At 48.2% G+C, this 124,146-nt stretch overlaps 4 protein-coding genes and 2 non-coding genes across 8 annotated transcripts; 5 read left to right on the top strand and 1 right to left on the bottom strand.

Annotated features, from left to right (window-relative positions):
* Positions 1 to 23,979: 23,979 nt before the first annotated feature.
* On the top strand, positions 23,980 to 74,769 carry PLXNB3 (plexin B3). The gene is made up of 36 exons (XM_036740473.1): positions 23,980 to 24,168; positions 26,593 to 26,682; positions 32,703 to 33,749; positions 34,031 to 34,210; positions 40,503 to 40,631; positions 40,716 to 40,816; positions 42,222 to 42,360; positions 42,506 to 42,662; positions 42,786 to 42,894; positions 43,093 to 43,207; positions 43,431 to 43,556; positions 43,651 to 43,767; positions 43,908 to 44,001; positions 44,174 to 44,343; positions 44,807 to 44,958; positions 46,247 to 46,352; positions 47,307 to 47,437; positions 47,813 to 47,989; positions 48,221 to 48,434; positions 48,732 to 48,971; positions 49,381 to 49,542; positions 49,758 to 49,909; positions 51,578 to 51,678; positions 52,609 to 52,826; positions 64,742 to 64,920; positions 65,766 to 65,832; positions 66,094 to 66,409; positions 67,067 to 67,170; positions 67,308 to 67,401; positions 67,977 to 68,143; positions 69,346 to 69,506; positions 70,647 to 70,794; positions 71,102 to 71,166; positions 71,344 to 71,419; positions 73,334 to 73,408; positions 73,930 to 74,769. Exons 3-36 carry the CDS (start codon positions 32,712 to 32,714, stop codon positions 74,032 to 74,034), a joined length of 5,685 nt encoding a protein of 1,894 aa, XP_036596368.1. The 5' UTR covers positions 23,980 to 24,168; positions 26,593 to 26,682; positions 32,703 to 32,711; the 3' UTR covers positions 74,035 to 74,769.
* Positions 74,770 to 86,399: 11,630 nt separating this feature from the next.
* Positions 86,400 to 96,433, top strand: SRPK3 (SRSF protein kinase 3). Of its 2 annotated transcripts, none has more exons than XM_036740427.1 (15): positions 86,400 to 87,054; positions 88,216 to 88,349; positions 88,763 to 88,871; positions 88,995 to 89,082; positions 89,291 to 89,378; positions 89,675 to 89,781; positions 90,817 to 90,982; positions 91,153 to 91,178; positions 92,605 to 92,797; positions 92,929 to 93,225; positions 93,347 to 93,429; positions 94,740 to 94,847; positions 95,007 to 95,076; positions 95,196 to 95,288; positions 95,782 to 96,433. In XM_036740427.1, the coding sequence occupies exons 1-15, from the start codon at positions 86,489 to 86,491 to the stop codon at positions 95,964 to 95,966; spliced, it is 2,313 nt and encodes a 770-aa protein (XP_036596322.1). In that variant the 5' UTR covers positions 86,400 to 86,488; the 3' UTR covers positions 95,967 to 96,433. The 2 variants fall into 2 exon arrangements, with proteins under 2 accessions (XP_036596322.1, XP_036596323.1); XM_036740428.1 differs by lacking the exon at positions 86,400 to 87,054 and adding an exon at positions 87,738 to 87,986.
* A 241-nt stretch (positions 96,434 to 96,674) lies between these two features.
* On the bottom strand, positions 96,675 to 113,803 carry IDH3G (isocitrate dehydrogenase (NAD(+)) 3 non-catalytic subunit gamma). Of its 2 annotated transcripts, none has more exons than XM_036740403.1 (13): positions 113,723 to 113,803; positions 106,616 to 106,657; positions 106,110 to 106,118; positions 105,372 to 105,469; positions 104,315 to 104,427; positions 102,982 to 103,042; positions 102,754 to 102,886; positions 99,171 to 99,304; positions 98,737 to 98,839; positions 97,876 to 98,022; positions 97,689 to 97,783; positions 97,480 to 97,540; positions 96,675 to 96,957 (listed from the first exon to the last, which is right to left on the bottom strand). In XM_036740403.1, exons 1-13 carry the CDS (start codon positions 113,801 to 113,803, stop codon positions 96,856 to 96,858), a joined length of 1,179 nt encoding a protein of 392 aa, XP_036596298.1. In that variant the 3' UTR covers positions 96,675 to 96,855. The 2 variants fall into 2 exon arrangements, with proteins under 2 accessions (XP_036596298.1, XP_036596300.1); XM_036740405.1 differs by lacking the exon at positions 113,723 to 113,803 and adding an exon at positions 113,272 to 113,451 and having other exon boundaries at positions 96,676 to 96,957.
* A 106-nt stretch (positions 113,804 to 113,909) lies between these two features.
* SSR4 (signal sequence receptor subunit 4) lies at positions 113,910 to 118,828 on the top strand. Its single transcript, XM_036740406.1, is given in 6 exon segments — positions 113,910 to 114,315; positions 115,581 to 115,699; positions 117,744 to 117,818; positions 118,035 to 118,124; positions 118,473 to 118,538; positions 118,636 to 118,828. Coding segments are annotated over 6 exon segments (861 nt in total). The 3' UTR covers positions 118,741 to 118,828.
* LOC118833111 lies at positions 115,196 to 115,335 on the top strand. The gene has a single exon (XR_005009285.1). It is a non-coding gene; the product is annotated as a small nucleolar RNA SNORA42/SNORA80 family (small nucleolar RNA).
* LOC118833112 lies at positions 117,512 to 117,648 on the top strand. Its single transcript, XR_005009286.1, has one exon. It is a non-coding gene; the product is annotated as a small nucleolar RNA SNORA42/SNORA80 family (small nucleolar RNA).
* Positions 118,829 to 124,146: the final 5,318 nt, after the last annotated feature.

Below are 124,146 nucleotides of genomic sequence, written 5' to 3'. Positions count from 1 at the left end.
CACACAGGTCATTAAATACATAGTTATTTGGGATGGTACTTGAACAATTAGGGGAATCAGGAAGGTGGCACCTGAGCAGAGTCTTATGGGATGTGAGAGATTCTAAGAGGCAACCATGAAGGAAAATATCATCATAGCTACTGCCTATCAAGCCTTTTAAGGTTTGCAAAGTGCTTTTCAAATACAAAAATCTCATTTGATCCTCCTCAAAACCCCGGAAGGGAGGTGTTATTGTTTACTGATGAGGAAACAAAACAGAGGCTGTGAGAGTGACTTGCCCAGAGTCACACAGCTAGTGTCTGGGGCCAGACTTGAACTCAGGTCTTCCCGACTCCAGGCCCAGCTTTCTATCCACTGCATCACCTAGCTGCCACCTCCCAGGCATTTGGCTGGTGAGGGGGTGGGGGAGGACAGCAATGTGGACAAAGGTAGAGGGATGATGGAATGTTGGGTAGAGGCACGAGCTTGTTTGCCTGACTGCAGTGGAGAGTGCGTAGGAGAGGAAGTAGTGTGAAATAAGAGGAGAGATGTGCAGAAGCCACATTGTGAAGAGCATTACTCCTCTAGCCTGAGGAGTTTATATACTTCTTCCTTCCTTCCTTCCTTCCTTCCTTCCTTCCTTCCTTCCTTCCTTCCTTCCTTCCTTCCTTCCTCCCTCCTTCCTCCCTCCCTCTTTCCTTCCTTCCTTCTTTCCTTCCTTCCTTTCTTCCTTTCTTCCTCCCTCCCTCCCTCCTTTCCTTCCTTCTTTCCTTCCTTCCTTTCTTCCTTTCTTCCTCCCTCCCTCCCTCCTTTCCTTCCTTCTTTCCTTCCTTGACACTCGGGGCTAAATGACTTGCCCAGGGCCACATAGCTAACTCATGTTCTCTTGACTCAAGGGCTGATGCTCTATCCACCGCCCCACCTAGCTGCCCTCTATACTTTTTCTTAGAAGTGATAGGAAGCCACTGAAGCTTTTTGAGCTTAAGCAGTTATAAAATGGGAAATTTATAAGAAATGGCAAATCACTCCAGTATCTTTGCCAAGAAAACCCTAAAGGAGTCACAAAGAGTCAGACACAACTTGAAACGACTAAACAACAAGAAGTTCTAAAATCCTGTTGACTACTTCCCCAACTTCCTTTTTCTTAGCACACACGACCACCATCCTTGTTCAGGGGGACTCAGTTTCCTTAGGAAGCAAGGGATACACAAGATTCCCACATGAAAAGTTACAGAATAGGATTAAAAAAAAATCTCTCTGTCTTTGTCTTTCTGGGATGCACTCCCTCCTTATCTCCTACCTACAGTAATCCTCCTGGATTACTGCCTTGTGGCAAAGGGGCTTGCATAGCTGAATGAACCTATGCTATGCAGGGTTACCCAACATAGACAGGTCATAGTGGAGAGTTCTGACAAAAACCGATCCAATGGCGAACTCTTCTAGTATCTTTGCCAAGAAAACCCCATGAACAGTACTAAAATGATAAAGGAGATGACATTAGGAGCTGGGGAAGAGCAGAGGACAACTACAAGCAGCTCCAGAAAGAACAAAGAGACTGGGCCGAAGTAAAAAAGAAGCTTAGCTGTGGATGTGTCTGGTGATGAAAGGAAGAAGATCGATACTGCATCAGAACCTGGAATATAACATCTATGAACCTGATGGTACTTGTAGAACCTATATCAGATGGCTTGTTGTCTTGGGGAGGTGGGGAGGGGAGGGAGAAAAAATTGGAGCTCAAAATCTCATAAAAATGAATGTTGAAAACTATTTTTTCCATGTAATTGGAAAAAATGAATTACTATTCACAAAAAAAAATAAAAATCATGGGAAATGGAAAAAATTAAATCTACGAACCAAGGTAAGCTGGATTTGGTTAAACAGGAAATGGAAGGTTTACATAGCAATATTTTGAGCATCAGTTAACTCAAATGGACAAAATTTTATTGATTAAATTTAAATACAAAGTAAGAAAAGGAAAAAAAAACCTTTTCCATGCACACAGAAGAACATAAGAGAAAATTCAATATAAACCAAGACATTTCCATTTCAAGAAAGCCTATGTAATAAATACTATAAATTATTTTCAAAGCTACCCAGCTTTTCTGTGTTTCCTTCTAGGTTTTCTTTTGTTGTGTGACGCGCACGTTTTATTCCTCCCCACCTCCCACCCTAGAGAAGGCTACAATTAAATGTAAATATCTAAACATATGCATACATATCTATAAGCACACACATATATACATATACACATATACATATATGTAAGACCATATTATTCATATGTCTATTTGTCAGTTCTTTCTCTACAAGTTCATAGCATTTTCATAGGTCTAAGTAAGTCTTTCCATGTGTTCCTAAATCGACCAACTCATCAATTCTATTTTTTTTTTGGAGGGGGGAACGCAGGGCAATTGGGGTTAAGTGACTTGTCCAAGGTCGCACAGCTAGTAAATGTGTCAAGTGTCTGATGCTGGATTTGAATTCAGGTCCTCCTGACTCCAGGGCCAGTGCTCTACTCACTGCGCCACCTAGCTGCCCCAACTCATCAATTCTCATATCATAGTAATATTCTTTCTATCATATACACACAGCTTGTTTAGCCATTTCACAGTTGAAAGGCATCTATCATTTTAGCCAATCTGATAGATGTAAAATGATATTTCAAAGTTGTTTTAATTTTCATTTCTCTAATCAATAATGATTAAGAGCATTTTTCATATGATTATATATAGTTTTGATTTCTTCATCAGAAAACTGTTCATATCCCTTAACCATTTATCAGTTGGGGTATGACTCATATTCTTATACATTTGACAAACTTCTTCATATATTTGAGAAATGAGATCTAAACAATATTGAATAATATTGGTGACTGTAAGAGCAACCACACTGGCACACCCGGGATGGCTGCTAGCACAGGTTCATTGATCTGTTTTTCTAAAGGAAAATAACTTTAAAGGGGTCAACAATCTTACTTTAATTAAACATATATATATATATATATATATATATATATATATATATATATATATATCATTCACTTAGTTCAGGGGAAAAGTCAACACCCTGAACTTCAGATAAAATACAAACAGATATTACACACAGAAATTACAAGACAGAAAATAGCACAGATCAACAGATAAATCCAACTGTCTGACCAAGGCAATACATAGTTACCAGAGAGAGAAACACCAACATCTGGGTTTTCAAAGTGTAGTGGGGGTGGGGGTGGGCTCCTTAATGGCTACCCAGCATCTCATGGGGCCAAATCACATGAACACTCTTCCAATAAGTGAGCCCCAAAACACAGAATATATATATACTTCTCAGGGTCAGAGGGCATCACAACTCTCGTGACCCAGTGCCTAATTAGAAATTAGCAAAAGGTGTGAGACTCCCAACAAACAAGTCTCCCCTAATCAAGCTTCCCTTAATGGGGCCTATTAATGGGTGGGGAAGATCTTCCCATTCTATTAACCTTACAGTGATACATAGGGTAGTTTCCCTATTTTCCTCTTTTAATTAAATGTATTTTAGCTTAAACTTTGTCTGAGATTGTGATTACTACCGCTATTTTTTTACATAATAAGTTATATCCTTCTAGATACATGCTGTTCCCTCTTTAACCCATTTCTGATCACAGTAAGGTTCCAGCACTACCAGCTCTCCACCCCCACTTGCTGGTTCTGATCAATTCTTTCTTTCATGCGTTGTTGGTATGAGATAATTACTCCTTTTTATCTCTCCCTACAAAATTTTATTTTTTAGAATCACCCCACCTTACATAGCTTAGCCCAAGCCTTTCTTTCAAACTACCCAAATAATGGTGACAGTCATAAGAGTACTAATAACATTTTCACATATAATAAGTAAACAGGGAAGCGGAGCCAAGATGGTGGCATAAAGGCAGGGACTCTCCTGAGCTCTTCCCCAGCCCCTCCAAATACCTTTAAGTAATGACTCTAAACAAATTCTAGAGTGGCAGAACCCACAAAAAGACGGAGTGAAATAATTTTCCAGCCCAAGACAACTTAGAAGACTGGCTGGAAAGTTCTGTTGCACCAGGGTGAGAGGGGAGCATAGCCCAGTGCAGGCTGTACCAGCACAAACTGGGCCCCCGCAATCCAGGAGCAGGCCTCAGAGTGACTGAATCAGTGGCAGCAGTGGCAGTTTCCAGAATTCTCAGCCCACAGATGGTAAGGAGATCAGATAATGGGTCAGAAGGAGATTTGCAAGGGTCCCTTTGCTGGCACCAGGGTCAGGACTCTGCCTACTTTTGCACTGCCTATACTTGGATCTGGGTCACAGTCCTGTGTCTTAGTCTCAGTGCAAGAAGGAGCACTAGTATAGTAGAGCTTGCAAATGAGGAGCAGGGACTCTGGTCACAGTTGACAAGAGAGCTTGTGGCAGCTCACAAACCATTGCGCATTACAAGAGAGTAGTAAACACATCTCTCCCTAGATCATACCACCTCGGAAGAGCCAAAAACTTAGTTTCCCAGAATTACCTCTGAAAACACTTGCACAAAAATCCTGAAGCTTGAGATGATGTCTCCTCCACTTGGGAAGCATAGCCCCACTTTAGCATAAAGTTAAAAGTCAAGAAATAGGCTGGAACATGAACAAACAACAGAAAAAAAATCTGACCATAAAAAGTAACTATGGTGAGAGGGAAGATCAAAACACACACTCAGAAGAAGACAACAAAGTCAAAATTCCTGCATCCAAAGCCTCCAAAAAAAAATATGAATTGGTCTCAAGCCATAAAAAGGATTTTAAAAATCAAGGAAGAGAAATAGAGGAAAAATTGGGAAGAGAAATGAGAGTGATGCAAGAAAATCATTAAAAAAAGAGTCAACAGCTTGGTAAAAGAGGCACAAAAAATAACTGAAGAAATTAATATCTTAAAACACAGAATAGGTCAAATGGTGTAAAAGGCACAAAAATCCAATGAAGAAAAGAATGCCTTGAACAGCATAACTGGCCAAATTCATAAAGAGGTACAAAAACTCACTGAAGAAAATAATTCCTTAAGAGTTGGAATTGGGCAAGTGGAAGCTAATGACTTTATGGAACATCAAAAAACAAACAAAATCAAAAGAATGAAAAAAGAAGAAAATGTAAAATATCTCATTGGATAAACAACTGACATGGAAAATAGATCCAGGAGAGATAATTTTAAAATTATTGGACTACTTGAAAGCCATGATCAAAAAATAGCCTAGACATCATCTTTCAAGAAATTGTCAAGGAAAACTGCCCTGATACTCTAGAACCAAAGGATAATAAAATAAAATGGAAAGAATCCACCCATCACCTTCTGAAAGAGATCCCAAAATGAAAACTCCCAGGAATATTATAGCCAAATTCCAGACCTCCCAGATTAAGGAGAAAATATTGCAAGCAGCCAAAAAGAAACAATTCAAATATTGTGGCACCACACTCAGGATAACACAAGATTGAGCAGCTTCTACCTTAAAGGATTGGAGGGCTTGGAATATGATATTCTGGAGCACAAAAGAGAGAGGATCACAACCAAGAATGACCCATCCAGCAAAATTGAGTATAATCCTTCAGTGGGGAAAATGGATTTTCAATGAAATAGAGGACTTTCAAGCATTCTTGATGAAAAGACCAGAGCTGAATAGATAATTTGACTTTCAAATACAAGACTCAAGAGAAGCATAAAAAGGCACAGGAAAGAGAAATCATAAGGGATTCGATAAGGTTACACTGTTTATATTCCTACATGGGAAAATGATATTTATAACTCCTAAATCTTTCTCATTATTAGGGCAGTTAGAAGGAGTAGCAGAGGTGTGAGTTGAATGTGATGGCATAATTATCTAAAAAAAAAATAACATTAAGGAATGGGAAAGAAGAATGCACTGGGAGAAGGGGAAAGGGAGAAGTAGAATGAGATAAATTATCTGACACAAAAGAGGCCTGAAAGAGATTTTACAGTGGAGGAGGAAATGGGGAAAAGGGGAGGGGGAGCACATGAACCTTACTCTCATTAGAATTGTCTCAAAGAGGGAATAATATATACACTCAGTTTGATGTAGAAATCTATCTTACCGTATAGGAAAGTAGGAAGGGAAGGGGATAAGAGAAGGGGGAAAGGGGGAAGCTGATAGAACGGAGGACAGTTTGGGAGAGGTAAAAGTCAGAAGCAAAACACCTTTGAGAATGGACAGGTAAAGGAGAGAGAGTGTATTATAAACAGGAAAAATAGGGTGTATTAAGAACATAGTTGATGATCATTACTGTGAAAAAATATTTTTACAGTAAGTTTCTCTGATAAAGACTTCACTTCTCTTTTTTCTTTTTTTTTTGCATCAAGTTTCTTTTTATTGGGTTTAAAAACATGCTGAGTGTTTTTATTATTCATCTTTTTTTAAATTTCTGCAAGGCCAATCAGAGCAGAGCCTCTTACATAGCAATGGGAACACTTGCAGGACTTCATTTCTCAAACATAAAAAAAGCTGGGTCAAATTTATAGAAATAGCCATTCCTTAATTGGTAAATGGTCAAAGGACACAAACAGGCAGTTTTCAGACAAAGTAATCAAAGCTATCTATAATCATATAAAAATGCTCTAAATCACCATTGATGAGAGAAATGCAAATTAAAACAACTCTGAACTACTACCTTGCACCTGTCAGTTTGGCTAGTAGGACAGAAAAGGAAAATAACAAATGTTGGAGGGGATGTGGGAAAGTTAAAACAGTAATATACTATTGGTGAAGTTGTATACCATTTGGAACTATGCCCAAAGAGGTATAAAACCATGCATACCCTTTGACCAAACAATACCAGTACTAGGTGTGTATCCCAAAGAGATAAAAAACAAAAAGGAAAAGGCCCTATGTGTACAAAAATATTTATAGCAGCTCTTTTAGTGGTGGCAAAGAACTGGAAATTGAGGGCATGTCCATCAATTGGGGTAATGGCTGAACAAGCTGTGGTATATGAATGTAATGGAATATTATTGTGCAATAAGAAATGATGAGCAGGGGCAGCTAGGTGGCGCAGTGAGTAGAGCACCCGCCCTGGAGTCAGGAGGACCTGAGTTCAAGTCCAGCCTCAGACACTTGACACATGTACTAGCTGTGTGACCTTGGGCAAGTCACTTAACCCCAATTGCCCTGCCAAAGAAAACAAAAACAAACAAAAAAAGAAATGATGAGCAGGATGCTCTCAGAAAAAAACGTGGAAAGACTTACATGAATTGATGCAAAGTGAACATTGTACACAGTAACAGCAATATTGTGTGATGATCTACTACCAATAACTTAGCTATTCTCAGCAATACAATGATCCAAGACAATTCTGAAGGACTTGTGATGAAATGTCCATCTTCAGAGAAAGAACTGGTAGAGCCTGAATACAGATCAAAGATGCTTTTTCTTTATTTTTCTTGGGTTCTTTTTTTTGGGGGGGGGTCTATGTTGTCTTTCGTAGAATGACTTACATGGAAATATATTTTGCATGACTACACATGTATAACCTATGTCAAAAGGCTTGCCTTCTCAAAGGGGGGAGGGGAGGAAAGGGGGAGGGAGAGAATTTGGAACACAAATTTTTGGGGAAGAGAGTGGTAAAATTGTTTTTACGTATAATTAGGAAAATTAAAATATTAAATACGATTTTAAAAAGTAAACAATTTGATCTTATTAAGTCCCTTATAATTGGTCTTTATAGTTTACCTTATATTTCTCCTGGATCTTATATGTCGAACTTCCTATTAAGCTCTGCTCTTTTTGTCACAAATACCTGAAAGTCTTTCAATTTGTTAAATGTCTTTTTTTCCATTCAGGATTATATTTAACTTTTCTGGGTAAGTTACCCTTGGTCATAATCCCAGCTCTTTTGCTCTACAAAATATAGTGTTCCAAGATCTACGGTCTTTCAGCGTAGAAACTGCAACGCAACGCATTGTGTAATCCTGATTGTAGCTCTGCAATATTAATTTTTTTTGTTGCTTGCAATATTTTCTCCTTAACCTGGGAGCTTTGAAACTTCGCTATGATGTTCCTGTAAGTTTTCCTCCTTAGATGTCTTTTAGGTGGTGATTGGTGGTTTTTTTTTTCTATTTCTGCCTTACCTTCTTGTTCTAGAACTTCAGAGCAATTTTCCTTAATAATTTCTTGCAATATTGTATTGATTCTTTTTTTATCGTAACTTTCACATAGTCCAACTATTCTTATATAGTTTCTCCTTGATCTGTTCTCCAAATCAATTATTTTTCTGATGAGATGTTTCACATTCTCTTCTATTTTTTCCTTCGATTTTGATTTATTATTTCTTGACATCTTCTAATGTCATTAGCTTCCCCTTGACCAATTCTAGTTTTCAAGAAATTATTTTCTTCCTTAAATTTTTGATTCTCTTTTTCTAGTTGGTTGACTTTCTTCCTATAATTTTCTTGATTTTATTGGATTGCTCTTCTTTTTCTCCCCTAATTTTCCTCGATCTCTCATATTTGATTTTTAATGTCCTTCGTAAGTTCTTCCAAGAACTCTCTTTGGACTTGCGACCATTTGATATTTCTCATTGAAAAAGGGGTGGCTTTTTAAGCTCCACTATCTTCCTCTGAATATGAACCCAGATTTTCTCTATCCCCATAGTAGCTATCTATGTTGGTTCTTTCTCCTTTGTTTACTCATTTTTATTTTTGTTTTGTTTTATTTTATTTTTAGCAGCTTCTTATTATAATTAAATTCTAGTCCCAAGGTGTGGGGAATGATGCCCCAGTCCTCAGGTCCTTCTAACTGTTACTTTCTAAGCTCTGTTCCAGGGCCCAATCTTGGGGAGTCCTCTCTACCCACAAGCCACAGCCAGGGCCCCCAGCTATGCTGTGCTGCAAATGCTCTTGCTCCCTTCAGTCCTTCCAGTGCCTGCAAGCTTTAACTGTCTTCTCCGCCCTAGAACCAAAACCAGGGACTCTACTCTCCTGCAAGTGCCCACAGCTAGCAGGGCATCGCATCTGGTTAGCACAGGTGTGCCTGGCATCTCTCGACAGTGGAAGGTCCTTTTCTACTCAGCTGTCCACCCCATCTCCCCACCCCACACTGTCTGAGTGGTGAAAGTTTCTAAGGCTGAGGGTGCCTCTCAACCCAGATGCCCCCAGGGTTTGTTGTTTGTTGATTTGGCAGAGTCAGTCTTAAGGTGTTTGCATTTCACTCAAGCCAAACCTCCATACCTAGAGGTTAAGTCTTTCCTGGGGTCCTTTCAGATTGTCTCTGGAGCACAACTGCTTTATCCCGCCTTTTGTTTATTTCTGCTGCTCTACAATCACTTTGAGGCAAAGTTCCATCCTTTTTTGGGGGGAGGAAATTTGGAGAACCTGGAATTTTCTGATCTACTTCTCCATCTTTCCAGAATTGGGAATGGGTAGATTGAATTCAGGTTACATAGATTAATATGGGCACGAATCCCTTTGAAGAAATATAATAGCCCTTGTAGTTGGTAAAAGGGTGAGAAAACATGGCTCATTCCATTGGTTATAATTCTTCTTTACAACTTGACTATTGTGAAAATAAGTTTAATGTGAAGGTATATGTAGAACCGATATCGGATTACACGCTGTCTTGGGGGGGAGGGGGGAGGAGAGGGAGAGAAAATTTGGAACCCCAAAACTTGTGGAACTGAGTGTTCTAAACTAAAAATAAAAAAGAAATTAAAAAAAATAAAAAAGGGTGAGAAAAGCAGTTCTGGGGTGTAATCTCAAAAATGACAGAATGATATCTGTTTGAATCCAAGGCAAACCATTCCACATCACAGCAATACAAGTCTATGCTCCAACCACTGATGGTGAAGAGGCCAAAGTTGATCAGTACTATGAAGATCCATAACATCTTCTAGAAACAACACCAATAAACAACACCAACACCACATTTATCATAGGGGATTGCAATGATAATTGAAATCACAGGCAAGTTTGGCTTTGGAGTACAAAATGAAGCAAGGCAGAGACTAATAGAGTTTTGCCAGGATAACTAGTTGGTTATGTAAGAAATGGGAGGAGGAGTTTTGTTTCCACAGAACTAAAAGTGTGCTTCCCTGCCCTCCCCCACCCCAGCTTTAGCAGAGACCAGGCCTCAAGGTCAGTCAGGTGAGAGGTCAGAGGCTTGTACGCATGTGCATACTTTTTGAGAAGGCAGTCTGGGGAATTAGAGAGGCCAAACCCACTTGAACCTGTTCAAGCTTATCTAGGGTCTGGTCTTGGTCAAGAATCCAGGCCTACTGATTTGCATAATTTGCATATGTTAAAGAGGGAAAATAGGGGAAGTAAAAGAATATAGTTTAATCCTAAACTAGGACAAGGAAAATCTAATTAATTTCACTTTTGCTTCTGTATCCTTATTATCCTATTTATATAAACTGTATAACCTAGGAAAACTATGTAAAAAACAAAGATTGTAAACTAACCATGACTCTAGCAGGAGTGGAGGGAATGGTTACCCCTGCTCCTGCAGCTGTATCGGTGTGAGTGTTCCCGCGAGCACTGCACCCGCTCTCCCGGGGAGCCTAATAAAATGCCTTCCTCTGCCCACTCTGGTCCTGAATTCTTTGGGTGTCAATGGGCAAATCACATGGATTTTCCTAAGGTCAAGTGAAGGGAAGCAACAGGCAGCGGAAGCTCGCCAGGCTTACTCCTGGATCTTGTCTTGGGGTGTCCTGTGATCCCCACTGTGGTGTTAAGAGGGCTACCACTCTGGATTCCCTTGGGGAACCCTGTGGTCTGCATGGCCTTCTTAAGGGGACATCACATGGGACTTCCGGCCCTGTCTCGGGAGCCTTGTGATCTTACTGCCGTCCTAAGGGGCCATCACTTGGGTCTTCTTTAGGGTCTGACCCCTAGGAGGCCCTGTGATCCCCACAGATTAAGGGATGGCTACCACTTGGTCTTCCTCTGGGAGTCCTGTGGTCTGTACAGCCTTCCCTAGGGATTATCACAGGGTTCTTCTTCAGGACTTTGGCCCTGCCTAGGAAGTCCAGTGATCGCCAAAACCACGTTTCTCACAATTTGGGGGCTCGTCGCGGGATTCTGAAGACCCCAGGAAGGGTGAGTAAGATAGGGCAGAGGGAAGAGCGCTCCCGCTCACTGTTAGAGCGGTCCCACTGTCTTAAGCTGAAAATCCCCTGGAGGCTCTGAAGGACCCGAGACCTTGTTTGAATAAGAAGAGTGTGCAGACGAACGCAGAGGGAACGGCCGGAGACTGCGCAAGTCAGGTCACCTGAGCAAGGTAGGAACAAACGGGTAGTAGTACTGCCTTGTCAAGTCTGGGGGTTCTAGGTTGAGAAGTAAGGTTTGCCTAGAACGGGAAATAAGAGCTCTAAGAAAAGGTACCTGGGGAGGATGGAAAGGATCCTCCTAACATTCCTCCTCCCGTTAGGAAGAATGTTGGCTAGCTGGGAAGACAATAAGTCGACCCAGGGAAAGTACAACTAAGTGGGGAGAATGGATTTCTCCTAGTGCTTGGAAGAAAAGCACTTGTGAGTCGACCCAAGGAAAGTGATTTGGTTTAATATTGGAAGTGAGTCTGAATTCAAATTCTAAATTGTGTTCATGTGAAATGTCTGTCTAATGTTTTGTCTGTGCTTTTTTTTGTTCTATGTTCAGGTAAAAATGTTTAACTCTAGGAGACCTTTGGTATTAAAATAGTTAGATAAGGAATCAGAGCTGAAACTGCCAGTCGGCAGGGCTGGGGGCTCTGAATTAAGGGTTGGTTAGATTCTAGAGGAAAAATCTGTGTATTTTGTATTGAGTTAGCCTATCTAACATCAGGCAAGTGTTTAAACTGTAGAGGAGAAGTAAAGGGGTCTGTATGAAAAACTGGATGACCACTTTAAAGAGGCTCAGTGGTCTGCTTAGAATGTGATTAAAAATTGTTGGTCATTTTTAAGTTTTAAGGTAAAAAGAAAGCAGCTGGGAAAAAGGAAAGCTGGGTGAGTATGTAATTTATTTATTTTAAATTTGGGTCAAGAGTAAGGAAAGAAAGATTGAAATTGGAAATATGGAGAGTAAAGTTTCAGTAAAGTTTGGGAAAATAAGAGAGATAGAAGGTAGAGATAAAAGGGGGGGTTGTAGAATGGCGGTTGAGACCACCTGGTATTCAGTCCACGTGCTCCTCTTGGCCACCCCCTCCCCCCCACTCCATCTTAGAAGACTGGGTGTGTCAATTAGGATTAGTTAGTGCTTAGAGAAAGGTAAGCTCCCTTGCCCTCAAGGGGCTGCCAGGCCCCACCTAGGGAGGAGCCCTTAGAAAACTGAAAGGGATTTTTCCCTTTTATCAGAAGCAGCAGGCTGAAGGGGAAACTGAGAAATATTTTAGCTTGGTATAAAGAATGAGTGGGGGACTTGCAAGGCCATGTGCTCTTAATTTAAGGACCACTCCCTCTTATCTTTTTTTTAAGAGAAGTGCCCCACCTCTTCCCCCTCAAAAATCCTTAGAATCCTTAGGCATTTTGTTAATTGCCAGTATGCGTAAGACAAAGCTTGTAGAAAGCAGGGTGCCAAATTCAAAACTGGATGGTTCTTAAAGCAAATAATGATATGAAATAAAGTTTTCTTTTTTTTTATAAGTTTTACCAGGCAAATATTCCTAATACTAGGCAGAATTAATGTCCATACTCAACCTCCTGTTTATGGGAGAAGAAAAGGGTATGATTAGAAAGGCAGTCATGGAGGGATGAGAAAGGGGACACCCTCCAGGACCAGGAATGGTAGCTGCAGATAGAAAATTCCCAAATGAAGATCCAAGCTGGGATAACAATATTGAAGAACATCATAGGAATATGCAGGATCTTAGACAATTGGTAATAGAAGGGATAAAGGAAGCTGTGCCAAAATCACAGAATATAAGGCTTTTGAAATCAGGAAAAATAAAAAAATGAATCTCCTTCTCAGTTCCTAGAAAGAATTAGGAGATATTCAAGATCCTGTTAAAGAGGTTAAATCAAAATAAAGGTTGTTAGTGAACCATTGGTTTCTGGGGGTGCTCAAGACCCCAAGGTGCCCACACGCTGGGTCCTGCCGAAGGAATTCGGCTTGGGCCTTCTCTGCCAAGGGAGGGGATGGGGTTTGTTGGAGGTTCACCTTGACAGGTTGTCTTGGGAGGTCCCACCCCTTTGTGATGCCTGTCAGGCAGGCCAGATTTAGTCTGGGCTGAGCTAGATTGAATCTGAGCACCTTCTTGGAGGCAAGATGGAGATTATATACACAAAGATTGTAGGAGGCATTGAGGGGTGGTCTGGGGTGACTAGAGGAGGGCTTTAGGAAGGGTCTTGGGGAGGAGTCTAAGGAGGACGAGATGAGGTCAGACTCCAGCAACCAGGAGAATGGAATTGGGGGTTGGAGGTAGCTGAAGGCATGGATATTGATAGTATCAGGGGTGGGAAGTAGCTGGACAATAAAGAGCAAGGCTAGGTAGAGATTTGGGCCTAATGATAATGTAAGGCTTGTGGCCTTAGGGGAAGGCCAGATCTAGTTGGAAGATTCAAGGACAGTTCAAGGGGGCTCCTAGAGACTGTATTCCAGATTGAAGGGGGTTCCCAGAGACTGTGCCCTCATCACTGTGGCCCAAGGGATGCTAAAAGTAAACTTTGTCACTAGGGTATGGCCAGATATAAATAAGAAATTGAGAGAGATGGAGTGAGAGATCAATAGGCGAATTATTGAGAGAGGCTCAGAAAGTATATGTAAGGCGGGAGGATGAAAGACAGAAACAGAAAGCTCAGGTCATGGCCAATACTATGAGGGAAATTATGAGGAAGCAAGAAGGAAGAGGTGATCATAAACAATCCTTAAGGGAGAATCTCAAAGGGCACAGGGCTTCAGGATATAGGAGAGATGTGGGTAAATGGGCAGGTAGGACAGTCTGTTACTATTGTAATAAAGGATGTTTTTAGAGAGAGTGTCCTGACTTAAGAAAGGAAGAACAGGTAGCTCCCCTCCTCACTTTTGAGGAAGAAGACTATTGGGGTCTGGGGTTCTTTCTCTCTAGACCCAGCTGAGAACCCCTAGTAAACCTAAAGTTTGGGGATCATAAAGAAGACATAATATTCTTGGTAGACAGGGACAGAGAGAACTTCCCTTTGTACACTACCCATTGGGGTAAAAATTGGGAGAAAAATCCTAAAGGTTATGGGAGTTAAGGGTGAGGATGGACCCCTATCTATTGCAAGGTGTCAACAGGTTTTTGCTCAATTTTTATATCTATATCAGAAGTAATAGGATCAACAATTCCTATAGGTAGTGACCTGGAAATACAATTGATGTCATCTGAAATGTATTGTTTCTGTATTTCTAAAATTCTCTTAGATTGTGAAGTTTGAGGAGACCATTATGATTTTAATCTGAGTTTAATATATGTGAACTGGGTGCTTTTAAAGGATGTGATGAAAATTTGGTAATTCTAAACTGTCATATTTGGTTTAGAAATGTATTTACCTAGACTGAAATGGGTAGTTCAAATTTTACATACATAATAATGTTTAGGGCATTATTACATTATGTTAGAGCTGCATTAATTAGGTTAAGAAGTTGGACAGTTGCTATAACCTAAGAAATTATAACTTCCAAGTTTTGTCTGGAAGTTCAATTGAAATTGTTTTTGCTATAAATCAAGTATTTATACAAAGGCCTTGTTGGGTCCTGCTGTCAATTCAGGATACATTGTGAACGGTTAGAAATGTGGCTTTATAAATTTTCTTACAATGCTAAGAGTATTGGGCCTTAGAAATGAAAATGTTACCATTAGTGATTAAAATAATTTCTCGTAATCTAGAGGTTAGATTAGGAATTGTACTTAGTTAAGAAATTGTTAAGTGGACCAAGGATTTTTAGATATTCTCGTTCTTGTATAAAGTTTTCAGGTAGAGGGATTCCTATGGACAAAGGGTGTGTAATGTATAGAAACTAAGTGTTCTCCCCATTACAACACCTTTTTGGCTAAAGAATTTTGTGATATCTGGGAATTGTGTAATAACAAAGAATTGAGTTGTTATAATACTTTGAAAAATACAGGGGTGTGATTTTCAAGCCTGTATCATCTAAAGATATATTTATGTATGTTAATCTGGAGGTTTATGGACTAATTGGTGATGGCACTTTGGGAATTTGAATTAATCCCAATGTTTAAAGGTTATTTTGCTTTAAGAAGGAAGCACATCTCATTTTAGAGCTGTAAAATACTTTTGAAAAAGGTTCTGTAAAATCTTTTTGTATAATTTTTAGAAGGCCTGCTGAATTTCTACCTGTAAACTAATTGGTTGCAGTTCAAACCTATTGAGACTGGGTGCTGATTAAATCCTGGAAAGAAACTAAGCTTCAGCCCATCTGGGAGGGACCGTTCCAGGTACTTCTCACTACAGAGACCGCTATACGAACTGCTGAGAAAGGGTGGACTCATTACACCAAGGTAAAAGGACCTGTGGGGGAATCCCAAGACTGGACTATTAAGGACAATTCTGATCCCTTGAAGATTATTCTACACCGGAAGGGAGAGGGACACCGGGAGAGAACGGACTAATAACCTTTGTATTAATATTGTTTCCATTATCTTGTTAATCGTTCAGTATATACCAGCTTCAATGAAGGATGGAGGGATTATTCCACTAGTTGAAAATTAGGAATAGTGGGGATAACAGGGACAGTGGCATTTTTTTTTCCTTCCATCAGAATAAGGGGGGGAGGCATAAGGGAAAGCACAGGCTTATTTCTTCTGGAAAAGGTAAAAGAGAGCTAAAAATTAGTAAAGTTAGATAACTTAAGGTAAAAATTAGGCAAGAAAATGATATCCAGACTCCTATTGTCCTGCTTACTTGGATCGCTCTGATCATCGGAGCCCCTATCTCCCCTCCATGGAAGGAGGAGAATAATTTAAGTCATTGACAGAACTTTTAATGTAACCAATTGTTGGATCTGTGGGGGTCCACAACAATTTGAAAATTGGCCCTGGGTACCTGTACCTCTGAGTCTGGCCTGGATCCTTAGTAATCGGTCTCTTCCATACCAGACCTAAAATGACCTCTTGTGGTAAGGGTAATATAGGTCGGAATTTCTGGCACTCAGTAGCTATAGCAAGGTGTCAAGCAGAAAGAAAAACTAGTGGAATACTCCTGGATCCTTATAGACAGTGGGGATAGGATAACGGTTCTTATTTTGGACATTTTGATACTTTTTGGAGTAAAAGTAACAAAACAAGTAGCCCCCGGGTAGAAAAGTGTGAGTAGAGAAGGACAGAGCAGCTGTGGAGGTGCCAACATCGAAGGAATGGAACCCGGTCTTACCAAGGAGGGCCCTTGGGGTTCCAAGATAAGCAATATTATCCCTTTCTTTGGAATGCTTCCAAAATACACAAGACAGAGCAACCAGCCCTAAAAGGACATTATTGGATTTGTGGCCATACGGCCTATACCCATCTCCCTTTAAATTGGACAGGGGTGTGCTATGTGGGGTTGGTTAGACCAAAATTTTTCTTTTTAGCAGGACAAGAAGGGAACAAATTGGGAATACGGCTATATGACGATCTAATGCCCCAAAGTGAGAGGTTCAAGTGGGGGATAGAGACTTTCCTAACAGTCACCAGGGATGCCAATGGGTGGCGAGATGAGTGGCCCCCACAAAGAATTGTTCAAACCTATGGGGCTGCTACATGGGCCCAGGATGGGAGTTGGGGATACCGAACTCCAATCTATATCCTCAACAGACTTATAAGATTACAGTCTGTGGTAGAGATTATCACCAACCAGACTGCCAAGGCATTGGACCTACTGGCTGATCAGGCCACCCAAACCAGAGAGGCTGTACTGCAACATAGATTGGTTCTTGATTATTTGCTAGCAGAAGAGGGAGGTGTTTGTGGGAAACTCAGCCTCTCTAGTTATTGCATAAAAATAGATGATAATGGACGGGCTGTAAAAGAAATTACTAATAGTATCAGGAAACTAGCACATGTCCCAGTTCAGGCATGGACCAGTCCATTCGATACTTCTTGGTTTGATTGGTTCAAGGGTTCCTGGTGGAAACAAATTATTGGAGTCTTCCTGCTAGCATTATGTGTTCTATTCTTGTTACCTCTATGTATACCCTGTATTATACAATTGGTTACCAAAACTGCCATTCAGGGTATGGGGGCGGTATATTTTAATGAAGGAGAGAGGGTAAAAATGTTGATTGTAAAAACAGATGATGGGAAAGATGATGAAGAATGTGAATTAATGTTAAAACAAATTGAGAATAGGAGTGAATAAGAAGTGTGGGAGCAAAAATCCGAAAAGGGGGGGAGAAGTTTTATGAGATAATATTATTGAATCATTATCCCATAGACTAAGGCTGGGATATAAAGTTATATTGTATCTTTGTGGGATAGGGTCCTTAGATGTTTTAAAGTGATATAAGAGCAGTTAGGTATTGACACCAATAGTGTAATTAATTCCTGGAACTAAATCAGAGACATTTTCAGTTTAGGGAAAGGAATTTCAAAGTAAGTCTCTTTAGGAGAGAAGTTGTAGAATAGTTATGTATTGATGGAAAAAGTTAAATGTGGATTTGAATTCATTCCATCATCTAAAACATAAAGAGAAAAATTATATGGTTCAATTCTTTCAGATCAGGTATAGTTAGAGAAGAATAGAGAAATAGAGGAGAAACTGATGCAAATGTGTCAGAGCAGTAACTTATGATCTTAATGGGAAGATTTTATGAACAAGGGAGGAAATGCATGCAAGCTATTTAGAGCTAGCTTTAAGGATGTTCCTGAAGCAATGTGACTTTATAGTCACAATTATTGGAACTTGTCATTCAAAGACTTAGCGGGACTGTTAACTGACTGTTTTTCTGAGTCTAACTCCAGGTGTGAGTATCAAGGAAGGCTGACCCAAGATGGCAGCAGCCCTGTGGGAGGGCAGGCATGAGCCGCAGGTATGATTTCTTGGCAAAGTTGAGGGGGCAACTGTTCAGCATGTGCTGAGGTGGGACCGTCTTGACCTGATGCCTCAACTGAAACCTGGCAGACTAGACCTGGCTCAATGCAGCTTGCAGTTTGACACAGCCTCTGCCTGGAGTTGACAGGAAGCTGGGGAAAATATGGTCCCCTTACTCTTAAGTCCCTACTCTCTTGGTGGCAAATTTCTATAATCAGAAGATTTTGTAAATCTATTAAAATAATTGATTATGGAACATCTTAGATTACTCTAGGACTGGGACTAGTGTTAAGTTAGGTTTTTTTCTTAGAAATGGTATGGAGACAATTAGGTCAAGGGCTTGTGAGAATATTTTGTTATTTGGTTAACATCATGCTTGTCTAAAGCTTTGTTACAGTTAGTAAGGTTAAAAGAAGAATGGCTTGTGGTTTATTTCGTACATGCCATCAAAGAAACATGGCATGACTAAAAGTTTTATATATGTACTGTGTTAAGAATTGGTTATCTAATGTATTTAGGTAGGTGCTGGAGTCTGCTGTTAATTCCTTAGTGAAATATTATCCTCCTGGTGAGGAAATGTTAATGTAAAGTATGTTGAGTAAAGTATGTAGGGAGTTAATGTAAAGTATGAGGAACTGGGTTCTGATGTAAAATTTCTTAAACAGAACAATTGGTCAAGGTTCGAATTTTGAATTTGTAAAATGATTAGGGTTATAACGATTAGAAATGGTAACTTAAAATTGTGCTAAGGTAACTTTTGTAGGAGAATGGAAAGAAAGCTGGTTCCTACAAGAAGGCAAGAAGAAGATGCTGGAGATGGCTGGAACAAATACCAAGGACCAGAGGACTTCACTGATGTTGTTCCCTGCCAGACAGCTTATGGGAAGAGACTTTTGAATCTTAAAGGGACAGTTGCATTATCATTTTCTTTTGGGTCTCTGTATCTGTATTTACAAAGGGGACTGCCCCCTTTGATTTTTCAATGCGTCGATCAATCCTTCCCATATTTAAGGGGGTGATGATTAAGGAGAAAAATTCAGATGAGAAAGAGAGTAAGGGAATATTAAAAATGTGGAAACAAAAATTTGAATAAAAGAAGAAGGGGAAATTGTAAGAAATGGGAGGAGGAGTTTTGTTTCCACAGAACTAAAAGTGTGCTTCCCTGCCCTCCCCCACCCCAGCTTTAGCAGAGACCAGGCCTCAAGGTCAGTCAGGTGAGAGGTCAGAGGCTTGTACGCATGTGCATACTTTTTGAGAAGGCAGTCTGGGGAATTAGAGAGGCCAAACCCACTTGAACCTGTTCAAGCTTATCTAGGGTCTGGTCTTGGTCAAGAATCCAGGCCTACTGATTTGCATAATTTGCATATGTTAAAGAGGGAAAATAGGGGAAGTAAAAGAATATAGTTTAATCCTAAACTAGGACAAGGAAAATCTAATTAATTTCACTTTTGCTTCTGTATCCTTATTATCCTATTTATATAAACTGTATAACCTAGGAAAACTATGTAAAAAACAAAGATTGTAAACTAACCATGACTCTAGCAGGAGTGGAGGGAATGGTTACCCCTGCTCCTGCAGCTGTATCGGTGTGAGTGTTCCCGCGAGCACTGCACCCGCTCTCCCGGGGAGCCTAATAAAATGCCTTCCTCTGCCCACTCTGGTCCTGAATTCTTTGGGTGTCAATGGGCAAATCACATGGATTTTCCTAAGGTCAAGTGAAGGGAAGCAACAGGCAGCGGAAGCTCGCCAGGCTTACTCCTGGATCTTGTCTTGGGGTGTCCTGTGATCCCCACTGTGGTGTTAAGAGGGCTACCACTCTGGATTCCCTTGGGGAACCCTGTGGTCTGCATGGCCTTCTTAAGGGGACATCACATGGGACTTCCGGCCCTGTCTCGGGAGCCTTGTGATCTTACTGCCGTCCTAAGGGGCCATCACTTGGGTCTTCTTTAGGGTCTGACCCCTAGGAGGCCCTGTGATCCCCACAGATTAAGGGATGGCTACCACTTGGTCTTCCTCTGGGAGTCCTGTGGTCTGTACAGCCTTCCCTAGGGATTATCACAGGGTTCTTCTTCAGGACTTTGGCCCTGCCTAGGAAGTCCAGTGATCGCCAAAACCACGTTTCTCACAGTTATAGCAAACACTTTTTCGACAAAGGCGACTCTCCATATGGACATTGTCAAATGGTCAATATCAAAATCAGCTGTTTATATATATTTTGCACCCAAAGGTGGAGAAGCTGTATACAGTCAGTTAAAACAAGAATGAGAGCTGACTGTGGCTCAGATCATGAGCTTCTTTCTTATTGCAAAATTCAGACAAATTGAAAAAAGTAGGAGAAACCATCAGACCATATAGGTATGGCCTAATAACATCCTTTATGCATATGAAGTGGAAGTAAATAGTTTTAAGGCATTAGATCTAATAGATAGATTGCCTGAAAAACTATGCAGAGGTTTGCAATGTTGTACAAGAGGGAAGAAAAGAAGAAGAAGAAGAACAACAAGAAGAAGAACAACAAGAAGAAGAAGATCAAGAAAGCAAAATGGCTTTCTAATGAGGCCTTACAAATAGCTGAGGAAAGAAAGAAAAGGAAAGGAGAAAAGGAAAGATATGCCCACCTGAATGCAGAATTTCAGAAAATAGCAAGGAGAGTTAAGGTTTTCTTAAATGAGCAATGCAAAGAAATAGAAGAAAACAATAGAATAGGAAAGACAAGAGATCTTTTCAAGAAAATTAGAGATATCAGAGGAATGTTTCATTCAAAAATCGGCATGATAGAAGACAAAAATGGTAGGGACTTAACAGAAGTAGAAGAGATTAAGAAGAGGTGGCAAGAATACAAAATTGAACTACATAAGAAAGATCTTAACACCACTGATAACGAAGATGGTGTAGTTACTGATCTAGAGCCAGACATCCTGGAGAATGAAGTCAAGTGGGCTTAGGAAGTGTTGTTAACAATAAAGCTAGCGGAGGGGATGGAATTCCAATTGAGCTATTTAAAATCCTAAAAGATGATACTGTTAAAGTGCTACACTCAATGTGTCAGAAAATTTGGAAAACTCAACAGTGGCCACTGGATTGGAAAAGATCAGTTTACATCCCAATCCTAAAGAAGAGCAATGCCGAGGAATGCTCAAATTACCGAACAATTGTGCTCCTTTCACACGCCCCCAAGGTCATGTTTAAGATTCTGCAAGCTAGGCTTCAAAAGGATGTGAACCAAGAATTACCAAAAGAGCAGGTTAGTTTTTGAAAAGATAGAGGAACAGGAGACCAAATTGCCAATATTTTCTGGATTATGGAGAAAGCAAGGGAGTTCCCGAAAATCATCTACTTCTGCTTCATTGTCTACACTAAAGCCTTTGGCTATGTGGATAACAACAAAATACGGCAAGTTCTCAAAGAGATAGGAGTACAGATCACCTGACTTGTTTCCTGAGAAACCTGTATTAAGGTCAAGAAGCAACAGTCAAAACAGAACATGGAACAACTGATTGATTTAAGATTGGGAAAAGAGTACAACGAGGCTGTTGATTGTCTCCTTATTTATTTAACATATGCAGAGTACATCATGTGAAATGCCAGGCTGGAGGAATCCAAAGCCAGAATTAAGGTTGCCAGGAGAAATATCGACAGTCTCAGATATGCAGATGATACCATTCTGATGGCAGAAAGTGAAGAAGAATTTAAAAGCCTCTTGATGAGGGTGAAAGAGGAGAGTATAAAAGCTGACTTGAAGCTTAACATTGAAAAAAAAAACTAAGATCTTGGCAATTGGTCCCATCACTTCCTGGCAAACAGAGGGAGATTTTATATTCCTGGGCTCAAAGATCACTGCAGACAGTGACTGCAGCCATGAAATTAAAAGATGCTTGCTCCTTGAAAGGAAAGCTATGGCAAATCTGGACAGCATTCTAAAAAGTAGAGACATCATTTTGCCAACAAAGGTCCGTATAGTCAAAGCTATGTTTTTTTTTTCCAGTAGCAGCGTATGGGCTGTGAGAGTCAGACTCTAAGGAAAGCACCACTTTCCAATTGTGGTGCTATAGAAGACTTTGGACAGCAAGGAGATCGAATCAGTTAATACTTAAAGAAATTAGTTCAGGCTATTCACTGGAAGGTCAAATACTGAAGCTGAAGCTTAAATGCTTTGGCCAAAATAATAAGAAGATAGGGCTTATTGGAAAAGACCTTGATGTTGGGAAAGATTGAAGGCAAAAGGAAAAGGGGATGGCACAGCATGAGATGGATGGATAGTGTCATGGAAGCAATGAACATTAGCTTGGACAGACTTTGGGAGATAGTGGAGGACAGAAGGTCCTAGTTTGCTATGGTCCATGGGGTCATGAAGACTCAGACTCCACAACTGAACAATGTTTAGAAGCACTAGAAAAACTGAAATCTGTCTTTTTCAGCTCCCTGGTGGTTCTAAACTTTAGGGAGCAAGGAAAAGCCATTTTGGAATAAAAAGTTGCCAAGGTTTCATTTCTAAGGGGGAGTTTGTTCCCCCAAGAAGTGTGACTAAATTGGTCATCGAGGTTGCGCGTCTGCCTCTGTGACTATTTCCTGTCCTTTCCTTTTCTCCATTCTGGCTTTCTCACTTAAGTGGCAAGAATGGGCAATTGTGGTATCATTCTGATCTGTAATTATTGAATAGGATTTTATTGCCACAGTTAATTTAGGAAGTGAACAAAAGGACCGGTTTAAAATCATTTTGTGCTGCATTTCTCTTTTGAGTAGATAGCAACTTCGCTTGTTTTGTTTTTAATACAACACTACATGGATTTTGTTTTCCCCTGTGTGTGGAGATACTTAGTAGACAAAGCAAACCTCCCCTCCTCCCATAAATTCCCTACGGACTTCTGTCTTCCTCTTACAAGGCAAGGTCGGGAGGGGACTGCCTGGATTTTCTCCAGCCCGGTTCTTGAGCAGAGGGACAATAAGCTATGAAAGTGTATCCCTTCTCTTGTCCTGGTTCCTCAGTTTCTCCCATTTGGTCCCTCCCACAATCCTAATACAAGCCTATTTGGACTAGAAGCTTTGAGACTTAATCAATCCAGCTTGAGGTGTGGGGGTGCAGGATGTGTGTGTGTGAGGAAGATTGGAATAGGAGCAAACCCTGGGATCCCCTCTTTACTGCGGGGGTGGGGCGAGGACCAAAGAGGACGAATCACTGTGGATTGGGATTCCCAGCTTCATTAGCCATTACTCTCCTTCCCACACACTGGCCTTATGGGAGATGTTTTGATTCATAGGATCCTTCTCTTTGTTCAACATGCAGCGCACACACCCCACCCGAGGTCTTTTCTAACCTCCCTAGTTACTCCAAGAATTTAACCTGAAGTAGCCAAGACCTGGGTTTGAATCCAGCTGTGTGACCCTGAGCAAGTCACTTAACCTCTGTGAGCCTTTGGCTTCTGTTTCTCTGTCTGTAAAATGGGGATAATAACTGTGTCTATTTTGTAGATCTGTTATGAGGATGAAACCAGCTATATGTAAAGTGCTCTGTAAACTTTAGAGCACTGCAGAAATATGAGCTCATATTTTGTGTTCACCTAGATGTCAGTTCCTTGGGAATAAAGATGGCTTCATTCTTTGTCTCCCTGGCACCTGACACAATGCCTGTCACGTAGCAGGTGATTAATAAATGCTTGTAGATTGATGGCTTGATTGGGAGTGTGGGAAGAGGTTACTGGAAGTGGTGGATGGGCCCTGACAGGGTAGGTTAGGGACAGAGTAGGGCAAGGGATCCCTGGTCTTGCCCTTCCTCTCATCTCCACCAGGAGCCCCCTTCCCTTCATCTCAACCCTTTCCTTCATCCTCATGCCCATGTGCGCATGCCTACAAGAGTATACACACACACACACACACACACACACACACACACACTCATAAACACATGGGGGGGGCGGTGCAACACAGACACATATACACCCTGGAAGTCCTGCAGAGGGCAGCAGCCACCTGCCTTGGAATGGGAATCCAGGTTCTGGGAATGGATGTTGGAGGGGGGTGTGGGGGAGGGCGGGCAAAGGGGCCGGGCTGGCTGGGTTGGTTTGGGCATATTGCATTGTGGGGAAGCTGGGGCACCGGCAAGGAGGGAAGAAGGAGGGAGGGAGAGAGGGAGGGAGGGAGGGAAAGTGGGAGGGAAGATTCCTGCCTGGCTGTCCAACTCCCCCAGTTCCCGCCCGGGACGGCCTGTACCCTCGCTCCCTCCTCCCTCCTTTCTGCCCCTGCGGGAGTCCTTGCCCAGGTAGGTGGGTACATGCCCTTGCCTCGTGGGGGAGCCCGTGGCCAGACTCTAGGGGGGCAGAAGCAGCTTTGGGGTGCTCGGGTGGGGAGCAGGTTGCCCCACCCTTCCTGCTCTCCCCATCTCAGCTCAGGAGATCATGATGGGGCAACGGGAAATAGGCACCCCCAAGGGTGGGGGAGACAGAAAAGTGGCAGAGATGGCAAGGCCTGAGAGGGGTCCCCTTTTCCTCTCCCCCCACCGCCCGATCCAGAGAAGGGGGGGAAGGTGCAGCTTTTTTTGTGCCTGGTTGTCTGCTCCCTACAGGGAGGGAGACCCTGAGTCCTAGCTGTGCCCCTCTTGGAAGAACAGAGCACAGACACCAGCCTCAGAGCTCTGGCCCTCTCTCCCTACCCCCCAACAGTGGTTGCCAGGACAACTCTGAGTGGCCCTGATTAAGAAGGTGGCTGTCCCCTCTAGTAGGGTGTAGATAAGGAAAGAAACAAAGTGCCTATTCCTAGTCCTGTGAACTGTACCATCCTGCCCTTTCCTGTCCCGGAGATAACAGGAGTCTGGCACAGGGTGGGCAGATGGGCAAAGACAGGGATGCCTTTCTGGATAGCAACTGCTCTGGGAGAAGTCTGGGGTTTCGGAAAGGGTAGGGACCAAGGCTCCAGGCTCCCTTCCCCCAGAGCCGCCCAACCAGCCTGGCCGGGCTACAGATCCACCCGCCACCTCCTTTCACAGTCTCTTCTGTCTGGCCCTTTCTCCCCACCCCCCCCTCGCCCGTACCCAGGCACCATGCCCGCTGCTAGGCACCAGCAAGTGGAAATCCCCCTACCATCCAAATACCGCCCCCCCCGCGCTCCCCCCAAATTGTTCCCACTTGGGACTGCCCCTACTTGGTAGTCCTATAGGACACTTGCTCCTTTCTCTCCCTAACCATTTTGTAAATGGGACAAATGGAGAGAGAGAGACAGAGACAGAGAGAGAGAGAGAGATGCAAACAAACTCTTCCAGAGGAGGACACCCACAGACCCACACAGTCACACCCACCTATGTAGGGCCTATGTGATCAGGAGCTCAGGAGTGCCTTTCCCCTCTCTTACAGAGAGACCATGATACCTCCCCCATATAAGTGAATGCTAAAACTTGCCTGGTGAGGCCAAGGCCACTGGGGAGTTAGCTGACCTGTGGTGGGGCTTTGGAGAAGAGGATTTTCAAGAAGATACTTAATCTCTGAGGATTACTTTTTTTTTTTTCCTAGAGTGGGTGGCTGGGAAGGGGTGGGATCTTGTGATGATGTTTTCCATACCTGAGGCCATGAAATATGCTGAGGTGCCATCTCTGGGGGCCCCACCCTTTCCGTATCAGGTGAAAAAAAGGGGTTCTATTCCCCTCCCATCGTCCCATATTCCCTCTCCTAGGCATTTTCTTACTGGGGTTGGCGTTACCAGCTGTTTCTGTTCTGTGCCTGACATAGCTGTACGGCAAAAGGGTCACCATGTGAGAGAGGGGAATGTCAGGGCTAAACTGAGCTGGAATGCTCAGGGTTAATACAGGGAGGGCTGAGGGGGGCATGCCACAGGGGAGACAGTCACTCACTGGGGGGTGGGGGCGGGGGGGGGGAGGTCTTGGGTACTGTGTTGCTTTTTATCAGCAAGGGCTCTGTCCCCAGCCCCCTGCCCCCTCCCTCGTGCTAGACAAAGGCAGGCATTGAACCCCTAAGGCTGGCGATTCATTTCAAGGGGGGAGGAGGAGCTGGGGAGGGCACAGAGGCTGGGGTGGGCACGTGCCAGGGCCACCCATCCCATTCCTGGGACACTCTCCACCCTCTCCTCCCATTCCAGCTCCAGGTCAAAAACCCCCAACCCCCTTCTTTCTAGCCAAGCTGTGGCTAGAAATGACCCTAGGAGACATTGAGGAGAGAGGGCAGACTTCAGCCTTTCTGAACCCTAATGAACACTTTTCAGAGCTCTCTTCTCTGTACCCCAAAAGGGTAGGGTCAGTTTACCAGATGCCAGGCTGGACTTGGGGCCCTATGTGGGGATCTTTTCTTCTGTTCCTGTATCCTAAGGGGGGAGGAGCAGATTCTTGGGTTGGCATTTCTGGTCCCCTAGCCCCCCCCCCCAGGCCAGGAAGGCATCTCTGTGACTGACACGGGGACTTGGAAGGGCAGAAAGGCACTCTCAGCTCCCAGGAAGTGTAGCCAAGGAACCTTAGGATGGAGGCCTGGGAGGGGAGGGTTGGATAATAGGTCCGTGGAACCCCCCTGGGTGGGGTTAGGGAAACAGAGGGGACATTGTTGGGGATGAGGGGAGAAAATTACCATCATAGCTGCTATTGACGAAACTGCCAGCTGTGCTCAGGGTGGACCCCACTGGCCCTCCCCCAGACAGGCCTGAGTGGACAAGGGCTCAAGCATCTCCCCCTCTCACCCCCTTTCAGGACAATGCCCACCATATCCACAGTGTGCCAGGCTGCAGTGCCCTGGGGCAGCTGAGTGGAAGAGGTGTCCCCTCTGCCTCAATATTCGAGGTAAGTGACTGAGACACACCTTCCCCCAGCCCTGGTCTAGCCTGCCACCATGAGCATTGTTCTCTTCGGGGGCCCCACCTCTCCCCACCTCTCACCTGCTTTACCCAAAGCCAGCTGGGCCAGTGGTTGGGAGGAGGGAAGACAGAATTCCAGGTAGGTAGGCCCTCAGGGAGAAAGAGGGTCTTGGGGCATTTCACCTCCCCCAGTCCAACCCTGGGGCCCAGGACTGCCACTGCCGGATATTTGCATGTACCTTGGGCCCCAGAGTTGGACCCTGATGGAAGGTGCCAGCAAGGTTAGCTCCATGGCCCCAAAGACAGAAGGAAATCCATTCTCCAGAGTGGGGGCCCCACCCCCACCCCCTGTGTGGCCCCAGCTCCCTGGGCCATCCCCACACTGCAAACTCTTTACCACTGGGCCTTCCTGTCTCTGGCCTCTGGAGATAAGGGGATCCTGAGGGAAAGGAGGAGATAGATGGGAGCTGTGTCTTTGTGAGAGGCCAACCTCCCCCTCCAGGGGGGAGAGCTCAGTCCCTAGGCCAAGGAGCATGTGTGTGTGTGTGTGTGTGTGTGTGTGTGTGTGTGTCTGTGTGTCTGTGTGTCTGTGTGTCTGTGTGTCTGTGTGCAGGTGTAGTCTGTTTTTGTGAATTCATGTGTTTTGGGAGGTGTGTTGGAGGGAGACAAGTCTTCATGTATGTCTATGCTTATAAACGTGTGCCTGCGTTTGGGTCTCGGTCTGAGTTTCAGGAAGTGTAGCCAGGGGTGCTAGGCACCAGCAGAGGTGCAGAGGCAGTCTGCATGTGCATGTAGAATTGGGGGATTTACATTTCCTTATGTGTATGCATCTGGGGGAGTTCTCTATACCAGGAGCAGGCAGTCTGTGTGTATCTAGGCCTCCGTGGGGAAAGGACACAAGTCTTGGGGGTTCGGCACGTCTCCACACGCCTGCTTGCGTGTGCATGTCACCCTCTCAGAGTTGGTGCCTCAGCTCCTTGCCCTAGCCTGCCTGGCCTGCTGGGACTGGGTGTCTGCATTGGCTCCACTCCCCACACCTAGCCCCACAACTCCTCCCGTGGCTGCCTCCCTTCCCTCTTGTCCCCTGACACTCTCACTCAAACTCTTTACCTGGTTCTCTCTATCCGACCTGGGCTTTTCTTGTGTTTGCATCCTCTGTGCCTCCTGCCTGGCTGGGTCTCAGCATCTCCATCACTGTCTGCTCCAATTTGTGATTCCTCTACAGATAGATATGGCTTAAACAATCCTGTTCTGTCACCCACAACTGACCAATGCTAACATGACCCTCCCAGGGAGGGACAGTCTGGACCTTGGCCCTCCTTGCAGAACTCTGGGGCTAAGGTCATAACTGTGATGTCTTAGCTTGGCCAGGGAGGACCTAGACCAGCAGGCACTGGGCTTCCTAGGCTGCTGTGACCTAGGCAAGATGTGTGCTCTTCTGAACCCAGCCTTCTGTCTCCGAGTTCCTTTTACTGTCTCTTCAGAGGATCGCCTCCTGGAAGGCTCTTGTTGGGCCATGTGTATAACTGTCCCATTTTATAGAAAATAAAATTGAAGCCCAGGGAGATGAAGTGATAGCTACTAAGGGTCTGAGGCAGGATTCAAACCCAGGCCTTATTGGTTCCAGTGCTCTAAGGGCACTAAGAGATAGAGTACCCAACCTCAAGGCAGGAAGGCCTGAGTTCAAATCCAGCCTCAGACATTTACAGTTGTGTGACCCTGGGCAAGTTACTTAATCTGTGTGGCTCAGTTTCCTCATCTGTTATGTAACCCCAGCCTCCCAGGGTTGCTGTGACAGTCAGACAATATCAATGATGCTTGTAAAGCACTTAGCATGTTGACTAGCAAGCCTCTTCATAAATGCCTGACCCCTTTCTTCCTTTCTGTGGCTCCCTCTCCTCCTCCTCACTCCTCTCTCTGTGCTCCCCTCTCTTCTCTTTTTCTCTCTCTTTCCCCTTCTTCCTTCCTTTCTCCCCCTTCTCTCTCCTCTCTCTCTTTCTGCCCACGTCTCTCTGTTCCCCTTTTCTCTTTCTTCTCGCCATCTCTTTCTCTCCCTCCTAAATTCTCTCTCTGTCTCTGTCTCTCTGTCTGTCTGTCTGTCTGTCTCTCCCCCTCTCTCTCTTCCCTTCTTATCGCTGCTCTTTCTGTCCCCGATGCCTCTCTGCCCCTTCTCTCTTCTCTCTCTCCTTCCTTCCCTGTCTTTTCTCTCCCAGTCTCTCTCAGTCTTTCTCTTTCTGTTTCTCCTCTCTCTTTGTCTCCCCTCTCTTCTCTTTTTCTCTCTCTTTAACTCTGTCTCTTTCTGTGTATCTCTGTCCCTCTTTCTTTCTCCTCTCTTCTCTCTCCCCTCCCTTCTCTCTCTCCATTTCTCCCTTTCTCTGCCTCTCTGTCCCTTTTTCTGTCTCTGTTTCTCCCTTTCTGTCTCTCTCTGTCTCTCCCTTTGTCACTGTCTCTGTCCTCCCTTCTCTCTCCTGTCCGTTCTTTCTCCCCTCCATTCTCTCTGTCTGTCTGTCTGTCTGTCTGTGTCTCTCTGTCTCTCCCTTTCTCTGCCTCTCTCTCTGTCTCCCCTCCCTTCTCTCTCCCTTCTCTCCCTCTCCTCCATTCTCTCTCTCCCCCTCCTCCACTCTCTCTCTCCCCTCCCTTTCTCTCACTTGGTCTCACTCTCTCCCCTCTCTTCTCTCTCTCTGTCTCTGTCTCTCTCTGTCTCTCTTTCTCTACCCCCTCTCTCTGTCTCTCCATCTCCTCTCCCTTTCTCTCTCTCTGTCTCTCCTCTATCTCTCTCTCTGTCTCTCTCTCTCCGTGTCTCTGTCTCCCCTCTCTTCTTTCTTCCCTCCCTTCTCTCTCTGTCTCTTCATTTTCCCTCCTTCTCTCTCCCTTTCTCTCTCTCTGTCTCTCTCTCTGTCTCTCTCTCCTCTCTCTGTCTCTCCATCTCCCCTCCCTTCTCTCTCCCTTTCTCTCTCTCTGTCTCTCCTCTATCTCTCTCTCTGTCTCTCTCTCTCCGTGTCTCTGTCTCCCCTCTCTTCTTTCTTCCCTCCCTTCTCTCTCTGTCTCTTCATTTTCCCTCCTTCTCTCTCCCTTTCTCTCTCTCTGTCTCTCTCTCCTCTCTCTGTCTCTCCATCTCCCCTCCCTTCTCTCTCCCTTTCTCTCTCTCTGTCTCTCCTCTATCTCTCTCTCTGTCTCTCTCTCTCCGTGTCTCTGTCTCCCCTCTCTTCTTTCTTCCCTCCCTTCTCTCTCTGTCTCTTCATTTTCCCTCCTTCTCTCTCCCTTTCTCTCTCTCTGTCTCTCTCTCTCCCCTACTCTCTCTGTGTCTCCATCTCCCCTCCTTCTCTCCCTTTCTCTCTCTCTGTCTCTCTCTCTCTCCCTCCCTCCCTTTATCTCTCTCCTTTCCTCTCTCTCTCTCTCCCTGTCCCTCTCCCTGTCTCTGTCTGTCTCTCTCTCTGTCTCTTTGTACCTCTCTCTCTCCCCCCCATCTCTGTCTCTCTGTCTCTATCTGTCTTTGTCTCTGTCTCTCTATCTCTGTCTGTCTCTCTGTCTCTGTCTCTCTCTGTCTCTGTCTCCCTCTCTGTCTCTCTGTCTCTGTCTCTCTCTGCCTCTCTCTCTCTCTCCCTGTCTCTCTCCCCATCTCTGTCTCTCTGTCTCTCTCTTTCTACCCCATCCCCCATTCAACAAGCATTTTCCTCTCACCTGCTTGGCACCAAAGTCCTTGCTCCAAAAGCTTACACTCAGTTGATGGGAAATAAGTGGCACACAGAAAAGGAAACCTCAAAGACGTTTCTGGTCCAGACCAGCGATCTCATGAATGTGGTTTTAATTCTGGGGTTGAAACTCGTTCCACTTATCTCACGCACATCTGCAACTCCTCTTGACCTGCTCTTGGAGGCTTTCCCAGGGCCCTGAGAGATGAAATTATTTCCCTGGGGATCCACGGGTGCTATGTGGTGGTGAAGACTCCCAGACCAGCTCTCTGTCTTGGATGCCAAGATTTACAAAGTAATTTTAGTCAATTGGAGGGCAAGAGGAAAATTCTGCCAGGCCGGAAGGAAGGAGGAGGCAGTCCTCCACTGTGCCCCTGCCTGGTGGACCCCTCTGGGCAGGGGCTCTTTCCAGGTCTTGGTGCCTGGATTTGTTTTCCTCCCCCCTCCCATGGGTGCTAATAAATTTGCATCTTCCAAGTATGCTTCTTTGCCTCAGCATTTCTCTATTTTCCCAGAGGGCCAACCTGGCTCTGGCCGTCCCTTTGACCACATTTCACCCCCTAGTTCTCCATCAGTGTCTGAGCTTTCCCCTCTGTTGTGAAAGTCTCCAACTTTCTAAAAATGGAATGTGTGATTGGTCCCCAGGGTGTGGTGTATGTGTGTGTGTGTGTGTGTGTGTGTGTGTGTGTGTGTGTGTATGGGAAGGTAATATGTAAGGAGTGAGGTTGTGTGGTGTGGGGATATGTGTGTCTGTATGCGTGTATGGAGGGTAACATGTGGGAGGTGTGGTACTGTGTGGTATGTGTGTGTTTATATGTGTGTATGGGGGTAATGTGGGAGGGTTTGAGGCTGTGTGGTGTATGTGTCTGTATATGTATGTATGGATAGTAACATGTGGGAGGGGTGGGGCTATGTGGTATGTGTATGTATGTGTATGGGGTAACATGTGGGAGGTGTGGTACTATGTGGTATGTGTGTGTTTATATGTGTGTATGGGGGTAACATGGGAGGGTTTGAGGCTGTGTGGTGTGTGTGTCTGTATATGTGTGTATGGATAGTAACATGTGGGAGGGGTGGGGCTATGTGGTATGTGTATGTATGTGTATGGGGTAACATGTGGGAGGTGTGGTACTGTGTGGTATGTGTGTGTTTATATGTGTGTATGGGGGTAATGTGGGAGGGTTTGAGGCTGTGTGGTGTGTGTGTCTGTATGTGTGTGTAGGAGGAGGAGACACATGGGGGGATGGGGCTGTGTGGTGCGTGTATGTGTGTGTGTAGGAGGAGGTAACACATGGGGGACAGGGCTGTGGTGTGTGTATATATGTTTGTGTCATGAGAGGGATATGGGAAGGAGGGCTGTGGGCGGGGAGTGATGTGGGGATGGGGAAATGGGTAGTAAGGGCATGTGTGTGGGAGGCATATGTGTGGGAGGGTAGAAGAGGAGTGGGGAGGTATGGATGTGGTTGGTCACCCCTGTGCACTGAAGACAGAGACACACCCTTCTGCATCTTTGCCTCCCCCCAGTAGGGACCTTGCCCCACTTTTGACAGGGGAGGGGGAGCTGAGTGGGAGGGAGGGTAAATCGACAGAAACTGAGTTCCTCCCAAATCCCCTTTCTTTATGAAGGTCCCACAGAGGCAGTGAAAAAATGTATGCCTGGTACCGTTTGGGTGACGAGTGCCCCCCTCAGATCTACCTTGGTTCTATTTTATAGAAGGGAAAGAGGCTTGGAGCCAGGGGAGAACAGTTTGGGGATTGGCCCTAGATACCCTTCTTCCAGCCCTGAGGGATTCCATATTGATGGTTTGGGGGCTAGAACCAGGTTCTCTTTGCCTGGGGCCTTCATAGGCCCCCTCCACTTCAGAGGATATGCAAGCTGGAAGGGACCCCAGAGACCTTCATGGAGTCCACCCCCCCACCTAACCAAAGAATCCCCTCCCCCCACAGCAAGTGGCCATCCAATCTCTGATTGCAGATCTCCAAGGAGAGGGAGACCTGAGCTTTCCAAGCAGGAAGAGCTGTCCACTTGGGAACAGTTCTGAGTGGCCTCTGTGCTGGCCTCACACATCAGCTAGCATCCCCCCACCTCATCTGCCAGCTCTTCCAATCAGTGCTTGGCACCTGTTGGCCGATTGATCCATATGTCCGTCTCCTCACATAGAATGCCATCTCTCCCATTAGATTTCAAGTTCCTTGCATCAGGGATGTGTCTGCCTGCCTTTGTATCGCGAGTCACTTAGCACAGTGCCTGGCACATGGTGCATGCTTTAGAAGTGGTCGTTGATTGATTGCTCCCCACGCCTTTCTGGTGTAGGTCCCCAAGATGGCCAGGCTACTGCCAACCGTCTTCCTCCTGCTGCTGTCATCATCATCATGGAAAAGTTGGCATTTTGCCCTTGCCCACAACTTCTCTGCCCCCAATACCACCTTCAACCACCTGGCTATGGATGCTCACACAGGCATGCTCTATGTTGGTGCTGTGAATCACCTGTATCAGCTGACACCTGACTTGCAGCAAGTAGGCGAGGCAGTCACAGGCCCTATATGGGACAGTCCTGACTGCCTACCCTTCCGGGACCCAGCTGAGTGCCCACAAGCCCGGCCCACAGACAATGCCAACCAACTGCTGCTTGTGAGTGGGCGAGCACGGGAGCTTGTAGCCTGCGGGCAGGTACGCCAAGGTGTGTGTGAGAAGCGGAGTCTGAAGAATGTAGCACAACTTATCTTCCGGGCTGAAGACCCTGGTGATGGGCAGTTTGTAGCTGCCAATGCCCCGGGAGTGGCCACCGTGGGCCTTGTGGTATCAACCCCAGGGAGAGACCTGCTGTATGTGGCCCGGGGCCTAGCAGGCAAGCTGTCTGCTGGGGTGCCCCCCTTGACTGTGCGCCAGTTGGCTGGGCCCCAGGCCTTCTCCAGTGAAGGCCTAGGCCGCCTGGTTGTGGGAGACTTCTCTGACTACAACAACAGTTACGTGGGGGCTTTTGCAGGCACCCAATTTGCCTACTTCATCTTCCGTCGCCGGGGGTCCCGGACCCAGGCTGACTACCGCTCCTACGTTGCTCGTGTATGCCTGAATGATGCCAACCTCTACTCCTATGTCGAAATGCCACTCGTTTGCCATGGTCACAGTCTGGTGCAGGCAGCTTACCTGGCCCCAGGCCAAGGAGGGGGAACCCTGCTGGTGGTGGCTTCCCCAGGGCCTATGGGAGGCTCTGCACTGTGTGCCTTCTCACTACAGGAGGTCGATGGCCGGATGGAACGGGCCCGGAGGCTCTGCTACACTGTGGGCGGACAGGGCCCAGATGGGGAAGAGGTTACCATTGAATACGGTGTCACATCCCGATGTGTCTTCCTGCCCTCAGTGAGCCAGCTGGAAGGGGGGAGGCAATGGTCTGATCTCTTTGGCTCAATCTCTTTTTCTAGCTCCATTTTGCTGTTTCTTTTGATGTCTCTGGTTCTTAGCATTTGTCTCTCTCTGTGTCTCTTTCAGTATCTTATTTCCCCCCATGTGCCCACATTTCTTTCTCTGTTCCACTCAGTCTCCCCCATCTTAGTCATCTCTCTCTGTTTGAACATATGAGTCCCACCTCGGGGCTTGGGCCTGAAGGCTCTCCTGACCTATCCCTGGGCCCCTACCCCCAGGACTCCCCGGACTCATACCCTTGCGGGGACGAGCACACACCCAGTCCTATTGCCAGCCACCAGCCACTGGAGGCAGAGCCCCTGCTCACCAGCATCCCCCACCTCAGTGCTGTTGCTGCTTTCGAAGAGGCCGGGCACACTATCGTCTTCCTGGGGGACACCCAGGGCCAGCTACACAAGGTAAGATACTCCAGCTAGGACCAAAGTCAATACATAAATTCCGGGCCTATACAAACCTTGGTGGGGGGGAGGGGTCGGGTAGAGTTTGAGGTGAGAATTTTTATGGACTACTAGAATATTCCTTCCAGAAAGGACTGAGTTCATTGAGCTCATCCTTCTCATTTTCCAGTTAAGGGAAATTGAGGCTCAGATTAGAGAAGTGTGTAGAAAGCATCTTAGTGGCAGAGCCAAGGCTAGATAACAATGCTTTGGACTTCCAAGGCTGATGTCTTTTCTACAAAGAGTCTGTTTTGTTTATATAGGACACACAGAAGGTGAGACGGGTGGGGCTGCTCATTGATTTCTGGCCTTCAGAAACACATAGGATCCTAGCTCTGGGGCGGGGAGGGATTTTGGATGCCATTAAGTGGGTCCATGGCTTTGTACAAATGATAGGATCATTCATTCACCAAGTATTTCTTGGGGTCCTCTAGTGTGTAAGACTCTCTTTGGGATCTGAGGTTCTTTGCTAGGATTTTGCATGTGTAACCTTCTGCAAACATGTGTTGGGTCAGAATTGAAACATAGACACAGGGCTCTCTCACCCTTAGTTCCTTGAGTTGAAGGATATTTGACAGACATTGGGGTTATCCTCTGGAGGAGAAAGACAGCTTCTCAAGTGTTTAAGAAGGAAATAAATGTTAAATGCCCACCACGTGCTAATCACTTTACAAATATTACCTCATTTGATCCTTACAACAACCCTAGGAGGTAGGTGCTTTTATTATCCCCATTTTACAAATAAGGAAACTGAGGTAGATAGAGGTTAAATGATTTGCCCAGTCTGCCACACAGCTAGGTCAAATTTGAACCTAGCTCTCTATTCACTGTGCCACCTAGCTGCCTCTACAGGGATATAATTCACTTCAACAGGCCATTACCAAGCTTTTTTTTTTAATTTATTTTTAGTTTTCAATATTCACTTCCATAAGATTTTGAGTTCCAAATTTTCTCCCCATTTCTCCCCTCCCCTCACCCCAAGAAGGTGAGTAATCTGGTATAATCTCTACATATACATTCATGTTGAACCCCTTTTCACATTAGTCATATTGTAAAGAAGAATTAGAACCAATGGGAAGAACCATGAGAAAGAAGAAACAAAAAAAAAAAAAAAAGAAAAGAGAGAGCAAATAATATACTTTGCTCTGCATTCAGACTCCATAGTTCTTTTTCTGAATGTGGATGGCATTTTCCATCATGAGTCCTTTGGAGTTGTCGTAGATCTTTGCCTAAGTCTACCAAAATCAGTCTTCAAACAGTATGGCTATTACTGTGTACAATGTTCTCCTGGTTCTGCTCCCCTCACTTAGCATCAGTTCATGTAAGTCTTTCCAGGTTTTTCTGAAGTCCACCTGCTCATCATTCTTATAGCACAATAATATTACATTAATAGTATCTATTACATTCATATACCACAACTTTTTCAGCCATTCCCCAGTTGATGGGCATCCCTTCAATTTCCAGTTCTTTGCCACCAAAAAAATTGCTGCTATAAATATTTCTGCACATGTGGGTCCTTTTTCCATTTTAATGATCACTTTGGGATATAGCCCTAGAAGTGGTATTGCTGGGTCAAAGGTATGCACAGTTTTATAGCCCTTTGGGCATAGTTCCAAATTGCTCTCCAGAATGGTTGGACCAGCTCACAACTCACCAAGCATTTATTAAGTGCTTACTAGGTGCCCAATACTTAGCTAAGCATGGAAGATACAAAAAAAGACAAAGCCATAAGATGGTTTCTATTCAGAATGGGAAGGAAGGCACTAGCAATAGGGGAAACCAAGGAAAGATCTACTGCAGAGGGCAGTATTTGAACTTAGTCTTGAAGGAAGTGGGAGAAACTGGAGGGCTGAGATGAAGAAGTAGAGCATTCCAAGTATGAGACCCAACCGGCAAAAATGTCCTGAGTCAAAAAATGGATTCTGCAGAGAACAGCAAAAAGGCTGGGGTCTCTGGTATATCCGGAGGAGAAAGGTATAAGAAGACTAGAAAACTGAGGAAGAGGCTGGGTTATGAAAGGCCTTGAACTCCAAACAGAAGATTTTATATTTGATATTGGAATCAATGAAGTTGATTGAATTTGGGTTGGAGGTGGGGGTGACATGGTCGGACCTGGGCTTTAGGAAGATCAGTTTGACCACTAAATGGAGGATAGACTAGAGTGGGGAAACACTGGAGGCAGGCAGACCCTCCCACCCCACCCCAGAAGCTATTATAATAGTCCAGGAGCCTAGACCACAGTTGAGGCAGTGTCAGAGGAGAGAAGGGGGTGTATTAGAGAGATGTTACAAAGGCAAAACAGGCAGGACTTGATGATGGGTTGGCTATCAGAGGTTAGACGGGGTAAGGGTTTGAAAATGACATCTAGGGTGGGAGCCTGGATGACTGGGAGAATGATGGTTCCCTTGACAATAATAGAGATGTTGGGAAGAGGGGAGGGCTGGGAGTGGGGGAGGAGGAAGAGAAATGAGTTCTGTTCTGGACATTTTGATTTTGATATCCAAAGGACATCCAATTCAAGATGTCTCAAGGACAATTGGAGATGGGAGATAGGGGGTCAACAGAGAGCAGGGCAGGATAGATAAACCTGAGAATCATCAGCATTAAATCCATGGAAGTCAATGAGACCCCCAAGTGAAGTAGTCTAGAGGGAGAAGAGAAGAGGGCCCAGGACAAATCCCTGAGGGACACCTGTGGTCAGAGAGTGTGATCTGGAAGAGGATTCAACAAAGGAGACAGAGAAGGACCAGTAGTGTCCACAGCTGAGGTTAAGGATGAGGACTAAAAAGAGGTAATTCCATTTGGTGATGAAGAGATTGTTAAAGCAATAAATAAGTTTCAATTGAATAATGAGGTTAGAAGCTAGATATGCAGAGAGCTTAGAAGCAAGAAAGAAGACAGGAAGTAGAGGCACGTATTGTAGACAGCTTTCTAGAGGAGTTTAACTACAAAAGGAAATGGAGATATAGGAAAATATCTAGGAGGCATAGTTGGATTAAGTGAAGGTTTTTTAAGAATGGAGGAGAGATGGGTGTGATTGTAGGTAGCAGGAAGGAGCCAGTGGATCTAGAAAGAATAAAGATTAAAAAGAGAGTGGGGATGATACAGGGGCAATTTGCTAGAGAAGACAGGATGAAATAGGATCAAGAGTTTGTGTAGAGGGGTTCTCCTTGGGCAAGGAGATAGGCGAAGGAGATAATGGGGGAAGACCCCTGAGTGAAGGGAGATGACAGGAGAAGGGGACAAAGAAGCAACCCTCCACAAATGGCCTCAATTTTTTTTAGAGAAAATTGAGGCAAAGTTTCTGGCTGAGTGGGTGGGAGGAAGAAGAGCCATGGGAGACTTGAGGATGAATGGGAAGGTTTAGAAAAGTTTCTGTGGTTCCTGGGATAGTAAATATATTGGGGATATGAAAATGATTGTCTTGTGGTGAGGGCCCAGTTGAGATAATGAAACATAAATTTGTAGTGGACCCAGGCAAGACATGACCCAAGACATGAGTAGAGCAAAGGCAGCAGTTGATGGAAATAATCCAAAATTGAGGCTTGGCAGAGCATAGGATAAGGAATGATAGGCAAGGGATTTGAGTTCAGAGTTCAACTGGTTCACCAAGGGGTCAAGATGGGGAAGGGAAGAGAGCGTAGAGCAATGCAATGGTGATGGTGTGGGGAAAAATACTGAGGAGTAAAGGGGTTGGAGGTCAGGCTGAGAACAAAGACCAAAGTTAGGGGTCATAAGACTAGAAGTCAACTAAGAGTCAGCAAACATTTATTAAGCACCTACTATGTGCCAGGCACTGTGCTAAGTTCTTAGGATACAAAGAAAGTCATAAGACAGTCAGAGCCCTCAAGGAGCCTGCAATTTAATGAGGAAGACAACAAACAAAAAAGAAGCTGAAAAGGAAAGGAGGAGGTTGCCTGCCTGGTTTGGGGGCATCATGTAGTCCTGCATCTGGGGTGGGAAATGATCTAAGGAGGTGAGAGTTTTGGAATTAATTCATCGTTCAAAATGAAGAATTTATAGAGATCATGAAGTCCAGGTAAGAAGCTGGGTGGGAAGAAGGGGAGGTAGAATGATAGATTATGATCAGATAAAGGAGTCTCAGAGCTCACCAACATGGAAGTGGTGCATTTGTGGGTGATGGCAAGATCAAGGGTATGGCCACCTATGTCTGTGTGTAGCTGAGATGGAGTGGAGGTGGAGGTAATAGGAAATGAATCGGTTGAGGAATTGGGAAGTTAGCATGTTTGAGGGAGTCCTTTTGTGTATATTGAAGTCCCCCAGTATGAGAGTAGGAGTCAGGGAGTAGAGGCAGACTATGAGCCAAGCCCTGAACTCACTGAAAAAGGAAGGACAGTGGCCTGGGCATCCATAGACAACAGATACCAGAATCTTGATTGGGTGGAAATATGGATTGAGTGATGGTAAAAGAAGCAGTTACTGAGTGATAATGGTTAAGGAAGAACCTGGAAGTGGCATTAGGAAACACAGAGTATTACAACTCGCCTACCTTGACCAGTGAAGGGGGGAAGGGGCAGTGTGAGTAAATGTTCAACCAGTGCTGGAAAGAGTTGCTTGGGAGGCTATAACATGAGGAGGGAGCCAGTATTCAGTGAGAACAAGAAGACAAAGGGAGTAGAAAAGGAAAATGTTTAAGATCAAGACAAGTTTGTTAATGATAGAGCAGGCATTCCAGAGAGCACAGTGTAAGATAGATTTTGAGTGAGGCATTGAGTGGGAGTGGGGTGGGGTGCTGGTTAGGGTTGAGGGAGATGGAAGCAAAACAGCAGGAGATGGCAAGTAGTTGGTGAAGTGCATAGAATACTAGACTCGGAGTCCAGTTCGAATCCTGCCTCAGACACTTTACCTATGTGACCCTGAGCAAGTCACTTAACCTCAGTTTCTACATCTGCAAAATGGAGATAATAGCATTTATTTCACTGCCTTGATGAGAGAATCAAATGAGATAATGTATATGAAGTGCTTTACAAACCTTAAAGCAATAGAGAAATGCTATACCAATTGTTTTTAAATGGAAATGGGAAAGGGGGTTTGTACAACAACCAGGGCTTCAGAATCACTGGAATGAGGAAAGTATGATGGGGTGAGAGTACGCCAACCCTTGAAGAATGAGTTCAGACACCATATGGCTAAGTGGTGCACTCTGCTACCAGCCATTGTGCCAGATACACAAAGGAATCTGTCCCTGACCTCAGGGAGCTTATATATTCTCCTGGCTATGGCGGGGGGGGGGGGGGTGAGAGGAGATGCAATATATACACCAATAAGTAAATACAAAGACGTTTCAGGAGGAAGATAGTGTAACTACTACCTGGGTGATCGGGAAAGGCCTCATCAATGAGTCGGCCCCTGAGTGTACGTTTTTTGTTTTGATATCATCATCTTCCTTTTCAAATATATCCCTCCCCTCTCCCCTCTCCAGCAAACCATTCCACGTAACAATTATTTCAAAAGAAAGAGTAAAGAACAGCTCTGTAAAACTGACCAAAACATTGGCCATGTCTAACACTGTATGCAATGATCTGCACCCATATCCCTTCCCCCACTTCTTCAATGAAAGCAGGGAGGCGCATGCTCTCGCCTCTTCTCTAAGCCAGGCTTGACCATAGGAAGGTCAAAACACTGATTTTTGCGTTTTTTGGTTCTTTCCATTTGCATTGGTATAGTTACTGTGTAGATTGTTTTCCTGGTTCTACCTTTTTTCATTGTGCATCACTGCGTACAAGTCTTCCTCTATTCCTCCATATCCTTCCTATGAATTATTTTTTATCGCATTACATTCGTATGTGCCACAGTCGATTTAGCCATTCACCAGCTGATGGCCATCAACTTTGTTTCCAGTTTTCTGCTACCACCACAAATGTCATTTGGAAGATTCCACCTCCCCTGATTGGATACACTCAGCAGGATGCCCACCACGGCCCACCGCCATTGTCATCGCTGTCACTGTCAGCCATGACAGATAGCCACCATCTCAATTCCCCCATCATCCCTTGCATTTCTGTGACACTTTTATAGGCAACTCTAGTACTTGAAGTAATGGAGAGCCTCCCAGAGCACAGAGCATTCCAAAGCTCTTTCTCCCAGGATGCAGCTGGATGTTGTCCCTCAGTACAGAAAAGGCATTTGGAGCCATGAAGAGTGCCAACAAGGTTCCACTTCACATTCCATTTTGTTTTCTGAGCAGATGTCCCCCTCCTTACTTACAGCTCTCTGGTCTTGTTTCCCCAAGGTGTTTCTGAATGGATCAACAGGGCAGCTGTATAGCTCCCTCCCCGTGGGCCCCCCAGGTACTGCCGTGAGCCCTGACTTGCTCCTGGACAGGAATGGGAGCCATCTCTACGTCATGACAACTTCTCAAGTGAGGAAGGGCGGGGAGATGAGGACAAGGGGGCATCCAAGCTCTCTACCCCCCTCCCACTGAGCCAAGACTCCTCCTCCACAGGTGACCAAGGTGCCCATCTCCTCCTGCCAACATTTCACTGACTGCCCCAGCTGCCTCCAAGCCCAGGACCCCTTCTGTGGCTGGTGCGTCCTTCAGGGCAGGTGAGTGTTGGCAGAGGGGGATCAGAGCCACCCTCAGCACCCTCTGCTGAACAGCTGGGGACTGGTGGTCCTGGTGGCTCCAGGAAGCCTGAGCTTCCTAATTGAGCAGGCTGCTGCAGCTTGCATACATAATACACAGCACAGGCTTATGTTCGGCCTTTTAAATATAGTCCCCATAAAGGGCCCATCTTAATATAGGATGGCCCTAACCTCACTGGAGGAAGGTGGAGCTCCTTGGTTATGGAGGCCCTCTGCAAACACATGTGACCTCTCTTGGTTGGCTTCTCATTTTCTTCCCCTCCCCAAACTGCTCCTCTTTCTGACTTGCCTCTTTATGTGAGGAACTCCATCGTCCCCCAAGCTTGACTCCTGGGCCCTCCTCCCCACCCTGACCAGGCCCTCATCACCGTCCACCTAGACTAGTGGTCTCTGTCCCTGCCTCTAGCCTCTCCTCCCTCCAACTTAGCCTTCACCCAGCTGCTAAAATAATCTTCAAGCTCCGGTGTGGTTATGCCCCACCCCTACTCAAAACACTCCAATGGCTCACCCTTGCTGTCAGCCCCGCCCCCTTTCACATCAGGGCCTGCTATCCCTCGGGGGAGCCAAGGGACCAGATGCCCTCATCCTGCCCCAGGGGCCCAGGCCTCTCATCTAGGGTAGGAGGAAGAAGCCCTAGCAGAAGGGGTTGAGGCTGAATCCTACCCCTGTGCCTAGGTGCAGTGCCTACAGAGTAAAAATAAAATTCCTCCCCCTGCCCTCCAGGCTGGCCCAAGCTGCCTTTCCAATCTTCTTTCAGTTTGTTCCTCTTCTATACTCTAGCCATGTCAGGTCGCCACCTTGGCGCACTATGTCCTCTTTGTCTGTCCCAAGGATACCCACCTTTGGCTGCTGCCACCACCTCCTCCAGAGAGCCCTCCCTACCCGCTGAAGTTCCCAGCATCTCTCTCCTTCAGTCTCTACAGGCCTCCCTGTCCCAGACACCGCCTGGGGTCTCTGGCAAATATGCTCTCCTGGGGCTGCTGGGGCCTGACTCCTTAGCTGGACCTAGGAGCTGAGTCTCTTTTGAACTCTGCCCAGTATAAGACAGGCCAGGGTGGGCTGTCCATACAGTATAAGGGCCCATAGAAGACTCTTGTAAGACCTAAGCAAGTACATATGGGAGAGGTGGTGGGGATCCATATTTCTATAAGGCCTGCACCTACAAAATTCTCATTTCTTCTTTCTATTGGCTAAAACTGAGGTCAGAAGGAATAGATGATATCTGGGCTGGGGGGAGGAAGAGAAGGGAAAGCCTGGGACATGGTGGAGGGCGTACGCCCAGGTTTCTGGAATGGATGTGCTCTGCCCTATCTCTCCCCCTCTTCACCTGTCATGGCACCTCCTCCCACCATGTGCATGCCTGCAGGTGTGTGAGAAAGGAGGAATGTACAGGATTTGAGCAGGAACATCAGTGGCTGTGGAGTTACGGGCCCCCTGAGGGAAGCCACTGCTTGTCTATCCAAAGCCTGGTGCCCAGCCAGCAGCCTCGCCAGGAGCAGGGCCAGGTAAGCTAGGGCAGGCAGGGCCCCCATGTGGTCTAGGCCCAATCTGGGCAAGGCTAGAGGTTGGGGGGACAAGTCTCGGCATCGGGCTTTCTTGGTCTCTCTTCCACTTCTCATTTTTCTCTCCTCCCTGCCCTCTGCTCCTCAGGTCACCATGGTGGTACCCCAGCTCCCAGCCTTGGCACCAGACAAGTATTTCCATTGTGCCTTTGACAATTATGAGACACTGGCCCACGTGGAAGGAACCCAGGTAGTCTGTGAATCACCCCCACAGGACCAATTGCCATCCAATACTGAGGGCACAGGTAAGAGAGAGATGGCACCCCAGTAGATGGAGAGGATGTGGAGGGACAGCAAGAGAGGAGGACAGGGGGTGGGAGAGTAGACTGCCCCCCCAACCCCATCCCTAACCATGTTCCCTTCCCCAGATCATGTCACGGTGCCATTGGCCCTGATGTTTGAGGATGTGTCTGTGGCTGTCACCAATTTCTCCTTCTATGACTGTAAGGCTACTGGGGCCTTGGATGTAGCTGCTCCGTGAGTCCTGGGCCCCCATTCTGCCCTTTCCTGGCTACCATCCCCACTGTGGCCACCCCTAGCCCAGCCTCACCTCCTTTCACATCAGGACACGCTATCCCTTGGGGAAATACAGGGCCAGATACTCCCACCCACCTCCAGGGGTTCAGCCTTCTCATATCGAGAGTGGTTGGGGCTGAATCCCACCCCTGTGCTCAGGTGCAGTGCATGCGTGAGAAGCCCCTGGCGATGCCACTGGTGCCCCCAAAGTGCCTTCTGTGTGTATGGGGATGGGTGCCCAGATGGGGAGAAGACCGTCTACCATGCCCAGGAAGTAAGTTTCTCAAGAGAGCTTCGTTCCTCCCTATCTCCTTGGCTCTCTCATTGAACTCTGCCCAAGGGTGCAGCTGGCATGTCTTCCAATCCCCCCACTTCCACAGACACTTGTTACACCTATCTGCTCCAGCCTTCCCTCGCCCTCCTCCCTTCCCAACCCTTTTCCCCTCCAGCAAAGCTGAAAGAGCTTTTCCCACCACTGAGGTTGCCCATCTTCCCAGGCAGATGTCCTGATGAAGGGCCCTGATTTCTGCCCCCATGTGGAAGGTCTGAACACACCCCACCTTGTTCCTGTGGGCTGGGAGACCAGGCTTGCCTTGCGGGTTCGGAACCTACATCATTACCAGGTATGGGGGTGGGGTGGAGGGGGACAGATGGAGAAGAAAGGAAGGGAGGGAAGAGGGAGACAAAACCTAGAGAGAGTTGCCTCCTCTTGCCTAGGGCAAGGCAGCCTCCTATCACTGCTGGTTGGAGCTGCCAGGAGCCCTTCTGGGACTCCAGGCCTCCCTGGAAAAGGGAGATGGTGATACACAACTCATCCAGTGCCAGGCTCAACAGGTAGGACACTCTCGGTCTTCCCTCCCATTTTCCTATTCCTGAAACCTTCCAGTGTCTCCTTCCAGGGACCCATTCCTAGCCTTCCCCCATTTGACATCCTCCTTCACCCTCAATCCCCCTCACAACGGTTACCCCTACAGTTCAGACCCTCTCCTCCCCGGAAGGAGCTCCGAGTGCCCATCTACGTTACCAGGGGCAATACTCACAGAGTGGACAATGCTGACGACATTTATGGTGAGTGGCTAGGGCCCCAGGGAAAGAGGGCCCCAGAGCCAAGGGCCGACCCTGTGGAGCCTTGCTCCCTTGGGGCTGGAGGCAGTCACTGTGGGCTAGAGGTGGAAGTGGCATCTGTGGAGAAGGGGCTTAGTTCAGAGACCCTAAGCATCCTCCTCTTTTCTACCTTCAGTGACCCTCTATGACTGCACTGTGGGCCATGAGGATTGCAGCCATTGTCAGGCAGCTGACAGGAATCTGAGCTGTGTGTGGTGTGCCCAGGGCAGGCCCACCTGTAACTATAGGCCCCTGTGCCCACCAGAAGCTGTGGAGTCACTCTGCCCTTTGCCCAGCATCCACTTGGTGAGGCAACATCAGCTACCCCCCTCAAACCCCAAACCCAGCCCCAACCAATAAACATCCCTTAACTCAGGCCCTGATCCTAACTCTGCCCATCCCCCTCCAGGAAGAGCCGTGCCCTTTCTATCCCACCCCATAAGCAACTCAGCAAGCTAGCAGAGGATAAAGACCCTTAGATTTAAGCCCTTGGCCCCCTGGCACTTGGAACCCCCAACCTGCCTGAACAGTGCAGTAAGGAAGGGCTGGGTCTGGACTCAGAGGCCCTGGTTATGCACCCCAACTCTGCTAGCTAGCTGCCTATCCTCTCTGGGCCCGAGTTTCCCCCTCTGCGAACAGAAGAGTTATCTCTCAAATCCTGTGGCTTCTAACCCCAGCTCAGGCCAAGGGGGGTGAATTCTGGGCCTTGATCTATCCATTGTGCCCCAAAGTTTCTTGGGCTTGACTTGTCTCCATCTGTTTCTCACAGATCAAGCCTCTGACAGGCCCCCCTGAGGGGGGTGTGGTCCTCACCATCCTGGGCTCTAACCTGGGCAGTCGCTTGGAGGATGTGACTGATGCCGTGAGCGTCGCAGGACAGCCTTGTCGCCTGGACCCGACCCTCTACCGCATCTCCACCCAGTGAGGGGTCTACTGATGAGGGAGGGGTGCTTGGGACAGAGTGGGAATAGAATCCATGGGAAAGAGGGTTGGAGAGATGGGAAGGGAGATGCTTCGAAGAGATATATCCCAGAGAGAGGGAGCAGTCAACAAACACAAATCAAGTCCCTACTATGTGTCAGGTACCCTGCAAAGGGCCAGGGATGGGCAAGAGAAAGGCCAAAGGCCAAAGGTGGGCCCTGCCTCCAAGGAGCTCACAGTCTGACATGCAAACAGCTATGGAGAAATGAACCACAGAGGGAGGCCCCTGAATTCAGAGGCTCCGGAAAGGCTTCTTGGAGAAGGCGAGAACTGAAACAAACCAGGAGGTGGAGATGGGGGAAGAAGTCCAAGGGTGGGGGCCAGCCAGTGGCCATCCCACAGCAGTAAGGAGGCCATGGGCTCTGCATCCCAGATGATGGGGGGAAGGAAGGGTTGGTAAGATGTAAGAAAGCCGGAAAGGTAGGACGAGGCTAGGCCATAGAGGATTTGAAATGTCAAACAGAGAGAGCAGAGCAAGACTGCTAGAAGAAAAGCTTTGGGAGGGCAGGGATTATGTCCTACTCATCTGTATATCCAGCTCCTAGAGCACAGCAGGTATTCATGGGATGTTTGTTGAATGACTGAGAGAGAATTGGAGAGCCAGGTAGAGAAGTGAGAAAGAAAAGAGAGAAAGAAAGAAAAAGAGGTGAAGAAATGGATAAACAGAGTAAAGTAAAACAGAGAGACAGACAGATGGGAGGGAGACCAAAAAAAAAGGGAGAGTGAAGAGACAAGGAGAGAGATAGAAGCAGAGAAGGGATGGAGAGAGAGAGAGAGAGAGAGAGAGAGAGAGAGAGAGAGAGAGAGAGAGGAGTAATGGGGGGAGAGAGAGACAGAGAGACAGAGACAGAGAAGAGTAAGAGAGAGAGAGAGAGAGACTGAGAGAGACAGAGACACACAGAGAGAGAGACACACACAGAGAGAGAGACACAGAGAGCATAATAAAGTGGAAGCACACCGACCTTGGGGTCAGAGAGTGAGAAGGGATTAGGGCAGTGGTGGTAGATACGTGTGTGTTTGTGTTTCTTTGGGATACAGCATCCATCTGCAAATCTGCATCTGATTGTGGGTGGGGATGCCTTGCTCTCCCTTGGCTCTAGGTTGGGGGGGGGCGGTGCTGTGTTCTCCTCCCTGCTCAGCCAGCCTCGGTTCTGGCTCAGACTTTTTTTGGGGGAGGGAGCTGATTCTCTCCTAGGTCATTCCAGCAGCCTCCCTCTCCCCCCTCCAGGATAGTATGTGTGACATCACCTGCCCCTAAGGACACCACGGGCCCCATCAAAGTTACCATCAAGAACCGTCCACCTAGTGAATCTGCCCAGCTCTTCACCTACCAGGTCAGTCCCTAGACCTACCCTCCATCCCCATATTCCCTCGGCTTGGCAAGTTTTCTTCCTCTACTCTTTCCTCAACCCTACACAGCCGGTGATGTCTGTAGGGTGGGGGTGGGGAGCTTCTACTATGTACCGGGCACAGTGCTAAGCACTTTACAAATATTGTCCCCTTTGATGGGTTAGAAGGGAGAGAGACTAGTAGTGGGGAGGCCCATCCAATAGTGAGGCCAGATGCAAAACAATAAGGGCCTGAACTCAAGTGGTGATCCTTTGAGTGGAAAAGACAGGCAGAATTTGGCCATCAACTAGATGGCGGTGAGCTTTGAGGGAGAATGAGGAGATGCTGGAGTCCAGGGTGGCTCCAAGATGTAGGTTGGGAGTGCTGCCTTTGAGAGAAACAGAGAAGACGAAATGAAGAGCTGTTTTGTTTAGAAGGCGGTGGAAGGTCTGGGATGCGGTTCTGGAGGGTAGATTTAAGAGCAATCAATCAGTCAGTTGATCAAGAAGCCTTTCTTAAGTGCCTCCTGTGTGCCAGAGGCCTGGATCGAAGGAAAAACTTCCAAGTTTCACACTGTGGAAGGAGGTAGCAGGTGCCTTCTCCGAGGAGAGGTGGGCCTCAGGCTAAGGCTGGATGCCCATTAATCAGGAGTGATATAGGGGAGATTCCATCCCTTCCAGCTCTAAGAGTCTGTGATTCTGGGAACTAGAGTAGTGCCTGGCACATAGTAGGTGCTTTGACTCTTCTTGGTGAATAAATGATTGAGTGAATGGAAGTCAGATTACCAGGAGACAAGGAAAAAGTGAAAGAAGGCAATGTGAGCCGTGCATGGAGAAGGTTGGTGGTGAAAGGGAGGAGGGAGATGGGAGGGTAGCTACATATCATCACCCTTCCCCGGCTTCTCTCAGAGGGGCTGAAAGACCCTGAGGCCCTCTTCCCTTTGGTTCTTTGTCCTCTAGGACCCTGTCCTGAGTACTCTGAGTCCCTGGCAGGGCCCTAAGGCAGGAGGCACTCTCCTCACCATCTTCGGGCAGCACTTGCTGACAGAGAGTGATGTCAGAGCCTTCCTGGGAGATGAGCCTTGTCTTATGTGAGTGGCCTGGACATCTAGGTCCCTGTGTTACCTTCCAGGAGATGAGAGAGGCTGGGCCCCGGGCCCAGCTTCTAGTCTTCAATTCTGCCACTAATTCACTCTGCTGGGCCAGTCCTTGGACTCAGTTTCCCCATCTATAAAATCAATGGGTTTGACTAAAGTCCTTCCAGATCTGAATGGGATCCTCTCTGAATCAACTCACCCCTCTGCCAGTCCTGCTAGTCAGTGTCCTTTGTGGGGTCCAGCCCAGTGCTCTGCCACTAGGGAGGTGGTGGATTGGGGGTGAGGATGGAGTCCAGGAAGGGGGGAGGGAAGAGGAGGAACAAGAGCTCTCAGGCAACAAGTCACAAAGAATTCACACTCTCCCTGCAGCCAGGGGCCTGTATGCCCTGAAGCCATTGTATGCCTGACTGGGCCCCGGGCCACCCCTGGGGAGGCGGATCTCCGCGTGGTCTTTGGCTTGGCCCAGAGGACTCTGGCCAAAGGCCACTTCTCCTACAAACCCGACCCCCAGCTCCTGTCGGCTGAGCCCAGCGTCAGCTTCAGAGGGTGAGGGTGAGGGCTACGGGACAGCCCCAATCAGGAGCGCTTTGGACTAATAGAGCCGGGCTTCTACCATCCCTGTGGAGTGAGGGGTCCCAGCCTGAGTGGGGAAAGAATGGGAGCATTGGATGAGGCAGGAGAGATGTGTGACCAGGGGAGGGGAGGATGAGATATGGAGGGGGTGAGAAGGAGGCTCTGGACTACTGCTTCCTCTGACAGTCGGCCCTCCTGGGACAGGGGGGGGCGAGTGATCCGGGTGACAGGGACCAATCTGGATGTGGTTCAGAGGCCCCAGTTGTCCGTGTGGCTGGAAGAGGCTCCAGCTGGGCCTCAACAGCTGGAGCCAAAGCGACTGGCTGAGCATCACTGTGAAGATGGGGGCCGGCCCCAGGCTGCCCAGGGCGCTATGGCCTCCCAGACCTGTAGATGGCTGGAGGCAGGACTTCTGGAGGTGAGTGCCCCAACCTGCTGCCTCCACCAGCACCAAGCCTCCTCCTGCCCACATCCTCTCCCCCTGCCCCACGTCCCCTTATACTGGAGCCAAAGTCACTGGCTGAGCATCACTGTGAAGATGGGGGCCGGCCCCAGGCTGCCCAGGGCATTATGGCCTCCCAGACCTGTAGCTGGCTGGAGGCCAGTGCCCCAACCTGCTGCCATCACCAGCACCGAGCCTCCTCTTGCCCACATCCTCTCCTCCTGCCCCACGTCCCCTTATGCTGGAGCCTTGGATGTCTTTTCTCCCCCAAAGTGCTCCACTGTCTGTTCAGCCAACTCTTCTGGCTTGCTCCTGTGTCCAAGTCCTGCAGTCCCTGGGGTTGCCCGCCTACAACGGATGTTCTTCACCCTGGACAATATCCTAGTGGATTTCATCAATGCAAGTGGAGGGAAAGACTTCCTATATCAGCCCAACCCTCGCCTCCATCCACTGAGCCGAGACAGGCCTGCCCACCCTTACCGCCTGAAGCCTGGCAATGTTCTGGATGTGGAGGTGACCCAACATGGCAGGCAGTGCCCGGAGGGAAGTGGGGAGTCTCAGAAAGTCTGGGCTCCAGGCAGGACAGGCAGAAGTGCTATGATTCACAATCAGCCCTCAGCCTAGCCCCTAGGGGTGGGAGGGAAAGGTCTGGCTCTTAGGAGGGAACGGGAGGAAGGGCTGAAGAGACCCTGGTACCCTTGTCCTCACTCCTTGAAGTTGATCCTGAACCTAGCCCACCAGGGCTTGAGGTCAGGTTTTAGGGATAGCAGGGAAGGTGGCCAGCATCCTGAGGACTTAGCCAAACTCAGTGAATGATGGCCTCCCAATTGGAAAGAGGGACTCAGGACCCGAAAGAGCAGAAGGGAGACTGGAGTTGGGGCCAAAGTGGTTTCACCGACTCTTCCCCCTTTCCCATCCTCAGGGCGAGGGGCTAAACTTGGGGATCAGCAAGGAGGAGGTCCAAGTGCAAATTGGAAAAGGCGAGTGTGTGGTGAAGACATTGACACTGACTCACCTGTACTGCGAACCCCCCATGTGGGCCCCCCAGCCCCTCAATAGCTCCAGTGCTCTGCCTGAATTCATAGTAAGTCCTTAGCCTCCTCCTTCCTCAATCCCAACTCTCAAAGGGAGAGCAAAGGGTTTGGTTTCCATAGAAAACAGTATATTGGGAGGGGGATGGGAAAGGAGGGGATTAATAAGGGAGCAACCATCCCCAGAAGGAAGGGGGAGTGAATCCCAAAGGAAGGGGAAAACCGATAAAACAGACCCCAAACACTTGGTCCCATTCCTTGCTCTCAGGTGCAGATGGGAAACCTTCAGCTGAACCTGGGCCCGGTAAAATATGAGACAGAGACCACCCTGCCCAGCTTCCCAACAGAGGCCCAGATTGGGCTGGGAGTGGGAGTCGCTGTGCTCATCTCCATGGTCCTCCTCCTCATCCTCATGTACAGGTGATCTCTCGTCTCTTTCGTATCCTTCTCCTCTCTTCTCCGCCAGCAACTCTCCCTCCTCTTTTGGCTAAACTCCCAACTTCCGGTCCACACTGGCCCAAAGACTAGACCCTGTCAACAATTAGATTAATTAATTGGTAAACAGGGGAGAGAAACCTAATTACTGTGACTTTGGCCAAGTCATCTTTCCTGTCTGGGCTTTAGAGACCTCATCCGTAAGATGAGATGGCTGATGATTCCAGATGACTAGTAATTAAGAATATTGCTCACCTCAAAGACAGACTAATATGCAGAACGAGGGAGCCATTTTTAGACATGGGCTGTAAATATGGGAATTTGTTTGGCTTGACTATGCATATTTGTTACAAAGATCTTGTTTTCCTTTTTTTCCCCCAAGGGTGGGGGGGGAGGGTGAGAGAGGGAAAAAAAATGCTTGATAATAACTGAAAAAATAAAATGTAAATTTAAAAAATCAAATCAAATATGGAGGTCAGACTAGCGGACTCCTAAGATCCTATCCAGTTCTGATGCCTGAGGAGTATGCAACCATTTTGATTTCTTTTCAACAAGCATTATTCAGTTTATGCAAGTCTTTCCAGGTTTTCCTGAAATCCTCCTGCTCATCTTTTCTTTTCTTTTCTTTTTTTTTTTTGAGGTAAATTCTTTTTTTAATTAATTAAGTTTTAGTTTACAACATTCAGTTCCACAAGCTTTTGAGTTCCAAATTTTCTCCTCCTCCCTCCCCCCCCCAAGACGGCGTGCAATCTGATATAGCCTCTACATACACATTCATATTAAACATATTTTCACATTAGTCATGTTGTATAGAAGAATTAGAACCAATGAAATGAACCAGGAGAAAATAGAAACAAAACGAAACAAAAAAGAGAGAGAGCAAATGATATGCTTCGATCTGCCTTCAGATTCCGTAATTCTCTCTCTGGATGTAGATAGCATTTTCCATCGTTAGTCTTTTGGAGCTGTCTTAGGTCCTTGCATTGCTGAGAGGAGCTAAGTCTATCAAAGTTAGTCATTGCACAATGTGGCTGTTACTGTGTACAATGTTCTCCTGGTTCTGCTCACTTCACTCAGCCTCAGTTCACATAAGTCTTTCCAGGTTTTCCCGAAGTCCTCCTGCTCATCATTTGTTATAGCATTCGTATACCACAACATGTTCAGTCATTCCCCAATTGATGGGCATCCCCTCAATTTCCAATTCTTTGCCACCACAAAAAGAGCTGCTGTAAATATTTTTGTACATGTGTCCTTTCCCCATTTTTATGATCTCTTTGAGATACAGACCTAGAAGAGGTATTGCTGGGTCTAAGGGTATGCACAGTTTTATAACCCTTTTGAGCATAGTTCCAAATTGCTCTCCAGAATGGTTGGATCAGTTCACAACTCCACCAACAATGCATTAGTGTCTCAATTTTCCCACATCCCTTCTAACATTTGTCATTTTCCTTTTCTGTCATATTAGCCAATTGGATACCTCAGAGTTTCATCAAGCATTTATTTAGAAACTACTATGTGCAATGCCCCACTGGGGATCCAGACAAAAATGAAAGTCCCTGCCCTCGAAGGGCTTACATTCTACTATTTCTTCCCATTCCTTCTCTCCTCATGCTCTACGGGTCCCTGATTACCCTGCTCCTTGTCCTGATGCAGGCGGAAGAGCAAGCAGGCTATGCGAGACTACAAGAAAGTCCTTGTGCAGCTAGAAAACTTGGAGATCAGCGTCGGGGACCAGTGTCGCAAAGAATTCACAGGTGACTGGGCTGGACTGGGTAGGCTGAGCTGAGCCAGGAGAATCTAGGCTAGGGGCAGTGGGGAAATGTTGGCTATTCTCCAGCCTATAATTGACATATTCTCATGCCCCGTCCCCTGCAGAATACCTCTGCCTCTGCCTCTAGAGCCATGAGACTTTATGGGACTTGTCTTGAAGACCAGAACCCCTCATGCCTGACCTGAGGAGGCTGAAAATGGGGCCTGCTTTCTTTGAGGCAGCATGGTGTGGGGCAGAAATTGGGGCTGCTAATCCATACCTAAGGATCCCTGCTGACTTAGAAAACCACAAATGAACGTTATCTATGTTCTACTGTATTTTTATTTATTTTGTTAAATATTTCCCAATTACATTTTAATTTGTATACCTCCTACTCCCCCACCCCTACCCCCGACACACATTTGGGCAGCCATAGGTTGCGCATTTTATACCGGTTTAATAGAGCACTAACCTTGCCCTCAATAAAATCTAGATTCAAATCCCACCACCTACTAACCATACGATCCTGGACAAGTCACTTAGTCTCTCTCAGCCTCAACTTGCTCGTCTGTAAAATGGATATAAGAGCGTGGGGGGGGGGGGCTGTCCTGAGGCTCAAATAAGACGATATTTGTAAAGCTCTTTGCAAACAAAGTCAGGAGTGTGATGGTAAATATTTAATAACTGACTCTTCGAGAAAAATATGCCTGCAGGACACACTTTCAAGTTTAATTTTCATTATTAACATTTTTCTCATTTCCTTAAGTCTGGAAATCAACAAAACGATAAATCGAGTCCTGGTTTTTAATGTCTGCCCATTCCGAGGTCTAACTGCTAACACCACTAGCACTAAGGAGAGAGGGAGGGAGAGAGTTCTTTGGGAACCCAGGCCTCATGCGTCTCATTTCCCACCCACCCTCACCCCCCATGGCAGATCTGATGACTGAGATGACAGACCTCAGCAGTGATCTGGAAGGCAGCGGCATCCCTTTTCTGGATTATAAAACCTTCACCGAACGGGTCTTCTTTCCTGGCCACCATGGGTCACCACTTCGATCTGAGATAGATGTGCCAGATGCCCGCCAAGCCACGGTAAAACAGGGTCTCAACCAGCTTGCCAACCTGCTCAACAGCAAGCTCTTTCTCATCAAGGTGAGGCCCAGCAGAGTTTCCAGTGCCACAGCAACGTTTGCCATAGCCGGGCAACATTTGACTGTCTGCAGTTAAGGGAGGTGGGGTGCATAAGAGGGACAGAGAGTGTGAGAGATTGCCAAGTGGTTGTATCGATGAGGGGTGGGCTGTGCAGATTTTCCTGAGGAAGAGATCCAGTTGCTATTTGGGCTGGGAATATGGTGAAGTGGAAAGATCAAAATCTGCCTCTCTCAGACTTTACTAGCTGTGTGTGGCCTTGGGCACAAAGTCCCTCCCTCCCCCAACTCTGCCCAATGTGCCTCTGTAAAATGAGGGGATTGGACTACCCGGCTTCTGAGGGCCCTTCCAGCTCTTAAGTCTAGGATTCTATGAACGTGGCTACAATTTCTACTACAAAGGCAGAAAGCTTCATTAGAAGAACACTTTGTGCTCATTTGGACTGGGCAGCAGGGATCCTAGAAGGCCAGCATAGCATCAGGAAGAACAGATCTTGTCAGATTCATCTGATTTCCTTCCTTTGATGAGCATATCAATTAGGTAACTAGACAGGGTAGGGAGATGTAAGTCCAGGTAGGTGCATTTGGAACTAGACCCAAATATGAGTGATCAGGCAGTAGATTTGGAATCAAAAGGCCTGGCTTGTCTATGTTGTCTTCTCTGAATCACTTCTCCTTCTGTAAAATAAAGGAGTTGGACTATAAAATGCAGGATCCCTTAAAACTTGAAAATCTAAGTTACAGAGGCCACTGGCTGGTGCCACAGTGCACAGAGTACTTGGTCTGGAATGAGGAAGACCTGAATTCAAATTTGACCTCAGACACCTCCTAGCTGTGGACCCTGAGCAAGTCACTTAACCTCTCTCTGCCTCAGTTTCCCAATCTGTAAAATGGGGGTCATAATAGCACCTACCTCCCAGGGTTGTTGTAAGGATCAAATGAGCTAACATTTGTAAAGCACTTAGCACAGTGCCTGGTACACAGTAGGAACTTAATAAATGCTTATTTCCTTCCTTCCTTATAAGTCGTGTATCAGGTTAATGGTGGGGGGAGGTCTCTAGTGGAATGGCTCAGTGGTCTATTCAATATTTTGTTTACCCATGATTTAAATAACAGAATAGTTAGTATGCACACAATTTTCTGATGGCCTAAAACTTGGAAGGATAGACACATTGGACAGTGATCTGTATCCAAAAAGCAACAGTCAACAATTAGAGACTAGCCGAGATGGCAGAGTAGGAGGAATCCAGTTCCTTGCTGCCACCCCCCAACACACACACACACACACACACACACACATGCACACATACATACACACATACACAATACACATACACAAACACATACATGCATACATACACATACATGCACACACATACACAATACACATGCATACACACATACATGCACACATGCACACACATACACACATATACACACATGCACACACATACATACACACACATACACACACATCTCTACTCCACAAAGACCTAGAAAAGCGCCAGCCTGAGTTCTGATCTAGAAATTCAAAGAAAAATAATAGGCTACTTCAAAATAGGGGGACAGACAGGTCCCTGGACACTGAAAAAAGGTTACAGCCAGGAGAGAACTACTCAGAGATTGAACTGGGACCTGTGGCTGTGCACTAAGGCAAGAAGTCTGAGATCCAGCATAGAGGGGCCTGATATTGTGGAGGCTGGCAGCTCTGTCCCTCTTACTCCAGAGCTCAGTCCCAGACCCCATGCAGACTGAAGAAGGAAATTAAATCTAGGGGTGGATGTCCTGGTAAGGAGAGGTTACCATACATATAGTGGACAAGCAGCAGGAACAGCAATAAGCAGTAGCTGTGCTGCTCTGACCCTGAAATAGGGTCTCAGGTTCAACCCCCAGACTGATCTGAGTCCTGCAGCTAAGTAACAAGGACAAGGAGGTCAGGCCAAGGGAAAGTCTGCAGTTCCATAACTATGACCCTGCAGAACCTTCCAGCTAGCTGACAGGGGCTCAGGGCAACAGCAGTCTACTGGAGCTCCAACCAGGGGCAAGCCTGGTTCTTTCTCCCAGACTAGAACTGGAGTCAGAAGCTTACAAGATCAAGAGGCCAACAATCATATTTTACCCTGGATCATACAGCTTTGGGTACAATGAAAATTTGCAACTCCCCATCATGAGCCAACGCTGAAATCTTTGAAGAACATAGCACTCAGTGGTGCTGTAGGAATAGGAAAATCAACATCAGAACCGTAAAGAATATAAAGTAAGAAGAATCAATGCCCAAACATTCTCTCCAGAAGTTCACAAAGCTTGACTCTAATACAAAGTCCCAATTTGGGAAGTAGAGTTATAAAAATGAGGAAACAAACAAGCAAAAAAAAAAACTTCCACAATGAAGAGTTATCATGGTGCCAGGGACAGTAAAGATACAAACCTGCAAGACGAGGATGACTACAAGACTCTACAAGCTTCAAATTAAAACACAGCTTGGACACAAGTTCAGCTAGAATTCCTAGAAGAAATGAAGCAAGAGTTTAAAAAAAAGTTAAAAACGATTTTACAAATGAAATGAGAGCAATGAAGGAAAACACTTGGAAGGAGAATTAGCAGCTTGGCACCAGAGGTACAGAACCTTACCCAAGCAACACGTTCCTCGAAAACTAGAATGGCTCAAAAAGAAGCTAATGACTCCTTAAGAAATATTAAAACAAACTCAAAAGACTGAACCAATAGAAGAAAATATAAAGTATCTCACAGCAAGAAACAACTGATCTGGCAAACAGATCAAATAGAGATAATTGAAGAATTAGTGGACTGCCTGAAAACCATGACCAAATGAAAAAGGTGTCTGGACATCCTGTTTCAAGAAATCATGAAAGAAAACAGCCCAAGTTTCTTGGAACCAGAGGGCAAAGTGGAAATGGAAAGAATCCATCGGTCATGTCCTAAAAGAAACCCCCAAACTCTCAGGAGCATCAGTCAAAATTCAGAGCATCTAGGTCAAATGAACATTTATAAATGGCACTTGCTTTGTGCCAGACAACTATGCTAAGTGCAGGGGATACTAAGACAAAATTGAAACAGTTGCTGCCCTCAAGGGGCTTACAGTCTACTAAGAGGGTATATTTGCAGATAAGTGCATACAAGATATACAATAAACATAGTGATTAGGGATGGGATAGGTGGGGGTACTAACAACCGGGGGAATTAGGAAAGGGCTCCTGAATGAGTTGAACCTTGAAGGGAGCTAGTCCCTTCAAAGAGGAGGTAGTAAGGAAAGAGAACATACCAAGCATAGGCAAAGCCTGAGCAGAGACAAGAAGGCATGTATAAGGGGAATAGCAAGTAAGCCACCTTGGCAGACATATAGCATAAGCAGGGGAAATAATACGAAGTCAGAGGAGAAAGGTACGTTGGAGACAAATTGTAAAGCCAGGCCCTTCAGTAAATAAAACGACAGATTTGTTGTTGCTGTTCAGTCATGTCCAATTCTTTGTAACTCCAGCTGGGGTTTTCTTGGCAGAGATACTGGAGTGGTTTGCCATTTCCTTCTCCAGCTCATTTTACACAAACAAGATTAAATGACTCGCCCAGGGTCACACAGCTAATAAATGTCTGAGGCTGGATTTGAACTCAGAAAGATGAATCTTCCTGATTCCAAGCCCTGTGCTCTATTCACTGCAGTGCTGCCTAGCTGCAAAATGCCCAGTAGGTATTTGTATTTTCTCTCAGAGGCTCAAGAGGGAGCTAGTGGAACATCTTGAGCAGGAGAGTGACGAGGACAGACCTGTGCTTTAGAAATGTCATTTGGCGGTGGATGGAGAATGTATAGGGGACGGGGGAGCCTGGAGCCTAGGAGCCCCATTAGGAAGCTATTTTGCAATGATCCAGTCAGGGCTGGGGAATCTGCAGCCTCGAGGCTACATGTGGCCTTCTAGGGCCTTGGGCACTACCCTTTGACCGAGTCCAAGTTTGACAGAATAAATTCTCTTATTAAGGGGATTTGTTCTGTGAAGTTGGGATTCAGTCAAAGGGCCACACTTGAGGACCTAGAAGGCCACATGTGGCCTCAAGGCCACAGGTTCCCAACCCCTGGTCCAGGTGAGAGAGGATGATAGCCTGAAATAGAGTTATTGTTGTATAAGGTGCAGGAAATGTTGAGGAGTTGGCAACTAATTGGATATTGGGGAGGGAGAGTAGGGAAGGGGAGGGAAAATGAAGAGTCCAGGGACAATTAGGTGCTAAGAGTCCAGGTGACTGGGAAGCTGGCGGGCTAAATCAAAGGAGATTCTATTTAAGAAAACTCAATATAAAGGTGCGTATTTGGGATTAAAAATCAACTTTGCAGGGATAAAGTGGAGGACGAAGCAGGGCTAGATAACGGGGTGTGTGGGAGACCTGTGGGACAGGATATGGGGTGGAGCTTGCTGAGATTACCCCTCCCCCCCATTTGTCTTGTATGTCTCGTTGGCGCATAGTTGTTTGCATGCTGTCTGCCCCAGTAGACTCTGAGCTCCTTGAGGGGAGAGACCGTGTTTCTGCTTTTCTTTGTAGCCCAATGCCCAGCATATAGTAGGCCCTTAATAACTTAATAACTAGGGGATTGGTTGATTGATAAGCAGGGAAAGTGTCCAGAGGGAGGTAACCAGAATGGTGGAGGAGCTTTGAGCTCCTACCACGTGAGGATGGCAACCAGGAAATGGGAATGTTTATTCTGGAGAAGAGAAGCCTTGGGGCTGGGGAAAGTGACAACTGTCTTCAGGTATTTGAAGGGCTGTCCTGGGGAAGAGGGAGGGGTTAGCCCCATTCTGGTTGATCCCAGAGGGCAGAAGCAGGAGTAGTGGAGAGAGGCCAGCTTAGGCTTGAGGTGACGTGGGAAATGGTCCTTGGAGGTCTTCAAGCAGGCCCTTGTCCAGTTGGTTATGGGGGGGGGGGCGGTGCAGTTTCTTAGCCATGAATGAGCTAGATTAGAAGGCCGATGAGCCCGGACCAGGATCCCAGACTCTGAGGTCCTAAGAAGCAATCAGAGTGTGTTTTCTGAGCCAATGCACGTAATGGAGAGCAAAGGAGAAGTGTGCGAGACCTCCCGAGTGAGTTGGCAAGCGAGAGCAAGGTCTGCTTCCAGATGCTCACCTCAGCCTAGACTCCTGGGTCCCTTATCTAGTCTGATAAGTCTTCTCCCCACCTTAAAAGTATGAGATGGAGGTCAAGCTGCCCCTACACACACACACACACACACACACACACACACACACACACACTACTTAGACATACCCCACCCCACAGTTCCACAGTTCTTTTTATTTTAGGGGGGGGGGGGGCGCCGCAGAGTAAAGTGACTTGCCCAGGGTCACACAGCTAGTGTGCCTGAGGCTGGATTTGAACTCAGGTCTCTCGACTCCAGGGCCAATGATCTATCCATTTCACCACCTAGCTGCCCCTACAGCATTTTTTTAACTGATGTATTTTCAAATAATGTCATTGTTATTTTTGGATATGGCCCCCATCCCACTCCCCCCTCCCAGAATTGACTCTTATCTCTCCTAACAAAAAAAAAAAAAGAAAACGATGATGAAACAACATGGCTACAAATACAAAGACCAAGGTTGGCCAAGGTTGATAACGCATGGGAAGCAGGCTCAGCCCTGGTACTCAGTTTCCAGTGTCTTGGCCCAGAGATAGGGAAGCGCTTCCTCATCCAATGGCTGGCCGATAATCAGGGCTTTGACGACTCAGAATTCTTTCTTCAGGGACCTTTTCATCTACTTTGTTGTCATTCTGGAGCTCACTGTTCCCTTTCCTCCTCTTGTTCCAAGGTTATTCCATATTGTTTTGTTCTCACTTGTCTCTGGCCACCTCGTTCTCACCCAGTCTCTAGAATTGGCACATCCCTGAATAGCTCTGAAGTTGAGAGAGTCCAGAGTTGGGCACATAGCAGGCACTGACATGGTTATTGATTGTTGAGCCCAGATCTGAGTCCCTGCAATGTCCACCCATCGCTCCTGGCTTTGCCTCCTGGGGCCACCAGAATAGGTCTGAGCCCACTTTCACATGGTAACAGCCCTTCACATACCCGAAGACTCTCAAACATCAGCTCAGACATTTCCCCAGTTCTCACCTGGCTCACTTTGGAACTTCTCTGCCTGGCTTCACCTCCATGCCCCAGGAGGCTGGTTATTGGGATAACCCCATCACCCCGCAAGACCCCCATCAGGCCTGGTCCTCCACCTCCTCACTCCCCTCTGCCTCACTGATTGGAGGCTGGGGCCACAGACTCCAAACCTCCATTTGGTACCTTCCCTCCCTTCCCCCTACTTTTCAGCTTCCTTTTGTTTGATGTGACCCCATTCGGTTGTAAGCTCTTTGGGGACTGGAACTAGCTTTTTTTCATACTTGTATCTCCAGTGCTTAGCACAGTTCCCAGTATACAGTAGGCCCCTAATAAATGTTTGCTAAATAACTGACTCCTTCTATAACTTCATCTCTCCTACTCCATTAGTTTAAGATAAATCAAAGCAGATGTTGCTTTATACAGTGCACAGTAAAATACAAACATTATTTATTGAGCACCTGCTGTGTGTGGAGCATGCCACCTGGGCCCAGGAGAAGTACAAAGTCTAGATAAGGCATAGCACCTGCTGCCATGATGCTTCTAGTCTGGTAGGGGGGATAAGGATTGGATCTTAGATTTCATTGTTATAGGGAAAATGCCCATATGAGGAAGCTCCCCCTTCTAAATCAGGCAGGTGTGTTCTCTGCAGCTGGGGCAGAAAGAGGTTAAGTGATTTACCTAAGATAAATCACACCACCAATATGTGTCAGAGTCAAGACTCAAACCTGGGTCTTCTTGCCTCCAAGACTGGCTCTCTCAACACGACTATGTTGTGCTGTGCTGTATCTCTCTAAAGACATACCATAGGCAATTTTATAGAAACAGTTCATCAGAGATGGGGCAAGACAGAGTACCATTTCAGAACTCCATGTCGTTAACCACAAGGCATGCTGGGCAGACTTTTTGGCATGAGAGTTAGGTATGGGATAGGATGTTGGTAAATAAAGAAGGAGAGGGCTCACTTCAGGCCTAGGGCCAAGACATGAAGCATGAGGAGAGACATGGAGGGCGGGGGAGGGGAGAGCCAGCAGGGATAGGCAGAATTGCCCAGTTTGGCTAAGGTATAGAGTACGATGCAGGATAAAGGTCAAGGTTGGGAATTCCTTCTTTGCATGGGAGGCATGAACACAATGCTCCAGCTGGGTTGTGCGGTGGTTAGAGCATTTGGCCTGGAGTCAGGAAGACCTGAGTTCAAATCTGATGTCAGATACTTAACTAGCTGTGTGATCTATGTAAATACTTATTCCTTCCCTACCCTTTTTGGCTCTGGCCTGAGGAAGGCAGAGGACAGCAAGGATTGGCATATTCTTGGTCCTGGAGGCTAGTTCTCTCAATGCAGCCAAAGATCATGGAGAATTTTTAAGAATGAAATCTCCTATTAAAAGCTCAGCATTAAACCTCAGTACATTTCACTATAACTGTTTAGGAATCATTGACATTTAAATTAATATATACTAATGTATAACCAGAGAGGGGAGGGGAGAGGGTAGTGAGGGGTCACTGCCTAGGGGACTCTACACAAACTCCCCTCTCTGGGGAGTTCTCCTTTGTAGCCTACCTGGGGATCTCTTTTCTCATCCTTAACTCCTGGTGCCGCCCAGAATAGAATTAAAACAACAAAAGCAAAAGCTTGACGCTGTAAGACTTCTCTCCTGCTTTTCATAGTGGATGTTTACATCCAGTCCAGTTTTTTTTTTCTGGCTCGGGGCCCACAGGCTGGTGCTGTATTGGGCCTTTTAGATAAATATACAGATATTATCCGGGGCCATCTTCAGTCATCCTGATCTATACCTTGCCATTGGACCCAGATGGCTCCGGAGGAGAAAGTGAGGCTGGTGACCTTGCACAGCTCTGCCTCACTTAAATCCAATTCACTTGCAAGTCATGGCATCATCTTCCTGATGTGATGGTCCTCTTTGAGAACCAAGGACAAACAACAACAATGTATAAAGTTCATGGAGGTCCTCACTATTCTAGGAGAATTGCTTTCAGGAAAAGCCCACTTAAAGTAAACTCACTTTAAGGATCAATGTTTCATAGTAAATAGGGCTTTTTTTGCTTGTTTTTTTTTTTTTGGCTTTTGTTTTTGGAGGCAATCACGGTTAAGTGACTTGCCCAGGGTCACACAGCTAGTAAGTGTCTGAGGCTGGATTTGAACTCAGAAATAGTGATTTTTTTAAAGTCCAATTAGGATTTTGTCTTGAAAAATGAAATTAAAATTATGAAACACGATTATTCTAGCTTATATTTAACAAAATTAAAGTTATAATATCAAATGGGAGCTGATTCTTAAAACAAAGACTAAATCAAGTGGTGAAATGTGTGTGGGGAATTTTTCTAACACTCTCATATAACAGCGAATCCTTCCCCTCATGAAAATAAAGAGTGTCATGAAGGACTCTCTCATTTTCCCAAGGATTTTTCTCATCAAATCATTCCCTTTTTGAAGGCCTGAGACAATGAGCTGGGATACCTGAGATAGATTGGAGAGGGACATTTTGAACGATAACTAATTTTTTTTAGAGACAGGCAAATTAATTTATTTTCTCTTTCCCCTATTACATGTTAAAACTAAACATTTGGTTTTTTTTTTTTTGAGTTTTGAGTTCTCTTAGAACCTCTACCATTTTTTAAATTCTGTCACCTTTACCAGTCTGAGACATTAGAAATGGAGCTGCAGAGTTGTTTTGATTTGAATGTCTCTAATTATTACTTATTTGAAGCATTTCTTTCATATGTCTACTGATAGCTTGGACTTCTTTCTTTGAAAACTGCCTGTTTTAAAGTATATTTTATTCAGAATAAAAACATTTTTTGTTTTAATTGGAAAAGAAAGAAAACTTCCTGTTTATATCCTTTGACCTTTATTTATTGGGGGAGGACTCTTTAAATCAATTCTTTATATACCTTAGCTATAAGACCTTTATTAGAAAAAGTTGCTGCAAAGATGCTCCCCGCCCCTCGGCCCAGTTACCTGTTTGTAATTTTAACTGCATTAGATTTGTACAAAAATGTTTAAACTTTTCATAATCAAAATTGCCCATTTTACCTTCTGTGATGTCTCCCTCCTTTGCTTGGTCATGAACTCTTCCCCTATCTATAGATCGGAAAGGTAATTTATTCCTTGTTCTTCTAATTTGCTTGTGATATTTATCTTGGTACACGGTGTGAATGTTGGTCTAGACCTAATTTATGCCAAATTGCTTTCTAATGTTCCCAGAAAGTTTTGTCTAACGGTGAGCCCTTCTCCTCTCCCCTGTCACCCCGCCCCACCCCAGTGACTTGGGTCTTTGAGTTTATGCAGGGCTGTGCTGAAGCCAACTCTAACCAGCTTGAGAAAGCTGATTGTTAAATTTTCAGTGCGAGCATTCACACCTCAAAAAAAATCAGTCAAGCTAAAAACCAAGGCTTTATGTAGTGTTTTGTTAATTGTCTAGATTCAAGGAAGTGTTAATAATACAGATTAAACTTTAAAGTGTGTGGGCATGCATTTTTTTCTCCCTGGGAAGCAAGTTGTTAAACAGTTACCAGCACGAACCTGTATAAACCTTGCTTGAACTCAACAGAAATGCAGTGGAATGTTGAGCAAATGAAGTCATTAGTAAACTGGAGGCTTATGATCATAGCCCAACAACAACAACAACAGGCATTTATGTGATGCTTTTTAAGGTTGGAAGAATACATCCATCATCTTATTTGAGTCTCATAACACTCCTAGGTTCAGCATACATTATGCTATTGTGTTTCTGTATGTTATGTCCTAGTTTGTTCTGCTGATCAGCCTCTCTAGTTTTTAAGTCTTTCCAGGTTTTTCTGAAATCCACCTGCTCCTCATTTCTTATAGCACAATAGTATTCCATTACATTCATATACCACAACTTGTCAGCCATTCCCCAATTGATGGGCATCCCCTCAATTTCCAATTCTTTGCCACCACAAAAAGAGCTGCTATAAATATTGTTGTACCTGTGGATCCTTTCCCAATTTTTATGATCTCTTTGGGATACAGACCTACCACTGGTATTGCTGGATCGAAGGGTATGCACAGTTTTATGGCCCTTTGAGCTTAGTTCCAAATTTCTCTCCAGAATGGTTGGATCAGTTTACAACTCCATCAACAGTGCGTTAATGTCCCAATTTTCCCACATCGCCGCCAACATTTATCATTTTCCTTTTCTGTCATACTGGCCAATCAATAGGTGTGAGGTGGTACCTCAGAGTTATTTTAATTTGCCTTTCTCTAATCAATAGTGAGCATTTTTTCACATGGCTATAGATAGCTTTTATTTCTTCATCTGAAAATTGACTGTTCATATCCTTTGACCATTCACTGGAGAATGGCTCTTATTTTCATAAATTTGACTCAGTTCTCTATATATTTGAGAAATGGGACTCTCTTGTTTCTAAACCAAAACCAAATCATTTTGATGATTCCTGTTTCGTGCTACTTTGTAGTATAGTTTGAGACCTGGTATCAAGAGGACCCCTCCTTTGTTGTTGTTTTTGATTCGTGCCCTATTCTTCGTGACCCCATTTGAGGTTTTCTTGGCAAAGATCCTGGAGTGGTTTTCCATTTCCTTCTCCAGCTCATTTTACAGATGAGGAAACTGAGGCAAACAGGAATAAGTGACTTGCCCAGGGTCACACAGTTAGTAAGTGTCTGAGGCCAGATTTGAACTCAGGAAGATGAATCTTCCTGACTCCAGGCCCGGCACTCTATCCACTTTGCCACCTAGCTGCCCCAGACAGACCACCCACCTTCCTATTTTTTCCCCATTACTTCCCTTCATATTTTGGATCATTTGTTCCTCCATCAGAATTTTATTATTATTTTTCTAGTCATATAAAATAATCCTTTGGTAGTTCGTTATTGGATAAAAAAATTAACTTAGGTAACATTTTCATTTTATTATGTTGGTTTGAGTAACGAACATTTCTCCAATTATTTATATTTCTGCAAAAAGTGGTTTATAGGTGGAGTTCCTAGATGTTTCTCAGTAGATAGACTTCCAAATATTTTATTTCTTCTGTACAAAATAATTTTTCTAAGGCATAGGTCTGGCCATGCCATTCATTCTCTTTAAAAGTCTTTAAAGATTGTGCTTCATGTGACTGGGCCCCAGATTATTCCTCCAGGCCCGGAACTGACCTCCTCCTCTTAGGATCTCTAGTTTCTTTCCAGGGTCATCTGAAGCATTTCCTCAGCCGTCTGGTGCCTCCCGCACCCCTCCCCATGCTGAATTTTCTCCATATTTATTTTGCATTTGCAATATATACACATCTTGCCTCCCGCAATGGAAAGCCAGCTCGGAAAGAACAGGACCTAGCTTTGTCTCTTTCCCTAGCTCCAAGCCCCAGGCCCGGCACGAGGTAGTTGCTTAATAAATGCTTGTGGATTATTTCAGGCTGTGTGATCCTAGGCAAGTGCATTGATCTCTCAGTGCCCCAGGTAACTCTCCAAATAAGTAGCAGAGCAGGTGGGGGATGGGGGTGGGGAATTCCTCCCCTTAAGCTCCATAAACAGTGAAAAGACAAGAAAAAGCATCCTGACCCTCTAAAGACAAGCAGGACCCCAGGTAGCCTAACCACCTCAGCTCCTAGGGCTAGATCTTTGTTCATTCATTCTCAGGCACTTTTCCTCAGCCACTGACTTTTCACACTTTTGATTCCTCTGAGGCTCACAATCCACTAAAACCTGGCTGGGTTGAGGAATGTAGCAAAGGGGAAGTCAGGGATCCCCCTCCGGGCTGGTGGCTGCTGATTGGGGAAATGCTTGGAGAATGAACGGATGAATTTTCTTTTCCCTTCCCAAGTTTATCCACACCCTAGAGGAACAGCCCACCTTCTCCCAGCGAGATCGGTGCTACGTGGCCTCGCTACTGTCACTGGCCCTCCATGGCAAGCTAGAATATCTGACGGACATCATGAAGACCCTTCTCAGTGACCTTACGGCTCAGTATGTCCACAAGAACCCCAAGCTGATGCTTCGAAGGTAAGGAGTCATCCCCTGCTGCCCAGCCCAGCCCAGCCTCTAGCCCACACCTACTATCCCCAGGAAACCTGCTTACATGAACTGTCACCTGATTTAAGGGGTGGGGTTAGAAATCGCACTGCCCTTAGAAGCCAAAGATCTTGATTCACATCCCCATTTTGATGTTCAATCACATGACTTCAAGTCACTTAACTTTCTTCTAAAGCCCAGTTTCCCCATCTCTAAAATGGGAGTGATAATCTTTGCACTGTCAACTTTTCGAAATTGTGTAGAAAGTGCCTATTAAGGGTCTGTCATTAACATGGAAATATATCTAACATGATAGCACATGTATAACCTATATCAGATTGCTTTCTGTCTTGAGAAGGGAGGACGGGAGGGAGGGAGAGAGAAAAATTTGAAACTGAAAAATCTTATAAAAAATGAATCTTGAAAACTATCTTTACGTGTAATTGGAAAAATAAAATACTATTTACCGAAAAAAAGCTATGTCCCCCTTCTCCCACCTTCTTTCTGATCCTGTCCTTAGAATCTCTACCTCCAGTGAGCCTTAATTCTGCATATACAAGGCTCTGGAGGCAGGTCTAAGATGAGTGCAGAGGGTGGCCAAGAACTTATTCTCCCTGTATCTTTGTACCTTCCCCTTCCTTTCTTTTTTTTTTAATCTCCTTTTGTTTGAAAATCCTTCCCACCCTATGCCACCCCACCAAGGTTTACTCTGTAACAGAGAAAAAGAGGTAAGCAGAGCCTAGACTTTGACCAAGTCTGACGTTGCACACGACAGTTGCCCAGCTCTTGAATGCAAGGATCTTCTTCCTCTTTGATGGTCTTGTGTCTCTTTATAGGACTGAAACCATGGTGGAAAAGCTTCTAACCAACTGGATGTCTATCTGTCTCTACTCCTTCCTAAAGGTGACGTCACTTCACCCCTCCCAAAGGTCTAAGGACTTCAGAATGGGGATGGCTCTGATCCCTGCCCATCCCTGGCTCTCATCTCTGCCCATCCCAGCAGCAGACCCCCGCAAGTCTTACTTTCCTGCTAGGCAACACCACCCTCATTTCTGAAATCTTATTGTCTAATGAATGCCTCCTATCTCTCTGATCCCACTGGCCAATGCCTGCCTTGCTTCCCCAGTTCTCCTGACTGGTGCTTCTCTCTTCTCCTGATTCTAGGAGGTGGCAGGGGAACCCTTGTACATGCTATTCCGGGCCATCAAGTACCAGGTTGACAAAGGCCCTGTGGATGCGGTGACCGGCAAGGCAAAACGGACCTTGAACGACAGCCGGCTGCTTCGGGAGGACGTGGAATTCTGGCCGCTGACGCTGACTGTGCTGGTAGGGCCTGGGGCTGGGACCGGAGAGCCTCAACGTGTGCCTGCCCGAGTGCTCAACACCGACACCATCACTCAGGTCAAAGAGAAGGTGCTGGACCAGGTCTACAAGGGCACGCCCTTCTCCCAGAGGCCTTCAGTGCATGCCCTTGACCTCGGTGAGACGCTCCCCACCCCCCCCCCAGGGCCTCCCAGAGCACCCTGTCTGGAGAAGCCCCCTAGAATTGTCCCTATACCCTGAGATACAGTAATGCCTGCCAGGCCACGGAATATCCCAAGTGCCGCAGACAGTGTCCGTCTAAGCCTCTGTGACAGGGACTTGAGGGAGAGAAACCCTGGGGCCTGGGAGAGGCAGGGAAGGCTGCACCTGACCTGATGTTAGCAGGATAATTCGTATGGGACAGAGAGAAGGGCTGAGGGCATGACAAGGGGGGGTGTACAGGGATAGCCCCCCATGTCTATGGAACCATAGAACATAAAGTATGTGTGAGATGAGGCTAGAAAGGTGGAGCCAGATCGTGGGGGGCCTTGAATACCAGGCTAAAGACTTTGGATTTTTATCTGATAGAGCATGGGGAACCTTTGAAGGTTTATGAACAAGGGAGTGATGGGATAAGAGTCCTAATTCCTTATCTGGCTGAAGAAAAGGGGTTGGATCAGGGTGACCTCTAAGATCAAGGGACCCAAGGCCCAAAGTCCGACTCTAAGATTTGGAGATTTTCTTCCTGCTAAAGTGGTGGAACCCCTGCAATCTCAGGCCTCTCCCAAGTCCATTCCCACAGACTCTTTTCATCCCCCACCTCTTATTTCCCTAGAGTGGCGTTCAGGAGTGGCTGGGCACCTGACCCTGTCAGATGAGGATTTGACCTCTGTGACTCAGAACCAGTGGAAAAGACTCAACACCTTACAGCATTACAAGGTGCCAGGATGGGCACAGCCAGGGGAGAAGGGGGAGGAGGAGGGGGGGACCAGAGCTGGTCCTTTCCTTGTGTCCCTGCCCCTGAAGAGGGCCATGCTCCTGCCAACCTTGTCCTGTTCCCCTCTCCCTCCCTGTAGGTCCCAGACGGGGCCACTGTGGGGCTCATTCCCCGGACGCACAACGGCAATAACATCTCCAAAAGCCCCAATCAGAGCTTTCTCTCTGGAGAGAGTAAGTAGCACATGGTGTTCAGCCCCAGATGGAGGTGCTGCCAGGAGCTGTTACGCTAACTAGGGGCTGCTGGGGGAATGAATCGGGGCAAGGGGAGAGGTGCAAAATTCTCTTCCGAAACTAAGAATGCATGAGTGCTATGAGCCTAACTCAGCAGGTGCTCCTTTCGATAGATGAGTCAAACCAAATGGGGGCTCCAGCCTACCCCCACCCAACTCTCCTCAGCTGAACCAAAGGGAAGTCAAGAGCAGGGAGGAATGTATATATGTGGCTGTTGATTCTCTTTCTCATAAAAGCACTATGGACTAATTTTTGAATTAGCCATAGACGGTCCCTCATGGCTTGGGCTGAACCAAAGGGAAAATTTAAAATAGGCAGGAGGGGTAAGAATTGTATCCAGTCCGTGGGGACCCTGTCCAGGAAATCACAGGGCTTGGCCCACGTTGAGGATCCCAGGCTCACCCCGTGTCCTTTCTTCCTCTGCGTTTGGGCCCTATGCACGCTCCCAGTCACCATAGCCAGTCTCCCCTGGGGAAGGTAGAGGTGGAGTCTCCACATGGTCTGTGCCCTCTCAGGCCTACCCATGTTGGAGGATGGCGATGAGAGTGGCATCCGGCTCTGGCACCTGGTCAAGTCTACAGAGGAACCCGAGGTAACGAAGCAGAGAAGAAGCAGTCTTCGGGAGCGGGAACGAGCCAAGGCCATCCCTGAAATCTACCTCACGCGACTCCTCTCTATGAAGGTGGGTGGGGCCACATCCTGCTTCTGCAGGCCTAAGGCCAAAGAGTCACTCCGATGTGGAAGGGATGTGCCAAACCTACTCCGTGGGAATATCAGTGGCCGAAAGCAGCGTCAGAGAAGGTGCTGGGGAAGACTAACCCATAACTAGCAGGGTGACCATTCCAGCCTTGCAGAGAGAAGTGAGCCGACCCAGCCACAATAGAAAGTCAGGGCTGGAAGGAGCCTCGGTGTCACCTTCCAAACCCTCTTTTTATACATGAAGAAGCCAAGCCCAGAGAGGGGAAGGGACTAACCCAAGATCACTCAGCTTTGTGATATCCAGGCTAGGGGTCTTTCCACTATAATTCACCAATGAAGCAAAATGGGCCACAGACCTATTGACAAGTACTGGACCAAAATATGAGAATTTCTTTTTTTAAATAACAAATTTATTTTTTATTTTTAGTTTACAACACTCAGTTCCGCAAAGTTTTTGGGTTCCAAATTTTCTCTCCCTCCCTCTCCTCCCCCTACCCCCTAAGATGGCATGTAATCCAATGTAGGTTCTACATATACCTTCACATTGAACTTATTTAGATAATAGTCCGGTTGTAAAGAAGAATTATAGCCAATGGAATGAATCATGAGAAAAAAATCTGCATTCAGACTCCATAATTCTCTCTCTGATGTGGATAGCTTTTTCCATCATGACTCTTTTGGAGCTGTCTTTGAACCTTGCATTGATGAGAGGAGTCAAGTCTATCAAAGTTGGTGTGCCTATAATCGTGTATAATGATCTCCTGGTTCTGCTCCCCTGACTCAGCATCAGTTCATATAAGTCATTCCAGGTTTTTCTGAAGTCAGCCTACTCATCCTTTCTTATGGAACAATAGTATTCTATTACCTTCATACACCACAACTTGCTCAGCCATTCCCCAATTGGTGGGCATCCCCTTGATTTCCAATTCTTTGCCACCACAAAAGAGCTGCTATAGATATTTTCGTACATGCGGGTCTCTTTCCCACTTGTATGATCTAATAAGAGAGTTTCTTTTGCATGACTCTGCATATTTGTCACAAGGGTTTTTGGCGTGATGGGATTTGTTTTTTATTTTTCTTTTATAATTTGGGAGAGGGAGGGAGGAGAGGGAGAGAGAAAAGAAATTTGTGAAAAGAAATTAAAATAAAAGTTACCAAACAGGATCTTACCTGTCTCCCATACAGGGCACACTGCAAAAGTTTGTAGATGATACCTTCCAAGCCATCCTCAGTGTGGACCGGCCTGTGCCCATTGCAGTCAAGTATTTATTTGACTTCTTGGATGAGTTGGCAGACAAATATGGCATTGAGGACCAGGAAACGCTGCACATCTGGAAAACCAACAGGTAGCCCTCTCTCAACCCACCAGAAAGGCCCTTAGACCACTTGGTCCAAGCCACCCACTTCACAGAGGGGAAAACTGAGGCCTGGGACTTGCTAGGTCGTACAATACTCTGATAGGACCAGAGTAAGGTGACTTGCCAATGTCATACAGAAAGTGATAGGACCAGAGTCAGAATCCAGGTATCCTAACTAAGTCCAAGTTACTTACTTGGTCTTGGTGGGGGGAGGAGATGCCTGAGTAGTGGGGAAGGAGATGTAACTTGGAAAAAAGTACATTGTAGAAAGATGATGAAAGAGTCTGTGCCTCCTAAATGCCCCCCCTAATCACATGAGCTCTATAACCCCAAGGTTCCAAAAGAGGAAGGGGGATCCCCTCCACCTCCATGTTAGGAAGGACAGATGGCACTGTAATTTCCATGATAATTCATGTAATTCACATGAGCTGATGGGAGACTACATCCATCCCTGGTCATGGAATTTTTAAAATTACTTTTTATTATAAACTTAATATTACCACCCCAGTGATCCCTGGAATAAAGCTCAGTATGAACAGATAATCCGAACTCTTTACAATAAAAATGACAACTGATCTACACTGTGCTCCTTCTGACCTTTGTCCAATTACATCTATATAGAAACGGCTAAATGTAGAGCGTTGGCCATTTTCTATGCTGTTCTTATGATCTGACTCTTTTTTCACTCTACCGTTTTCTGCCTTTCCATATTTCCTTATAATTCTCACATTTGCCATTTTTAATGTTGCCATAATATTCTATTTCCTCTAAATGCCACCATTTGGCCATTCATCTATCGTACCTTAGTGGTTCATTCAGTCAACAAGCGTTATTAAACACCTTGTGTGTGTCTAGTACTGCGCAGAGCTCTGGGATCACAGAAATCAAACCAAAATACTTGTCTCCAGTGACAATGCAGCTATGATTTTTTCCTTACAGTTTATCTTTGTTTTCTTTATCTATATGTCCAATTGTGGGTTTTCTGGGTGCAATGCTATCTTCAGTTTCTTAAAACTCTTGTTTAAGAAACTTCCAGGTAGCGCTCCGTCCCTATTTTTGGGAAAGACCAGTTTAAGGATTTGGGGTGAAGTAATAAGATACTCTTCCTTCTCTGGTCTCTGCTGCCAGCCTGCTGCTGCGCTTCTGGGTAAACACCCTGAAGAACCCCCAGTTCATCTTTGATGTCCGGGTCTCAGACAATGTGGATGCTATTCTCACTGTCATCGCTCAAACCTTCATTGACTCCTGCACCATCTCTGAGCACAAAGTGGGCCGGGTGAGGAGGGATGGGGGAAATCATATCCCCAGGGGCGAGTTTTTGACACATCATTGGACTATCTGTGGGAGGGAAGGTCCAGAAAGTTAGGAAGAGGGTCCAGGAGAGGTTTAGGGGGTGACCCAGAATGACATATTAGCGTGAGGGGTACTGTGGGGGATGAAGCATTAGAAACTGAGGGTGTGGTGTTGGGAATGGGAACTGTGGACAGTGGCTGGTGGGGCTAGAGGGCTGGAAGGGTGGGTGGCAGCAATTTTGCCTGCAATGTTTCACCTTGAGTCCTTTCTACTTTTTCTGTGGATGGCAGGACTCCCCTGTGAATAAACTCCTCTATGCTCGGGAAATTCCTCGATACAAGCAGATGGTGGAGAAGTGCGTGGTTGGCTGACCAGGGCAGGGACTACTGGGGAGGGGAAGGGGACAGAGGAGAGGGAACCATTGGGTCAGTTCTGTTAGAGGTTGAAGTTTGGGGTGAGGGGTGGGCCCAAATGGGGCTCCCAGTGGTCCTAGAACTGCTTGACCCTTTCTTCATACTTCCCTGATGCCTAGGTATTACTCAGATATTCGGCAGAATACAACGGCCAGTTACCAGGAGATGAACTCAGCTTTGACCGAGTTATCAGGGGTGAGTAGCAGGTCAGGACTGGGGAGGTGAGTTGTGGGACAGTTGCCCTAGGCTGTGAATGGATAACTGGGCCTTGGTATGATGATTAGAGTGGACAGAAGTAACAAGAGACCCAGGCCTCCACCTAGGTCAGATTATGGTCCAAGTGGGGAGACTGACCTCCCTCTCAGGAAAGAATTTTTTAAAATTTATTTTTAGTTTTCAACATTCATTTCCAAAAGATTTTGAGTTACAAAATTTTTCCCTATCTCTACCTTCCTTCCACCCCAACATAGCATGTATTCTGATTGCCCTGTTCCCCAGTCTGCCCTCCCTTCTATCACCCCCCTCTCCCCCTCTCCCCTTTCCCCTCACCCTCTTGTAGGGCAAGATAGACTTCTATACCCCATTGCCTGTATATCTTGTTTTCCAGGTGCATGTAAAAATATGTTTTTAACATTTGTTTTTAGAACGTTGAGTTCCAAATTCTCTCCCTTCTTCCCTCCACCCCGCCTCCTTGAGAAGACAAGCAATTCAATATAGGTTACACATGTATCATTATGAAAAACACTTCCATAATAGTCATGTTGTGAAAGACTAACTATATTTCCCTCCATCCTGTCCCATCCCCCCTTTATTCAATTTTCTCCTTTGACCCTGTCCCTTTTCAAAAATGTTTGCTTCTGACTACCCCCTCCCCCAATCTGCCCTCCTTTCTATTATCCCCCCCATCTTCTTCCCCCTACTCAGGAAAGAATTTTTTAGAAAACCAACAGGAAAAGGCTTGAACAAGTTTGATTGAGTGCTTTGAATTCCTAGGAGGGAATGCTTGTCCTCTTGTGCATTGGGTTGAATGGGGAAGACTGCCTGGAAGAGGGGCCACTTAAGTAATCCTGGAAGGATGGGCTGGCAGGAAAGGGATAGCTGAAGATAATGCATCATAGATCATAGGATCATAGATTTTCTTTGATACATTTTTTTTCAAACAAGCATTTATTTCCTCTCTCTCCTACTCCTCCCCCTCCCCAAACTGGAAAAAGAGAAAATACAAAACAAAAAACCTTTGTAACAAATCTCATAGTCAAGCAAGACAAATTACCGCAGTGACCATTTCCAAAAATGTATGCTTCATTCTGCACCCTGCGTCCACCAACTGTCTTTCAGGAGGTAGGCAGCATGTTTTATCAGGAGTCCTCTAGAATCACGCTTGATCACTGCATTGGTCAGAGTTCTTTCAGTTGCCCATCTTTACAATATTGTTGTCATTATACAAACTGTTCTCCTGGTTCTGCTCACTTCACTCTACATCTGTTCATAGGAGTCTTCCCAGGTTTCTCTGAAACCATTTCTTACAGCTGAGCAATATTCCATTCCATTCATATGCATCATTTGTTCAGCCATCCCCCCAATAGATGAGTACTCCTTAGTTTCTAGTTCTTTGCCACTGCAAAAAGAGCAGCTAGAAATATTTGTTCATCTTTGAGGATCATAGATTTTAGAGCTAGGGGCCAAGTCCAACTCCCTGATTTTGCAGATAAGGAAATGGGGCCCCAGAGAAGTTCAATAACTTTCCCAGGGTCACACAGTTAGCGTCTGAGGTGGAGCCCAGATCCTCCTGAAGCCAAGGCCAGCTCCCTATTCACTATGATGAGCTGTCTCAACAAATGTTGGAGGCAGGATATGAACCCAGGTCTTCGTAACTTGGACTATAGAAAAAGGGCTGTGAGGAGACCAGTCTGGATAGAGAAGAACGGAGCAGGGGATATAAGAATGGGCCAGTAGGATGGGGACAGATTTAGTGTATGGGGGGTGGGGAGGACCAGACAGGACTGCTGGTGACCAAGTGGCCAAAGGAGGATGATTCTGACCTCAGTGGTCCCTTCCCCACCAAGACTTGACACTCTTGCCAACAATGTGTGTTCCCCCCAACCCCAGAACTATGCTTCTGACATCACCTGCCTGGTTGCCCTGCATGAGCTGTATAATTACATCAACAAATATTATGACCAGGTAAGAAGCAAGTGGGCTTTTGGATGGGGATTGGAGAAGGGCCTAGAACCTTGGAGTGGAGAGGGAGAACCCTTAAGGTTAGATATCTAGAACCACTTAAAGTTAGAGAGGAGGTGGAGGGAGGGGGGAGCTGAGTGGTCAGCTTTGCTGGGACCAGAGCTTTGCTTTAAACACTAACATCCTGAAAGGCCTTCAGAGGGGAAATTGTATCCCAAGTGTCAGGCCCAAACTCCCTGAAAAAAGGGATCCTGACACCCAAGCTCAGAGTGGCTTGCTGGGAGTGATGGTGTAGGCCCCATCTCTCCCAGAGGTGCTCTGGGATGGGGAAAGGAATTTACTCCCTGAAGGTTTGCTCCAGTTCTGTGGGAAGGCCCCAGAGGGGGAGCCTGTCCTCGCCTAGGGAAGACTTCACTCTCAAGCAGAGACAGAACTGGGGGGGGGGGCAAAAAGGAAGGGGACAGAGTAGCTGTAAGCCCAGGAGGGCAACGTTAGCTGATCAGATCTCCTCTGGCTTCTTCCAGATTATCAGTGCCCTGGAAGAGGACCCTATTGGCCAGAAGATGCAGCTGGCCTACCGGCTTCAACAGATAGCAGCTCTGGTGGAGAACAAAGTTACTGACTTGTGAGGTCCCAACCCCCCCCCCCCACGAGCCCAGATCTTGGGCCAAGGAGAAGGAAATGGACCAGTCTGGGGTGCAGGAGCTGCCCCAGCCAGGCCCTCCTGCTTAAAGTCAACTACCAGGCCCCCCCTCTTTTACCAGTAGTGCCTTTTGCCCCGGCTCCCTAGAGACCCGACTGGGTGACTCTGTCCTTACCAAATCTCCCTCCCCTCCTCCCCAAAATGGAGCTTGAGAGGGCCTAGAGCCTCTCTCTCCAGGACCCTCAAAAGAGGTTTGGGGCAGAGTGAGCCAAGAGGCTGGGTGGGTACTGTTGGTACCCAGAGTAGTGGTCAAAGCTTGACCCTATTTTTCCCAAGAATGGAGGAAATAGTGGAAAATGAACCCTATCTGGGACACTTTTCCGTAGTGGAGAAGGGGGTGGTGGTGGCAAATATTCAGGACTTCCCACTCAAGCCAGTCTGGCCTAGCTTGTGACTTCCCCTTGCCCCTGTCACTAGGATCATTAAGTGGGGGTATGTGTGGGAGGGGAGCACCGATCTTTGCCTTTCTTATTGAGGTCTGTTAACTAAGGCAAGGCTAGTGTCAGGCAGTCCGGGGTTATCCTAATTTACACCAGCTCCAGCCCCTTTTGGGATACTTAAAGGATGGCCTATCCCCCCCTCCCCACAACCTACCCCCACCCCATATATTTATTTACTTGCTGGAAAATTCCATTTGGAAATAAATGAGATCAAAGCCTTTAAAAAGAAGTTTAAAATAATTGTATCTTGTTCGTAGTTTGTGTTTGTGGAGGGTCTGGAGGACAGGCAGTTCTCAACATATTTCCTGAGGAGGACTCTTCTTTCCCTGTTTTGGAGGCCTGTTGCTGGGTCCTAAGGGTGGTGGTGGTGGTGTTCTCAAAGAGGACCATGACATCAGGAAATGATGACATGACTTGCAGTTGACTCTGATTTGAGGAAGGGAGGGCTGTGCAAGGTCACCAGCCTCACTTTCTCCTCCAGGCCATCTGGGTCCAGTGACCAGATATTCACCAGAATGACTGGAGATGACCCAGGATGCAATGGGGGACCCCTGGCCCTTTTAGGCTAAGGGTGTGGGGATAGGGAGACACAGGGAGGAGGCAGAAGAAATCCTGATCCTAGTAGCAATAGCTGGGGCTGGGAGTATAATTGTTGGGAGTGGGAGAGGGGAGGGCAGTAGCGTGCAAACTGTGCACACACAGGCACACACACACACACACACACACACACACACTTCGTCTCTCTCAATTCTCCTCCTCCCTCTCTGACAGCTCCTTCTCTGTCTCCTCTGCTAAATCCTCCTCCAGAGCCTCTGTCCTGGGCTCGCTTCTCTTCTCTCTCTATCCTATTTCACTTGGGGATCTGATCGGCTCCCAAGGATTTAATTACTGTCTCTATGGTGATGATTCTCAAATCTACCCATTCTGCCCTAACCCTCAGCTTGTCCTTTAATCTCGCATCTCCAACTGTCTTTCAGACATCTCAAACTGTATGTCCAGTAGACATCTTAAACACAAGTCTAAAAGTGAACTCATTATCCTTCCCCTTCAGCCCTTCCCGCCCACGTTCCCCACCCCTACCTCCACTTCGTCTCTACTGTAAACCCAGAAGCAGGGATGGGAGAAAAGTCTAGGCTCACGGCAAAAGGTGAGAGAGTGCAGTCGGAGATTTTGAAAAACCATTGAGCCGACTTATGTGGAGCGTTTTCTGGGGGTGGGAGTACAAAAGGAGACTGTCCACTCCTTCCCTCCAGAGCAGTGAGCCTGGGGCAAGTAGTAACACCATTTTTCCAGTTCACCGGGCTCGCAACGTGTTAATCTCAACTCCTCTCTAACTCACACCCCCATATCGCCAAGGCTAATCATTTCTCTTTTGCAACATTTCTCAAATTCGTCCCCTTTTCTCTTCGGACACTGCATTCTCCATTCAGCCACCAAAGTGATTTTCCTAAATCGCGGGTCAGCCACCCATCCCCCTAAACTCCAGGAGCTCCCCATTTCCCCCAAGAGCAAGTACAAAATGTTCCCCTTAGCATTCAAGGCCCTTTCTGACTCAGCCCCCTCCTGCCTTCCCAGTCTTCTTACCCCTTACCCCGCTTCGGCCGGTGACCCTGGCCTCCTGGCTGCTCCACCAACAAGACCCTCCATCTCTCCGATCTGGGGATTCTCTGTGGCTGTCTCCAAAGCTCCCCTCCTTGGCCCTGAGCACTGACCTCCCCAGCTAAAACCCCACCTCCTACAGGCAGCCTTCCCCAACCCCTCTGAATTGCAGGGCCTTCCCTCTGGTCATTTCCTATCGATCCTATGTAGAGCTGGTTTGCCCGCAAGTTTGATTGTTGTATCCCCTCCCCCCGGCAGGGCTCCCTCCCATTAGATTGTGAGCTCCCTAAAGACCATCTTTTGCCTCAGGGTTTGGCACTGTGCCTGGTGCTCAGCAGGCGCTTAAGAAATGTTTATTGACTGACAGTCTGCAAAATCACTACTAGGTCAGCTCAATATGGGGGAGGGGGAAGAGCGCTAGAAGGCGGTTTGTGTCACGGAGTGAGGAAGAGAGAGGTCGAGCGGGGATGTGGGCTGCCCCTGATAGAGTAAATACACTCAACAAACATTTCTAACCGAACGAAAGCCAGGAAGTAGGGTGTAAAGACAACGAAGAAGGGCGGATATAGGGCACTAGTCGGGGATGCTGGTGAGGCCAGTGGGACTGAGTGTAGGGGCAGCGCGGCAGCGCCTCACTCCCGGCGTCCCCCCTCCCCCCATCCTACAAACCGAGAGTAAGGAATGGCGGGGAGCCTTCCAGTTCGTCTGGAACAAGTCGAGTTACGGGAACAGGGGTCAAAAGGCAAAAAAGTGGGGTGCAAAGACAACTGACAAGGGCGGAGGTAGGGCACTCTTAAAGTCGGGGACGCTGGCGAGACCAGTGGGAATGAGGGTAGGGGCAGCGCGGCAGCCCCGCCCCCCACCCCGCAAACCGAGACTAAGGAATGGGGCGGAGCCATCCAGTTCGTCTGGAACAAGTCGAGTTAGGGGAACAGGGGTCAAAAGGCAAAAAAGTGGGGTGCAAAGACAACGGAGAAGGGCGCAGGTAGGGCACTCTAAAGTCGGGGACGCTGGCGAGACCAGTGGGAATGAGTGTAGGGGCAGCCCGGCAGCCCCCCCGCCAGGTGCCCCCCCCACCCGGCAAACAGAGAGTAAGGAATGGGGCGGAGCCATCCAGTTCTTCTGGAAGAAGGCGAATTTGGGGAATAGGGGTCAAAAGGCAAAAAAGTGGGGTGCAAAGACAACTGAGAAGGGCGCAGGTAGGGCACTCTAAAGTCGGGAACGCTGGCGAGACCAGTGGGAATGAGTGTAGGGGCAGTCCGGCAGCCCCCCCACCCCCACCCGGCAAACCGCGTGTAACGAATGCCGGGTAGCCATCCAGTTCGTCTGGAACAAGTCGAGTTAGGGGAAAAGGGATCAAAAGGCAAAAAAGTGGGGTGCAAAGACAACTGAGAAGGGCGGAGGTAGGGCACTCTAAAGTCGGGGACGCCGGCGAGACCAGTGGGAAAGAGGGTAGGGGCAGCGCGGCAGCCCCGCCCGCCACCCCGCAAACCGAGACTAAGGAATGGGGCGGAGCCATCCAGTTCGTCTGGAACAAGTCAAGTTAGGGGAACGGGTCAAAAGGCAAAAAAGTGGGGTGCAAAGACAACTGAGAAGGGCGGATGTAGGGCACTTTACAGTCGGGAACGCGGGCGAGACCAGTGGGAATGAGTGTACGGGCAGCGCAGCAGCCCCCCCACCCCCACCCGGCAAACCGAGTGTAAGGAATGCCGGGTAGCCATCCAGTTCGTCTGGAACAAGTCGAGTTAGGGGAACAGGGGTCAAAAGGCAAAAAAGTGGGGTGCAAAGACAACTGAGAAGGGCGGAGGTAGGGCACTCAAGTCGGGGATGCTGGCGAGACGAGTGGGAATGAGGGTAGGGGCAGCGCCGCAGCCCCGCCCCCCACCCCTCAAACCGAGACTAAAGAATGGTGCGGGGCCATCCAGTTCGTCTGCAACAAGTCGAGTTAGGGGAACGAGTCAAAAGGCAAAAAAGTGGGGTGCAAAGACAACTGAGAAGGGCGCAGGTAGGGCACTCGACAGTCGGGACGCTGGCGAGACCAGCGGGAATGAGTGTAGGGGCAGCGCGGCAGCCCCCCTACCCCCACCCGGCAAACCGAGTGTAAGGAATGCCGGGTAGCCATCCAGTTCGTCTGGAACAAGTCGAGTTAGGGGAACAGGGGTCAAAAGGCAAAAAAGTGGGGTGCAAAGACAACTGAGAAGGGCGCAGGTAGGGCACTCTAAAGTCGGGGACGCTGGCGAGACCAGTGGGAATCAGTGTAGGGGCAGCCCGGCAGCCCCCCCGCCAGGTGCCCCCCCCACCCGGCAAACAGAGAGTAAGGAATGGCGAGGAGCCATCCAGTTCTTCTGCAAGAAGTCGAGTTTGGGGAACAGGGGTCAAAAGGCAAAAAAGTGGGGTGCAAAGACAACTGAGAAGGGCGCAGGTAGGGCACTCTAAAGTCGGGGACGCTGGCGAGACCAGTGGGAATGAATGTGGGGGCAGCGCGGCAGCCCCCACCTCCCCGGCGTCCGCCTCCCCCCAGCCGGCAAACCGGGAGTAAGGAATGGCGGGGAGCCATCCAGTTCGTCTGGAACAAGTCGAGTTAGGGGAACAGGGGTCAAAATGCAAAAAAGTGGGGCGCAAAGACAACTGAGAAGGGCGCAGGTAGGGCACTCTAAAGTCGGGGACGCTGGCGAGACCAGTGGGAATGAGTGTAGGGGCAGCCCGGCAGCCCCCCCGCCAGGTGCCCCCCCCCCCCCGGCAAACAGAGAGTAAGGAATGGCGAGGAGCCATCCAGTTCTTCTGGAAGAAGTCGAATTTGGGGAACAGGGGTCAAAAGGCAAAAAAGTGGGGTGCAAAGACAACTGAGAAGGGCGCAGGTAGGGCACTCTAAAGTCGGGGACGCTGGCGAGACCAGTGGGAATGAATGTGGGGGCAGCGCGGCAGCCCCCACCTCCCCGGCGTCCGCCTCCCCCCAGCCGGCAAACCGGGAGTAAGGAATGGCGGGGAGCCATCCAGTTCGTCTGGAACAAGTCGAGTTAGGGGAACAGGGGTCAAAAGGCAAAAAAGTGGGGTGCACAGACAACTGAGAAGGGCGGAGGTAGGGCACTCTAAAGTCGGGGACTCTGGCGAGACCAGTGGGAATGAGGGTAGGGGCAGCGCGGCGCCCCCCCCCCCCCACCCGGCATACCGAGAGTAAGGAATGGCAGGTAGCCATCCAGTTCGTCTGGAAGAAGTCGAATTAGGGGAACAGGGGTCAAAAGGCAAAAAAGTGGGGTGCAAAGACAACTGAGAAGGGCGGAGGTAGGGCACTCTAAAGTCGGGGACGCTGGCGAGACCAGTGGGAATGAGGGTAGGGGCAGCGCGGCAGCCCCGCCCCCCACCCCGCAAACTGAGACTAAGGAATGGGGCGGAGCCATCCAGTTCGTCTGGAACAAGTCGAGTTAGAGGAACGGGTCAAAAGGCAAAAAAGTGGGGTGCAAAGACAACTGAGAAGGGCGCAGGTTGGGCACTCTAAAGTCGGGGACGCTGGCGAGACCAGTGGGAATGAGTGTAGGGGCAGCGCGGCAGCCCCTCTACCCCCACCCGGCAAACCGAGTGTAAGGAATGCCGGGTAGCCATCCAGTTCGTCTGGAACAAGTCGAGTTAGGGGAACAGGGGTCAAAAGGCAAAAAAGTGGGGTGCAAAGACAACTGAGAAGGGCGGAAGTAGGGCACTCTAAGGTCGGGGATGCTGGCGAGACCAGTGGGAATGAGGGTAGGGGCAGCGCGGCAGCCCCGCCCCCCACCCCTCAAACCGAGACTAAGGAATGGGGCGGAGCCATCCAGTTCGTCTGGAACAAGTCGAGTTAGGGGAACGGGTCAAAAGGCAAAAAAGTGGGGTGCAAAGACAACTGACAAGGGCGGAGGTAGGGCAGTCAAGTCGGAGATGCTGGCGAGACGAGTGGGAATGAGGGTAGGGGCAGCCCGGCAGCCCCGCCCCCCATCCCGCAAACCGAGACTAAGGAATGGGGCGGAGCCATCCAGTTCGTCCGGAACAAGTCGAGTTAGGGGAACGGGTCAAAAGGCAAAAAAGTGGGGTGCAAAGACAACTGAGAAGGGCGCAGGTAGGGCACTCTAAAGTCGGGGACGCTGGCGAGACCAGTGGGAATGAGTGTAGGGGCAGCGCGGCAGCCCCCACCTCGCCGGCGTCCGCCTCCCCCCAGCCGGCAAACCGGGAGTAAGGAATGGCGGGGAGCCATCTAGTTCGTCTGGAACAAGTCGAGTTAGGGGAACAGGGGTCAAAAGGCAAAAAAGTGGGGTGCAAAGACAACTGAGAAGGGCGGAGGTAGGGCACTCTAAAGTCGGGGATGCTGGCGAGACCAGTGGGAATGAGTGTAGGGGCAGCCCGGCAGCCCCCCCCAGTTGCCCCCCCACCCGGCAAACAGAGAGTAAGGAATGGCCGGGAGCCATCCAGTTCGTCTGGAACAAGTCGAGTTAGGGGAACAGGGGTCAAAAGGCAAAAAAGTGGGGTGCAAAGACAACTGAGAAGGGCGGAGGTAGGGCACTCTAAAGTCGGGGATGCTGGCGAGACCAGTGGGAATGAGTGTAGGGGCAGCCCGGCAGCCCCCCCCAGTTGCCCCCCCACCCGGCAAACAGAGAGTAAGGAATGGCGGGGGGCCATCCAGTTCGTCTGGAACAAGTCGAGTTAGGGGAACAGGGGTCAAAAGGCAAAAAAGTGGGGTGCAAAGACAACTGACAAGGGCGGAGGTGGGGCACTCTAAAGTCAGGGACGCTGGCGAGACCAGTGGGAATGAGTGTAGGGGCAGTGCGTCAGCCCCCCCCCCAGGTGCCCCCCCCCACCCGGCAAACCGAGAGTAAGGAATGGCGGGGAGCCATCCAGTTCGTCTGGAACAAGTCGAGTTAGGGGAACGGGTCAAAAGGCAAAAAAGAGGGGTGCAAAGACAACTGAGAAGGGCGGAGGTAGGGCACTCTAAAGTCGGGGACGCTGGCGAGACCAGTGGGCATGAGTGTAGGGGCAGCCCGGCAGCCCCCCCACCCCCACCCGGCAAACCGAGTGTAAGGAATGGGGCGGAGCCATCCAGTTCGTCTGGAACAAGTCGAGTTAGGGGAAAAGGGGTCAAAAGGCAAAAAAGTGGGGTGCAAAGACAACTGAGAAGGGCGCAGGTAGGGCACTCTAAGGTCGGGGATGCTGGCGAGACCAGTGGGAATGAGGGTAGGGGCAGCGCGGCAGCCCCGCCCCCCACCCCTCAAACCGAGACTAAGGAATGGGGCGGAGCCATCCAGTTCGTCTGGAACAAGTCGAGTTAGGGGAACGGGTCAAAAGGCAAAAAAGTGGGGTGCAAAGACAACTGAGAAGGGCGGAGGTAGGGCACTCTAAAGTCGGGGATGCTGGCGAGACCAGTGGGAATGAGTGTAGGGGCAGCGCGGCAGCCCCCACCTCCCCGGCGTCCGCCTCCCCCCACCCGGCAAACCGGGAGTAAGGAATGGCGGGGAGCCATCCAGTTCGTCTGGAACAAGTCGAGTTAGGGGAACAGGGGTCAAAAGGCAAAAAAGTGGGGTGCAAAGACAACTGAGAAGGGCGGAGGTAGGGCACTCTAAAGTCGGGGATGCTGGCGAGACCAGTGGGAATGAGTGTAGGGGTAGCCCGGCAGTCCTCCCCCCCATATGCCCCCCCCACCCGGCGAACCGAGTGTAAGGAATGGCGGGTAGCCATCCTGTTCTTCTGGAAGAAGTCGAGTTAGGGGAACAGGGGTCAAAAGGCAAAAAAGTGGGGTGCAAAGACAACTGAGAAGGGCGCAGGTAGGGCACTCTAAGGTCGGGGATGCTGGCAAGACCAGTGGGAATGAGGGTAGGGGCAGCGCGGCAGCCCCGCCCCCCACCCCTCAAACCGAGACTAAGGAATGGGGCGGAGCCATCCAGTTCGTCTGGAACAAGTCGAGTTAGGGGAACGGGTCAAAAGGCAAAAAAGTGGGGTGCAAAGACAACTGACAAGGGCGGAGGTAGGGCAGTCAAGTCGGAGATGCTGGCGAGACGAGTGGGAATGAGGGTAGGGGCAGCCCGGCAGCCCCGCCCCCCATCCCGCAAACCGAGACTAAGGAATGGGGCGGAGCCATCCAGTTCGTCCGGAACAAGTCGAGTTAGGGGAACGGGTCAAAAGGCAAAAAAGTGGGGTGCAAAGACAACTGAGAAGGGCGCAGGTAGGGCACTCTACAGTCGGGAACGCTGGCGAGACCAGTGGGCACGAGTGTAGGGGCAGCGCGGCAGCCCCCCCCACCCGCACCCGGCAAACCGAGTGTAAGGAATGCCGGGTAGCCATCCAGTTCGTCTGGAACAAGTCGAGTTAGGGGAAAAGGGGTCAAAAGGCAAAAAAGTGGGGTGCAAAGACAACTGAGAAGGGCGGAGGTAGGGCACTCTAAAGTCGGGGACGCTGGCGAGACCAGTGGGAATGAGTGTAGGGGCAGCGCGGCAGCCCCCACCTCCCCGGCGTCCGCCTCCCTCCATCCCGCAAACCGAGACTAAGGAATGGTGCGGAGCCATCCAGTTCGTCTGGAACAAGTCGAGTTAGGGGAAAAGGCGTCAAAAGGCAAAAAAGTGGGGTGCAAAGACAACTGAGAAGGGCGGAGGTAGGGCACTCTAAAGTCGGGGACGCTGGCGAGACCAGTGGGAATGAGTGTAGGGGCAGCGCGGCAGCCCCCACCTCGCCGGCGTCCGCCTCCCCCCAGCCGGCAAACCGGGAGTAAGGAATGGCGGGGAGCCATCTAGTTCGTCTGGAACAAGTCGAGTTAGGGGAACAGGGGTCAAAAGGCAAAAAAGTGGGGTGCAAAGACAACTGAGAAGGGCGGATGTAGGGCACTCTAAAGTCGGGGATGCTGGCGAGACCAGTGGGAATGAGTGTAGGGGCAGCCCGGCAGCCCCCCCCAGTTGCCCCCCCACCCGGCAAACAGAGAGTAAGGAATGGCCGGGAGCCATCCAGTTCGTCTGGAACAAGTCGAGTTAGGGGAACAGGGGTCAAAAGGCAAAAAAGTGGGGTGCAAAGACAACTGAGAAGGGCGGAGGTAGGGCACTCTAAAGTCGGGGATGCTGGCGAGACCAGTGGGAATGAGTGTAGGGGCAGCCCGGCAGCCCCCCCCAGTTGCCCCCCCACCCGGCAAACAGAGAGTAAGGAATGGCGGGGGGCCATCCAGTTCGTCTGGAACAAGTCGAGTTAGGGGAACAGGGGTCAAAAGGCAAAAAAGTGGGGTGCAAAGACAACTGAGAAGGGCGGAGGTGGGGCACTCTAAAGTCGGGGAGGCTGGCGAGACCAGTGGGAATGAGTGTAGGGGCAGTGCGTCAGCCCCCCCCCCCAGGTCCCCCCCCCCCACCCGGCAAACCGAGAGTAAGGAATGGCGGGGAGCCATCCAGTTCGTCTGGAACAAGTCGAGTTAGGGGAACGGGTCAAAAGGCAAAAAAGAGGGGTGCAAAGACAACTGAGAAGGGCGGAGGTAGGGCACTCTAAAGTCGGGGACGCTGGCGAGACCAGTGGGCATGAGTGTAGGGGCAGCCCGGCAGCCCCCCCACCCCCACCCGGCAAACCGAGTGTAAGGAACGGGGCGGAGCCATCCAGTTCGTCTGGAACAAGTCGAGTTAGGGGAAAAGGGGTCAAAAGGCAAAAAAGTGGGGTGCAAAGACAACTGAGAAGGGCGGAGGTAGGGCGCTCTAAAGTCGGGGATGCTGGCGAGACCAGTGGGAATGAGTGTAGGGGTAGCCCGGCAGTCCTCCCCCCTATGTGCCCCCCCCACCCGGCGAACCGAGTGTAAGGAATGGCGGGTAGCCATCCTGTTCTTCTGGAAGAAGTCGAGTTAGGGGAAAAGGGTTCAAAAGTAAAAAAAGTGGGGTGCAAAGACAACTGAGAAGGGCGCAGGTAGGGCAATATAAAGTCGGGGAGGCTGGCGAGACCAGTGGGAATGAGTGTAGGGGCAGCCCGGCAGCCCCCCCACCCCCACCCGGCAAACCGAGTGTAAGGAATGCCGGGTACCGATCCAGTTCGTCTGGAACAAGTTGAGTTAGGGGAACAGGGGTCAACAGGCAAAAAAGTGGGGTGCAAAGACAACTGAGAAGGGCGGAGGTAGGGCACTCTAAATTCGGGGATGCTGGCGAGACCAGTGGGAATGAGTGTAGGGGCAGTGCGTCAGCCCCCCCTCCCAGGTTTCCCCCCCCCACTCGGCAAACCGAGAGTAAGGAATGGCGGGCAGCCGTCTAGTTCGTCTGGAACCAGTCGAGTTAGGGGAACAGGTGTCAAAAGGCAAAAAAGTGGGGTGCAAAGACAACTGAGAAGGGCGCAGGTAGGGCACTCTAAAGTCGGGAACGCTGGCGAGACCAGTGGGCATGAGTGTAGGGGCAGCCCGGCAGCCCCCCCACCCCCACCCGGCAAACCGAGTGTAAGGAATGGGGCGGAGCCATCCAGTTCGTCTGGAACAAGTCGAGTTAGGGGAAAAGGGGTCAAAAGGCAAAAAAGTGGGGTGCAAAGACAACTGAGAAGGGCGGAGGTAGGGCACTCTAAAGTCGGGGACGCTGGCGAGACCAGTGGGAATGAGTGTAGGGGCAGCGCGGCAGCCCCCACCTCCCCGGCGTCCGCCTCCCCCCACCCGGCAAACCGGGAGTAAGGAATGGCGGGGAGCCATCCAGTTCGTCTGGAACAAGTCGAGTTAGGGGAACAGGGGTCAAAATGCAAAAAAGTGGGGCGCAAAGACAACTGAGAAGGGCGCAGGTAGGGCACTCTAAAGTCGGGGACGCTGGCGAGACCAGTGGGAATGAGTGTAGGGGCAGCCCGGCAGCCCCCCCACCCCCACCCGGCAAACAGAGAGTAAGGAATGGCGAGGAGCCATCCAGTTCTTCTGGAAGAAGTCGAATTTGGGGAACAGGGGTCAAAAGGCAAAAAAGTGGGGTGCAAAGACAACTGCGAAGGGCGGAGGTAGGGCACTCTAAAGTCGGGGATGCTGGCGAGACCAGTGGGAATGAGTGTAGGGGTAGCCCGGCAGTCCTCCCCCCCATATGCCCCCCCCACCCGGCGAACCGAGTGTAAGGAATGGCGGGTAGCCATCCTGTTCTTCTGGAAGAAGTCGAGTTAGGGGAAAAGGGTTCAAAAGTAAAAAAAGTGGGGTGCAAAGACAACTGAGAAGGGCGCAGGTAGGGCAATATAAAGTCGGGGAGGCTGGCGAGACCAGTGGGAATGAGTGTAGGGGCAGCCCGGCAGCCCCCCCACCCCCACCCGGCAAACCGAGTGTAAGGAATGCCGGGTACCGATCCAGTTCGTCTGGAACAAGTTGAGTTAGGGGAACAGGGGTCAAAAGGCAAAAAAGTGGGGTGCAAAGACAACTGAGAAGGGCGGAGGTAGGGCACTCTAAATTCGGGGATGCTGGCGAGACCAGTGGGAATGAGTGTAGGGGCAGTGCGTCAGCCCCCCCTCCAGGTTTCCCCCCCCCCACTCGGCAAACCGAGAGTAAGGAATGGCGGGCAGCCGTCTAGTTCGTCTGGAACCAGTCGAGTTAGGGGAACAGGTGTCAAAAGGCAAAAAAGTGGGGTGCAAAGACAACTGAGAAGGGCGGAGGTAGGGCACTCTAAAGTCGGGGATGCTGGCGAGACCAGTGGGAATGAGTGTAGGGGTAGCCCGGCAGTCCTCCCCCCCATGTGCCCCCCCCCACCCGGCGAACCGAGTGTAAGGAATGGCGGGTAGCCATCCAGTTCTTCTGGAAGAAGTCGAGTTAGGGGAGCCGGGTTCAAAAGTAAAAAAAGTGGGGTGCAAAGACAACTGAGAAGGGCGCAGGTAGGGCAATACAAAGTCGGGGAGGCTGGCGAGACTAGTGGGAATGAGTGTAGGGGCAGCCCGGCAGTCCCCCTCCCCCACCCGGCGAAGGGAGAGTAAGAAATGGCTGGTAGCCATCCAGTTCTTCTGGAAGAAATTGGCGGCATCAGATCTACTCTTTCATTTTTTTGGCGCGGGAAACTGAGGCCCAGAGGGAGGGGGTGGTGAGAAAATTTAAGCTCTGGGCGGGAAATCATGAGCTTTAGGGCGTTTCCGAAAACCAACCAATGAGCGCCGAGCGCCGCGGGGGGGGCACTAGAAGGGAGCGGGGACTAGAGTATAAAAGGAGGGCTGCAGAGGACCCTCTCCACTCTCTCGGTCCTTGCGGTAAGAAGAAGCAGCGGAGCATCGCTCCTTCGAGGTCGGCGGCACTCACACGTGGGAACCTGCTCCAAGCTTCCCGCTCACTTCTCTCTCTCCGCAGCGGTCCAGGCGATCCAGTCCCACGTCGTCGGGGAACGAGGGAGTCGGTGTCCACGTGCCGGCGCGTCCGCGCAAGTGTCGTCGGGGCCACATCGGATGGACCTCGCAGCCGCCGGGATGAGCAAAGAGAGCAGTGGCCGCCAGGCCCGAGTGCCCCGGGATCGGGAACGGATGGGACGAGGCAAGCCCAGCCAGGGCGCAGCGGGGAGCCGCGAGCGGGACGCGGGGCGACGCGTGGTGGTCGCGCCCCGGGCGGGCCGCCTCCGAGAGGGAGGCCGAGACCGAGAGCGAGACCGAGGCCGAGGCCGACGCTCGAGCTCTCCGGTGCTCTCTGCCCGCCAGCCCTGCCCTGGCACGCCCGGTGCTATCCAGTCCCCGTCTCCCACAAAAGCTAAGCCGCGCAAGTCCCGCCACAAGAGCAAGAAGTCACAGAAGAAGGAAGGGGGCGGGGCGGCCGACGCTGGAGGGAGCGTCCGGCAATCGCGGCGGTGCCGGCTCAAGCAGCTGCGGCGGCGGCTGTTGATGAAGCCGTCAGAGCGGCGGTCCCCAATCCCGCTGCCCCCGCCGCCATTCCCGCCGCCATTGCCTCCCTTGCCGCCGCCGCCGCCCCCGTTTCCTCCACCGCAGCCTCCGGAGGGGAGGAACTGGCACGTGCAGCTCAAGTAAGTGCGCGCGACAGCCCGCTGGGGGGCAGACCCCCTAGGAGGGAGGCCCGAGTTTCCCTGGGAGGGAGGCACAAGTCGTGCGGGGGGGAGGGGCGTGATGGCGCAGCAGGTGCAGATCCGAGGCGCGGGGGCCAAGTGGGCCCGGGGTTGGCGGGAGGTGGCGAGTTCTGGGACCCCCAGGGCGGGCCGGGGGATTTCAGGGGCATTCCAGCGGGGGTGGGTAGGGGGTGGAGGGTAGAGGGGAGTGGCAGGTCCTCGTCCAGCACTCTTTCCCCCTAGACTTGGGGGGAAAGCCCCCAAGAAAGTTGAAATAGAACGAGGAACTGATGAGCGCGTTTCAGTCGGGATAATGGGGACAGGCAGAGACCACAGGGTGATCATAGGAATGTGGGGTTTAGAACTGGAACAGTTCCAATCCAGTCTGTTCAGGTGGCCGATGTCGGCCAACGCAGCCATGGGGAAGTCTCCGTTTGGGGAGCATGTACCTTTAAGAGTGAAAGGACCAGGACCCTCAGCGAGTTGGTAGAGTGGACTTTTTTGGGTGGTAGGGGGAGGGGACCTTTCCACTGACATACCTTTCCCTTCCCTAAAAGCAGCTGAGAATCTATTTATAACCCTTTCCCTGGCCGGCCGAGTGAAATCACCCCAGCTATAAATGCCCCTCAATCCACTCTCCCCACAGTAGAGATAAGGTCTCCCTCCTCCCAAAAAAAATTCCAAAAGGAGAAATTGACGTCAACCCCATCCCCACCCCCGGCCTAGGCCGAGTGACTGAGGGCAGAACACCGGAGCTCTTCAGACCTTGGTGTTGGGGATTGGGGGATCAGTTAGATAGATTTTCCTGGTAACCCCCTGACTTGGGGTAGAGTAGGCAGGGTGTAGTGTGCTGGTGAGGTCAAGATGAGCTCAAGCAGCAGCAGCAGCGACAGGTAGGGGGGTGCCTCACGTTTGTGGGTCTGGATCCAGAAATGTACCTTCTTCTGGGATTCTCCCTGCCCAGAGTAGAGCTGGGCAGCCCTGGAGAATGGGGGTGGGGGTGGAGTATGGGGGAGGAGGGAACTTGGTGGGGATGAACTGGAAAACGGAGGGAGGACTGGGGGAATCCAAGAAGGCTTGGAGGATAACCTGAGGCCTTCCCTCTTCACCCCAACCAACAAGCTCACATCTTGCATGCGACAACGAGTTCACTGCCCCAGAGGTGAGAGCTGATCGGGTGCTACCCTCCATGGTACTGGAGGGCCTTCTGGGCTCTGATGATGAGGAACAGGAAGACCCCACCGATTACTGCAGGGGTAATGGAGAGCCGACAAAGCCAACTTGGCCTCCCCCCTTTGGATGGGAGGTGGGGGCAAAAGGTCCACCCCAGGGCAGGCAACCTGAATAAAGAGAAAGAAAGGCAGCTTCAGTCTCTCCCCTCTGAGGAAGGGAAGGGGATGGAGGTGGGAGGATCAAGCCGATCACACCAAGTTTTCTTGCCCTCCCCTATGTTCTTTTATGCTGGGGGGAGGAGAGACAGAGGAGATAGAGGTTTCATTCGTAGGGAGCTCAGGTGGGCCATTGGACTATGGTCCCAATGATTAGGACAAATAGTGAGCTTGTAAGGGATGGGGGTGGCTAGGCAGAGGTACCTGGACCAACTCTGGGCCTTGGAGAAGTGGTATCCTAACAACGAAGCCTTCTTTACATCCGCCTTCCCTCCCCCCAGGCGGTTACTACCCAGTGAAGATTGGAGACCTGTTCAATGGAAGATACCACGTGGTTCGAAAGCTGGGGTGGGGCCACTTCTCCACCGTCTGGCTCTGCTGGGATATCCAGTGAGTGACCCCTCTCCCACACCCTCCTCTGAGCCAATCTTGCTCTCCCCTCTCCCATCCGTGGATTTGGAGGCCCAGACACTGACGTTGGTGGTGAGAGGCAATCGGGGGTCTCTTTTGTAGGCGGAAGCGGTTTGTGGCCCTGAAGGTGGTGAAGAGTGCCGTCCATTATACTGAGACTGCCGTGGATGAGATCAAACTGCTAAAATGTGTAAGTACTCACCCTGCTTTTTGGACCTCGGGATCTCGTGCCCCGCCCCTCCCCCCATCCCACTAGTCAAAGGCAGTAAGGGGGGGGGGAGAGCGCTCAGAGGACGAAATTCTCCAATGCCTCGGAAGACTCTGAGAAGGCTCCCAGGACTCTTGTGCTGCTCACCTTGCCCCCATCTCCACCCCCATCATAGTCTTGATACTTTCAGGTCCGGGACAGCGATCCCAGTGACCCCAAAAGAGAGATTGTCGTGCAGCTCATTGATGACTTCAGAATTTCAGGGATCAATGGCGTCCGTATCCTTGGGGGTTTGCTAATTCTGAGGGTTTGGGCAGTGTCCAGGGGGGACTGGTGAATAGGAAAAGGTTTTGGAGTCCGTATCCTCTGAATTGCTGCCCTATTTTTTTTAAAAAAAGAGAGGGACTGTCAAAAAGGCATCAGTGGACAAGGATTCCTTTGGGTTTGAAGACCCCTCTTGGGGGAGAGGGGAGCCATGTGTCCCCCCTCCCCTCACCCCGCCCCCAACACTGGAAGGGAATGCTCATCCATCCACCGTTCAGTTGTACGTGCCTTCACTCCTCTGTGTGGCCAGATGTGTGCATGGTATTGGAGGTTCTGGGCCACCAGCTGCTCAAATGGATCATCAAATCTAACTATCAGGGCCTGCCCCTCCCCTGTGTGAAGAGCATCGTTCGTCAGGTAGGGCTGGCTTGGGAACTCGGCTGGGGGGTGGGCGGGGGCAGGGAGGGAAGGGAGCTTCTCAGAAATCAGCTGAGACCCAAAGCTAGTAAGCCTTACTATTTGCCCGGTACTGTGCCAAGAATTGGGGACACAAAGAAAGGCAAAAACACAATCCATACCCTTAGGGGGTGGATATTCTAATAGGACCCTGGTTGGCTAATTGCTTACTGACCTCCTCCTAGTCTTGCCAGTGTTAAGTGTGCGTGAGCATTACAATCAGACCGTGCTCCAGATTCGGCCTCACAGTTAACCTGGACAATCACTACATCTGATTCCCATACCCCGGGTCTCCAGGGCAATAGAGAAAGTCAGAAGGCCAGGGTAGGAATCCGGCTCTGAAACTTAGCACCTTGGCCAAGTCGCTTCACCAATTAGGCCTCTGTTTTTCATCCTTTCTTGGGTTATGGAATCATGTTTCTAGATTGGGTTTATGGTTACTCTGCCAGCTACTCTGTTTTGTTGACCAACTCGCTTCTATTTCTTTTAACTACTATCAAATTGTTTTAGAATCTCCAACTGGTAGTATAATTTTGAGATCTTATTGTGCTAGGTCCTCATCATCCATCCATCCATCCATCTATCCATCTATCTATCTATCTATCTATATTTAATCCAGGGGTGGGCAACATGTCCTTCCAGGCTGCAGCTTCCCCACCTCTAATCTAATCTAATATACATATATATATATATACCTAATAATTGTATCTATTTAATCTCTCTCTTTCTCTCCTCTTTCTGTCTCTCTGTGTCTCCCCCCCCCATCTCTCTGCCCTTCTCTCTCTCTCTCTCTCTCTCTCTCTCTCTCTCTCTCCCTCTCTCTCCCTCTCTCCCCCTCTCTCCCCCCCCCCCTCTCTTGTGGGCCTAAGTTTATTCATCTGTAAAATGAAGAATTGAGGCCAAGTAACCTCTTAAGGTCTTTCCCTACCCTACATCTATGAGCCCGTGATTGAAGCTTGGGGATATCCAGTTGATCATTGATGGTTCCACCACTAGGTGCTGCAGGGCCTGGATTACCTCCACACCAAATGTAAGATCATCCACACTGACATCAAACCGGAGAATATTCTTCTGTGTGTGGGTGAGGTCTACATTCGAAGAATGGCAGCAGAGGCCACACTGTGGCAGCAGTCGGGGGCCCCACCTATCTCTGGAAACTCTGGTACCACTTGAGCTGGGGATGTGGGAGTGGGGGAGACAACTTCCCTTAGCCCCTGCCCTGTTGTCCCTCAGCCCCTGGGGTCTAAGAATTCCCTCTGCCATCTGACCTCCTTAACTTTCAATCTGTCTCTATCTCTCCTCCCCACACCTCCTCTCTCTGGCCTACTCTAGTGAGCTCTGCACCCCAGCGGATCATGGTAAGTTGGTACCCCGGTGCCTGCCCCATGCCTTTGAGTTTACTCAAAGTTTATGTTCTCCCGTGGGACATACTAAAGGTGCAGGGATGAGAGAAGCAAGATTTGGGGGCAGGGCCCCTCTTCTTTGCACCACCCAGTCCTGGGAGGAACCTGGGCTGTGGGTGGGGGTGGTGCAGGTTGAAACCTTGTTGAATGAATCTAGTTAATAAATTTACCTCCCAGTCTCTGAAAACTCAGACCAACGGTGGCCTTTGGTTTGGCTTGGTTGGATTTTTAAGTTACTTTTCAGATTTGTCAATCAATATCAACTCTTCAGAATTCTTTCTGAGCATCATTCATTCAACCAGTCTTGCCTGGGGTGGAGAGTAGAGGAAGCTTGCCTGCCCTCAGGGAGCCTAGGAGTACAGTCTACCGGCAGGCCCCAATTTCCAATAATCTGCTTGTGAATACATTCTTTGGTCTCAGATTCCCAGGCCTGGTCCCATCCAGGCGGTAGCGAGTGACCTTTGAATGAAGTTAATAGCTAGCCCTTAAGAAACGATACATTGGGAGAGCAAGCCTTGCCATCGGGGGGACACTGGATCAGGCCAATCATTGAAAGATAGATAGTTGGTTCCTCAAATCAGATGTCTGTAAAACAGGGGAGTGCCTGTACCAGGGTGGACAGGTATGTACTAATCATAGGACATCAGAGCTAGAAGGGTCCTAGAGGCTCTAAACCTCACCCCCACCCCTCCTTTACAGAGGAGGCGATTGAAGGGCCAGAAAAGGGGGGAGCGGCTTTGAGGACCAAAAAGGGGGGAGGGGCTTGGTCTGAGTGGTAGAGCCCGGCCAGGAAAGAGGGGAAGTTGGGGGATTTATTTATGAATTCCTAGGACCATAGAATTAGCCCTCAAAGGGCCCTTAGAGGCAATCTAGTCCAAGTCCCTTACTTTATAGTAAGGGGCAGCTAGGGGGTGCCGCGGAACGCTGGGCCTGGAGTCAGGAAGACCTGAGTTCAAATTTAGCCTCAGACATTTACTAGCTGTGTGACCCTGTGGCCCCCTCTGCCTCAGTTTACTCAACTGTAAAAGAGGGATAGCACCTACCTTCCAGGGTTGTTGTGGGGATCAAATAAGATAAACATTGTAATGCACTTAGCACAGTGTCTGGCATATAGAAAGCATTATATAAATGTTATATATTATTATTATTAAGAAAGGAGTGAGTGGGGGGGGGAATAGGGATGTGTACCCTGAACTCTCCTGGGGCCTCTGGACCGTGCTTGTGACCTCGAGGGCTGATGAGCCAATATGGGGCACCCTCAGCTGGGAACTGTTAATGGGTGGAGGGCCATGTCAGCCATACCCTCCCTTCTTGGGAGGGGGAAGGTTTCCTCTCCTCTCTCCTCCCCACCCTTCAAACACCCGGGCTCCTCTTTGCTTAGCATGGGAAGCTCTCTAAGAACAAGAGAAAGAAGATGAGACGCAAGCAGAAACGGCAGAAGCAGCTCCTGGAGGAGCGCCTTCGGGACCTGCAGCGCTTGGAGGACCTGGAGGGTGAGAGGGGCCTGGAAGACCTGTTGGCTCCACCACCCCAGCCCCCTGATGTGGACTCAGATGAAGCCGCAGGAGCTACAAGTGAGTGGGGCTGCCTCGGGGGAGGGATGGGGGGGGCCACCTCCCCTACCCCCTCATCATACCTGGCCTTTATCTAACACTTCTGGGGGAAATCATTTGGGAGGTACAAAGGCCCACCCTATCTCCCACAGACACCAACTCACAGCTGGGCGAAAGCAGCGGGACCACCCTTGCCGAGGCCTCGGGGGGCAGCTTGGCATGCAGTCCCCAGAGCCAGACCTCCTCTTCAGGCTGTCACCCATGGGGAGGTGGAGGGGCCTCCCCAGCTTCTTCCTCGCCACCTCGGGGACAACGCACAGGCAACCGAGCCTTCAGCCCTGACTCGCAGACATCTGGATTTTCGGGGTCCCTCTTCTCCCCTACATCGGGCTCCATCCTTTCAGGCTTTTCAAACCGTCAAGAGAAAGGGACATTTTCCTCCCTCAGCAGTAAGTGGGGCAGGGCACATGGCTGGATTGGCTAGGAAGGCTCCACCAGTCTGGAGCTCCCCCCCTCCCCCCAGCTCCTTTTCCTTGCCTTCCCCCAACTCAGGAACATTCAATTCCTCAGATTTCCTCGTGAGCCCTCTGGAGCCACAGAATGCAGACAAGATCAAGATTAAAATCGCTGACCTCGGCAACGCTTGCTGGGTGGTATGATGATGGGGGAAGCAGGGAATCTCTCTCTTTGCCTTTCTGAGGTCTCCACAGGCCTCTTTGGCCCCTAGGTTGTGGTCAGGCAGTCACCACCAGTGCCATAGACAAGGTCACATAGAATGGGCCATGCATGTGCAAAGGTTTCTGGGGTAGTCTTGGTTTTTCCCACCTTTCCCCCCCACCCCGGGTAATGTAATCATTTTATTAATAAGGTCAACACCTTTATTAATAAGAGGATGGTCATTTGGCTGTCTCTCTCAGATCAAAGATAATCACTGCGGCAGGCTTAGATGTTCCTTTGGAAGAGGGTGGCAACCAACTCTGATTGGTCAGCAATTAATGAGAGAATGAATATTACAATAAGGGGCTGGACCTGAACTTTGATTAAATCATCTCCTCAAGTTAACCCCAGTTCGGGCAATCTATTCGAAGAATTCATGTCCTAGCCCAAGTCTGAGTAGAACACAATGGCTACCACACTTGGGTGAGGTCTGAAGCAGAAAGTCAGTCCAATCTCATTATCAGCAATGTCCTTCAAGAGACTGAACTTTTAAAATCAGGACTTTAGAAAAGGAGGGAACTCTGGATCTCCCCAAATAATTTCTCTTATTCTCCCATTCTGTTGAGAGGCATGGCCTCCTCAATGAATCACTAATTGAATTGATATCTCATCAAGAGTTCCTAACTGTCCCACCTTTTCTTAATGGACAGCCCTGGTCTGGAAGTCAGGAGTCCTGTCTGGGGTATAATCTTGGGACACTGCTGTATGATCCTAGCCAAGGGCTCTCCTAGGGCATGTCCTAAAGCCAAGAATGCCAGGGCTATTTCTACTGGGTGGCAGCCAGTGAGGCCTAGGACCTGAATCAACTCATAACCTTGCTGATCTCCAATTGGGGTCCAGGATGGGTTTTTTAAAAAAGTATTTTGATAACTATTTCAGTAGAATTCATTTCCTTCGTAATCCTGATTCATTTAAAAATGTTCTTGAGAAGGGGTCAGTGACAAAAAAGGTTGAGTCCCTACTGTGGGTAGAGCATTCCAGAAGGTGGGGGGGGGGGAGTTAGGGTCTCCACACACCCACCCACCCAACTCCTCTATGCCCCAAGGAGACCATTTTCTCAGGGCCAAGGCCCCAAGCACTTCCAGAACCTATGGAGTCAGATGGGAAGGTCTTTGGCATTAGACTAATGCCTGTAGTGGCCATTAGAAGGCAGGTTAGGGGTGCTTCAGAATTCTTCTGTTACTTGAGGCTGGCCCGACTGGTTCTGGCAGGCCCTGTCTCTAGCAACCTTTTCCTTATTCCCAAGCACAAGCACTTTACCGAGGACATCCAGACCCGACAGTACCGGGCAATCGAGGTGCTGATTGGAGCTGAATATGGCCCATCTGCTGATATCTGGAGCACTGCCTGCATGGTAGATATCACGATAGGACCTCACACTCCTTGACCCACTGCACCATGCTTTACTGCCTTTGTTTTTCCATCCCACTTGTTTAAGACATGGCTCCAGGGCCAATGCTAGCTCTTGGGACTTTGAGTCAACTCACCCCATTCTCTCTTTACCCCCATCTAGGCTTTTGAGCTGGCCACAGGGGACTATCTGTTTGAGCCACACTCTGGAGAAACTTACACTCGAGATGAAGGTGGGTGAGGTGCACACAGAGAGGGCTCTGGGACTCACTGCCACCACCTGGGGGACAAGTGAAAGGGGGGAAAAGTGGGAGGGACAGAGCACTTACTGTAGCTCTTGACTCCTTCCCAGACCACATTGCCCATATTGTGGAACTCCTCGGAGACATCCCTCCAGCCTTTGCTCTCTCGGGCCGCTATTCACGGGAATACTTCACTAGACGAGGTACTGACTAGACTGCAAGGGCCTCTGGGAGACAGGAGGGGATAGGAAACCAGGTGAATCACAAGCCTCAATTTCTAGCCAGATTGCCTAGTGCCAAGTGCTAAAGGCCAGGTTTTTCTATTTTAGCCAAACTGTAGCTGAGTGTCCCCAGTGGTCAGTACCCCTCTGGGAGCTCCCATTTTCCTGTGGGTGAATCCTTTCTGCTCACAGGTAGTACCAAACTATGTGTGCTAAATGCCAACTTGGGTGCCTGAGCACTCTTTCTGAGGGCTGGAATTGGCCTTGGAGCTGTATCTTGAACAAGTGGGATAGAAAGACAAAGGCAGTAAGGAGTGGGGTGGTGGGCCAAGGAGCATGGGGTCCTATCAGAGAAGTTAGAGCCATATTTGTCTGCTGGGGATAGTTGGAGCTGAGATAACTCAGACGGCCTGTGTAGAAGATGGGAAGCAGGTAACCAATTTCCAACCAAGCTAACCAACTTCTGCTGTCCTAGGTGAGCTCCGTCACATTAAAAATCTCAAGCACTGGGGTCTGTATGAAGTCCTCATGGAGAAATATGAATGGTCACTGGAGCAGGCAACACAGTTCACAGACTTTCTGCTGCCCATGATGGAATATATCCCTGGAAGGCGGGCCACTGCTGCTCAGTGCCTCCAGCACCCCTGGCTCAACTCCTAAATCCAAGTCCTCCTGTTGTCCCTGCTCTCATTTGCTGTGGTAGAGTGGCCTGCTTTGGAAATGTGCCTTGGGACCGAGCTAGATGGGGGGGAGGAAACCATCTCAAGGGGTCAGGGCTCTGCTTCAAGTGTGTTCAGCCCCCGCTGAAAAAACAAGAAGCCCAACTTACTTCAGATGGTCTAGCATCATCCAGGCCCACAAAATCAGTGGCTTTGCCAATCTCTCCGCCACCCCATCCCCTGCCCCATCCCCCCCACCCCCCCCAGCCATCATGAGGAACCTTGGTGCATCCTCCTATCAGGCCCATAAATAGTGTAAGCTATGTTAGATCTGTTTAGAGAGCAGTGTTTCTGAAGAAGGATTTAGAGTTGTTTTCCAACCTGTTTTCCAGTTTTTTCCCCCTTTCTGATCCCAATTTTCAGCTCAGGGCAAAAATAAAGCAATAAAGTTGTTTTTCTTACTCAAGATCTTTGCTTGGTGTGAGACTCATTTGTCAGGCAGGCTTGGCTAGAGTCTTATGGGGCCCAGCAGGGGCAGGGAGAGAAATTAGATGCTTTCTGGGGGAGACACAGACATTGTCGTCCGTCTTCCCACCCCCACCTTCACTCAACGTTTATTAAAACATGACAGACAACATACCAAGTGGCAAAGGGGGAATGTGAGGGCCCCATTGGTACCAAGGTTCAAACAGAAACACTCCAGGCAGGCTGGAAGGGGACACAGTTGTTTATTTTATAAGCTAAGAAGCAAGGGGAGAGGAATAAACACTGGATCAAGGAGGTGCCCCCTCCCCAGACTATCTGACAAGCAGGTATTAGGGGGCCAATAAATAAGCAGTGCAGCTGGAGGGGGGTGTGGAGAGGGAGCTTGGCTGGCAGGGTGTCAAGGGCTAGACATCCATGGCCCGTCCATTGATGACTCTGATGTGACGGATGATGTCCTGGATCGCTTCAGAGGTGGTGCCTTGGCCCCCAATGTCCGGGGTGTGCATCTAGGAACAGAAACCCCCATGGGCAAGGAGCAAATCAAACAGCCATTAAGGAAACGAGGCCAAGACTGCTAAGGGAGAAGCTGCCTGGAAGCAGAGGCCTCAGCTAGCTGGGCTTGACACCTCCAATCCGACAAGAAAACCATCTGGTGGGGCAGCTGGGTGGCACAGTGAATAGAGCACCAACCCTAGAGTCAGGAGGACCTGAGTTCAAATATGGCCTCAGACACTTGACACTAGCTGTGTGACCTTGGGCAAGTCACTTAACCCCAACTACCTTGCCTTCCACCCTCCAATTAAAAAAAAAACAACATCCATAGAGCTGGTGAAAGGCATGCAAGTCACAGTTCTCTGATTTAAACCCAACAGATTCAGTCCCTTAACTAAGACTGAAGACAAAACACCAAGAGAGGAAAAAACAGCTTCAAAAATGTATGCCCTGAAACCAGAACCATAACCCCTTCCCTCTGGGAGCATAGGGGGCAGGTGGTAGAATCTTGGGGCAAGAGAGCTGCTAAGTCTTACATTTTCATTGTCCATTGATGCCAGCACAGCCTTCCGGATTGAGGTGGCATATGAGTGGAGCCTGTGGAAGAAAGGAACAGAGGGTGAAGAAAGATGGGAACTCTGACTGGTCCATGGGCACCAGGACAGAGGGGAGACAAGACACTGAGTGCCATGCCCCGCCCTGCCCCATCTGTCACCAACATGAAAAAACAAGAAGCCCAACTTACTTCAGATGGTCCAGCATCATGCAGCTGGCCAACAGGGTGGCTGTAGGGTTAGCGATGTTCTTATTGGCAATGCTTTTACCTGTGTTCCGAGTCGCCTGAAAGAAGACAGGGGCCAGGGATGTAACGTGGTCTTTGAGAAGGGAACAATTCCAGCTACTGCTCTCCCAATTCAATCACAACTACTCACCGTCTCAAACACTGCATACACATGTCCATAATTTGCCCCAGCCACAAGCCCAGGGCCCCCAACTAGGCCAGCGCAGACGTTATTGACGATGTTGCCATAAAGATTGGGCATCACCATGACATCAAACTGCTGGGGCCGAGATACCAGCTGTAGACAGAGAGCTTGGGTCAGAGAGAAACGCACAGAACTTGGGCTACATACATTGAAAAACCAGCATACTAGAAGAACCCTGGGCCAAGCACAGAGGTCCAGACTGTTCTCCGGGTGGCAAAACAGACACAAAAATCAAACTGCAAGGGGCAATGGCAATCAGAGGAGGGGATATGGTCACCGTGGAAAATGACTTTCACCTTGGTGAAAGTCCCCTTGGCAAGGTAAGGGAATCAAGAAAGTGGGGTTTGGTCCTGGCTTTTCCAATAACCAACTCTTTGCCCTTCAAATCAGAGAACCAGACAATGGCAAGGCTGACAAAGCTCAGCTAAGCTCAACTGAGGTGCTTCCCCCAAGTCACTCAGTGATGGAGCCACAGAGTCAGGCCTAACCCAGAATGGCCTTCCAGCATGCTTTCTGCTCCATCAGGGCGGTCTGGGGAATCTCTCAGCTCCAGCAGCAGCCACATCTATAGGACTGACGAGTCATCTCTGCAGCCTTTTCCAGCTCTACCATCCAAGGGCTATGACTGGTGGTTTAAGTGCTTTGGAAGGATTATGGGTCTATTGCCAACAGCATAGACACCTTAAACCAGAGCTGGTGTATAAGCGTGGGGCCTGTGGGTGGGAGAGGATGCTGCAGTTGACCTGGGGCTAGTCAGATAGTAGGGCAGGCTAGGGAGGTTGGCCCTGGGGCCCAGGAGCCAAGTACCTGCATTGTGGTGTTGTCCACGATCATACTTTCGAAAGTGATGTTGGGATAGCCTGCAGCCACCTCCTTACAGCACTGGAGAAAGAGGCCATCTCCTAGTTTCCTATGCGAAGGACAGAAAGCTTGGTTGATCACAACTACTACAAACATGCATTAAAGTGGTATAGAGTGATGAAAAGTACAAAGGATTCAAACGAGATCTGGATTCTAGTCCTGATTCTGCAACCAGCTTGCTGTATGATCTTGGGCAATCCCTTTCCCTTTCTGGGACTCAGTTTCCTCATCTGTAAAATGAGGAAGTTGGACTAGATTTTTCAGTGGGTCCTACGATCTGGATCTGGAGTTGGGAGGAGGGGGTGGAGAGATGGGGCGGGGGGAAGCAGTAAATGAATCAGTTGTCATCAGCCCCCCTTCCCTGCCCCCCTCATCCCTACATGATGTTGGCCTTGTGCACGGCGGTCACTTTCTTGCGCCCAGTTTCCTGGGCCAGGCGAAAAGCGTACTCAGCGATGCGCAGGGACTTGGCCTTGGTGATGATCTTCAAGCTCTCCACCACGCCTGAAACGCTCTGTGGGGGTAAAAGGGTGGGGGTGATTCCTCTTCCCCTGGGAAACCTTCAGCTCCTTACAGAGGCAGAAAGAGTAGAGCACTGGCCTCATCTACTTCTAATCCAATTCAAAGGTCTATAGAGATCCCAGCCGTGGCCAGATGAAAGAGAAGATATAGGCCTTCGTTGCAGGGAACCCAGCAAGACAAAACTTCAGCAGTAAAGAACCGGAGCCTTGATAAGTCTCATCTTATTGCATAGACTGGCATAAGGCTGGTTTTGTAAACGGACTTACCAGAACATATTTCTCCATACGTACAAGCTGTGGCCCCCTGGCACACTGACCCATGGAGGCTGCCCCAGTTCAGACTACCAGGAAACTTTAGTGAAATCTCCCTTAGAGATGGTTTAGGCCGGGGACTCAAGAAAGAAATGGTCAGTCCCATTTCTTTCTGAGAACACTGTACATGACTCCAGAAGGTTCTTAATCTCTTCATCAACTTCACATTTGGCTAACAACTCAGGGATACTGGTCTTCAGGGGATCTATTCAAGGCCATTCAAAATCATCTATCACAGGCTCAAAGAGGAGCATCTCCAATATCTTGGGCCAATACTGAGTTGCCCTGTGGCAATCAGTATAGAGCAGGATGGGGAACCTTCGGCCTTGAGGTCACATGTAGCCTTCTAGGTCCTTGGATGCAGCTTTTGGACTGAATTCAAGTTTTACAGAACAAATCCTTTCATGAAAGGGATTTGTTCTATGAAGTTTGGATTCAGTCAAAAGGCTCCACTTGAGGATCTAGATGACCACATGTGGCCTCGAGGTCCCAGGTTCCTCATCTCTGGGTATAGAACCTTTCAAGGGCACTGCTCTGAAGGCTAATGTCCATTATGCTGTTTGTAGTTCTAGTGAGTTTGTTAAAAAAATAAAATAAAATAAAATAGCTGTTGAGTCGTCTAGGTTATTTCTCTCTTTACCTACCCCAGCCCCCAGGATGAGCCCTAGCTCTCCCTCCTGCTCCAGGCCCTGCACTGAAAGAGCCACAAATGGGAGAAGGGCAGTCAGGAGAGCTGGCAGCCAGGTCTGGCTCTGCTCCTAATCCTTTCTTGTTTTCTTTTTTTGGTAAATTTTTAAAATTTTAAACTTAAATACAAAATGAGAAAAGGAAAAAAATTGCCATGTACACAGCAGAACATGAGAGAGGATTCAATATAAAACAATAAATAAATTCCATTTCAAGAAAGCCTATATAATACATATAATAAATATCACACGTTTTCCAAGCTACCCAGCTTTTCACTACTTCCTTTTAGGTTTTTTTTTGTTCTCTGTTGTGCATTCTTTATTTTTGTTTTCTGTCTCCCTGCGCCGCTCCCCCCAAGGCTACAGTTAAGCATGGACGGACAGACATACATACAGATATCTATAAGCATACACATATATACATTCCTATGTGTAAAACCATATTATGCACCTATCCACTTGTGATCTCTTTCTCTGAAGGTGGATAGCGTCTTCCTTCATAGGTCCAAGTTTTTCTAAATCAACCAGCCCATCGTTTCCAATACCACAATAATATTCCAACGTAATCACATTCTATCGAAGCGACTGTCCTTGAAAGCTTTCCCCTGCAAATTTCTGCATTCTTTCTTTCTATTTCTATTCTTTCTACGCATTGGTTTTATTTATACAAGAAAATTTCAATTTAAAGTAATCAAAATTATCCATTTTATACTTCAATAATGCTCCCTCACCTTCTAATATAGTTTAAGGTCTGATACTGCTGAATCTACTTCCTTTACATCTTTTTTCCCCTGGTTTCTTTGAAGGTCAGAACCTTTTGTTCTTCCAAATGAACTTTGTTACTATTTTTTCTAACTCAGTAAGATAATTTTCTAGTATCTGCTCCTAATTGAATGGGCAGCTCCAAATGGGTTAGTTATTAGAGATCCTGCTCATGAGAATGCTCAGTTCATGACAGACAGCCGTCAGTGTCTCGAGAGGCCCATCAGACTATTGAATCAGGCCCAGGTAGGCACTCAAGCAACAAGAACGACTGAAGTCATGGTTTCACAAAAGGTGGTGTGGCCAGACCTCGGAAAACTCTATAGCTTTCTTTCCTATTTAAGAGGGCAGCTGCCCCTCCCCAGATGACCCAAGGTCTATTATATTCCTTGAGATAGCATCAAGACATACACGAACCGACAATCTGGGGCACAAACTGTACCTGTGATCAAAAAAGGAGTAAGAGAACTATGATCAGTGAAGCTGGAGAGGAACAGGGTGCACTTCCCAGCCCAGAAGTGGGCAGATGTCTACAAAGTGTCCCTGTAAGACTGGTCCTCTTTTCCTTACATAGTATGTTCTTCCAGCCCTTGAAGATGCTTAACTAGTCCATAAGGATCTTCTGGGTGGGTAACTAGCTTGTGGAAGAGAATCAAAATGTTTACAAGGCCAAACTAGGACAGAAAGATACAAAAAAAGGGAAAACATTGAAAATGTGACTGCTAGAAGTGCCAGATGAGGCTGAAGAGCACTGGCCGGGCGCTATCTTCTGGCCGGGAGGGGAATTCCAAAGACCCCTGCTTTCCCTCTCTGCCTCACAATGAACTCACACTCAGAATTCCTCCTCTCTTTCTGTCCAAATCTGTGCTCTGCTGACTTCCAGCAAGCATGGTTCAGAAGGTCCTAGTTGGTCCGTGTCCATTGATACACTGCTCTAACCTAGGCTTCTTAAACTTTTTCTCCTTGTGACCCCTTCAGTGCCTCTTAAACTGTGGGTGTCAGACCTCATATAGTGTTGGTCTAACCTAGATTTCTGGGGGGTCTTTCCTTGAAAACTGCAGCCCACTGGCTTGGGGGTATGGGATTAATCCCTCCAATGACGGGGCTAATTGTGAATTATAAGTCGTGGAAGCTCAGTTTCTCATGCAATAGTTATCTGCTGGCCCTCCCTCTCCTCTTGGTGAACAGTAAAAAGGAATTCTCCTTTGTCAAGCATGAATTTTCGCTGATTCGGCATGTTTAACAAAGTGACACCAGTGCTGTAGAGAAGTATATGGGCCACTGGTTCCAATCTGCCAAACCTAAAAGATGCCAAGCTTGCCAAACTTTTGGAACATTGTAAAAGCAGCACATGCCCATGGAAGGACTTTCTCAATAGTTCTGCTAAAGAATGGGAAAAGAAAATAGACTCATCAACAGTTATGCCTGCTGGGAGGGTTGGAATCTAGAAAGTCACTAAAGTCCACTCCAGCTCTAAAATATTCTATGGCTCTCTACTTCCATCTCTCTGGAGAACTTACCAGGGACTTCGGCCATCACCTTGATGGATTCTACATGGAGGAACAATTTCCCCAACGCAAGCAGTAGAACCCCAAGGACAGTGCAGCTGAGCCTAGGTCCACCAACACTTCATTGGTCCTAGTTGGGGATGGAAGGGATGGATGGGGAGGAAAAGGTCTCACCTCATGTTCCAGGCTGCTGTACTCGCCCTCTGTGTTCTCCCTAACAATGAGGATGTCTATGTCTTTGTGGCGAGTCACCACGCCTGGCAGGCTCTTACAGTGGATGACATTGGCATAGAGGTCTAAGCTGGTGCTAGAGATGAAGGAAGAGGGAAGACAGGATTCACACATTTAGCAGGCAACTGCCAACATTTTCTCCCCACCCCCCAACATGATGCTGGTTCTTACCGGAGAATGTTGTTACGGGACTTATAAGATGGTGGCAGATTGTGGTTGGTTTCGATGTTTCCTAGGGATTACAAGCAAGATAGTCAGCTTGGGTAAAGGGGACAGAGAAAGGAGCAACCAGTAGAGCAAAATGCTATTTTTACCAAACTAGTTCCTGAAAGCTAAAGGTCTAGTTCTGAAATTTCTCTTTTTCAAAGCAGAGGGAGAAAAATTCTTTTGCACAAGTGACTGGTAGAAAAGCACAAGTTCTAAACTATCTGGGCGCGGCCTCCCTCACGGGCATTTTTTTTCCATCTAACTACTGGCCCTGCTGCTTCCAGGGGTACTTCCAGGGTACCAGGATCCCTGAGAGAACAAGGAAGACCACACTCTCAAAAGGCAGAGCCAGTACTAATGAGATATAGTTTCACAGGGATCGACGAAACTCCTGGAACTTAGGTTAAACAAACAAACAAACAAAAACAGCCCCCAAGTATGGGATGAGGCAGATCTGGCTTGACATCAGTTCCTATGACTTAGGGGTTTTCTCTCACAGCAAGCTCAGTATGAGTCAAAGTGATATGGCTGCCAATAAAACGAGTGAAATCTGAGGCTGTATTAATAGAAACGTCTCATCCCAAACAAGGGAGGGAAGAGTCCCTCTGCATTCAACCGAAGAGGAGGCTGACTGGGGCAGGGAGGGCTCTGGGTACTATACTACGGCAAGAGTAGTTGGAGAAGATGGGGGATATTTAGCCTGGAGAAGAGAAGATTTCAGAGAAATATCGGCTCTGCCTTAAAATAGTCAAATGAAAAGGGGAACAAAGTTGGTCTAGTTAGCCCAGTAGGCAGAACAATCGGGGAACTCCCTATCACCAGAAGCAATTCCTGGATTGACTTGGAGGTTCAATAAAGTGTGTCCCATGTGCAGGGCCCTGGGCTCTAGGCCAGAGACACACAAAGATGCAAGAAAACAATCCCTGACCTTAAGAAACTTCTAAGCTCAAATAGATTGGTCCAGATGATCACTAAGTTCCCTTCTAACTCGAGATTCTCAGATTCTGTATTACAGGGTCCTGGGAATGGAACCCAGGAGCCTTGCTTCCTAATCTCCTGCCCTCCCTAACTGCCCTACCCCCACAAAGGGAAAGGGGTGGAGGCAGCCAAGTGATTAAGTAGGTAGAGCACTGAACCCCAAGTCAGGAGGGCCTGGGGTCAAATCCGTCCTCAGACACTTACTAGTTGTATGACCCCAGGCAAGAGAAGAAAAAGAAAAGAAAGAAGAAAGTGATAGGCTTTATCTTCCTCATCTCCCTGCACCCCAAGTACATTCACTGTCAAGGATCAGGCTCACCCTTCAAAGCTACACGATTGCGTCGGATAGCCATGATGGCATTACGGATGTCTTCCTCATCAGCATTAGAGCTCACCTGTACCTCTTCAAAATCCACGGGCACACAGGCATGTCTGGGACAAAGAAAGGAGTATGGAGTGGGCAGTACCAGCCATTCCAGGAAGCCCTCCGATTCCCCCAGTTCCAAGGACCCAGAGCCTGAACCCAGTCCCCAAGGGATCATCAGATTTCAAGACGACCTCATCAGGAAGCCAGCCCTGTGTGGTTATCAGCCTGCCCCCTCCAAGCCTCAAGGTTCTCCTAATTTCCCACTTGATCACCCTTTCTCTGACTCCCAAGGCTCTTAGGTAGTGTAAGGCCTCTCCCCAACCAGAGCAACATTCATGAATACAGGGCTTGGGTCTCCTCCTGCTCCCATAACAGTAAAGCGGAGGCACAACTTGAACAAGTGTTCAGAATGCTTTGCTTTGGGGAGGGGAGGAGAGCTGGGGAGAAGAAAGGAACAGAGATTGTTCAATCTTTACAAAAGTAGTTCATGAAAGGCTCTTTTCAATAATCCTTCATGTCTCATTTTCCTCATCTGTCAAATTTACCTTCCCTATGGGGGTTGGGAGAACTCACTTAGTCCAACCTCCACAGCAGATACGAGCCCAAAGGAAATGAAGTGAATTGATTACAGAGAAAGGGCCAGGCCCAGAAGCCAGCTCCTTTGTGGGGTCGTTAGTCCCACATTCTTTCCTCAAATGAGGAAGGTCTAAAGCACTCACCAAACATGAGGCCTGATTATTACTAAAGAGCTTCCCTCTGCATAAGCCCCAGCTTTTCAGACCCCTGGGCATCTGGAGGCTCTCAATTGGGGTCTAGTACCAACCGTTCCCCAGGTCTTGGCTTCTCCGGTTATCTAGCCACCAACTTCACTGGACTGGATGATATCTGAGGGCCATTCCAGCTGGAACATTCTCAAAACTATGCAAAGCAGCAAGGCTAAATGTGAGGAGGGCATGTCAGCACGGAGAGGAGGTAGAGGGCTGGGCAGGGAACAGAGTCAGCTCCATACCTGAACACAGACTTGACATGCAGCATGAGCTCAGGCCCGATGCCATCCCCAGGAATCATGGTCACGGTGTGGCGGCCTCCATACTTGGCAGACGGAGGCTGTTGGAAAGAAGTCAAGGGGGTTAAGGGAATACCTCAGCTCTTACCCCATCCCTTGCCTTCTTTCAAAGGCACCAGGCCCCTGACCCGGGCTGTAAGAAGAGAGGGAGTTACCCATGCAGAACCCATCCCTCAGCAGATGTTATCTGCCCACTGTGCCCTGACTGGGAATGGATGGTAGAGGCTAGGAGGGGCCATCCTAGGGTAGAGAGACACCAGGACACTTCGAGCATTGGCATTAGGGTCTTTTAGGTCCAGCAAATTCAGACCAGTTCTCCCATTCCACCCTCCCCAAGGGTCAAGAGCCCACCAGCAGGGCACGCCCAAACTATCTGTGGATAGGCTGACAACAGAATACCCTTCTATTCCCATGGCTGGAGGCAATGCTCTGCTCACTGACGTGCCCACCACACTCCCCACAGGGGAGGATTCTGAGTCAAGTGCTGCCTGGCCTCCCCTACCACTGAAGAGAAACAATGAGAGACTGGAGAGAAGCCAGGCTGGGCACCTGGGGAAGGCAGAGAAAGGGGCAGATGTGTCAACCCTCAAGCCCAGAGGGGATGAGGGTAGTGATGGTGGGCAGGACCCTATGCCTATCCAAAACCCATCTCCAACCAGAAGCAGGGAAAACGATACTCACAATTGTTTTCTGTTAGTGCCAGGAACAGGAAAAAAACAAACAAAAAAAAAAGGATGGGGTAAAAAGGGAGGAGACAAAAACAGCAGAAGTTAGAGTGGTCACCCTGTGAGGCCTAGCTGCTGCTGCTGACCACCTGGGGGTGGGATTGGGGGCTCATCAAGGCTGGCACTCCCTGGCATAGGACCTCCTCTCCTCCCCTCCCCATTCAACACTGGCTGGCCCTGCACAGCAGGATGCAGGGGAGGGCAAGGTGACATGGGGCTCTCTGAGGGGCAGCCTGGGACAGCTGAGGTGGGCCCGGGAGGGGGGCCCAGCCCCACTCTAAGTGGGAAACCCAGAGAGGCTTCGAGCCGCCTCCTTGGAAGCTCCTGTCAAGCGTGCTGCGGGGAAGAGGGAGGGCAAAGGGTGGGGGGGGAGCAGAACCCCTGGAAGCTGGCTACAGCTCAGCAGGCACCCAGAAGGACTGAGGCAAGGAGAATTTGCACACACGCAAGACAGGCACTTACTGAGGAGAAGCCCCTCCGGCTGGCCTCCCGGGCACCTAAAACCTGGAAAACAAAAACCAGACCCAAGCTTCCATTACCTACCATGCCATTCCCTAGGAGAGGAATTGGGGCCCAGGGGCTGGGCTTTGCTCGGACCCCTGCAATTAGATATGATTATCTAGCACTTGATTAGCTATGGGCTGACACTACCCTCTCACTGTTGCCAGGGTGTACAGCTTGACTCCCAAGAGGCGGCACTCACTTTGTACAACAGCTACATGTATACTGCAAAGAGTGAACATGAAGTAAGTAACCAAAAGGGAGAATTGGAGAATTTGGAGTCTAACCTCCTCATTGTCCAGAGGAGGTAACCAAGGCCCAGACAGGGGGACAGACTTGCCCCAGGTCACTGGCAGAGCCGGGGCTAGATCTATCCCATGATGCCACTGCCTCTGGGGAGCCATTAGCCAAATCTAAGAGCTGTAAGGAGGACACCAAGGGAGTCCCTACCATGGGCCCAGCCTTGGGCCAACAGTGTAATAATGACTTTGATATCTCTGGCCTTCCTTTAGGGCTACAATTGCTGCCTGCCTGCCTTCCTTCATTTTAACTATTTATTTTAAAGAAATCATTTATTTATTTTAAATAGGCCTTTTTCATGCATGGGGCTTACTTTCAAAAGGGGAGCCCATGTAGATTGGAAGCTCCTCAGGCCATATCCCTGCTGTGGTTGGCCACATACTCAATGATTACTGGATCAGACTACAAGTGCTGACTGGAAGGGAACCACTCTTTTCAAGGCTGTTGGCAAGGCAGAGTAGGGAACGGGGCTGCCCAGTTCTCTTTGGGATTAGAAAAGGCTACAAGAGGCAAGATGCCCCTGCCCTGTCAGGTCAATGTACCACCTGTCTCCTAGCTTTGCCTGCATACCCTCCTTCCCCCTGTAATCAGAGATGGAGGAAACCCAGGGCCAGGGCCAAAATCCCTACCAGGCCATCGGCTCTTTTGTTTTTTCCAAAGGAGAACTAGCTGCCCCCACCCTAACAAGCCAAGGAACCCTTTCTAGTCTAGCATATAAGCATCTCTCTGTGTCTATTCTGTCCCCAAGCCCAGTTCTGAAAACAAAAAAATCAGGCCAAGATAAGCAAAGCTAATTAGGAGTAATAAGGAAGCTAACTGGAAAGGAAAATAAATCACATGACAGGCTAAGGCCCAAGAGAAAGGATTAGAGACCAGTTGAGCTGATCTCCTCTAGCCCAACATAACTGTAAACACATGCCCTAAGGTAGTGAATGATTCCCTCAGGAGAACAGGCAGTCTGGCATGGTCTCCTCAGAGTTAGGGGCTGTTTTGGATCCTTTCATGCTCTCCCACACTCACCCAAGGTGGGAGGGAGCAGACAGACTTCAATCAGAGGCGGGTAAGAATGCCCAAGTTGTCCCCTCCCTCTGATGCCACCTGCTTGTCTTTGGAGGCACATAGCTCTAACTATGCAATAAGCAAACTAGCAAGTGATATTTGTTTAAAACAATTACACGGAAGGTCCTTTGCTGAGCTAGGACACTGAGCTCCAAACGAATTGGTCCATGTCCTTATGGGGCTCCACAGCAACAGTAACTTCACTAGGATTATTTGTGAATGGGAGTGGGTTCTTTATTGTATATAGATCTGCACTGTTCGCTGATTGCTCATGTCCATCAAATCCAGAACGACTTCTGAAACAAGGTGGTCTCAATTCCCCAAGGCTGTAAGCATTCCTTGGATGGCCCCCAACCGTGGGAAGTATGGATTACAAAGGCTTCATGCAAAAAGAACATTTTGGGAGCATCCCAGTGGTTAGTGAAGTCAGCCTTCCAATGAACTATTTATAATGGACAAAGAGAAAAATGGCCCAGCCACTAACCTTTCTCTGTACTCATCATGGAGTCACCCTCATAAGCTGCTAACCTGCCCTACAGAAAGGCTGGGATGGCTGTCTCAACCTCCAAGAAAATGTTTTCTCTCACACTAACAGAACTCCATGACCTATAGATAAAGCATCATGCTCATTTGCGTTCCTTATATAAAAACTACCCCAATCCAAACCCACACGGAAATTATTTCTGGATTAGAAACTATCCACCTGCTCAAAGAAACCATTCCCCCACCCCCAACGGATTATCCATGGGAAAGCTTTAACCCTGCCAAGTGAGGTGCCAGATCTTCCTAAAGCCTTTGTATGCTAGTAAATTACCCAGAAAAGAACATCCCATAGCAAATTTAGTACTATGAGACCAAATAAAGAATGATTGAGAGGCAAGCACAGTGGACTGGAGTCAAGAATTCTGGTCTTGAATTCAGGCACCATTGGCAAGACACACTATCCCTTGAAAGTCAGGTTCCTCACCTTTCAAATGGGGATCACGATAACTGACCTACATCCCAGGACCAATGTGAGGAAATTGCTTTGTAAACCCTAATACAGTCAGTATGTACACACACACACACACACACACACACACATTACTGCAGACAAGAAATTAACCCAAGATTACAGAATCTAGTACTGTTTAAAAAGAAACTGTTCAAATCCAATGCCTTTTACAGATGAAGAAACTGAGGCTGACAGGTGAAATGAATTGCCCCAAATCAGCAGAGTTGAGATCTGAACTCATGTCCTCCAGCTTGAAATCCAGTTCACTCTTCTACTTGCTTCTCCTGGGGCCCATGGCAATCAATCGATAAGCGTTTATTAGGCTAGGTGCTGGGGATACAAAGGGAAAATCAAAGCAGTGTCTTCCCTCAACAAGCGCCCAGTCTACTGAGGGAGACAGAAAATACATATGAGAGAAAAAGAAGATTCTGTGGGGATGGGGAGGTCCTAGCACCAGCGGCGGGGATTTGGAAAGGCCGGAGCCAAGCTTTGAGTAAAAAAAAAAAAAAATCACAGCTTAAAGCCAAATCAGAAAATAGCAAAACTAGAAGAATTTGAGAAATCATCAAAAAAGAGAAAGCATCTCATTCCACAGAAGAGGAAAGTGAAGTCAGGAAAGCTGATGGGTCACAGAGCTCAAGCCTCCTCCCTGGCTAGTCCTTTCTGCACGTCACCCCAGCGCCTTCCCCAACATCTGAACCAGCTACACAAAGAAAATGCCATTTGCGCCCCTCCACATTGCTCTAATAAGTCAGCGTGACAACAGGTCCAATTTTGAAAGCTTACAAACCTCCCCGGTGTCTATAAAGGCTCTGGGAAAATGTACTAGTTTGATTTTGCTCTGGTTGACTCACTCTCCCAGACAGCAGCTGTTTCAAGCCACTTTTCTTAAGTCTACTATGCCACCTTCTCTCCCTCCCAGCCAAAGATCTCTTCCTCCTTCCTTCCTGAGCAAACCCAAGGCCATTGCCTACTCATCTTACAAGGAGTTCCATTACAACCCCCTCTCGTCCTTTGCTCCAGTCCTCGATGGCAGTGTCCCTTCTTGCCAAAAGTCCTCTATTTGGGCCCTTTCCCCCTTAATTTTCCGCCATCTCTCCCTTCTTTCCCAATCTCATTTGACTCTTCCATGAGCCTTGTGAGCTGGGTAATAAGACCTGACATTCACAAATGGTTTTAAGGTTTGCGAAGTCCCTATCTAATTCTGGTACAAATTATCATCTCGTTTTATACAGATGAAGGAACTAAGGAAGTGCTGGAAGTGACAGTGAGTCCCCCTCTACCTTGGTCTCTGCATTATGGGTCCTCTTGCTCCTTCCTGGCTTTGCCTCAGTTTCTTGGCCCTGGCCTCCTCCAAGCCTCCTTTATTCAATCCATCTCCCCCCCCCTCCACACACACACACATCAGCACATGTATAAACGCTAAGGGCTGCCTGGTGCTAGGCCCAGGTGCTACTTTGTTCATTTTCCTTTGTGGCATCATGGGTTTATCCTGCCTCCCCAGCTAGAATGCAGGCAGGACAGGGCAGTCAGGGCCTTCTATTGGGGAGAACAGCTAGTCCATCGATGCTGCTTAAATAAACGTCTCAGTAATCTGTAATAACGATAATGACAACAGTAAGAGAGCTCCCATTTCTATAGCATTTTGATTTACAGAGGGCTTTCGGTGAAATGTATCCTCTACATACGTCACTGAGGAAGTAGGTTCATAGCATTTACAAAAGGAAGAGCAACAAGTCCAAACCTCTCACTTGACAAATGAAAAAAACCAAGGCCCAAAGAAGTAAAGTGACTTCCTGAGGTCATGGTGGAAGCAAGCGGCAGAACAGGAAACAAAGCCCAGGGCTTCCAAGTCCAAAGCCAATGTTCTGCTGTCCCTTGCTCCTTCTGTTTCAACGGGCTGCTTAATGTGGACTCTTCTGCCATTTTAAAACAGCATGGCATTCAGCCAGTCCAGCGCCTTCCTAACCAAGAGAAAGGTGGCAGACACTCAACTCTGCTCCTTAGCATGCACCTCCCTCTTTCCTCCTGCTTATTTATTTATTTGTTTATTTATTGGGGGGGGGGAGGGCAGGGCAATTGGGGTTAAGTGACTTGCCCAAGGTCTGTATGACTGTGTCAAGTGTCTGAGGCCACATTTGAACTCAGGTCCTCCTGACTCTAGGGCTGGCTCTACTCACTGCACCACCCAGGTGCCCCTCCTCCTCCTTAGACACCCTTTCCTCCCCTTGAATCCCAAACCTTCCTTTGAAGCTAATTCAAATGCCACCATGGTACTTAAGAGACGCTTTTCATTTATTCGTCTCCTCTCTGAAGCCTTTCCTAACATATCCAATCAGTTAGTAATCTTAATCTCTCCTTGTTCCCGCCTCTCTGATGTACTCATTTACTAACTTACATTATAGTTATCTGAGTAGAGGTCATATAAATTCTAAGTGCCATGAAGGAAGGAACCAAATCTTGGCTATACCTGGGAAGCCCAATCTTGAGCACAGTGGTATGATGTTGTTCAATGAATATTGAATTCATTATTAGCCTTTTCTTCTGCCCATTCTACACCCCAACACTCCTGACATGACTCCTTTTCTCCTTTCTCCTTTCCCAGGCTCTCAAAGAGGGGTAGTGAGTCTTCTTTCTCACCAATGCCAGTCTTTGGCCCTTGATCTCACCTTCTCTAGTCTCTAGCTCACTCCTCTCCCAACTTCAATCTTTCCCTAACTACTATTTCTTTCTCTGCTGCTAATAATCAAAAAAGCCCAGGTCTCTCTCATCCTTAAAAAAGTTTCACTTGACCCTACCTATCTCTTTCCAATGACAAACTCTTAGAAAAATCAATTGTTTCCACTTCCTCACCTCCCACTAACCTCACAGTCTATGACTCTACCACTGGATTGATACTGTCTTTTCTAAGAGCTTTTTTTACAAAATGATTTTATATATATATGAGGCTTTTACAAAACGATTATAAACTTAATACTAAACACCAATAGAAATAAAACATACTTTGTACATACTTGTATTTAGGTAAATTATTTAATTAAAATGTAACTTTTCAATCACAGTTTAATCAGCATTTTTTGTTTCTCCATTCATTCTTCACTTTTACTCAAATGTTTGTAGTTCATGTGTGCTCTGTTCTTCTGGTCCTGCCTTTTTTCACTTTGTATTATCTCCTAAAGATTTCCAAATGTCTTCAGGTTCTTTTCCTAACTGCATTAGAGTATGCCACTGGATTAATGTCCCACTACCTACCCCCACAGTTGAATCCCATACTGCAATAAACATCTCTGAAGAGATAAAGTGGGTTTTTTTTTGGGGGGGGGGGGTTACACAAACACCTTCAGAGTATGTTCTTAAGAAATTATCAAGATTATTATGAAGAAAAGTAATCAAGAAAACTTTTTTATAACTTTTAACTGTGTGGCCAGACTCACTAAATTCAGCCTTTGACAAAATCTAACATTCATTTGTCCATTCATGACAAAAATCACTTAAAAAAGGGGGGAGGAAAGATTTTTACTTAACTGGATAAAAGTATGTACCTTAAGCTAGAAGCCAACATAATATTCGAAGGAGAAATATTCACTTGACAAAGGCATGAGGTTGGGGACTGGTGCACCTGTGATTTCAATGGTATAAGGAACCTCCCCTCTACCAATGCAGGTCCACACCTTTTTTGCAATTTATTCTAGCTGAGGCTGGTTCTATAACCACTAAGCCACACTATCTCCTTAGCTGACAGTTTTAGAAATCACAGCAAAATACTAAAAACATAGATTAAAAGGATTAACTTTGGAAATAAAGAAACCAACAATTTCTTAATGTCAAGGCCTTTTTCTGGCCTCTGGCTTCAGCACTGCAGCTTTTCATAGCATTTTCTAACCCCTCCTCCTGGATAATCTTTCTGTCACTTGGCTTTTTGGGGTCACTGCTCTCTCCGGGTTCTCTTCCTATCTCAGTTGGAATGCTCCATCTCAGTTTACTGTTCAGAATCATCAGATCCACCAGGGCTCTCCTGCTCTTCTCTAGATCCCTCTATAGGATCTCTCAACTGCTCCTCCTAGTTCTAACCAGCTCCTGTCTGTTTCTCTCTTGAGAGCCGGTCCCCCCCGCCAGGCACTTTTATAGGTGTGTACTGCAGGCCTACTCAGGCCCACAGGAGGTTCCGAACCAAGGTCTCCTCAATTTCTTAGCGCTTAGGCTGGTGGCTGGCACATAGGTGCTTAAGTGTTTACTGTCTCCAAGGCCAGCGCACTCTACGTACCACTACTCAACGCGTTGGGAGCCCGCGATCTCTTGTCGGAACCATGAGCTCGAGCACTTCCCGAACCCAAAGCCAGGGCAGTAGCGACAAGGGCCGAGGAACAAGCCCCCAAGCCCACGCCGGCCACTTTCAAGGTGAAGTTCGCGGAATCCTCAGGTCTGCCATTCACCTCTAGGCAGTGGCCAATGAACCACGCCAACCGACCCGCTAGTCCCACCTCACCCAATCAAACTTGAGGTCTCAGGAGAATTCCCGCCCCCCACTTCCGGACTCAACAAATTAGGCCCCCTCTGGGAACTGTTATCGTCCCTCCCCTTCGCCCTCACCCACCGCGTTCGCCGCTTTTAAGGTTGTTAGGGTCGCCTAGGGAGGCGGTGGCCCATGCTACTCTCCCCTCGGTCGGAATTCCCCCCCACGCACCCCCCTACCACTGGCCCGGAAGCCCTCTCACCTCCCAGGGGCGGCTAATAGCCCCTAGCTTAAAAATGGCCTTCGCGGTGCTGCTGGCGGCTGTCACCACCTTAGTCGCCATGGTTGAAAGTGAATCCCGGCTCTCCGACTCTCGCGAGCACAGGCAGCTATCGCGAGATTTGAGGAAGGGGCCGGGGCAAAAGTGCTCAGAGCCGAAAGTGAGAGGTATGGCGATGCGCATGCGCTATGGCAAGGCCAATCCCGACGCCCCCTTCCGGTGCGAGATCGCTCCCGGCCGGAGGAGAGCAGCGGCGGCCATTTTGTAGAAGTTCCAGTCTCTGCCGGAGGAGGCGAGGAGAGGCGAGGAGGACGCCACGTCAGAACCACGCTGCCGCCGAGCTCTCCTCATGGGCTGCCTGGCGGACCTGCCCGTGATTGGCTCGCAAGAGCTGATTACGTCTGCTATCTGGTCCGGCCCCCAGCGATTAAATTGGCCGGCCATGATCTACGCGGTCTCTCTCTCCCGCCCGCGCTGGAGGGAGGTGATGGCGGCCCTCATGGCGCTTGCCTCTGTCTTCGCCCGCCGAGGCCTGCTCTTGCTGCTGCTCCTTATGGGGCCCTCGGGCTGCTCAGGTATCGGGCTGGGGGGAGGGGGAAAAGTGACGGCTCCCCCCATCTCCCGGGCTCGGCGCGGAGAGGGGTGCTCCCACAGAATGAGGGGCGCGTACCCCGGGGAGTGGGGCTGGGATGGAGCCCCGAGGCCCGCGCCACGACGCGGCCCGCGCGCCGCCCGGGAGGTGGGGGGGGGGAGGGGGAATGTCCTTCAGCCCTGGAATGGAGAGGTTGGGAAGGAGCGATCGAGTGAACTGAGGCACTCGCTACGTAGCCATGGGCTCTTCGGGGGTCGCCCCAGCCTTCCGTGCGTTTTATATACGTGTACACACCCACCCACCCGTGAGGGGCTTTGCGAGCCCTAAAGTGCCACTTGAAAGGTCGCAATTTATGGCGTGGGGTAGTGAACACTGGCTTCTCTTCGTAACTTCGGCGCCCCTCCCCCCACCCATCTGAGTTTCCTATGTGTGTAGTACCCGGATATCGAGTGAATGCTGGTCCTTCCACCAATATGGGTGGAGGAAACCCTTTCCTGGGCCTCAGGTTCCTTTGTAAAATGAGAACCTTGACTTAGATGGCCTCTGGGGACATTCTCATATAAAATACCCTTGGGGGGCTGTATTTTGCCTTTCTTAATATCCCCAACACTGAACAAGTACCTGGCTTTCTGAGCTCTATGATCTGGGCTCTCACAGGTAGACCCCCTTCCCACACCTGAATTATTAAACCAGTCATTGGTCTCTTCTCCAGTCTCTCATTGTCCCCCCCCATCTGATTTCCCAGAAACCTCCACTAGATACTAGTTATTTCCAGGGTAAATTAGAAGTCAACTCAACTTGGTAGTTAAAATACCACAATCTCGTCTCAACCTGTTCATTTTGTGTTCTAGCTGCTTAAGAGTGCATGGCTTTGGATTTATGAAAAACCCTTCCAAACCTGGGTTTCTCATAGTGTATTCCATGCCAGAGAAATTGACTACCCCCAACCATTGCCAGGCCTCCTCATCTGTAGGCCTTAGGCACTGAAGAGGGTAGAACAGGATGTTCCAGACATATTTTCTTTTCTGCCTCAGCCATCAAGGTCTAGCCCAAGTGATACAGGAAGCTTTGCCTGTGCTAATGCTCAATGATCCCTCTCTTCTTTGAACCCCTTCACACTATGTACTACCACCACCCTACTCGACGTTGCATCTCTGTGTACTTTATGTGGTAGGGTGGAGTGCACATGGTGATCTGTTGTATCAGTTGATGTAATTTAATTTGATATTCTCCATCCCCTCAAAACAGCGGAGCCCTGCACTGATCCTGTGATTACTCCTTCCTACTATACCACCTCTGATGCAGTCATTTCCACAGAGACTGTTTTCATCGTTGAGATCTCTCTGATGTGCAAGAATGGGGCACAGGTGAGGAAGGCGCTTGGAAAGAACCTTTCTGCAAGAGGGAGGCAAGTGCCCCTGACCCTGGTTTTACTAATTCCTTGTATCTATTCTTTAACTTTTACAAGTAAAGTAGCTTCCACATCCATAATCTCTTTGATTAATTAAAAAAAACCATATGATCTCATCCCCAGGCTAGACCTTTTGGAATGCAGTCAAATATTCTAACATCAGTTCTTTAGAAAACACTTTCAGTGAAAGATGAAAAGTATATGCCATTTGAAGAATGGTTGAGTGGATTGAGGCTGTTTAACATGAAAAGACTTTAGAGTGGATTAAGGGGTGGGGAGCCTTTTGACCTCTAGGTCCTCCAGTGAGGACCTTTGAATCCAGACTTCACAGAACAAATCCCCTTAAAAGCTTTGTCAAAAGGCCATGCCCAAGGACCTGGAAGGCCCCATGTGACCTCAAGGCAGAAGGTTCCCCACCCCTGGAGTAGAGGATGACAGTTATCTTTAAGAAGTTATTTTACATGGTCCTAGAGAGCAGAACTTGAATTAGGAGTGGAAGTTACAAAGAACCAAATTTCATTTAAGCAGAAGGAAGAATTTCCTGATAAAATTAGAGCTGTCTAAAAGCAGGCTGGGCTTCCTTAGGAAATCATCCTCCTACTGGAGGCATAGGTTGGGACCATCCCAATAGATTCCTCTTCATTGGTGTGTTGGATTCAATAACCTCTGAGCCTCCTCCCAATTCAGATTCTCCTAGAAAACACCTCTGTTCAGAGTTGTTTGATCTGGAGATGAACCTAACTCCTAGAGCTGGACGTCTCTCCTCTGGTCTGTCACATACATTTATTCCTAGAGTAAAGTCTAGGATGGCTTTAAGATTCTCAGCATGTATTCAAATGGGGCAGATTCTCTCCAACAGCTATTTTAGAGCAGAGCTTCTGAAAGGTTTTATGTCACTGACTCCGGTGGCAGTCTAGTGACTGCTTTGGACTTCATCTCAAAATGTTTTGAAGTACATAAAATGTGTAGATTACAAAGGAAACCAATTATATTTGAAATAGGGTTATTAAAAGTTTTTTTTTTTAAGTTCATGGACCTCCCAAGTTAATTAGACCAGGGGTGGGGAACTTGTGGCCTTCTAGGTCCTTGGGTGCAGCCTTTTGACTGAGTCCAAGTTTTACAGAACAGATCCTTTCAAGGGGATTTGTTTTGTGAACTTTGGATTCAGTTCAAGGGCTGCACTCAAGGACCTAGAGGGCCACATGTGGCCTCGAGGCTGCAGGTTTCCCACTCATGCGCTAGACAATCTCCATTGACTCTTATTCACACTAAATCATCTGCCCAGCAAAGTTCTAACCAAGCTCTGACAACCTTCTCAGAAAGGCCTTGGGCTTTTGGTGATGCCTTGATTCAAGGTGTAATCAGGTTAAATTTACCCAGAGTGATTGAGTGCCTGCCAGATACCTGTAAGGGTCTGTGGGAGTTCTTCAGGGTGAGAAAGTACTACTTCTATTTGTTGCAGATTCTACCCCTAAAATAAGGGTTCTTAAGCTGAGATCCAGGGAACTTTGGTGGGTCAAAAATTATATTTTATTTATCAGTCTCTACCTGAAATTTAGCATTTCCTTCAATTATGAATGTAGGTAACATTAGGAGAGAAGTCCATATGCTTTACTAGGCTGCCAAAAGGGGCCATTGTCCGTGACTGATCGACTTCAGATCTGAGGTGGAAACCTGGAGGGTAGAGCTGGGCAGGTATAGGCCAAGGCATTATGATTTGGGTTGATTTCCCCCAAAACCCTCATGTGTTTCCAGGGTTTCTTCCCTAGCATGGTTTTGGATTTATGGAAGGTCCCTTTTCCATGGGCCTCTCATAGTGAATTCCATGCCAGAGAAATCAATCACCCCGAACCATTGCTAGACCTTTGCCTGTAAGTCATGAGCACTGATGTGGGTGGCACAGTGTACTATTAACTATTGTCTAAATGTCTCTCTTCCACACACACACAAAGGAGAGGGGTATCTCTGGCCTCATTTTGTCTGTCTCAATTGCTCCCCAGAATGTGGCCCTCTATGCTGATGTTAACGGAAAGCAGTTTCCAGTGACCCGTGGCCAGGATATTGGACGTTATCAGGTAAGATGAGAGACTGGGCTTTGAGAGGAGGAAGAGGTTCGTGGGCTGATAGACTAAGAAAACAGCTTGCCTCTTGGGTGTCAAGTGGATTGGAGAGGTTTTTGCTAAGTGTGTTCTGCTGTACGCTTACCCCAGAGCAGAACGGCCCAGAGGGTGACAGCACAGAGTGTCGGAGGATATTTCTGGCTAGAGAGTTCTCATTCCCCATGATATTAGGTATCCTGGAGCTTGGAACATAAGAATGCCCGTTCTGGAACTTATGAAGTCAAGTTCTTCGATGAAGAATCCTACAGTCTTTTGAGAAAGGTGAGCCGCAGTTCCTGGCCTTGAAAGAAACATTAGTGACTCAGTCATAAACATGGGCAAAACCCCTCCCTTCCTGGAGATAAAGTAGTGGCCACTAGGGGGCTCTGCTTACACACGAAATAAGGAGATTGTATTATTAAGAGTGCAAGGTGGAACCTTTTGTGGGTGGAAATAAGCCACCTTGGTTGGGGCAGGCACTCTGACAATGACTTTTTTCCCTCTACGCTTAAGACCTTGGGCCTGCTGGTAGCTATTTGAGGGCTTACTCGGGGACCCTTGTCAAATATATTTTGCCTCCTCTCCAGGGATGAGGTGTTCAGCCCCTATGCTATATCCTCTCTGCTCTAGGCCCAGAGAAGCAATGAAGATGTGTCTGCCATTAGACCCTTGTTCACAGTCAATGTGGATCACCGAGTAAGTATGGTGGCTGAGGATCTCACAAATCAGAGGTGGGCAGGAATCACCCTACCATCACCCTGGTCCTAATTGTCTGCTTTCTCTTCTCTTTCAGGGTGCCTGGAATGGGCCTTGGGTCTCTACCGAAGTGCTGGCTGCAATGATTGGCATGGTGATCTATTACATGGCCTTTAGTGCCAAAAGCAACATTCAGGCCTGAGTCATACAAATTGAGCTTCTCTGCATAAAGCTTCTCTGCAAAGCTTTTCTTCATGCAAAATAAAAGGGTTTGTCACTGGAGAAAATGATGTCATGCATCACTTTAGTTAATGGCTTCATTTTGTAGTTAAGGAAATGGATCCATAGCAAGAAGTGACTTGCCCAGACTTTGGCAGTGTAGAGTCTGCTACAAGAATGACTGAAGTCCTCTGGGCAGAACTTTCATTTTAAAGTGGGGAGCAAGGGAAGCCGGACAGGTAGAGAGTAAAGGAACAGGTTACTGAGGCCTGAGTTGCAAGGGGTAGTACCCAACAGCCAACCCACTGCCATGTCCCCAGCCAGGCTCTAAGGCTCCCCTGGGCCCAAGGTAGAAGCCACTGCTTGGGAAAGCAGCTGAATGTCTTTGGGTTGGCACTCGTGACTTCATGGTCATTGACAATCTGCTGGGTCTCCAAGCAGCCTGTGATTTTTTTCTTCTCTAAATGAAAGTGGCCAAATCCTGCTATCCGAACCCTGTCAGTACTAAGGCTTTGTTGAAAGACCTTTTCACTCTCCACAAGGAGAGATGTGGGTCGTATTCTGTAGCCCCAAAGAGCAGAGTACAACAGCTCTGGACACCTGAATTGTCCTGCTCACTCTTTTGCAGAGAAGGAAACTGAAAAGGTTGAGTTTTACTGTTTACCTCAGTTGCTGTCAGTGAACTTGGGAATTGGGGGGCGGGGTTGTCCACGAATTCAAGTCTGAGGACCTCAATTCAAATGATCTTCCACAACCACCTATGGGACCCCAAAGAATGAAATGAGAGGGTGAAATAGATGGTGGTATCAAACTCAAATAGAAACCAGGGCCACTTAGAAAACCTGTTATGTTGAATTTTTATTTATTTTGTTCAATGATCTCCCAAATACATTTTAATTTGGTTTGGGAGTTAAAAAGGGACTTTGGCCATCTAGTCAAACCTCAGTCCACATGGAATCTCCAGTAATAATGGAGCTGCCCAGTGGTCACACAGCTTCTGCTTAAAGACCTGGCAGGGTGGCAGCAGGAGAGAGTGCTTTCGAGCTGCCTTTTTGACTTGAATAGCTGGGGTTATTTCTAAGTTTTCCCAGACCGTGAAGCCTAAATGTGCTGCTTGGTAATTTGCACCCTTTCCATGATCAGCAGCTATCATGTTCCACTTCCCAGTCTTCCCTTCTAGGCCAGACATCACCAGTCTTCTCTTTTCTAGGCTAAACAGCACCAGTTCCTTCAATAGAACCTCAGCACGTGGACTCAAGGCCTATGATCGTCCTGGTTGCCCTGTGGATGCTCTCCACTTTCTCAGTGGCCATTTTACAATGTGATGCTTCCTAGAACTGAGCAAAGTGCTGCAGATTTGGTCTGACAAAAGCCAGGGGAGAGCAGGGTGCCATGTCCTTGTTCTTGGATGCTTCATTTCCTGGGCTCCTGTATCCTGTGACTGATCACACCCAGATCGGGTTCAGACAAAGCCCAGTCAAAGCAGGCCTCCCCTGTCCTGGACTTTGGAATTAAGCTGATACCCATTTATGCCCTCCTGAGTCATTGATATAAATTCCAACTTGGAAGCCTGCCAAGATAACATTGAACTAACCACTCATGAGTCTATATTCAGCCTGTTCCAAATCCCTCTATTGTCCATTCCACATCTCTGTCCCAAGAATGCTATGAAGTAATCACATGCTGCTAAAATCTGGGTAAATTTGTACTCCTGATTAACACCCAATTTAAAAACCCATGGACCAAATGTGCATAGTCAGCTAAAACATTGCCATGTTGTCCATCCTTGCCCCCCAGTCAAATGTGTCATTGTGTACCTTGCCTCTCAGGAAGTGGGTAGCAGCCTAGAGAAGTATCCTGAGTTCTATCAGCTGCTCGTTGAATTGACAGCTTCTGAGCTAGTTGGCTTGGGCATTGTGTACACTGTTTTGGTTCTGCCCACTTGACTGCATCGGTTCAGCCTGGGTCCCAGGTTACTCTGAACCCATGCCTTTCAGAAATCAGGATTCAGAACGAGAGAGCCACATGTGGCCTTGAGGCTGAATGTTCACCCCTCTGTCTAGTCCTTTGCTTCTACAAAAGGCTGCCATAAATATTTTTGCCAACATTTTTAAAATGTTAAAGTTACAGAATTTTCATAGAACCCCTGATCTCATTGATTTGTTTTATTAGTTGAGTTTTTGATCCATTCATTTCAAAAAATGGGACATTTGCTGTCTCCTGTGGTGCCTTTCCCACTTGCAGGGTTCCCAAATGTTATTTAGCAATTACATCTCCTTAGCACAGAAGATGTAGCTTTGAGACCAGGTGACTTGGAGTGACCATGGGCGGCCTGGTACTCTTAATATCCTGGCAATCGAATTGGCTGATGTGAATGTTCTCAGTCTTTGCCTTCCCGTCCATCCCAAGCAGAGGTGACAGGACTCTTTAAAAAAAAAAAATCAATCATGCTTGGTGGCTATCTGGAGGCAGTTTTCTCCCCTCATCTTTTTTAGTTTTAAACCCATTGATTAGATTTCCAAACACCTTGATCTGTGGTCAGGAATCTCGTACCTATTAATTCAAAACCTAGTCTCAAAGGGGTGTCATGTGGTGCACCCAATTGAGCATCGGGCCTGAAATCAGGAATACCTGAATTCAAATCCAGTCTCACTAGTGTGAACACTTCCAGTGGGGTCAGGGAGAGTCAGATATGACTGATCTTAACACGTGCTTAGGCAGTTCACTCACCAAAACACAAACTTCAATTTCCTGTCCAAGACTGGTTTTTGGCAGTACTTCAGTTGGTTCCCTTCTTTCTGTCCTTATCCTTCAAGCCCATGTGACTTGCGAAAAGTGAGTAATATCTCTTGATAGGTCTCGAAAATTTTCTGATTGTTCTTGGATTTGCCCTCTAGGAAAACAAGATCTCTCATCAAGTAGGCAAATTATTGCCTCTGTCACCTGATTAGGAAATCTCCAACCACCACAGCTGACCCCCTTGATTTTACTGTAGCGCAGAGGATGGGCAGATGGTTCCTTAGCACCTATCTCTGTCCTTTTTAGGAAGAACCTCAAATGTGGTTTTTAAAACGTTCTTCCTTAAGCTTCAGATATCCAGTTGGCCTTTTCCTTATATATACAGCTATCTGACCTCAGATTCCTCTTGCCCCTCTCCCTGATTTTGACCCTAGGAATGTCATTGTCCTTAACCTAGACTGGAGAGCCAAGTCCTTTTATTTTTTCCTGGCGGGAGGCCAGCCTACACATCAAATGGATAAAGCAGGGACATTGTAGGCTCAATGTAGATCTCTGCAATATTACAGCTCTATACTGATGGGGATTATCAGTCTGAAATAGTTGGGGGCATTTGTTCTTACCCCCCAACCTTGCTTAGGACCCTTGCCGCCAGTATCAGCAGAAAGACCCAGGGTTGGCCGTCTTCTGACACCCTGTGAAAGGTACTACATCTACTCTGCATCCCGTCACCCTATAAATTAGAGAAGGTGCTGACCTATGAGAGGGGCTTGCTTCATCTGGGGCTTCCTTAACCCGGTGAAATCACCCATCCAGTCTGTCCTAATGATGCTCCCCCACATTCCCTTCAATCCTAGCGGCACCAAGCTTTTCATCAATTTGCCCCTCCTACCATTTCCCTATCAATTTGCTTTACCCACTAGTTCATTCACTTTCCATGGTTTCCCTGTTTTATGAGTAGATCCTAAATCCCGGCACTTCATTCTAACCCCTGAAGCCTTTCCCAGAATCTGCATCAGGAGATTATCTTTTTTCAGAACTTTCTTAATTTCCTCCTAAATCCCCAGGCCTCATAAGTCTAAGTTGCCTGCATGGTTATCCCTTACGACTAGGACTTTAATTTGTGACTAATCCTAGGTTCTAGTTCCTTTCATGAAAACCTGAAGTTAGCTATTGATTGCTCTCTGATGGGCATTCTAGGGACTCCCCAGCTCTGATCTCCCCTTGGTCTGTAGCGACCGACTCCTTCCCTAACCGAGTGGCATTTTAGCACCCTCATCAGCTCAGTTTCCCTGTGGGCCCCTACTTAGGTCAGGATGGGTGTTTGCATCTTTAAAGATAGCCCCTAGCAGGGGTGTTCTGGAACCTGCTTGAAGTGACAGATTGTTGAGTATTCAGAGTGAGCATTTAAACCTACGCATCAGGGCTTTGTTCTTTATTTTGTTTTCTAGACAGAAGAAAGTGAGAGAAAATGTTAATGACGCAAATTAAGTTTACAAGTGTGTTGTGTGCGCCTTCCCCCCCACCACCTTTGTTAAAACATTTCCCAGCATGCCACTGCCTCTAAGGTAGCACTGTCTAATACTCCTCAGTTTTCTCACGGAATAACGGGCCTAGAGAGATGAAGTTAGTCATTCATTCCTTCTGCACCACTCAAAACTAAGGAGGTGAATGACTGAAACCTTATTTGGTCCCTCCTAGCCCCCATTCTCATTTCCAGATACCCAAGGGATAGGATAGTTCTACAATCTTGATCCACTCATTCGCTGAGGCTTATGTGTACCCGTGTCCAGGGATAGGCTGCTCTATCCTGAGCTTATAGGATCTCATGTCAGATTCTACCAGGGCCTCTGAGATGCCAACGAGCCCCATGACATCACTAGCAAATACTAAGCTAGGCCCATTATCTGGAGAAGCCAGAACTTCTGTAGGAATGAGCTTCACATTTTGGGTTCTTGGGAAGGACCTTTGGGTTCATGATGGGTATTGGGCAGTGAGATGGAGATAGCTTGCAGGTGATCCTTCAGCCGATGCAAAAATTTGGGGTATTATCAGTCCCTAGGATTCAGGAGGGCAACTATTTCCCTCCCATCTATACATAATTCTGACCCTAAGGTAGGAGAAGCCCACGAGGCATGCACTAACTTGGTTAAAAACTTTCAGGGAAATCCTTGACAATCCAGCGGTGTTTCTCAATCACTAGTAATTAGAAAATGAATTCTTTCTGAAATCTGCTTCCACTCATTTCTACATTTGCTAATTATGTCAACTTTTCTTCATGTGATATGTCATCATTAATGACACATGCTATGAGCAGGAATAGAGTGGGAAGTTATTGGTTTGCTCCTTGGAGCTCCAATAATGATGGATTGAAGCAAGCTTGAGTGGCAGAATGGCAAAGCAGCTGGAGAAGGAGATCTAGACCTTAGAGCTGGAAGGAATAGCAAACAATGAAGGCTTTGCCTTCCCCTGGAAGGATCTGGCCTGCCTGCCTTCACTCAGTGTTCCAAGGGCCTGGGCAGCAAGAATCAGGGGGAATCACTAGGGACAAGATGGGAATTAGCACCCTAGGTGATCTTCCAATCTGCTCAGTGCTTTTCCCACTATATCCATGGGCCTTATATTCCTGTCCTCTTTAGTTCTCCAGGCCTCA

Source organism: Trichosurus vulpecula, assembly GCF_011100635.1.
Source record: "Trichosurus vulpecula isolate mTriVul1 chromosome X unlocalized genomic scaffold, mTriVul1.pri SUPER_X_unloc_1, whole genome shotgun sequence".
Taxonomy (NCBI): domain Eukaryota; kingdom Metazoa; phylum Chordata; class Mammalia; order Diprotodontia; family Phalangeridae; genus Trichosurus; species Trichosurus vulpecula.
The sequence above is the reverse complement of the archived record's forward strand: the minus strand, read 5'-3'. Positions and strand labels throughout refer to the sequence as shown.

What these genes read in the sequence shown, in the direction of transcription:
- SRPK3 (XM_036740427.1), top strand. Translation starts at nt 86,489, where the DNA reads ATGGACCTCGCAGCCGCCGGGATGAGCAAAGAGAGCAGTGGCCGCCAG. An exon ending in CCCCACCGATTACTGCAGGG is followed by an intron (nt 88,350 to 88,762) that starts GTAATGGAGAGC and finishes CCCTCCCCCCAG; the next exon opens with GCGGTTACTACCCAGTGAAG. An exon ending in TGGCTCTGCTGGGATATCCA is followed by an intron (nt 88,872 to 88,994) that starts GTGAGTGACCCC and finishes TCTCTTTTGTAG; the next exon opens with GCGGAAGCGGTTTGTGGCCC.
- PLXNB3 (XM_036740473.1), top strand. Translation starts at nt 32,712, where the DNA reads ATGGCCAGGCTACTGCCAACCGTCTTCCTCCTGCTGCTGTCATCATCA. An exon ending in GCCTTGGATGTAGCTGCTCC is followed by an intron (nt 42,895 to 43,092) that starts GTGAGTCCTGGG and finishes CCCTGTGCTCAG; the next exon opens with GTGCAGTGCATGCGTGAGAA. An exon ending in TCCAGTGCCAGGCTCAACAG is followed by an intron (nt 43,768 to 43,907) that starts GTAGGACACTCT and finishes TTACCCCTACAG; the next exon opens with TTCAGACCCTCTCCTCCCCG.
- IDH3G (XM_036740403.1), bottom strand. Translation starts at nt 113,803, where the DNA reads ATGGCGACTAAGGTGGTGACAGCCGCCAGCAGCACCGCGAAGGCCATT. An exon ending in CAATCGTGTAGCTTTGAAGG is followed by an intron (nt 103,043 to 104,314) that starts GTGAGCCTGATC and finishes TGTAATCCCTAG; the next exon opens with GAAACATCGAAACCAACCAC. An exon ending in TCCCGTAACAACATTCTCCG is followed by an intron (nt 102,887 to 102,981) that starts GTAAGAACCAGC and finishes CTTCATCTCTAG; the next exon opens with CACCAGCTTAGACCTCTATG.